Consider the following 136,171-nt stretch of genomic DNA (forward strand, 5'->3'; position numbering starts at 1 on the left):
CTTTAGTGCCTCAGATTTTTAGATGCCCAGCTTGACTCATTCAGGACTCATAACTCCAGCTGAAGTTAATGAGAGCTTTTTATTTAGCATATCTCCAAATATCCGGCCCAAGGTGTTTCAAGCAGGGTATGCACAGTTAGTAAACACTTTTGCAAATATAGCATACATTTGGTAGAGAGCCTAGATCTCTGTAAAAGTAAATGAAGAAAAAAAGCCAATGCCAAGTGACCAGACTATTCTTCACAGGCCACCAAAAAGGGCTGCATCAGTCTTGTGCAAAGGCATTGTTTGCTAAATAAGTAGAATTCTCTTTAGTCATGGTGGTCAATTAAATATTGGAAAACTGATATGTATATGTATATATATACATATACACACATATAATGTTGGATTGGCCACAACAGAGACATTTTGGAGAGGTACATATTTTATGGCAATAAATAAGTCATTGGTATAATTTCTCAATTAGGTATGGAAATTAATACTCATGTTTTGTAAGGAAGTCAAAAGCAGCTACCTTTATCGTACAAACTCAGTTTAAAACCATTTCAGTTGAGGAACTATAGTTAAAGTAACTAAAAATCTGAGGCACTGAAGATTATTGTACACTTCTGAAATTGTTGGCCTTACTGATTGACCTAACTATAGTTACTCAACTGAAATGGTATTAAAACAAATTTGTATGATATCAAAGCAGCTGCTCTTGACTCCTTCACAAGACATGAGTATTAATCTCCATATCCAGCTGTGAAATTATATCAGTGACTTATTTATTGCCATAAAATGTGTACATCTCCAAAATGCCTCCGTTGTGGCCACTCCAGGATTTTATATTTATGCTGAGTTGAATATATTCTAGCACGTGAATACTACCCTCTTCCTTACTTCTAGTTCATCTCCAGGATAAGTAATACATTGGCATAACTTTGCCATTTGTCAGCCAGCAGTCTGGTAACACATTTGTTCATCAATCTAATTTTAACCTTTTCTCACAAAGCACTTGGTATTTCATGTAAATCAACCAGACATTCTGTCATTCACAAGGGCTCTGCCTTCATAGTGTTCTAAAACCATGTGCTTTATCAAAAATATCCACTTTAAGTCACGGAAGGAAACTTAAAGCTAATATGTTACTTCTGGACTGTTAATACCAGAATGCTTTGAATCTGTTTATTACCACAACAAAGATAAATTACATGTCTGGCAGGGATTTTTGATAACTGGCATGGTAATGCATTTCAGCACTTTCTGAAATTAAAGGTCTGCCCTGAAAGGTAAGTAGCATAATGCATGGCTAAAATATTCACTCCACAAATTCTAGATTGTTTTCAGTTGTCATTTTAATTTACAGCTGGTAGAAGAAGAAATACATCCATTGTGATTAATAAATGGTTTTATAAAGAACAGCATTTTGGTGTAGTTTAGTTCAGGCAAGTTGTTTTGATAAGATACAAATGCTGTTTGCATTTTCAAATGATGTCTATGAATGTTTCCTCTAGTTTTTCTTGATGCTGAGTAGCAGCTTCTGTAATTAAAAGTTACAGGTCTGCTATCATTTCCTTCACTTTTTTAGGGCTTACTTGAATACAAACATTTTGTTAGTTTTTAAGCTACTAGTTTAAGCTACAGAACAGCTATAACTAAGCGCTGTTTTAATTTTTTTTGTTTTGAAATAATGAAAGCGATTAGTTCTTTAATGTAGGCTATATAGGCTCTGGTAGGTTCCATGCATTCTTGTGAGGCTCACTGAGAATCCATTGCCACATAACACCTGCAGTCTGTAAACATTTATGGTTCCAAAGCACAGTACAAAACTTGGTTAAGAATAAATATCGTGCTTTGACTGATCAAGACCAATTTATTTGTATCCACTATTTTAAAATTTTATATTAATATTAATAAAATTAATTAATTAATTAAAATTAATAAATGTTAATATATTTTTATATTAAGATAACTAAACATTTCACTTAATAGGCAATCTGAAGCTGCACTCATTCTGTGTTATGTTTAATTTTTAATGAACATTTGTGGTATCGTAGCTGTCATGGCATATTTACTGAAAAGATCACCTCTCTCCAGTGTTACACACAGAATAGCCTTACTAAAGGCCCATGAAGATGACAGGACAGAAATGAAGCTACTCTACCTCCTCTAGTATAGTGCAACCTCCCTCCTGTGCTCCTGTGGTATGTGTTTACAAAACAAAAGGTGTGTGCACTGTAAAGCAGGCTAAATACTTTTGCACTGCTTTAATGGTGTCAATGTTTGCACACCTCGGCAGCATATTGTACATTAATTCTAGCCACTATAGGAGATTTGGCGGCATAATGCACCTTAAATGACTTTGGGTGCAGCAAACTAACACTCCTCTGAAGAGTTTTAGTTTGCTGCCCCTACAGCCACGGAGCGAAGAACCAGGCTCTGTGCATCTCCATGGCTCTGCCGGAAGCCCTGCAGGCAGCCTGGCAGCAGCACGGGAAGGTAGGCTCCACCCAAGAAAAGTAGCGAGCCTGATCTTCACCTCCCCCAGAGCCTGCCTGCCTTCCTGAGCTGTGGGGGGGCCCGGTGCTTCCCTCCATGGCTGCAGTGACCCCTGGGACTGCCTGGGGGGGGTGGCACTGCTGCCACAGAGGTAAGCATCAGCACCCGCCTCCTCCCCACAGCTCAGGGACTGCTCCACCTGCCAACAGCCTACCCTCCCCTTCCTGCCGAAGAGCCAGGTAAGTCAGCGGGGTGTGTGCATGACACAGGGGTTCAATCAGCCCTAAATTGAAGCGGTGTTTTTTAAAACCCACTGTTTCATTTCAGAGCCCCCCTTTCATTTACATATGCCCCTAATCTGCAATGGAATGAGACAATAAGACGATGGCAAAAAGATGCATAAACCTCCCCCCGCTTCATTCTTTCCTCATCCCTCACAGCCCTCCCCCTTCTCAGTGCCACTGAAGGAAGTTTTTAATTAAGTTGCCTTCTTCAGGAAACAAGGGTTGCAGCCCAAATCTTACCCTTAACCAATCAAAGGATTCAGACTGCCTTTGTTCAGTTCTTTAGGTTGCCAACTTTGGGATGGGAACTGTCCTTAATTATGTGTTTGTACAATTCCTAGCACAATGGGAGGCTATTAGCTTTGCTGTAATACAAGCAGTAATTTAAAAAATTAGTTTCACCATATGCAGCAACTTTCACATCCCCAAATTAGGTATGAGCAGAATTTGTCCACAATAATTATAAAAAGACATGGATGTTGACTTGGAACAGCATGTCCTTGGGCTTTCTTGACTTGGGAACCTAAACCTTAATTTAGGTTCCTATCTTTAGACACACATTTGGAAAGCTTTGACCACCTGTTTTATTTTGAAAGATACATCACAAGGTTTTGTTCCATGAGATATTCAAAGTTATCTCTTTTGTATTTTAATTTTTGACATGTTTAAGAAATGATTTGGGTAGTAGTAGAGAGTTGTGCAATTTACCCTTCAGGTTCTCGTGATGTTTTTGCATGGAAGCCAGTTAGGTTGCTGATTTTGCTCTCAGATACTTATAGGCAGATTAATACAGTCAAAGGGACCTAACTGATGGCATCTATGTGGTTTTGTTGATCACACAGTGAACAATAAATTTTACATCATCTTTCATTTGTGACTTGCTCGATGCTGTATTTTACTAATGCTGTTTTCATAGCTGGGAGCGACTTCTAGTATTACCACCAAACACTTGCTCTGGACACAAGAATTTTTTGCTATTTCACTCAAAGGAAAAAAGAAATGGCTTCATAGTCCAAAAGACGTGCACCTGTATTTCAATAATGCTGTTTTCCCCATGGTGTTCCATGTCTCTCCTGGGTTACTCCTGACAGATAAAGGGATGAATGGAATGAAAGTCACTGGAGTTACACAGGAATAAATCTAGCCCCACATCTTACAATGGAAAAGGAAATTAAGTTTTGATTAATTGCTTGTAAAACAAAAATCAGCTGCTTAATAAAGTTAATGGCAAAAGACTGTAACGGAAGTAAAACAGACACATTGGGTGCGTCCAGACTAGAGCACATGCCCCACCTGAAACCCCTTTGAGGCAGGGCAAGAGGCACGTGTGGGAATGAAAAAATGTTCCCCACGCTGCAAACTTGGGAGAATTAGTCCCCTTGAGAAAATTAGACCCCTGGATATCCGGGGTCTAAAAAAAAAACCAAAGAAGCGGGACAGGGCATGGTCTCAGACTGTGCCCTGAGGCAACTGGAGGCTAGGTCCTCCAGGGAGATGCTCTGGCTGCCAGAGTATCTCCATGGTTGGCCTCTCGCCCTGGTGCTGAAACACGCAGCTGGCCAGGCCGCATGTTCAGCACCAGGGCTCCAGTGATGGTGAGTAAGGGGTCAGGGAGGCTGGAGGAGAGGGGGAGGGGACCAAAGGGAGGACCCCTGCTGGCCCTGCCCATTCCCCCAGCCCGGCCCCTCCCCCCACCAGACCCCCAGATCCCCAATCCCTGCCCAGCCCCTCCCCCTGCTAGTCCCCCATACCCTCCCAATCCCTTCCCAGTCAGGCTCTGCCACCCTCAAGGCCCCTGTGCCACCTGGCCAGGCTGGGCCCAGGGCAGCAGGACCACACACCACACACCGGCCCTGGGCCCAGCCTGGTTGGGCAGCACAGGGGCCCTGAAGGGCCAGCAGGACCCTATAGTAATGCCGGATCCTGCCACCAAGGGCCCGGCCCTGCCAGTTGGCAGAGGAACCCCCGGGGCCAGCAGGTCCTGCCACCAAGGGCCCAGTCTAGCAGCAGAGAGGCCTCAGGACCTGGCTGAGCCTGGCATGCAGTCCTCATGTACTGCACCGGGTCCTCCCAGGAGGGCCTGGCCTGGCTGGGTGGCAGACAGTCCCCAGGGCTGGCAGAACCTGCCTGGGCCTGGCCTGCAGTCCCTGCAATCTGTGCCAGGTCTTGCTGCCATAGCTCAGAGTGCCCCACTCCTGCTGCTGCTGCTAAGGGTAAGTTATGGGCCCTGGGGGAGGGGCTGGGGCCCTCCAGGGTGCCTAGGACCCTGGGCAGAGGGGCTGTGGCCCTCTAGGGTGGTTGGGACCCTGGGGGGGAGGCTGGGGCCCTGTGGGGGATAGGGGCTGTGGCACTCCAGAGGGGAGCTGGGGCCTTATGGTGGGTTATTCTATGTGCTGGGGGGTGGCTGCACCCTGTGGGGGCCAGGGGACCCACCCCTCCTGAAAAGCCCCCCCATAACCACAGTCCTCCCAGCAATCGCCCCACACCTACCCACACACCAACCCACATCCCTCCACACACACTCACCCACCTTCCCCCACACCCCTTCCTGCCCCCTTCCTGCAAACACCACATCCCCCCATCACAGACACATCATGTGCGAAGAGAACCAAAAGTACACATCAACACATATAGGTATTTAGAATTTATTTTATCATGATGATAGAGACACTGGTAGGCTTCCACACTGCTGTAACATTGTAAATATACCGATAAAGCATTGCCCAACTGATTGCACTCTCTCTCCGTGTGTGTGTGTGTAAAGTGGTCTTTTGGGGTATCTTTTAAAATGGATTTGGGATGCTGCTGCAACAGTCCAGATGGCACACGGGGTAGTGTCCCCAGGTACCAAGTGGCCAAGCCCAAGAAGCTCTGGAGAGCGAGTAGCCCTGAACTGCTTGCCAGGGAAGATTTTGTATGGATGGGACCAGGACAGGGCAGCTTTTTATACTGCTGGGGACAGCACAGGTGCTGGGCTCAGGCTCTAGCTTTCCCTGGCTGCAGATCCAGGAGGAGCCAGGCCAGGGTTATTTTGCCTCAAGCAGGACAATTTGCTCCACAACAAAGTGCATGTCTGATCATGTGTGCTGAGGCAAAAAGCCCCAGATCAAATTTGCACCACTTCTATTTGAGCTGCTGCAAGCACACATGCTTACATGTATGGATGCATCCATTGCGTCCACTTGCCCCATTTCTCTTTCTGTCCCTCAAAATATTCCTAAATGCAGCTTCAGCTGCTGCTGCCAAGGTCTCTATTCTCTATAGTAATTTCTCCCTAGAGCTATTAACAAATGTGAGTTCTTATTATATCCATTCCTTTCTTAGTTTCTTCCATTCTGAGAATCTGTAACCTTTGCATCCAAGTTGGAACCTGACTTGTTTTACTATGTGTAAAATGTCAGACATTCAGTGCTTCTTTCAAAGTGCAGAGTTTTATCATTTGAAGAAAAAGTATGGTTCATAAATTCTAAGCTGTACAAATCCCTTAAAGTAAACTGGTGCAAAAAGGACTGAGGTGTTACAACATACTATACCTGAGTTGCATGTGTGTAGAAGCAACTAAAATTAACAAAAGAGGATGGTGCCCTACTTTCTTAAAACTACTTTTTTTTTTTTTTTTTTTTAAGTCAAGCAAAGGGGCATTATCAAAAGGCATTTGTTGTAATTGGTAGCAAACTTGGCTGGGGGAATTAGTTTGAAGAAGGGCCTCAGAGCTGCACTTAAGAAGTAATTACTAATTAAAAATAATTAAAATTATTCATCAAACACTTCCCAATCACTGGCTGTGGCCCATCAGTTCAACAAAAAAGTTTCTATCCCTGGCAAACAAGGTTCTTTGGGTAGATGTGATATCTTTTATTAGGCCAACTAAATAGTTGGAAAATAGTTTTTTGCAAGCTTTCAGGCACAAACACCCTTCTTCAAGCATATAGAGAGTCTGCTGGTGAATTGTGAGCTCTCCTGGGTAGAACAGAAGCCAAAATGCAAAATGCAGGTCTATCGTGTGGCCCAAGAGGCATGCTGCCCCCATCCACTTAGAAGTTGAACAGCCCTGAATTACCTTATCACATTGCAAAGAATCTGAAATGATATACTTAAAAAACAAAGGAGGATGTGCTCTGAGTTAAAAGAAGGGAAAAAACTCAGAAAAAATGTTATTGAGGCCTACTTTAGTGTCTGGGACATAATACTGAAGTAAGCCAGTGAGTTAATTCTCCCATAACACCTACTATGTATTAGGCCATGATATTTTTACAATCAAACTAGGACTATTGTGAAAGATAACACCAGTAACAATAACCGCCACACAGTACTACTACTCTCTGAGCCTGAGTTGCCTTTGCTGTATTTTTTATCCCAAAAAAAAAAAAGATTCCTGTACTTTACTGTTTATTCTCTTTTCAGTATTAACGGGATATACACCAAACACATTCTGGAAAGGGTTACTGAAGGGTCTAATTACTTCCTCAGCTGTGGCCAAGAAGCTAATTAAAAACAGCTACTATAAAAGACTGTAGACGAGAGAAAATGACTATAAGGCTGTAGGGGAGAACAATGACTAAGCAGTGAGATTACCAAGGAGAGATGGTAGGAAGCAGCTCAGGGAAGCTGGAAAGCACAATAGGGAATGGTCTCTTGTTACTATATTCATGCTTTCTAGTATCTGTAAGGGAGAACAGGCTTGGCTTTCTGTCTATTCTATCACCTGCAGAAGGGAAAATGATGGTCCTGAAGATCAAAGGAAAGGACTAAAGAAGCCCAAGGCTGGATGTATGGCCAATGGACCTGGGGCCTTATTTTCTGTTCACATGAGAAAGGTGAGCCCCTAAAAGAGAGTGATGGAAAGAGTTATGGGTAATAAAAAACTATTCAGATTTGTGAATATGCTATTCGTTCCCCCCCACCCTCTTATCTATCACACAAAATGCAAAATCTAGATCTACCTGGATTCTGTCGGTGTTAATAATCAGGTCCTCAAGTTGTTACATCCAAAAAGTGATTAAGCGTAACAGCTTTTTTTACACCAAAAGTTCTTCCTACCAGTGTGTTCGGGCCCAACATCTCTACATGGGGATAGATCCATTACCTGGTTCTTGCCAGATCCGGGTAGCTTTCATTCCTAATAACCCAAGCTCAACAACCAAAGTGGAGATCTAGATATAATTGTTCCAAGTCTACCAACTTCATTTGTCCCCCAGTGCTTCCTCAGGTTACAGTGCCAAACCAATCTGGATGTGACTTGGGCAGTGAACTAGACAGAGGAATAGTGTCTGGGAACAGCAGAATGAACCAGGACTATGCTGTACGTCAATACAATGCTCTAGGACAAAAAAACAATCTTCCTGAGTAAACTGGAGTAACCAGCCGTATAGGTCTCTCACATAGTTGTACTCATCTGGAAGGCAGGAGAAATGAAGTAATATAGCAACATTGTCTACGTACAATGTATGAAATCCATCTGGATTTTATGCACTGTCTGTATTCTTATGACTCCCTCCTGCTGTGTACTGCCTCATGCCCTTTATGCTGAGGAGACAAAAGAGTGGTGCCAACATGTCTGCCTATGAATAAAACTAGTCATTAAGGACTATCAGCATCTGAATAGAGCTTACCTGAGGGAAATAAAAGAGTAACTGTAACCTAAGAGAGACCAATTTTCTTTAACTTCTCTGTAAAGGGCTGGGGTTTAAAGAGTGAAAAATGCCCATGGTGGAGGACCAGTAATCAAGGTTTCGGGCCTAGCTTTTACAACACAGAGCAAGAGGATCTGCTCTGACTGAAACATAGGAAGCTCCGAGTAAGGAAGGGTTAGGAGACAGGCATGCTGTTGAATGGGGCAAGCAAAGTCAAGAACTGGCCAGCAGTGGACTCCATTTCCCAGCAGCCCTTGCCTGCGTGGCTGGGGCCAGTTTCCATGGAGATCCCAGTTTCCATGGAGACCCCAGCAACATCCTCACTGTGATAGGAGGGGGCCAGGGTTTCCATGGAGACCAGCCCCAGCTGTACTAGCAAGCAGCAGTGGTGCCAGCCTCTTTCTGGTGGGGGGCTGTGCTGTGGGTGGAAGGGGGACAGACTCAGCTGCCACTGCCAGTGCAAAGGTGGGCAGTGGTGATAGCAGCAGAACCATTGGGAGGGGTGGCTATGAGGGGGCTACAGGGAATTTTGGGGTGGCTATAGACCCCCCAAGTCCTCCCCTAGCACCATTCCTGCTGGCTAGGCACACAGCAGGATGGCTGCTCTGGAGCCTGCCTGGGATCTTACAGCAGTGACAGCACGGTCCAGAGCTGTGATCTGCAGCCTGCATGCCCCTGCTGCTGGGGTCTCCATGGAAACCGGTCCCAGCCACACAGGCAGGGGCTGCTGAGAAATAGAGTTCAGCCACCAGCCAGATCTGCCATTTTGCCCACCTCTGCTGTTGAAGCATAAGGGGTCTGTTTGACTGCAGAACTAGCCACGGTCCAATGAAGCTGACCTGGAACAGAGACGAGATGGACGGACTGCCCAGAACTCCAGGTAAAGATTCTGGACTCCTCAGAGGATTCAGAGGAGGAACTCGATGTAGGGCAATACGTATATATTTACTTTTTATCTACATCTTTTATCTTAAACGTGTTTAGAAATCTATGCTAAGCCTGTCTGTTTCTGTTTGCTTTCAACAATTGCATGCCCCCAAAGAGAGCTCTTCAAACCCAGGCCACCCTTGAGGCTGGGGTTCTGGGCAAAATCTGTAGTTAAGCTACCGCAGTGAGCACAGGTCCTGAGTGCCTCGGGCCTCACTTGTGAAGTGACAACAAAACAAAAACAGCAATGCTACATTTTACTCTGCCTGAGAGAAACTTAACTGCACACAGGCTACAGGGAGCTCTGTCAGAGCCGTGTGTAATGTTTCTGCTGTCTGACTATCCTTTTTTGTGAATGCTAGATAGGCACATAATTGGGTAGGGGTGGGAGGAACAAGTATATGTTTTACTTATTATGAGTAGCAAGTAACAATCCACCCACACAGTATCTTGGTTACTAGTCCTTGACAGTAAATGCCTGGTAGATTCATGGACTGTAAGGGGCTGGAAGGGACTTCACAAGATCATCAGGTCCAGCCCCCCTGCACTAGGCAGGAAAGATAACTGGGTTCAGGTGACCATCCAGTCTCCTCTTGAAGATTTTCAGGATACGCGATTGCACCACCTCTGGAGGGAGTTTATTCTGCTGTCTAGACACCCCGGCTTTGAAGGAGTTTTTCCTAGTGTTAAGCCTGAAACAGTCTTCTAGCAGTTTGTGGCCATTATTCCGAGTTTTCCCCAAGGGTCCCCTGGTGAACAGTTGTTTCCCGAGTCCTTGATGTATTCCCCTGATGTAGCAGTAGGCTGCTCCCAAGTCCCCTTCCAGCCTTTTCTGTTTTAGGCTGAAGAGACCCAAGTCCCTCAGCCTTTCCTCGTACAGCTTGCCTTGCAAGTTTCTGATAATACAGGTGGCTCTTCTCTAGACTGTCTTGAGCTTTTCTATGTCCTTGTTGAAGTGCGGCACCCAGAACTGGATGCAGTACTCCAGCTGCAATCTCACCAATGCTGAGTAAATCAGAAGAATCACTTACTTGGTTTTGCTTGAGATGCATTGGTTGATGCTTGCCAGAATATTATTTGCCCTGCTGGCTACAGCATCACACTGATGGTTTATGTTCATACTATGGTCTATTACTGCCCCTAGGTCCCTTTCAGTTGTGGTGCTAGTCAGTATGGCACCACTTAACCTGTAAGTATGTTGGGGATTGTTCATCCCCAGATGGAGCACTTTACACTTCTCTGTGTTGAACTTCATCTGGTTCTGATCTGCCCAACTTGCCAGCCTGTTGAGGTCCACCTGCATCTGCAGCCTATTTTCAAGTGTGACCATGCTCCCCCATAACTTGGTGTTGTCTGCAAACTTGGCCAGTGAGCTCTTCACCCCCACATCCAAATAACTGATCATATACTGGACCAAGCATGGGCCCCTGAGGGACACCACTGGCCACTTCTCACCAGGATGACTGCAACAGGAGTGCCTCTTCAGGAGTTCTTCTATCGGTGACCCCGCCCTCCTGTTATGGGCCAACTGCCTGCCTTGCCTTGATATTAATTGATTAATTGATGTAATTAAGTGGGAGGCTGCCCATTTTTGGCCCCACTGCTAGGGGGCGCTATCTGCAGCTCCTTTTCCTCCCCTACACTGCAGCCCAAGCCTCGCACATGATACTGACACGGTTTGGTCTGGGGCCTTGTTGTAATTTGGCCCTCCTCCTTGTCATCCCTGGGCTTTCCACAGCCCTATCTCGCTCTGTCTTGCTCAGTGCCTTCCTGGCGCTTGGGCACCCTGCAGTCCTGTCTGGCACTGCACCTTCACTGGTGCTCACTGCCCCCTCTCTCTGGGGCTTCTCAGTGCCCCCTCTCTGGGGCTGGGGTTTCCCACGCTGCTGCGGGTCCCCTATGAGGCCTCCTCCAACCCCTAAGAGCCTCACCCAAACCTCCGGTAAAAGCAAACACAAATGCAAAACCCCTAGGCTATAACAAAAATCCAAGCCGCCTGGCTAAAACATCATTCAGTCCCTACCAGGGAATACTCATCCTATAACAGCATCAGGAGCTGCTCGTGCAGTCAAGCCTCTTTTCTTTTCTCACTCAGGGAGAGCTTCTTCCCCTTTAGCTGCCAGCAGGGAACTGCTCTCCTGGCCTCAGGCCTGGGTTTATGTGGGAGCCAAGGCCCTGCCCCTTCTGAACAGGTGCAGGTGCGGCCAATTCCCTCCTTAGCCAGTTGTCCCAGCAACCGGCTCCTGGACTCCTGCCTCTGCTCTGAGAGTAGCAGGCACTTTAGTGTCCTGCTACAGTGATACAAATCCGTTCGTTAGAACTCTCTGGGTCCAACCCCACAGCCAGCCTACTACACACCTAACTGTCGAGCAGTTAAGTCCACAATCCTCCAACTTTCCCGTGAGAACATCATGGGATACCAGATCAAAGGCCTTTTGGAAGTCTAGGTATACAATATCGACCTCCTCTTTCTTATCCAGGTGGTGAGTTACCTAGTCGTAGGCTACTCCCCATTATCCTTCTCTCTGGCACACCACATTCTTGTTCTGTCCTTAGTCGTTAGGCAAGTTCTCGAACCCAAGCACATCCTTGAACAAGTCTTTACCCAGCCCTTAGCCAGAAATGCTTCCATGAATGGGCACCATGCAGCTACCTTTAGATGCAATGCAGTCTCTGCATTTTTGCTTCTTACTAGTCTGCCTCCATCTGTCTCCTTATGATACCATCTGCATACTGTCATCTCTAACCTTGCAGCTTCCTTGCTCATTTTCCAGCTTTTAACACAGCTATAAAGATAGCAGCTGTGTTAGTGCTAACTACAGTTACCTCATCACCAGGGATCCAGGTTTTCCGTTTCCCATGGAAAATGTGGATTTCTCCTTTAAAGGAGAAAATCATAGATTTTCATAGATTTTCTCCTTTAAAGAAAAAAATGTGGGAAACTGCAGATATCACCTTGCAGGCTAAGAGATTTCCAGTCTGCAAGGGGCTGCTTGGGGAGGTGGGAGGAGAACAATCAGAAGCAGGGGTCCATGTGCATGTTTATGCGGACACATGCACAGGTCGACAATCCAGCCGGGCAGCATGGTGGAAAGCAGTGATACATGGGAAGACAGGGGGTAAAATAGCCAATGTGGGGGGACAGGGGGGACAACACATGGGTAGTCATGGAGGGGCATGTGACTCCCCAGATTTCTGTGCTCACAGAAGGGCATGGGGTGCAGCTTATCTGGACTGGTTCTGGACAGGAGTTGCCTCTGGCCCAGCGGGCAGGACCCAGCATGCGAAGGTGGAGCAGAGTGGGGATGCTCGGTGCTACTGCCAGCAGGAGCACCACTCTGCCATAGCTGCCAAGGTCAGGTGCCCCCTGCCCACCCAGCAGCAGTGAGGGGAACACAACCCCATGCTGCCACTGTGCCTCATCTTGGTGGCCATGGCAGCACAGCTGGTGTGAGGCTCCCGGGGTCAGCAGCAGCATGGATTTGTGCCCCCCCCTGCTGCCAGGTTGGCAAGGAGTACCTCACCTTGGCAGCCATGGTGGCGCAGTGTTCACTCCCCCATTGGGTCCTGCCCACTGGGCTGCAGAGGCAGGTCCTATTCAGTGCCAGTCTGGCCAGGCTGCAATCCCATGCCCTGCTGTGAGTGCAAATGTCTGGGGGGACATGTGTCCCTCCATGCCTCCCTGACACATCACCTATGGTGATGCCTATGCCCACACCCCCTGCCCCCCACCCCATACACACTGTTCCCCACACACTGGGGGGCTGGAGACTGGGGGTTGGGAGCAGCAAGTTGGGAGTGAAGGGCACTAGCAGGGCTGGGGGGGTGGAGGACTGCGGGTCAGGAGTGAGGGGTACCAGCAGGGCTGGGAAGTGGGAAACTGTGTCAAGAGTGAGGGGCAATGGCATGCACAGGGGCAGACCACCGACATATCAGGGTTGCTCAGCACCACAAAGCAGTGGGGGGCAGAACTGCAGCTGGACCCACATTCTGGTGAGTGAAGGGGGCAGGGAGAGCTCTGATTTTGCATAATAAAAAACCAAAATCAAACACCATAATATAAAGGTATTTAGTATTTATTTTATTATAATGCATGAGGGACTGATAGGCTTCCATATTGCTTTAAAATTATAAATATATCAATAAGGCTTTGTGTTCAACTGATACCTATATATACAGTGGTGTTTCATTTTAATCACAGAGAAATACGAACTTTGGGTTTTTAATCAGAAAATACTGAATTTTTTATCACAGAATTTTGGATTTTTTAACAGCGAGAAATCATGATCCCTGTTCACTTCTGAATCTTCAGTTGTCACAGTGTCAGATCTAGATTCTGAGGTTTTTAAGGTCTTCTAGGAACTGCTAAAATTAAATAATCATGAATAATCTGGTTCAAATGTTCACTTGTGCCATTAACAGTCTGCAGTAAGTCTATACCAGAATACTTCAACAATACATTTCCTACATGGAAAAAGAGTACCAGAAGATTAAAATAATGTCATTATTCCCAGATAAATATAATGACCTTGTAAGAAATCTGTGTTAAATGTTGATAAAAAGTATGAGTTCACCTACCACTCATTTGTCCATCTGAATTTGCAAATGTAGTTATAACAAACCTTCTACTCAGACATATTACAGACCATGCACAAAGGTGTAAAAGTAAAGAGTGATTAATAATTACAGAATGCTTCCTGAAGCATTGATCTTTATATACTTTTCCTTTTGGGCTTTCTAGGAAGTATTAGTCAGTAGTACTTTTAGGCTTAGGTCCTCTAACTAAAACATTTGTTTGACTTTGCATCATAATAGTCCTTTTCAATGTCATACCCCCTTCTGGAAAATCAGTCCATCAGAGTATTGCTAACTGTACAGTTCAAATGATAAGGAGATGGTAAACAGTCTTCAACTAGAAAAATTACTTAGTAATAGTAAAGAAGCATTCCAGGTCTCTGAATGTATCAGGCCATTTTTTAAATCTCTAATTTAAGAAAATCCAAAGTATTTTCAATCTGATTTAAAGAAAAACAGAAGCGGATTCTGATTCTTATTGAGCGTCTCACCAGCTACAGCCACCCATCATGATTAAGTGCATAATAAGCTGGTAGCATTTTAAAACTAATTAGTAAGTGGAGGCAGTGCTAAAAAACTTTGAATTACTCTTTTTCAAGTACTTGATTTCAGGATTAATACAGTAGAGTTTTGTAAACTATCCAATCAACTTTGGTGCTTTTAAAGTTCTAGACAATTTTGGATAGTTGCTGATATACAACTAGAGAGCCTGTTACCTTAGAAAGTAAACAAGTTGGAATCTACAGTCCCATCCATTATGATTTTTTTATTGCAAAAAGATTTGATTTTGTGTGGAGTCTGCCCAAAATACATCTTGGAAAAATAAGAAATACAAAAGCCTCAGTGGTGACAGATGACAGAACAAGGAGCAAGTCTCAAGTTGTAGCAAAGGAAGTTTAAGTTAGATATTAAGAAAAACTTTTTCACGCGGAGGGTAGTAAAGCACCCAAACAGGTTACCAAGAGAGGTTGTGGAATCTCCATGCCTGGAGGTTTTTAAGACCTAGCGAGACAAAGCCTTGGCTGGGCATGGTCCTGCTTTGAAGAGGGAGTTGTACTAGATGACCTCCTGGGGTCCCTTCCACGCCTCATTTTCTATGATTCTGTGATTCTCTGATTAACATGTAACTTTTAAACGTACCCCTGCTATTCCTGATGAAGTCCATAGGAACAGAAGTCTTCAAGGGATAAAGGGACTTGATAAGTGTTCAGGGGCTAAGGCACTTAGTGGTTGCTCTATATTCTTCAGCTCACAATGAAATCAGGCCCACTGAGTGGGTAGTTTTCCCATTGTTTTCCATATCCTCTCATTAAGAATAGATGAACAATTTTATCTCATACATTATACACATGCTTACTAATCTCTGAGAAAAAACAAAGCCTGGAAAATGTTAGCCTGCCAAGTGAGGTATCAAAGCAAAGAACAGTATTTGAAAACAGGATTGAATATGTCAAATGGAAAAATAAGTAAAAGAAAACTACTAAACAAAGCATCTGCTAGTGTCCTTGTGCCCAAGGTCCCTTTCAGACTTTTTACTTGCTCCATTTCCTAGGGCCTGAAAAACACGCTTTACAGACTTTGAACCTTACTCTAAGAATGAAGAGGGAAAGGTCAGTTGGGCTGATGACAGAAAAATTCAGTTCATCTGCTATTTAGCTTTCTAGTATATGTAAGCAGTGCAGTTCCGTGCAAAGCTTAGCCTTAGTTCACTGAGTTCTATACGAAAATGTTGTCAGTGTGGATTTTGGGTTTTGTGGAGCATTATTGAAGAACAAAAACAGAGGAAAAGCAATGGCCACAAATATCCTCTCTTCAACTGCAAAAATACACCGTCACCTGGGACAGACCCATGCTCTGCTCAGAGGGCTGCTGGAAGATGCATCTTTAAAATTATTGCAAGTAGACAGCAGTGGAAATTTTATCCCTGACCTCAACACCAGTGATGAGTTTAAATGTATGGTAAGAGAACAGATAACTGTAGCTTAAGGGCTGTAACAACATGAGGAATTATGGATGCTTATTATTTTAAAAGGAATTGTGGATTTGTTTACCTTCTTCCAAAGGGAAGAGCACTAAAAAAACATTGGTCATCACCTGCCCAATGCTTTGGGTGAGTGTCCTTTCAGGTATTCAATCAGAGATGTTTTATGTAGCAATCTAGTCCATGTTTGCTTGTTGCTGCTTACAAATCCTTCCTTACTTTTTGTGACCCATCTGACATACTTGAATATTACAATACGGGTTTTCCTTGCTTTATGCTGTACATGCATTCCTGGAAAACAGCACATAATTCGAATTCGTGTAAAGGGAACCCACTTTACAATGTAACAAATAGGGATACATTCCAAAACCTCAACTGTACTGTCCCCCAGACCCATTTCTACCACTTTTACAAGGCAGTTTTGGTACTCACCAACAGCAGACAGTACACACAAGCATAAGAGTGAATTTACCTCGCATATAACAAATCTTTGGTATAAAAAGGGTCATTGCATAGGAGTGAATTGGATTTGATCCTTGACCTACATATAATAATCGTGTAGGTTTCATCTACCTTGATGCAGCATATGGTGGGATTACTTTGGCCTTCCTTCTTGTAGCTGAACAGAAATTCTCTTTCTGTTTCCAATTTAAGGATATGTGTTATCATTTACCTTCTTTTTCAGCCCTCAGTTTAATTCTTCATGCAGCAATACATAGATCAATAACAGGTCTCTCATAGTTTATGACTAAAAATCCAGCATCCATTTCAGAGACTACTACCTAGCTCTAATAAACCAGTGTTTTAAAACAAAGAGAAAAAGATGTTAAACTCATTCAGCATGATGAGATTCAGATTGAATTCTGGTGTCAACACAGGCTGGCATACCCCCATTACTACTTTGAGTTGTCCTTTTTACAAGCTAGTTTAAATGCTTCCAGTATAAGCCAATGATTACATATTTTCCTGCAGTCCATAGTTAGGAAGAATGTGATTCAGGTACTTAACATAAAAATTCAGAAAAATTCAATGTTCCTTACTGGCAGAGTCAGTAAATGCAACCGGTTGAAAAAAAATCAGATGTGAACAAATATTTGTGAACATACTATATTATGGAAAACAGATTCCTTTTATGTACAGGAGCACATTTTGTGTGTTTTTCAGAACTCATTTATATTTTAAAATGTTACAGCTGCAATACCAATATATATAGTGGTGATTCATTTTAATCACAGAAAAAAATGTGGATTTGGGGGCATGTTTTAAATCAGAAAATATTGAATTATTTTTTCAGAGAAAACCAGGATCCCTGAATATTGTTAGTATGGGAGAGCCATACAACTACTTCACCGTTGATATTTGCCAGGTCCTTACCCTGGGTGCATAGGTGTGCTGCACATGTGGGGAGGTGGTCAGCAGTCTCTGGTGCATCACCACACTCACATACTGGGCTGTCCTTTAAGCCAATCTTGTAGTGTGGCATTAAAGCATCCAGCTCCAGAGTAAATCCTGTTTAGTTTAATCCCTAAATTGCAGGGGAGTTCAGTCCTGGGTGGATATGGTGTTGGGTTGCTTATGAAGTGCTTGAGATGAGAATCAGTCTTATCCCACTTTTTGTGGTGGTGTTCAAGCGCCCATAGGGTGCTGCTCCCACCTCCACACTGTTGCAGCAGTACCTGTGCCTCCCATCTAAATGAGTTTCTTGACTTTAGTCACTTATTTACTGGTTGCTCCAAGACATCATGAAGTAGGTACTCCTGTTTTTGTTGGGTACACTGAGGAAAGCCAAGACTTGCCTTCTGCCTTCCTAGCTGGGGCGGCAGTGTCCTTGATAGTATTGGCAGCATGTTGATAGGAGTGTATGTTACACACCCTGTTACTATTCTTCTTGCTGAGTTCAGGGCAACATCAACTTGGCTGGTGCAGCTACTACACCCACATACTTGACAGGAGTATTCAGCAGGTGTATATATTAGTGCAAGTCTTGATGTCCTTAGAGTGGTGAAATTGGTTCCCCAGGTTGTTCCTGCCAGTCATCTTATAGCACCAATGCAAGGGTTGACCTTAGATGTTTTCACTAATGATGTGTAGAGGGGGAAATGAAGTATACAAGAGAAGAACAAAATAAATCAAATGATTTAAAACAAGAAACCATAACATTACAAAAAATTCTGACCAGCTGTGTCTTTCTGAGTTCTTTGCAACAGAAAAACTGCTCTATTATTTTTCCGTACTCAAAAAATGAGTGAAACCTAAGCTGGTATTTTCTAACAGGTGATTTGAGCTTAAAAAATATCAGAACCACTGCTTTATCTAAAAGAGATTGGCGTTTTCTTCATAGATAATTAAGCGTAAGTAGATCTGGGCACTTATGTAAATTGGCAAACATGTAGATGACCTTTAAGTTGCTTCTTAAGTCACTGGTGTGGCCTGGATGACATCTAGGGACAGAATCTGAAACCTTTGTCTATGTTCTGTATAAGAAAACGTAAATTACTGTGTGGGATTTTCTATTAAATTTTCTGAGTGTTTGGTTCAGCCCTGACTAATTGACTTTTGCAAGTCCAGTAGGGCTATGAGGGTTGAGCAATGACTTGCAAAGACTCCTGCCTGGTTGCTGGGGCTGTTGTGGTACTAAACTGAGGGCATGTTTCTTCTCTGCAGTTGTCAGTGCCTCACTGATGGCATTTAGACAGTGGAAGCAGCACCCTTTCTTAGAGCTTGGGCAATAGAGATGTAGAGGGACCAGGCACTAAAAGAGGGTCTCCAGGTAGTGGTAATTTCACCTTTCCTTAGGGGAAAGGGGAACGGTGGGGGAGAGTGATTCTGTATGATGTCTCACTTTTTTGCTCTGTTAGAAGATCTGGAATTGAGCTGCAGGACCCAAATGAGCAGTGCTGGTTATGGATGATAAGCTACTGGCTCTCATTAGGCAACTGCATTGATTCACTACTACCCCTAGGCAGCTTCTGCAAAGATGTTTTTTATGCAAGTTTTAGTGTGGTGGAGTGCCCAGAAGGGTGGAGATGCAAATACCACATCCTCACTCCAAAGCCAAATGTCTACTTGTAAGCAGCGATCTTCATGCCACACAGAGATGTTTTTTGCTTCTCCGTATGCCAGTAAAAATGAAACATATCCCTTCTGGTGCTCATGCTGTTCTGCAGAATTGTATTACCTATTATCCAAATTCAACAGCAAGAGGTGTGAATGTCAAGGTGTCTCAAAGACCTGCACTAAAGGTTCCTAGGCCAAGAAAGCTGGTGAAACAGAAATTAGTACCTGTCTGTGTCTATGCCTAAGCCAGAGATGGCTCCATTGAAACCTAAAGATTCCAGGAAAGGAGCTTCTTCCAAGCAAACAATACTTCTTATCTTCCTCAAGCCTGTCACCATAACAACTAATGAAGCACAGTACAAGAATCATAAAAATGTATAACAATATATCCCTCAGAACCATAAAGATTATGAACTCAGAAGAATGTGAGCAAAAAGCCAAGTCCTAAAAGGTTCATTACTGATGACTTGAAAAGCACTGACTAAATCAAAATACAGCAGCTCATCCCAAAAACACAGCAAATAAAATAAACCAAAAATCCCCCACCCCAAACCTCTTATGAAAGTAACAGGAACTAAAGCTGCTGGAAGAAAATAATTATATACCCATCGTTTTGCCCTTTAAGGTGAAAGTAAGTTTTATTGCACAAAGTGAGCAAACTAATCTTGAAGGAAACCTAGCAAAAGCTAGTGTATCAGGAATACTTTTGTGTGCTCGATTTGGAGATGTTAGATCTCTGAAAATTTTAAAAACTCTGGCAGTTTGAATAGAGCTTCTTTACATTGTTCTTTCTGATACGTGCTGAATGATTTCAACAAGGAAAAAATATTTGTTTAGTCATCAGATCATGAGAAATACATAACAGATCTAGGAACCCATCAGCAACTGCTCCATTGCTGCCTCTGTGTATTCAAAGGTCATGATTGTAACTCATTGGTTATATGCTTTGCAAGAGCGGAGATGGGTAATGGTGCATTTGTGTTCTTTAGCATTCATTCTCACCTTACTATAGCATGGCAATGAGGGTCCCTTTGAATTCCTGCCTTCAGTGAAGCTCATCCCACTCACACACAACTCCAAACTAGTCAACCTAACATTGTTCTGCAGGAAAGAGACCTCAATACATTATTAAATGATTGGCTTATAAACACCTGTTTCACAAAACGATAAGAAACAGCCAACATATATTTATCAAGCACAAATCCTGTCATGGCAGTCTCAGAAACAAATTTAGGGAAAATAGTCTAGATTGAATTACTGTACGATGGTTGCACAACTCATTGAAAAATTGTACTTATCAATGGTTCACTGTCAAACTGGTTGAGCGCATAAACTTGGATCCAACAGGAGCCTCTCTCAGTATTTTTCAGTGTTCTTATTAATGACTTGCATGCTGAAACAGAACATACTTACTAAATGTGCAGCTAACCCCAAGTTGACTGGGGTTGCCAGCATGTTGGTAAAGCTATTAGCATTCAGAATGATAAAATGGAGAAAAGGTCCAAAGGGAATTTTGATGAAATTGCAAATTACTGCACTTAGGAAAAATGAAGTGCACAAATACAAAATAAGGATGCGACTACTAAACAATAATATTGCAGAAAAGAACCTGACAGTTACAGAGACTTACAAGCTGAGTCATTGATGTGATGCTGTTTTAAAAATGTTATTCTGGATTGTATTAATAGGAGTGTCATGAGAGTAGCAAGTAATTATTCCTCTAGACTCAGCAGTCACAAGGCTTCAGTTGAAGGACTGCCTCCAGTTTAAGGGGTTATACATTAAGAAAAACACAGACAAATTGGAGAGAGTTTGAAAAAGAGCAATGGGACTAAGAGTTTCAGAAAACATGATCAGTAAGGAAATATTGACAGAATTGTGTGGTTTATTCCTTCTAGGAAGAATAAAGGTCATAGGTCTTCTAAAATGTACACCACTGTTATAAAAAGGATGGAAAATAATTGATAACTCTGTCATTTGGGAGAGGAAAGGAAGAAAGTGGCTTAATTCTCATCAAAAAAGATTTCAAGTAAATTATTAGAGAAACTATCAGGACAGTTAAGCACTGGGATAGGCTGTCAGGAGGCTGTAGCAGAATAGGGGTAGGGATAATATTAGAAGAATTTAGACAAACATCTGTCAGGCAATTTAGACAAGCATCTAAGCGGGGCCCAGCTTTTTGGCAAGCATGCTACAAATTAGTTCTGCAACCTCACCAAGTGCCACTCTGATCCCTTTCCCTTCCTTGATCTGTCGCTCACCTTCTGCTCCTCCTTTGCACTCTGATCAAGCTGCTGCTATGCTTTCTGCTTTCTGCTTCCTGCCCTGCACTCCATTGGATGCCTTGCTTTCTGCTCCCTGCCCTATCTGCCATTGTGCTGCCTGTCCTCTCCCCAGTTTGCCATGTGCCGTATGCAGAGGCTATGTCACAGGTTGGCCACTCTAATAGATTTAATTCTGACTTGTATCAGTCTGTGCCTTTTCAGGTCCCTTTCAGCTTGAGATGTAAACAGGCTTTGTGAAGCCAATTTCCATGGGAGCTGGAGAACGGATTTTTTTCTCTTTCCCATCCCTTAGATCTGAGATACAGAACAGTGTTCTTTAAGCAATTGTGTGTAATTGGTAGAGATTTAGACATTTTCCACCCGATTGACAAAGCCTCCACTATTGGCTTCTACCATTTCTCTGGCCCATCTTTCCACACTGCCTCCAAACTTCTTCAAAGAGACCAACTTCACATCCAGCAGGAGGTTGTAAAGCACTTTGGAGGTAGTCCCTTGACTCCCTTTTCTTCCCACTAAAGAGTCATTGAAACTATGCTGTAGTGTAGGACTTATTATTAAGAGAGAGTTGGATTTTTGCCTTACATTAAAAAGTATATCCTAGAAAATAATTGTAAATTAGAAATATGAACAATGTTGGAAAATCCCACAGTTATTGGTTGAATTTAAGTGTAATGAATAACTGATAGCAGTGATTCAACATCCACATTTCTTCCATGTCTAACAAAACAGCAGTCTACTGCACGCTGGTTCTGAATAGGTTTTTAATGTAAATTTAGGTAATGATTAACTCTAAGTGACTAAAATGCCTTCGGGAAAAATGTCGAGACACTTCAAAAATAGTTACCTAAGTTCAAAAGTGTATCCAGGTTATTCCCCTAACTCTTCTGTTCAAAAGTAGTTTTATTCTAAGCTTGAGAACTATTTAATTTTAGAAGTAGTATCATGCCTGAAATGTAAAATCAGTATTATCATTACATAGTGTAGGAGACAAAGGGTTAACCAGCTACTGCGTAGCACCCATACACCGAAGGGTATGCTCATACATCAAAGAGCACTGGCCATGTCTCGTCTTTGGGCTTATTCCTAGCCGCGATCAATTCAGCACGGAACGAGGGAGTGTCAGCATGTAAATTTATTGCTCTGCAGAGGGGCCACTCAGTGTCACAAGGACAGAGTTCCCCCAAGTTTACAGCTTGGTATTTATACATTAAGCGTTACATTGTTGCACACGCATTTGGGTTTCTCTGCTTGCCGTTACAAAGTTACAAAATACACAGAACAAGCTTGGGCTGCTTGAGACCGGTTCTGTGGTTTGCACATTTCGCTTACTGTCAGCAAGAGGTACACATTTTGCTTACTGTCAGCAAGAGGCGATCTTTAAGCTTAGGGGAAAAGGGTCATCTGCTTTTTAAGGGTCATCTGCTTTTTATGATCGTATTGCCGTTTTTCTCTTACAATAGCAATGGTCATCCAAAAAGGCCATATTCAAACCTGAAGTCTATACATGTATTGCATGTGTGGATGTATTTTATATATAAAAATACATGACATAAAGTCAATTTAGCCACCCTTGAAATGAAGCCATTTCTTAACTGTTCATCATTGTATGTTGTCTGGAAATAGCTGAAGGACTGGAAATGGACAAGAATATAGTATTCATTATAGCATAAATGTGGGGCAGGGCAGGGCTGATAATCAGATAGTTCTACTACCTTGGCCAAACAGCTTTCCTGTCTTGAACAAGTACCATGTTATTTTTCACTGGCAATTACCTCAGTGACCCAACACCAAATGTGTGTTTATAATGTTTGAGTTAATTTCCCCTGCCAGCTTTGGTGCCCATTGCATTCACTGCACTCAGAAGCTTGTAAAGGCCATGTCACTACAGGGAGTTGTAGGGTACTTGTTTCCTTACTCTTCAGGTAAGTGTGCCAGTCGAACTGTTAAAAGAATCCATTCACAGCTTAGAGATAATGAATAGACAACAGCAGACAGGGGAAGGAACAGGCCCTTGTTGCTTGGAAGTAAGTGAATTTGTCTATGTATCTGTTGCTTGGTAACTTGTTTGCAGTCTGTTTGGGGACTGGGTCAGAGCCTTTCCAGATGAGTGCACTGCCTTTCACTACTGCTGACAGACAGGGAACTGCTTAGCCTTAAATAACTGGGCATGGCTGACTTAGCAAAAGGTTACTTTTTTAAGAGTCACTTGACATCAAAAAGAGGATGGCAGATACAAAACTTTGGGAATACAAAAGTTTGGGAACTTTTTATATTTTTTTTCTTTAAGGTTTGGAATTAGAAAGATAAGAGGATGATTCAAAGTGGTTAGAAGAGGAGAAAAGACAAAGAAAATAATGTAATGCTGTGTGCCAACCTTGTAGCCCCAGAAAATAGCACAAGAAGCAAGGGGGAGTCCCACTTCTACATAGAAAATCACAGGAGTTAGGGTTGCAACCCTATGGGCCAAAGGGAGGGAACCCGTAAAAGGTAAAGAAATATCAACACTATAGTAACACACACTCAGCACCTTAATTTTTCTCCTGCACCTCTGGAGGTGTCCCCAAAAAAGCCTTTCATCCCTGGAGCACTCAAACAGCAGCCTGCATCTGTGCCCAAGTCTGAGTCCAGCTCCTTCAGGCCACAGTCCTGGCTGATGGAGCCAGTGAGATCTCTAGCTCTACTGTGCGCTCCTCGGTGTAGAGCTGCCCAGGTTCCACGTGCACGCCGTTCTTCTTTTCTCTCCACTCCCCCCACCCGAGCACCTGGGGGTTTCTGGGAGTTATAGTCCATATTAACAGTCAGCACAGTTTTGCAGACTGTTTCCTGGCTCCACCTGCTGTTACCCATATTGCATTCACATACATTAAAGCAGAAACTGCAGGGTGCTTATTATCCTCAAACTAAATATTTGATAGAAGGTATTTATTTTTGCAGTATCATTCCATAGAGCTCATGGAACATGGCAAGAGAAAGAGGAGAGGAACATTTTTTTAGCTGTCTAGAAAATGTGACCTATAAAGAAAATTTGGAAGAATTGGGATTACTTAATCTAAGACAAAATTAAGAGGTCTGTCATCATACTGGATCAAGATATAAGAATATTACTTTATACCAAGATAAACTACTGTCAGGACCAAGGCTGAGATGAAAAAGGATCCTGAAAGATAGGGCAAATCCCTGGTTTTCCATAATGAGACAAAAGACATTGCTAGATTCCTCTTGGAATGGCCAAAGACAACTCAGCTCTGCGTGGTTGGGGAAAGATGCCCAAAGACCCTGGGATCTCGGATGATTTTCAGTGGATGTTTTCAAGTCACCCAAGAAAAGGAGGGTGCTGGCATAAGAAAATGAAAATAAACAGACAACTCAAGGATTGGACTGTGGAAGATACTGGGATGTTTGACTCCCAATAGATGGAGTCTACACTGAGGTATACAGTATTTTAAAATTAAGATTGGCACAGTGGGCACATGAGATGCTTTACTGCACAGTTGCCTAGTTTACAGCACAGTATAAGTGCACACACCTACATGTGGGTATGCTTATTGTGCAGCAAAAGCCTTTAATCACAATTAAATTTGCTACCTGCAAATGCAGGCAGCAAATTTAAGCCTAATTAGTAAATGCACAGTAATGCATGTGTAGATGCAACCTTGCAGCAAATTTGCTGCCAGGTCTGCCTGACCACTAGGGGGCTGGCCAGAAGCTAGCCCCAGGGCTACAGTCTAGGAGCCTCTCCTGCTCCAAGGCTCAGCTGCCTCTATGGCAGCCCATGTCTGCAGGCTATAAAAGCCTGTGACATTTTGTGCCCTGGGGTGCACACATTGTGAGCCTGAGGGCACTGCAGGCCTTGTGTGTCCCTTTGTGCAGGCCACAGCCCTGCTGTGCCTGCCTCCCACCACCCCAGCAGTGCTGTCAGGGCACTTCCATCAGGCCACATGAACTCCCTAGGGCTGCCTGCAGGCTTTTGCTGGCAGCAGAGCCAGCACCACCTCCCTGCTGCACACCACTATCAGCCTGCCCTGCATCTGTAGGTGCTGCAGGGCATACCCTCTGATGTGTGGCTGCCATTCCCTTGCTCTGCCCTGGCACTGGGCACTTCTGGCAGCTGCCCAGGGCTGGCAACAGAGGAACATCCATGCAGGGGCCTGGAGAGCTGGCATGGGACCCAGCAGCATGGATTAATTTTCCTCATCCAGGTCTGCTTGCACACACCTGTGCCCTCCACCTTGAGTCCCAACTGGAGCCAGAAGGAGGTTGGCAATCTCATGGAGCTCTGGCATGATGCAGAGGTGCTATGCCAGTTTGAGCAGGGTGGGTGTTCAAGCACTCACATTTATGAGTTCCTGTTGGGCAGGATGCAGGAGCTAGGGCACAACCAATCAGCATGGGAGTGCTGCATAAAGGTCTAGTCCTTGCAGGAACAGTGGGTGGCCATGACCAACCACAATCATCAGTCCAGCTGTGCCCTCAAAACCATGCCCTTTCTGTAGCAACTTAATAATATTTTCAAGTCCCAGGACCCAGACTACAACAATGTGGGCTATAACAGCACTTGTCACTGGAGGAGGGATCCTTGGGTGTTCACCATCCTGTACTGCCCAGCTCCCTGGCTGCTCCCTCCACCAACAACTTGGGGAGCCCTGGCTAGCACCTGCCTCAGCAGCTGTGCAGCTCCAGGGCCAACTATCAGGAGCAAGTGGCCATATCAATACCGGCCAGCAGCACTGCTAGCTCCTCTCTGGGGGGCACCTCAGCCAAGCGCCTGCACACAGTGCCATATGGGCCAAGGACTCTGAGTGCAGCCAGATGTCTTTACCTGCTGGGAGGACCATGCCAAGCCTCCAGCCACAGCATCCTCAGATATGTGGTAAGCCCCACACTGCGGGGAGGGCCTTTCCCACCCCTGCCCCCAGTCCCCACTACCTGTCTGGACCTCCCGCACTCCCCTGGCCCCAGGTTCCCTCCCATAGCATGCAGAAAGATGGGACACAGTACAAAACTTTATTGAGTAGCCCATGCACCCACAGCTAGGTGGCCATGGGTCTCTTACACCCTGAAGAAGGCATCGATGCCAGTGTTGATGTCGTACTATGTAGCAGGGGCCAGGGACAGGTAGTGCTGCTACAGGTAGCCCTCCAGGGAGTGGCAGAGGTTGTGGGGCAGCCCAGACCTGCCCCCTGCCCCATTGTAGCTCAGGGTCCGATACCAGGTATGCAGGTGTGCCCTGGGCACCATGACAATCAGCAGCAGCAGGTCATAGGGGGTCAGTTACCCCTTGGCCTATGCAGACAGCTCATCAAGTACCACGTAGGGCAATCTCAGCAGGGGCATGCTTGGGGCATGGTGGCAATGTGGCAGGGGGCTGGTCCTGGGGTACCTCCTTGGAGATGCCCCTATCAGGGAGGGCAGGGGCACAGGCAGCTCCTCATTCCAGTTGTCCAGAAGCCCCATGTGGCCTGAGCCTGTGTACCATGGGCTGGGCAGCAATGCAGCAGAGCTCTTGGCCTGCAGGAGGAGAGAGGGGGTAGCAGGGTCTGGAGCCATGGCAGCAGGTGCTGCCAGAAGCCTGGCCTATCCCACCCTGGGGATGGGATGGGATGGGATGGGGAGAGGCAGGCTGCCTGGAGCCAGAACCCAGTGGCTCGCTGGCCCCAGGGGACTGCGCAGGGATAGGGCACTTAGCTGGTGGCTTCCTGGGCTTGGAACTTCCAGCCCGACTTACCATGGTCCCTGGGCACCTATGCATGACTGACCCCTGATCTGAGGCCAGGCAGTGCACAGCCCCTGGTATAGATCATCTTGTCCTGCAGGAAAAAAATAAGATCCTGGGCTAGGCTTAGCAAGCCACAGATGACAATAACAGAACGCTGGACACCGTCCTGGGCCTGGTGATCTTATTCATGTCTGCTGCTGCCTGGCCCCTAAGCACAAAGGACAAACCCAGACCTAAAGGCCTCTGGGTCTCAACAGGCCCCTATCCCTAACCCTGCAGGCCTCCTGGAAGCTGCCCACCATCCCACAGCAGACCCCCACCTGAGCCTGGGAAGAGGTCCTTCACTTCCTTCCTCTTGTAGGAATCCCTGGCCTGGCCCCCACCCCAGGCCCACCAACAACTGCCTGGACCCAGGCCCACTGTTCAGCCTGGCTCTACATGGCCATAGAGCCAGAACTGCCTGGTTTGGCAGCAGGTCTGGATGTCAGCTCTGCTGGGCCTGGACTCTACCAGCTGGAGGGGGAGCTGACTGCCCCGGAGGAGTACTTGGCAATGTTGCCCCTGGGCAAGCCCCCCCACCCACTGCAGTCACCATGGCATGTGGACCCACAGGAGAATGGCCAACGTCCAGGGTGCTGCCTGTTCCTGGGCTCTGCCCCCTAGGTTCCCCCACCCCACTCTGGGACTCAACAAAACCTTTGTAAATAGTTCTCATGGGGAAGAGGGTTTTATATGGTTGGAGGGTGGGGTGGGTGGTGGAGGGGCTCTGTGTGTTGAGGAGGGTGGGGGCCTCTGTGTGTTAGGGAGAGAGGAAAGAGATGGGTTCTGTGTGTTGGGATGGGGGGTGGAGGGCTCTGTGTGTTGGGGAGGGATGAGGGACCGGGGTCTGTTGGATGTGAGGGGAATAAAGACTTGTTCTTCTGACATGTGTCTGCAGTGTGCATGGTGCAGGCAGTTGGGCAGGGGGAGTGGGGGACATCTGTGGGCAGTGGGGCAGGTGGGCTAGAGCTGGGAGTGCAGGAGGAGGTAGTCAGCTGGAGGGCTGCACACCTGGTGCCCTGGCCCCATTGACAGGTGCGTAGCCCTGTGGCAGCCTGGGAGGGGGGCGCTGCTGGGACCAGCAGGGCCATCATGGCCAGCAGGAGTGTGGGACACTGGTCATCATTGCCAGGGACAGGGGCTGGAGCAGTGAGGTGCTGATCATTGTTGCCAGGGGCTGGAGCAGCCATGGCACAGGGAGGCAGAGTGGGCAAGGAAGGAGCTGTCATGTGCTGCCCCTGTGCTGGGCACACTGCTTGCGGGCAGGGAAGGAACTGCCCAAAGAGCAGAGAGTGGGGCTGGCTTCTAAAGATGGCTGCCAGGTAAGGGCAGCTACATCCTGGAGCTCCCGCCAGTGGTGGCAGGGGTACATTGCAGGGACCTGGCAACAAGATGAACATGAGCCTGCAATGCGATGTTGCGGCTAGTAAAGCGACCAAAATGCTGGCGTGCATCCATAGATGCTTCTCGAGCAAATCCCGGGACGTCATTCTCCCCTTGTATTCGGCCTTGGTGAGGCCGCAGCTGGAGTACTGCGTCCAGTTTTGAGCTCCACAATTCAAAAAGGATTTGGAGAAGCTTGAGAGAGTCCAGAGGAGAGCCACGTGCATGATCAGAGGTCAGGAAAACAGATCTTACGATGACAGGATGAGAGCCATGGGACTCTTTAGCCTGGAAAAGCGCAGGCTCAGGGGTGATCTGATGGCCACCTATAAGTTTATCAGGGGTGACCACCAGGATCTGGGGGAACGTTTGTTCACCAGAGCGCCCCAAGGGATGACGAGGTCGAATGGTCACAAAACTCCTGCAAGACCGTTTCAGGCTGGACATAAGGAAGAATTTCTTTACTGTCCAAGCCCCCAAGGTCTGGAACAGTCTGCCAGCAGAGGTGGTTCAAGCACGTACATTGAAGACCTTCAAGAGTAAATTGGATGCCTATCTTGCTGGGATCCTATGACCCCAGCTGACTTCCTGCCCTTTGGGTAGGGGACTGGACTTGATGATCTCCCAAGGTCCCTTCAAGCCGTAATGTCTATGAAAATCTATGAAATCTATGAACAATTTTTCTCCTTAATCCTTGCATGTATAGACACCTACCCAAAAACTCCTATTGTGCAGTAGTTTACTGCACGGTAAATCTAGGCTGGAGTAAATGCATATGTAGACACACCCAATGATATGAGTTTTAAACTAGGAAATTGGGAAGGACTTGTGTAATTACTGCCTTGTTTTAAGAACAGGAAGCGGAACTTCAGGTAAGTGAAGAGAGAATGGTTATATTCAGTACCATGTAGAGATACCTAAGTTAGCAGAATACTTAAGTAACAGAGCTAAATTAGTCTGAGTGAATAGTAAAAAGAAGCTTGCGAACTAATGGTGATGGGGTTGTATGTAGGTGGTGATAAAGGTAGTGATATGTAAGGCAACTGAGAAACTGAGTGAGATCGGAGAACTGAAATTCTGGTATGCAACTCAAGCAGACCAGGTAAAGAAGTTGAGAAAATAAGATAAGTAGTTGGCGAAGTCAACTAAAATGAATAGTTCCAAGCTCTGGTTTTGAGGTCAGATATAATAAAACTATGTCATTTACCTCACCAGCAAGGAATAAACTCTTCCAAAGGAAGGCTTTAAACTCATGGAATAATCCCATGTCAAAAAAGGTATTAGAAACAGAATACACAAGAACTAGAAAAAGAGGTTGATCTGCAAAGAAAATTGCATTTTGAATGACAAAAATGTAGATGTTAAATTAGAAGTGCCAAGGATAAAGGAAGAGTAATACCTTGTTAGAGAAATTAAACTCTATAGAAAAAGGTTCCTTAGTCATAAAAATAAAAAAATGTGGCCACTTTGCCCCAAGGATGAGCCAGAGATTAAAGATAAACTAGATATTGCAGTAGACGTTACTTTAGAAAACTGAATAAAGTCATGCAGGAGACACTCAGCTCCTGCCACAGCTACTGGCTCGCATCACTCATCCTTTGTGTGCCACTTCTACCTGCTGGCACATGTGGAAGGAGAGCTGCTGGTGGCAGAGTGCCTGCCCTGTCCATAAATTCCAGGCTGCCCAGTATAACAGACATGACTGCAGGCCCCACCTGGCTACCTAAGCAAGTTCCTTAAGCACCTGGGCAGCAGCTACAGTGAGGACATCCAAGTGACCCTTCAGGGCAGAGGTGGGTGCAAAGGCAATGGCTGGGGTGCTTTTAGACGTGCTGAGAGCTCCACATACTTTGGCCCTGGCCACTCTGGTGACCCCAGGGCAGGGAAGCAAGAGGTGCCTGGGCAGCCATCTACTGCCAGGTTGGCAAGGAAGGTAATTCCTTGACATCCAGGATGGTGGGTGAGGCACTGTGCAGTGGGATGAGCTATGATGGAGGAGAGGGTGAGACCAGAGAGAGGAAGAGAGAGAGTGAGGACACAAATCAAGAGGGACTCCAAGTCTGGCCAGGCATGGCTGAGACTGGGACAAGACCAAGGGATTGACTTTGAGCTCAGAAGAGAGGGGCTGGCTAAGCTGGGAAAGTTTCCGCACAGCCTGGTTTGCCAGCTATGAGCCAGTGCCATGCTACTCTGTGCCTAAATCCTGCAGAGCTGGATAGTGGACTCAGCGCTAATAGGTGCAGCTACAGCAAAAGTGGACAGTGGTCAAGGGGAACCCAGCCAAACAAGGGCTGGGTAACTGAGAGCCCGTTCCTCTGACAAGACTGTCCCTAGTCAGCTTATTTCATTAAGTCATGGCAGGTGAGACCACTGGCAGGGATGAGACAGGGGAGGAACAGGGTGATGGACTGGAAGAGTTATGAGAGGTCTAATACTTACACTTACACTTCAGGCAGCATACAGTATACAAGAGTAAGACTTTATTTTGAGCTATTATGCAATTACTTCTATATACAGTACTCAAAAAAACCCCATAAATCAAAGCAAAAACTAGTTTTTGAAATATACTAAAAACCAAATTGTTACTATAAAAGATTTTTATTTTATGATTTGTTTTTTCTCTATGCTTAGTTAAAATGATTTCTTCTGCAAAATGTTATGAGTGCATCCCCAACTCAGCTACTTTGACACCATTCTTGAGGAGGTCAGGGGTTAGGGGCAGGATTTCTGGTCCTAAGATGGTGGCTAGGGGATAGGACAACTTTCAAGGATTTGGGGTTTAGCAGTTTGACCAGAGGTGTACTCTCACGGTTCTTGACAGCTCACCAATACTTGTTAAGTATCCCTCCAGCCTGCCCCTGGTGTAGGAGATGGTTCAGTGCCTGAAAGCAACCTGGGACCCTCCTGGCTAAAATTCATAGAATCATAGAATTGAAGGACTGGAAGGGACCTGCAAGATCATCAAGTCTGGTCCTCTGCCATGGGCAGGAAGTTAATGGGCTCAAACAAGCTCAACAAGGTGTTTATCCAGCCTCATCTTGAACTCCTCCAAAGATGGCGACTGTACCACCTCTGCTGGGAGTGTGCTCCAGATTCTGGTACCTCTTACGAAAAAAAAGTTTTTCCTTACATCTAGCCTAAATTTTTCCTCTATTAGCTTGTGCCCGTTGGTCCTCGTCCTCCCTTGAGGAGCCTTCCTGAAGAGTTGCTCCCCTAGATCTTGATGCTCACCCCTAATGTACTTGTAGGCAGCTATCAAGTCACCTCTGTCTCCTCTTACTCAGATTGAACAGGCCTAGTTCCTGGAGTCTGTCCTCATAGGGCTATCCTCCAGGCCCCTAATCATATGGGTGGCTCTTCTCTGTACCCTCTTAAGCTTATCCATATTCTTCCTGAAGTGCAGTGGCCAGAACTGGAGTGGAGTACTGTTATTCCAGCTGTGGCCTCACCAACGCCGTAAGTAGGAAGGGAGAAGCACCTCCTTGGATCTACTGGCAGCACATCAGCTGATGCACACGAGTTCTGTTTGCCCTGCTGGCAACTTCATCGCACTGTTGATTCATGTTCATCTTCTGGTTGATTGTGACCCCCCAGGTCCCATTCAGATGGTGTGGCAGCCCAATCAGGCTTTGCATGATTTGCTGTATAGTCTTTAAAAATCAACACTTCCATTCTGACAAATTGGTTGGCGGAAAAAAATCATACAGCAAGAGGAAACACACTTTTCCTGTTTTAGGCAGGTTGGAAAACTTCACTCAACTGTATGTGTTAGTTGGGTTAAAAATGTATTGAGAGGACAGAAGAGACCAGAAGCAGGGAAGGAAAAATGCCAGTGAACCCAAGATGGAAATCAGAGTACTAGCAAATGGCAAAGTTCTCCTGTGTTCCAGTCCTGTGCTGTAATATCGTCCATGGATAATGAGGGCTGGACATGATTTGCTGTTGGAGTTTCTGGCAGCTTAAACAGAGTAAGAACTAAACTCCACTGAACTAACCTGCCAGTTCTCCCACAAAACTGAAAGCCAAGCATAGCCCAGATACTTGTATAGGAGCAATAGCACCTGCTGTGGCTGGCAGTCCTTATTCCCTTGCTTTCCTGAGTACTGAGTTCTGCTTCTTCCCTAACTGCTTCCTCCAGGGGTGGATTCAGAGAGAGTGCAGTGGTGCACTTCACCCCCCTTTCAGACTAGACCATGTCACAGGAACCTCAGGACTTTTTAAAAAATCCTCAAAGCATATAAGAATCCCCTTCCCCTCCATGGTCAAAGGCACATCCCCTCTCTTCCCCCTGCCCATGTCTCCTGTCACCTGCTGCTCCTTTCCCCGCTGTCTTGGGCTTGGGGAAAATTTTAAAGCCACTCCTGCCTGGTCCAGACAGGCTCCATGGGGACTGGGTTCAGCTAGGAATAGCAACAGCAGCAGCAGTGATGCGGGGGGTGTTCCCCCTCCCTGTACCTGCTTCTGGGGGGGGAACTGGCAAGGTGGAGGGGGACGCATCCCTAGCCCAGCACTGCTGAAATGGTGCAGCTATTACTTGTGATTCTTCTAATTATCAGAATGTATTTGGTGTCACACACTTTTCTAGTATTAAGCTGAATTTCTATATAGTGACCTTTCTAGAGCTGGGGCTGAGGGGGGAGCTTTTATAATGTAACCAAGAATCTAAAATTAAACCTTAGCCCAAATTCCCCAAGTTGTGTGGTTCTTTGGCAAGTCCAGGCAATGTTTTCAGTGCTGTGGGTTGGCTAACCGTGTAGAATGGAAACGATGTGGTTTTCTGTCCTTTCCGACTATGTCTGGGAAGCTTGGAGATGTGATTATTTTGTACTGAGTGTGAGTTCTTCCAAATCTGCAAAATCAAACAAACTTTTCAGAGTGCTCAGTCACGCAAAGCAAATTTAGAGCAAAGGTTCCTACACATCCCTGCCTGAAGCCAACAAGATATGATTTGGGGTAAGGTATATATGAATTGAAACGCTCTAAGATTTCTGTTTGTTAGCTGTTCTTTTCAACATGTGTAAACATTTTGACTCATTCTTTCTTCCTCTATTTTCTGTTTGTTTAGAGCTAGATTATGATTTACCATCTGCCCTTAGTTAGAAGTACATATCTGTACTATCCCAGGAACAGACTGAAGAATGAATCATAACTTACTGACTCACAATTCTGTAAGAATTTCCCTGCCCTAACTACTCAAGGGTGTAATAGTAAATTACTTCCCTGTGGATAGTTAGTCATCCACTATGAGCTGAGAAGGTAGCATGTATTTCCCATCCTTATCTCCCTCCTTCCCCCTCAGTGGTTCCCAAGGAAGTATTAAGCAGTTCCCTGCATTCAGGGTCACTATCAAAGCAGGAAAGCTGACTTGTCTTTGCATCTGAGTAACAGCTGACTGTCTAGTCTACATGAGGAAGCTGAGTAGCATTCTCAGGATATCCTAAGTATGTCGTTGGTGAGAATTAGTGAGGAGCACCTACTGCTTTCAAAATTCATATCCTCACTTATAGTTAAGTAACCTCCCCATGAACACAAGCCCTGATCACTGGCAGTTGTTCTTTGTATCAGGGCCAGTTTCTGTTGCAGTGATATCATTAATATCCTGCTACTATACCACTTGGCAAAAGGCAGCAGACACTTCAGCTGACATTAAAGCACATAAGTCCAGACCACTTTTGTTTATTTTGCAAAAATAATGATGGCATGCATCTCCACAATCATTTTTTATATGCTCAGAAGTGGAAAAAAATTAAATCCCTAGAACTCATATGTTTCTGTATTACCTAAAATTGCCACTCAGTAGCTCTGCTTCTTCCAGTGACTCTTGAAAGATTAGTACCAGTTCTATCCTTGCCACCAATGATGTTGTAGCAAAAGCAAGGGCAGGACAATTTCCCTTATCAATCTTACCTGACCATTCCTTCATTGTGGATGGAACAGCTCTATTTTGTGAGGGCTAGTGGAAGCTCTGAGGGTTGTGGCCTTGTCCCAGGAATTTTGCTTGGCTCTTCAATTTTTCAAGCATATAGATATTCTTAGAACCAAGTGTTTCAGGTTGGGAATGTTTGTTTTTTATTGTCTATCCAGAAAAAAAATGAGTCTCGATATCTGCTGACATAGAGAAAGTCACAGACTTTATTTAGTCTTTGTACCCATAGATGCCATATGTGATTTGGAAAGGAAATATATCAAATGATGATAAGAGTTCTGGATATTGAATACTCTACAGTGATTCCCTTTCCAGGCTAGTTAGAGACTCCACTCAGCTAATCACCATACACTGCCAGCAGGCTCTTAGAAATGAATGGCAGCCAGTTAAGGAATCATTAAAAGGATTTTTGAGCATTCTGGATTTCTTGTGAAGGCGAAACAAGGACAAGAAGGACTTGACATAAGACCCAGTATAAAGTTGTTTCCCTTTAGAGTTACCAAGGGGGCATAGATCTTTACCACTCTGAGAGTCTTTTTGAACTCTCTTTGCATGTGCATCTATAGCTATGCTGATGGCTTGTGGAGAACCTTTCCAAGCTGTAGGTAACACACTGGTTTCCAGTTATGCATAAGAATGTATCCTTGCCTTTAGGCTTCTTTGGCATTTTGACCTTTTTCTGGGTAGATTAGCCTCCCATGGAACCAGCATCTTCTCTTCCTGAGTTTGCCCAATTTGGAAAGGACTGCCAGTTGTTTCATCTTGGATTGGGCTCCTAATGTGCAACTACCATAGCTGTAGAGAGAGGCATTTTTTTCAATTGAGGGTATACTTGGTATATTCAATTGAAGTTGCATGTAGTATTAGGCATTCTTTTGTATGCAAACATTTCTATCTGAAAACCTTTATACCATTTTCAGTTCTGGCCCCGCCTTGCTGTTTGGATGCAGTCCCAAAAATGAAACAAGATCTTGCTTGTCAAGAAAGCTAAACATGAGCTCTAGAGAAGCTTTGGAGGTTTTTTTGGTTTTTTTGGGGGGCAGGGGGGCAGGCTTTTAATGCAGTGTGCCTTCAGGCCACAGTTCGACTTCGTCTCTCTTGTGCCCAAGATGCAGCTTTTCAGGTTTCATACCTCTGAGCTGAAGCTATTCCATTCACTGGCAGGCAAGCTAAAGGGAGTTGAATACAGATTATCCTTGTGTGTTATCTTTGTTGTTCTTTAAATAGCAAAAATAGGAGATAAAATGCACAGACCTGTTAAAATCCATGTGAGTCTTATTCACAGTATAAAAGCTTTTCAGAAGTTCTACATTTGTGATCACAGAATATTTACATTTCAGTGCTGCTAGTGTTTTACAATGATCATCAGTAGGTTTATCTTAAACCAGTTTCAGGCATTTTGAAACCAGTTTATGTACACTGAGCTTCTGGTCTGTTACAGGTCTAAATCAGTTTCTGATTACTTAAACCGGTTTCTGTGTAACTTCTGTCCCTAGCCCTTCAGCACAACCAAAGCAAGGGTGTGACCATACTAGAACACCCTATCTGGATCTGCCCCGATGATCAGTATGAGTACAACAGAGAGCAAAATTTGGTCCAGCATAAATATGCAATGCCCAATGAGAATCAGTGTTGTCATATTCTGAATATACCATGAAGTACTTCCATGTGTCTGTGGCACAGCCAAACAGCAACCAGCAGCTCCTCATTTGAGAGATGAAGCTCCAATTTAAAAAGAAGGATGGCTCCAAAGGTAAATAATGACAAGAAGACCTGGTCCTAGAAATGGTGATAGATGGACACAAATCTAGCCTAAGAACAAGGGAACTATCTTTACCTTGCAGATAGAAATAAAAGAATGTGGCTATTATTATTATTATTATTATTATTAATCAGTGGAAGAAATGCAGTGCCTGGGTCTGACACAAGGGTAAAAAAGAAGTGAAATATTCTCAGGAAGTTGAGAGTTAAACCTTTAAAAAGATACCATTGAAGGATCCAACCCTAGAATATTCAGGAAGGAAAAAGTAAAGCAGTTGCTTACAAATTTGTATTTATTTATGTAAAGAGAGACAAAGCAAACTATTAAATTTGTATATAGGCTGGCGTTTTTTAGAAATAGGGCAGTTGTTGGTAAAATCATCCCTTCAGGAGCATATGTGTTCACATAACCTATTGAGTGAATACATATTCAGCAGTACCGGTGGAAATTAGAATCAATTTGTAGATGATTTGCAAAAAATAAAGAGAGCCCAAATTGTCAGAAAAATGTAATAAAAATAAATTATTCAGCTAGTGTTATTGGTAAGAGGGATAACTTTTGGTAATTCCTACTCCTAGTGTCATGAACTGGGTTGTACCTATAGGTATCATGATTGTTTATTAAACTCCTTCACGTGTCAGCGGTTGAAGGACGTGCAGTTAAAGGCACAAGGTCAGTGACAAGTCTCAGAATTTCTGTTAATACTCCTGGTATTTTTCTCTCTCTAATGTCAAACCTGTACACAGACTAGCCATAGTCAAGGAATGCATTTGTTTATTTTCACAGATGTGGTTGAGTTCCCTCTTCTTGAGCACTTGCCAGGCAGTGCTTTGTTCTACATGCTCTCCTAGGTCTGGAAGGGCTCCAGGTACTTTCTCATTCTTTGACCTTGGTGATCACAACCTGGGCATAGAATCTCTGCCTTGTAGTCCTTCTGAGTATTGCAATTTTGCCATCCTGCTGTCCAAGCCCCAAGACAAGCATTTCATCTCCGCCCCAAACCTTAAATACAGCCTTCCAGACTTCCGTCCTTGTTGGTATGATAGTTCACAATTTAACTCTTCTGGGACAGATGATAGTTGAAGAAAATAAAATACAGACATTACAGAGGGATTGTTAAACCTGCTGTTACCTGCACAAGAGATATACAGATCCATGCCAAAATAGATATGTGAATTTGCAATTCTCTGACTCAGTTTCCACATCACTCATGAGCATTTCGTAGCAGTCAGACAGTGTCCAATCAGCTTTCAGCTTTCCTCCCCCATCCACAACCCCATTTCTTCCATTTAGGCTTCTTTTCCAGATCATCATATTTTTCACTCTTCTGAAAAGCTCCATTTGCATTTCTGACTCCTCCCACTCTGGCCCACTGGCCGTGTCTACATGAGTGGTGGACTGCACAGTTGTTACTGCGCTGTCGTTTAGTACTTGCATAACCAAGTACTACATGACTGTGCAGTAACCATCATTACTGCGCATAACGTCCCTGCATGTTTTTTTCCTAACCCCTTGGTTCTCAGTTTATCCTTTTTATTTTTCTCCATTCTTCCATTCTCTCCTGAGTGGCCTGATCTGAGCACTACGAGTGCTCATATAGTGAGCATTGCTAGTGGTTCGTTGCTAGTGGTTCAGCTACGACACTCACTAATTCCTTCATTACCTGTGGGTGAAGTCCCTACAGTCCCGGTGATTTGAACATGTTTGGTCCCTCCAAATATCCTTTTACTGTAATGGCACTGACCATTGGTCAGCTGATGTTCCCCTTTTTGATGTCCGTGATGCGTATTGAGGGTTCATCTAGATTCCTATTTAAGAAGACAGAGGCAAAAAACTCATTGAAGAGCTCTGCCTTGTCCCTGCTATCCGTCACTAAGCCCCCCTGCCCTGTCCTGTAGGGGACCTATACTACCCTGCACCCTCTTTTTGCTTCCAATGTACCTAAAGAAGGACTTTTTATTGTCCTTAATCCCTGCCGCTAGCCTGAGTTCTAGAGCTGCCTTAGTTTTCCTGACTAACTTTCTGCAGGTGAAGGTGAAGGAAGTGTACTTCTCCTTACTAGCTACCCTCTGCTTCCACTTCCTGTATGCTACTTTTTTTTCCCCTTAAGGTATCCTGGATGACCTTGGTTAGCCAAAGAGGCTTCCTGGACCCTTTGCCCCCTTTTCTCTGCCATGGGGTTGTCTCACTCTGAGCCCAGAGAATGGTATCTTAAGGAATAACCACCCGTCCTGGACCCCCAAAGCATCTAGGCTCTTGGTTCCTAGTACCCTGATAACCAATCCCCTGAGCCTATTAAATTCAGCCTTTTTAAAGATTGGCACCTGCATCCTGCCAGGTATAGTGCCCACCCTCCTCTGGATAGTGAATTTTATCATTTAGTGATCGCTGTCCCCTAAGTTGCCTTGAATCTGCAGGTCCCCCACCAGGTCATCCCTTGTGGCCAACACCAAGTTGAGCAAGACGATGTCCCAATGGGACTCCTTACCTCCTGTGTTGGATGGAGGTCCTGAATGCAGGTTAAGAACCTGTGTGAGCAGTTAGATCTAGATGACTGTTCCTCGCAGCATATGTCTGGGTAGTTAAGGTCCCCCATGACTACCATGTCTCTAGACTGCACAGCCTCAGAGAGCTGCCTGGAAAATTCCCCATCTAGCTCATCCTCCTGGTGCGGAGGCCTGTAGTAGACCCCCGCCACCAGGTCCCTTTTCCCCTGACCCTCTTGAATCCTAACCCACAGAGTCTCTGCTTGTCCATCCTCTGATCCCATTTTGATTAGGGAAGCTGTGTACTGTTCTTTGACATAGAGAGTTCTTTGACCACCTCCTTTTTTCCCTTCTCTATCTGTCCTGTACAACCTATAGCCCTCTATTCCTACTACCCAGTCATGAGTAAAGTCCCACTAGGTGGGACATATTTAGTTAACAACCTGGGAGGGATTGCAAGGGTTTTGAAGGACAGGATCAGAACTGACAGTATTCAAAATAATTGAACAAAAGCCCAGGATGGAATTCAGTAAGGATACGTGCAAAGTACTACATTTATGTGGGAGTAATCAATGGTGCAACTACAAAATGGGGAACATCTAGTTACGTAGCAGTTCTTCAGAAAAGGAGTAAACAGTAAAGTGGTGATTCGTGGTGGGTTTGTAATGATATATTGTTGCAAAACATGCCAGTACACATGACGTAATCTGCACCCTACTTAGCACTGGTAAACTGTTGACTGGACAGCTGTGTCTAATTTTGGGTGCTGAACTTCAACAAAGTTGTGGACTAATGGAAGAGAGATCAGAGGAGAATAAAAATGATCAGCTTGTAGAAAATATGAAAGAATTTTGCTTGCTCTATAGATAGAAGGCTGAAGGAAGACATGATAACAGGCTTCAAATATGCAAAAGGTTGCTGCAAAGAGGAAGGTTATAAAGTGCTTTCTATGTCCTCTGGGAATTGGATAAGAAGTAATGTGGTAAAACTGAAATAAGGAAGATTTAAGTTAGACATTAGGAAAAGCTTCCTAGTGGTGAGGGTAGTTAAACATAAAATAGATTAATTAGGGACGTTGTGAAAGCTAAATCACTGGAGGTTTTCAAGACCAGCAGCAGCTTAGGCAAATATGTGCCATAAAAGGGTGATTTCTGGATGTCAGGCATATGGCTTTCAGGCCAAATCTGGTTTGCAGATTCACAGAACAGCAGCATCTGGTTCCTAGAATTCCTGGAGGAGTTGGGAATTCAGGGTTGGGGTCTATCGCTGGACTCCAGGGTATGGAACCACACTGGGGACATATTTTAACAGTGGCAGGACAAGCAACAGTTGTGTTAAGCCCTGTCCAAGCACTCCCTGAGCCGACACAGCAGCTGAGGCCCCTGCAACAACTAAAGCTGCCATCACTGGCCCAGCAACCAGAGGCAGGTCCTGCAAAGAGCCCCACAGTTCAGATGCAGCCCAGAGTGGGGAGGAGAGGCAAATGTGTCTGACCCCCTGGATTTAGGTAGAATTGATTCTGCTTTGTTGCAGGGGGATAGACTAGGTGATCACTCAATGTCCTTTTTTACTGTTGTTTTCTATGTTTTTATGAAAATGCCAGAGGATTTAATATGTTTCCCTGTGACTTACTGTCCTCATATATGTGCTTTTTGACGCTATTGCTAAATCTAGGGCCCCATCAAACGGCTAAGATCTGTGTATGTACAGAGGACTGTCCAAACACTGCATTTCCCCTTCCTCACACAGTGGTCAACCACACACATAATGCACCTCTTATAAATAAATAACACCTCAAAGTACTTGCTCCCCACCAGCTACTAGCAAAGTCACTGTTAAAATTATCAGCTAGCCACACCAGCTGGCCAGCTGGATTTACTTGATTTTTGTTCCACCTTATACTAAGCAGTTCTACCGCCTTTTTAGTATAACAACAAGAGGAAATGTGACCTGGCTGTACATTCTGTTTGAAGTTATCCACTGTCTGTGTGTTTATGCCCTTTACTATGATGTCATTACTGTATTCTTGCTTTGTACGTGTTGTGAGACAGACAGAATAATTGGTGTCTGCATGTAAGTCTTTGAAAGGGAAGTGCAAGGATCGTCTTGAATAAGACTTTCCCTGGTGGAATAGTGAAGTGGCTAAAACCTAAATAAAATAATTTCTGTTTGGAAAACAGGGAAGAATGGAAGAACAGGGAAAAATAAAAAGGATAAACCGAGAACCAAGGGGTTAGGAAAAAAACATGCAGGGACGTTATGCGCAGTAATGATGGTTACTGCACAGTCATGTAGTACTTGGTTATGCAAGTACTAAATGACAACGCAGTAACAACTGTGCAGTCCACCACTCATGTAGACACGGCCAGTGGGCCAGAGTGGGAGGAGTCAGAAATGCAAATGGAGCTTTTCAGAAGAGTGAAAAATATGATGATCTGGAAAAGAAGCCTAAATGGAAGAAATGGGGTTGTGGATGGGGGAGGAAAGCTGAAAGCTGATTGGACACTGTCTGACTGCTACGAAATGCTCATGAGTGATGTGGAAACTGAGTCAGAGAATTGCAAATTCACATATCTATTTTGGCATGGATCTGTATATCTCTTGTGCAGGTAACAGCAGGTTTAACAATCCCTCTGTAATGTCTGTATTTTATTTTCTTCAACTATCATCTGTCCCAGAAGAGTTAAATTGTGAACTATCATACCAACAAGGACGGAAGTCTGGAAGGCTGTATTTAAGGTTTGGGGCGGAGATGAAATGCTTGTCTTGAGGCTTGGACATCAGGATGACAAAACTGGACCAGGAAGAGGGCCAAGATTAGAAAAGGGCCAATATCGTCCCAATGTTTAAGAAGGGGAGGAAGGAGGATCCGGGGAACTATAGATCAGTCAGCCTTACCTGTATCCCAAGGACAGTCCTAGAAAAAATTATCCAGGAACACATCTGTGGGAACCCGCCTGCTAATGTGATGCAAAGGGGCAACCAACATGGATTTATAACAGGCAGGTCCTGCCTGACTAACCTAGTTTCTTTTTACAACAAGGTCACCAAAGGTTTAGATGCAGGAGTCGAGGTGGATGTTATCTTTCTGGACTTCAAGAAGGCCTTTGACATGGTATCCCATACCATCCTTATTAATAAACTGAGGAGATTTGCCATGGATGATTATACAGTAGAATGGGTAGCAAACTAGCTCAGGGGTCACTCAGAGGGTGGTGGTGGGTGGTTCAGTGTCAACCTGGAAAGATGTGTGCAGTGGAGTCCCTCAGGGCTCAGTTCTGGAGTCAATGCTGTTTAACATCTTCATCAGTGATCTGAATGAAGGGGTGGGAAGCACCCTGTCCAAATTCATGGATGACACTAAAATATGGGATGAAGATAACACCCTGGAGAGGAGGAACCAGATCCAGGCTGACCTAGACAGGTTGGGGAAGTGGGCAGAGAACAACAGGATGCAGTTCAATAAGGACAAGTCCAAGGTGCTGCATCTAGGGAGGAAAAACTGCCATCATGCCTATAGGCTGAGGGGTGACCTTCTCAGCACCACTGAGGCAGAAAGAGATCTTGGAGACACTGTTGACTCCAGGATGAACATGAGTCGTTAATGTGATTAAGTAGTCGGCAGAGCCAATTGCACCTTGTCGTGCATCTGTAGATGCTTCACAAACAGGTCCAGGGAGGTGATTCCCCCTCTCTACACGGCACTAGCAAGGCCGCAGCTGGCATACTGTGTCTAGTTTTGGATGCCACAGTTCAAGCAGGACGTGGACAACCTGGAGAGGGTCCAAAGAAGAGCTACTCATCTGATTGGAGGCCTTTAGGGATGGCCCTATGAGGAGAGATTAAGGGACCTTAAGCTTTTCAGCCTCTCCAAGAGGAGGTTGAGAGGGGACCTTGTGGTGGCATACAAATTCATAAGAGGGGAGCAACACAAAGTAAGTGATGATCAACAGATCCAGGGCGCCCCCTGGAAAAACAAGGGACAATGGCCATAAGCTACTGGAGAGTAGGTTTAGACTGGACGTTAGAAAAAAGTTCTTCTTGGTCAGGGTTGCCAGGATCTGGAATGGACTTCCAACAGAAGTGGTGCTCGCCCCATCCTTGGGGGTCTTCAAGAGGAGACTGGACAGATACCTGGCTGGGATCACATGATCCCAGTTTTGGTGACCCTTTTCTTGCCTGCCGGGGCAGGGAGTCGGACTAGATGGCCCCTTCCAACCCTAGAATCTATGAATCTATGTAATAAGTGTACTCTCTAGTCTCGTGGTTTTCAATCTGTGGTCCACAGAACACGGGGGTTCTGCATGAGGTCATCGGGGTTCTACAAAGAGCTCGGGGGTAATGGCAGAGCAGGCTGGGAGACAGTGCACTGCCATTGCAGGGAGAGGGGTTCCCTGGTAGAAAAAGTTAAATGAAAGCGTTCCATGACTTTAGGAAATTTGCAAAATACTGCCCTATTCCATCTCCTAGGCCATTACTGAAAATACTGAGTAGTACTTGACTTAGGGCAGACTGTTGCAAATTTGTTTGACATCTTTCTTAACTTAAGAGTACTAATAATGACTCTGAGTGTGTTTTTCCAGCTAGCTGTATACTAACTAATTTACAGTAGTTTCTTTGAGGCCAGGGCTGGATTTGGTCAATGGGACTCCTCATCATGGTTTCCAAGGCTGCTGCATCAGCACCAGAAGCAAAAGAGTTAATGCCACTGCCACTGAACCCATAGCTAGACATCGGCAGTGTTTTAAGGAAAATTTGTCATGTTCCAAGCCAAATCAGCTAAATCAATTCCAAATCCGTGAGTCATTCAAGAACCATATATGGCCCTACTACCAGCAAACATCCTTCACCCACACCTGGGATTTCAGATCATTTGGCGGACATCCTATGTGCAGGCCCAGGCCCAGAGGCTTGGGATTCAGATAACCCAGGGTTCAGCCATAAGGCCTCAGGGGCAAGCTAGGGAGGAGTCTCCCAGTTCCATAAAGTTGGCATAAAGACAAGATCTTCACGCTGGAAATGAAAGTGGGAGGATAATTATACATTACCTCCGTCCAGGTACTACCCCATGCCAGAACAGCGGTTATCCCCTGTCCCTGGGAAAACCACCCTGGTGATCAACAGTGTTAACTCCTTTGCTGCTAGTGCTGACAAAGAGACTCCTATCCTGCTGGTAGCCACAGTGAGAAGCCCCATGGGCTCAATGACCCACTGCTTCAGGCCAGATCTGACCAATGGGCCATATATTTGATATCCCTTTCCTGACCAGATTTCCCTGGTTTACTGAAGAAGATACCATGTGGTATCAAAAGACTTACTAAAGTCATGATTTATCATATCCACTGCTTCTCCCTGCCCAGAATGCCCTTTTTAACCACTTTTCTATGAGTTAAAGATAATCTCTTCAGTCAGTTGCTTAAGTACCCTGCAGTGAATTACATCAGGCCGAGTTCATTTGAAAACATCTATCTTTCCTAAGCAATTTCTAACGTGTTCCTTTCCTATTCTAGCCTGAATTCTTATTCCCTTGTCATTGCCAGTAATGCTAATTGTGTTAGCTCGCTGAACAGTTTCCCCTTTCAGTTAAGACTGAAGTAAAACACTTCAGATTTCTTGGCATAGTCAGTTGTCCTCCCCATTAAATATTGGACTGACTCTTCCCTTGGAATTCATCTTGTTTTCAATGTTACATGCTATATCCTTTACTAGTTGTATCTCATTTTGAGCTTTGGCCTTTCTGATTTAGCCTCTACATGTTTCTGTACCTGTAAAAGCTTCCTAGTAAAATGACACAGTTCTTACCTCTTGTACGACTCTCTCTTGGGGTAATTGGATAGCCCCTGATTTAGCCAAGTCAGTCTCTTAAGATATGAACTGATGTTAACATTTGAAGTGTTTCAGAAATGCTTCAGAAATGGAGCATTTCACCTGTGGACAAAGATACAGCCCTGTGTTGCACCCCCCAGCTGAAGTGCCTCAGAATAATACCACAGCTGCATGCAGTGTTGTGCTCTCCAGCCAGAGGGCATGACCAGGTGCTGCAGCACCACCCCCCCGGGGGATGGGAGGGGCAGAGGGGACTGTCAGTGCTGTCAGTCCTGCAACCTAGCCAGTCACTTTCTCACTCTGTACTTGTGCATGCAGTTATTCTGTCTCAAGTGTAGGACTTGCATTTGTCCTTGTTGAATTCCATCTGGTTGACTGCAGACCATTTTTCCAGTCTAGCTGGGTTTATTCAGTCTATCCTATTCTGAATCCTAACCCTTTTCTCCAGATTGTCTCCAGTTCCTCCCAACTTGCTGTTGTCTACAAATTTGCTAAGTGTACACTCAGTCCCATCATCCAGATCATTAATGAAGATGTTAAACAATACTGGATCCAGGATAGACCTTTGGGGAATCCCACTTGATCCTAGCCATTAAGCCATTAATGACCACTTGCTAAGGATGATGTATGAGCCCCGCCCCCCAGCCCCAGCTCTGGCCCTTTAAGGAAAAAAAACCCCCAAGAACCCCTGAACACACTGGTTCCTGCCTGGTGGGGGGTGATCCCTGCTGCTCCATGCCACATGAGGGTGCTCTTCCACAAGCCTCCTGAAGCCCCGAGGCTGCTGCAGGAGCTCATGAGTCCTAGAGGGGGTTGGGTTTTTTTTCTTCAAGGGCTGGGAGCTGGGGCAGGTGGGGAAGCCATGGGGGCTGGGGAGGTCAGGGAGTTGTGGCAGAGCCCCTTCATGAGGCATGGGGCAGTGGGGGCAGCAGGGATCGCCCCCCACCTGGCAGCATCCAGTGAGTAGGGGCTTTTTTTTAAACAACCAAGAGCTGGGCAGGTGGGGCAACCATGAGGGGGGTGAGGCTGGGAGAGTGGTTGGGAGTCAGGGGGCACTCAGGGGGGCTGAGGCAGCAGGCAGGGGATGGGGCCTGGCAGGGGTCTCCCCATGGTCCCCTCTCCCCTCCTCCAGCCCCCCCTCCCCCGTCCTCTACTTACCTGCTCCGAATCTTGCTCCTGCTCCCTGCTGCAGCAGGCAGGGACTGCTCAAATCACTGAAGCTCTCCAAAGCTTTTCCAAAGATTTGGAGAGCTTCGAATCAATTCGGACCTTTTTATTGGTCCCCTGATTTGATTCAGATTTGGAGATTCAGCCACCGAATCGGGCCAAATCTCCAAATCAAATCAGCACCTGAAGCTTTGCACAACTCTAATGTAATGCTGGCAGCAACAGATGTGCACAGCAGGCAGGAGGATGCAGGAGGCTCATGCTGCTCACGTGGCACCAGTCAGGGGGATCGCATGTGTGGTGGTAGCACTGGAGGCTCACACAGCAACAGGTGGCCAGAGGCCTTCATGCAGTGAGGGAGGGTCCTAGGGAGTCCATGAGGCCCCTGCAGCATGTAGCCTGCACAGTGTGCAGCCTGGGCCCTGTGACCTGTGTGGCATACTGTTCCTGGAAGCTCTGAAGTTGGATAGCCCTGGTCTAGTGTGTACATCTTAGCTTGTTAATGAGAATAGTGTGGAAAACAGCATCAACAGTATTGCGTCCACAGTTCTCCCCTCCTCCTTCCCCCAACCCATCCACAGAGCCTGTCACCTTATGTGTCTTTTGTCCACACCACCACCCTTTGCATTGGCAGTTTGCTCATGCCCTTAATATTGATCCTTAAAGAAACTGACAGATATTCTGAGGTCCTTTTCCCACTTAGACTTGCTTCCTCCAGGAACTGATCTGCCATGTCTTTCTCAAAGCAAACCAAGAAATTTGGGGCGGGGGGGGCGTTTCTGAAGTCTGTTGTCATTATTCTGCTCTTCTACTTTGCATACTTCATGAGCTCTATCATAGCAGGATCATTTGTTATAGGAACTTGGTTTCAGAATAATGTATTTTTTTTTATGTTATAGTGTTAAAAACAAGGTATTCTGTATTTTATATGCCTAAATTGGGTGTATGTTATTATTCAGTTATAAAAAGTTAAGGTGATTTGATTTGATTTGGTTTGATTTGATTTGATTTATTTTCTTTCCACAGCTGATGTTACGAGATTCACTCTGTGCCCTGAGACCTGAAAAAAATGGGATTTATACATTTCTACAGCCACAGTCACCTCACTGAGTATGACCAGCTTGGCTATAGAACTCTATCACAAAAAGAACAAGGCTTGAGATTATTTTAGAGTAATTAACTGTACATTTGATACACATGCCACAGAGATTTTTCTAGGATCGAGAGACACTGCTGCTATTGACAAAAAGCTGCACCTGAATGAATTTCCCCACCTTCTTATTATTGTATACCTGTCTTCCTTATAAGGAAAACAAGGAAGTGTGATAAAGAACAGTGTTAAGCTCCATAACCATGCTGAAGTTGCTTTTATGCTCAGCCTGCCTTCTTCACCTATCCAGGTAGCTTTTGTTCTCATTCTAATTAATTTTCTGTCTGGTTAGTTTTGAAATTTCTCTGTAAACCAGTGTAAGTAACATCTTAAAATGTACACTTCAGGGCACTGATTTTTACAACGTTCTGTATTTACATGGATGATAATTAATATGTTAAGATTTTTGTTTACACAGCCAGAACTGAAAACGAATGGGGATTGAATTGCTTTGGCTGTTCTTTCTATTTCTGCAAAGAACTAACAATGTACAAGGTAAGGCTCACAAGTAGTGAATTCTATTTCTTTAAAAGTGCACTTAGCATTGTTTTATGCTTAGCAACTTAATATACACTGACTCCAGGCACTTAGTGTTTTCTATTCAGTGAGTCTTTTCGACTTAATGAATTCTGAATTTTTTTTTAGTAGGGGGCAGTATGTCTAGTCTGTGAATGTACTTAAGATTTACATGTTTATAAGATAGCGCTATGTGTATCAAAGCTGCACATTTTTGAGCCGATGTAGTTATGAAAATTAAAGTTTGATCTGTTGTGACATTTCAAATTCCATTCCTGGCTCTGCTTATGTTTCTGTGCTATTTAACATCCTTTTAACTTATCAACTACCCTAAAAAGCAGAACAAAATGAACGCAAGCATGTATACAGGACTAATTCTCTAAAATTTCTGGGTATGCTGAGAACTTATTAAATCTATAGCTCATGAATTAAATTTAGCAGGTAATAAAACATAAGTTTCCAATAGAGAAGTAATCTTGTGGTATCCAAAAGTTATTTTTTCTAAAAATTGCTGCTAATACTTGTATGACTGGTAAAGTTAAACATTAACCCCATGGACATAAAACTGATAAAGGTAAATATTTTAAATGATGGCATTTTAGCAATATTCTTAATTAATGTACAGTAGTTTTCTATATTTTACTTTCAGCAGTTTGCAAAGATAGCACGTTGAGATAAACTGAATCCGTAAGCCTATTATTACTGTCTCTTATCTTCCTGAATTTAAATCTAGGAAGTTGTACTCTGGAGAGTGTGATGACTTGTGAAGATTGTTTGCTTTGTGGACCCCACTTTGCTTGGTGTTCTCAAGAGGTAAAGTAAATCATCTAAAACTTTCAAAGCGTCACAAGTCAAAATGTTTTCATTGGCTATGATGAATCAATTATTGACTAAATTGGGACAGACTCTGATCCTGCAAGGCACAAAGTAAATAAAAAGCTATAAGTAAAGAAAAAGAGCAGCATCCAGCAAGAGCATTATGTATGGCTTTTTAAAATAAAATGTAAAGAGTTATGTGGCTCAGAACTTCTGATGTTCTGACTACTTCTTGTGGCACCTAACTTTAAAATCTAGAGGTTTTGGCTGATATAAATGTCATGTATGAGCAGAGAGAGCTTTGTGAATCCCCATCAACTAATATTTAGCCAGTCAACTGATGATGGGGCCCATGAAAAGCCAGTTATAAAATTATTAACTAGCTAGGTATGTAGTGCAAAACTATTTCAAGTTACGTAACTGTCTTGGACAACTGGACTGATTGTCTGGATTGATAACCCAAGGACCCAACCCTACAAGGTGGTGAGCCTCCAGATAGCCATTATTTTCAGTTGTAAATAGGGCAGTAAATACATACTAGGATTAGCTCTTACAGACATGATAAATAAATTATAAACGTGGAGCATATAGATCAGACATCAGAGAAAAACCCCATAATTTATTATGGTACTTTATTATTCATGCCTCTCTAGCTAAGCCTAGCATTTAATAAAATATTAACTCTTTCCTTCAGGGGTTTTGTGGGTTAAATAAAACAAATATTGTCTAAGATAAAACTAACAGAATTCTCTACCTGAGACCAGTGGCCCATTGAGCTAGCACAGCTAAAGCATACTAGCATTTGACTCCCCAACCCAAATGACCCAGTTCCCATCTGGGGTCACCTGGGGGCTCAAACTCATCTCCCTCTGGCCTCTGCTAGATACCTTAACTACCTTTTAAGTGTGCTGGCAAGACTGACTTGCCCCTCTACAAAGGGTCTAACTAGGATCAAAAGGTGCTATTTCTGTTTTATAATCCATTTTTCACCACTAGCAATTTAGGAAAAGGCAAGGAAAAATCCTGCAAAAGCCAAAAACAAGGTGTTTCTTATGCTTTTTATGTGCTTATATAATCCACAAAGCAGGATTTTCTGAATGTAAAAGTTTGTGCGCTGTTAAATCATAATTTAAATATTGTTATTGGAGTCTGCAAAAAGCACAGATGAAAAACAATTTCATTCTTGAGTTTGGAAATAAAATGTATACCCCTGTGTACTAATTGACTATTCAATGGAATTAATCATGAATTTTATATCACATGTAAGATGTGGAGCACACAAAGAATGTGCCTATTAAAAGACTGAGCTTTTCAGCATCAGCTTAGATTGCCAAAGGAGCTATAATAGTCTATTGGATAAATACACACATTCTAACTAGCTCTGAAATGTGTGTTTATCTGATAATGCCTGTTTTAGTTTAGTTATGGCAGAAGATATGGTTTCTCTCCAAGTGCTTCATAGTAGGTGATTTTAACATAGACAGGGTTTGATCCATCTGTCAATAAGTTTTGCCTAAGTAAAAACTCAGAATCTGACCAAACTACAAAAAAGCATTCTTCCCTTCATATGTATCCAAATCTTTCCACTGAAGTAAATGAAAGCCCTAAACACATTTATCTGTGGATGAATTTAGCATTCTATAAGAAATGAAGAGCAGTGACACCTTCCCTTTCAACTCTGACTTTCTGACATTTTATTTTTTCTTGATTTAAAATACCTGCCACAACTTTAACAGAATGTTTTTCAGTGATGATGTTCAGGGGACATTTGTGGTCTAATAGCTAAAGCCTAAATTTTTCATTGAAGCACAAGAGAAGCATGTGGACCAGTGGCATGTGTATATGGTTGTACAGTACCAAATACTGACCCCAACTCTGACACAGACTCCCTTTGGTCTTCGGACAAACCACTTTGGGCTAAAAGACAGACTTAGTTCTACACCATCTACCCAGGCTCCTTATTTAGTATATAGGGAGAGTTGGGCACCTAAGACTGAGATTCACAGAAGCCAACACAATGGGTGAGAATCCCCCTGACCTAGCCAATAGGCAACGCTAAAGAGAAGATGGGAGTATAAGCCCTGCTCTTCAAATGTAGTTAGTATTCATAGTGATTAACTTTCTCCTGGAGTTAAGCATCTGATTCAGCTCAGTCCTTCTTTGCAAACATAATTTTTTTTTAAAAGAAAGAAAAAAAAATAAGGGGGAAGGAAGAGATATTTAAATATTAAATACACCTTGAAACATACATGGGTCCAAAGATGGCTGACAAGGCCAATCCGGCTGCTCTTGGGGTGCAAAGTCAGTGCCTATGCTTTCTCTAGCCTTGTCAATATTGTACAAAATTCAATAGTTTCAACACAATAGACTGAGAATACCAGGTTACCCTGTAGCCCAGGGATAAAGGTATGCATTTTGAAGGCAGAAGACCTTGATTCACCCCTGCTCCAAATCAAGTATCGTAGGATTTGACTCTGTACCCACCATATCTCAGGTGAATATTCTGACCATTGGACTAGTGGTTAGGCAAGCTCTAAAAATTTTGCTGGGTCCCTCATGTGAAATCAAAGGGAGAAAAAGACTTATTTGAGAATCCCATCATTGTTTGGGCATCAGACAAACTCAATGGCATCAGGACTTGTAGGCATGGCCAGTGACAGGAATTCAGACACCTAGGGAATTGTATTAATAGAAAACTATGGAATTTAAGAGTGCCTACACATGTGCTCCAACATGTTCTAGTTAGATTAATCAAGTCTGCTGGAGCATTCGAATTAGAATGCTCCAGCATGCCTCACTGTCACATGTATTCAGCATCCCACATTTCAAAATGATAGCAGGGGCGCTTTAACTAAAACTCATGGAATGAGCTTTAAGTTAAAATGCCCCTGGGGCTATTTTGAAATGCAGGACACTGAAAACATGTGACACTGCAGCATTTTAATTAGAGCAGCTTTCCAGGAACCACTCTCATTAAAACCCCTCCTCCACCCCAACCCTGGAGTACATATATAGAGACCCTAAATGTTTCTAGAGTTAAGTGTTAGCTCAGGAGGAGTTGTAAAAATCTAAATTTTAGCCTATACTTGTTAAATGGTAATTAGGTGTGTAACCTTTAATCTCTGCCAAAATTTTAATGCAGAGATGATAATAGCTATCTCACAGCAGTGTTGCAAAAATAATGTGTATAATGCCTTAGAAATTAGGAGTAATCTGTGATAACAAAACACGTTAATGTTGACAAGAATTCTGCCTGAGTAGCAGCACAAGTCTGAACTTTAGGGACCTGATCTGAGACCTGTTGAAGTCAATAGAAAGTATCCAATTAATTTCTATGGGTTTTGGATCAAGTCCTAAATATGTGAAAAGACCAGTCAGAACATTCCATCAAATTCAAGTAAATAGGGCATAAATTCAGTAGTGATGCAAAATCCTCATGTTAGTTAAACATCAGGAGTAATGCTTGATGATTTACCATTTTATGTCCAAAATTAGTGTTGAGAGAGAAGTGTACCAGAAACAGCTATGATTCTGTATGCACTTATGTGTTACCATTCCCCTGTTCTTTGAAAGACAAATGCTTGCTCTTTGTAAATGGTACAATTCTCATGCACCAATAATACCACTGTTCTTCCCATGATACCAAACAGATGCCACATAAAGTTTATTTTGGGGCCAAATATAAACTGCTGTTTCAACTATGCACATTTTTGCCAGTTTATCCCCAAATGAAATGCTATAGTTTCCCCAGCATATGGCCAATTGTGTGTAAATTATTTTCAATTGTTCAGTAAATAAATATAGTTCTTGCATTCTTTCTGCTATTTGTTTTAGAATTATACTGACTCCTCTGGGATTGCTGGAAGGTGTGATAGTCCAGAAAATCTTCTGTCAAAAGGATGTCAGTTGAATTTCATTGAATTTCCCATTTCTAAAGTAGAAATTCATAGAAACAAGCCTCTTAGTGTAGGAATCCAGAAAAATAACTCTGACATCACACAGATTTCTCCTCAAAAGTTAACCCTTAGATTGCGACCAGGTAAGTTACTCAGTGCATATATATGACCCTTTCTTGTTGATTCTAGCTTCTGATTAGCTGCAATCAAATAAAATCTTGTAGCAGTGGGAGAATGCAACAGGTACTAATTCTTGGGTTAATCTAGAATTTGCACTATTTAAATACATCAGAAGTATTTAACCACTATGAGAGGGAAGGTATTTTCTATCTCCTGGTTTTCTTTATCCTGTTAAGGTGGCAGAAATGGAATAGAAACCATCAACCGTTCCCCAGTGGAGACCTAGCAAAGCTAGTTTCTAGGTCAGCCCTTAAGCAGCTCTAATGCATACCATGTATTGAATGTGGAAATGGAGGGGGACTGGCCACACCATAGCTGGGAGTCAGTCCCAGGGTCAGGGTATTGCTGAGCAGAAAATTGGATCTCCCTGCACCTTGCTCATTGCTCCCCTAAACAGATCTCTGTTGCAGTAGAGAATCTGCCTTCTATTTATTATCTGAGAAGTTTGAAGTGTTCTACAAGACAGTCATGTCTATGAGGGTACTGCAGATATGCATCAAGAATCAGAATTTGTCTTTCAGAAAAAGCGATGTGGAGAGGTTTATGTAACACAGAGCACCCATCAGATATGTTAGTGGTGGAAACAGAAACAGAACCCACATGTCTCAGTCACTTGCTCAGATCCCTAAACCACATGCTCTCTCCTAATGTGAAGTTCTGGCTTCAACTTAGTAGTAATTTGATAGTTAGAAGTTAGAAGTTCTGAAACTGCAGTTATAGTGTGATGGTTATAATATTCTAGAGCCGGAATTCAGAGAGTCCTAGAAACTAATGTTATTCCTTTATTCAAGAGTTATACAATAAGAAACTACGCAACAAGAAGGTACATTCTTAAATCCTTTTAACTATAGTTTGGCATTTTTATTGACAGATAATTTTACACAGTGCTTTTGTTAATTTTACTGATGCCTTTCAAAAGTGAAATCATTTTCACCATGTACAGTAGCACTAAGAATAACCAGACACCATTGGCCCATAATTTATCTGAAGTTAGACGTGTTAATTTGTTCCACATTTCCCCTTGACTTTCCTAGGACATGAAGAAACAATACAAATCAAAGTTCGCCAGACTGAAGATTATCCAGTTGATCTCTATTACCTCATGGACCTTTCAGCTTCCATGGACGATGATTTGAACACTATAAAGGAATTAGGTTCAACCCTTTCCAAAGAAATGTCAAAACTGACAAGTAACTTCAGACTGGGCTTTGGGTCTTTTGTTGAAAAACCAGTTTCACCATTCATCAAAGCCATTACTGAAGAAATAAAAAATCCTTGCAGGTAAGCAGAAGAAGCACCTACATCCAGTGTGTTATGTATGACAGTGTAGGAACACATGTAATATGATGTTTGTGATCAAAAATCCTGCTCGCTAGATTGTCTTATCAATTTGCAATTGAGCAAATAATGTAAGCAAGATTTGCACTTCAGTAGATTTGAACTTTGGTCATTTTCCTATACATACTAAGTTGCTGGGAGAAGGGATTGTTCTTTTCCTCTCTGTTTAGATTTTCCTATTAGTTGCATGTGTTTGATGGATTAACAAATAAGTATACAAATTCAGATATACTTTCAAGCAAATTAGAGACCTATTAAAAAAAACACAGATTATTCATGTGACAATTGCTTAGTTTCTTCCACACTCAAAATGTTCAAAATTAACAAATTCAATATATTTATAACATTCACATTACTTAACTCTTTCTTAACACCAATCACTATTCTCCCAAACCCAGACTGCATTAATCGTGCCCTCATCACAGGACACAGGTGTAAAGTGGGTGCATTCTATCTCTGCATTATCCATAATATGTAGATATCTATCGTATATTTTTTAGGAGTGTTCCACGTGATTGTTTACCCACCTTTGGATACAAACATGTTTTGCCATTAACAAGTAATACTCAAAGATTCAATGAAATTGTGAAAGAACAGAAAATCTCTGCTAATATAGATGCTCCAGAGGGAGGTTTTGATGCAGTTATGCAGGCAGCTGTTTGCAAGGTAATAACACCTTTAAGTGTATTATATATTATTCCATAGTTTAACATTCATGCTTATCATGGTGTTAAAAAAATGAGTGGCTTTTATTTTCTAAAATTATTTTTATAAAATTGCAGACTTGATTTCACCAAAGTCAATGGAAGGACACTCACTGATTTCAGTGAGAGACTGATTAAACTCTAAAGGCACATTCAAATTATCTTTTTTACTGGAATACGTCAGTTTATCCATACACACTGAAATATGGTGGTTTTGTATTTTCCATTGATTGAAAACATTGACCAGGTAATAACTGGGTGTGTATGAAGAAGCACTACATCACTATGTTTTCTCAGGTGTTATTCTTTAATATTATCTATTCATCCATTTCACATTTAGGCCTGTGCAAGTACAGAAGTATTCAATTTTGATTTGGATTCAGCCAATCCAGAGGACAGTGATATGATTTGGTGATTCGAATCACTGTCCCCATTCGATTCAGCTGAATCAAAATCAGAGATTCAGCACTGATTCAGAGATTTGGATCAGCCAGGGAAAGGCAGGAACAGCCAGGCAGCTGCAGGTTCTTCCACAGCTCCTCCACCTGTGCCTGCCTCTCCCCAGGCAGGGGGAGCCATGGGAGAAGCCCCCATCACTGCCCTGCCCAGCCCCAGCTCTGCCCAGCCCCAGCCTAGTCCCAGCACTTAAAAAAAAAAAAAAAAAAAAAAAAAAAAGCTGCATACTCACCGGCTGCAGCAGCAGTAATTGAGCCCTCTGGGAACTCATGGCAGAGCCCCCCCACCCATATAGCATGGGACAGTGGAGGGCAGCTGCATGGCAGCTGTCACATCACATGGGTGCAGTATGGCTCGGCAGGGCACTGCATGCTGTCTAGGAGCTGAGTTCACTGGGGCACTGCCAAGCTGTGCTGCACCCATGCTCTAGGGCAGCTGCCATGTGAGTGCCAAGCGGGGGGGATGATCCCCACTGCCCCGCACTGTGCGAAGGGACTCTTCCATGAGCCCTCAGAGGCCCTGATTGTCACTACCAGAGCCAGTGAGTATGGGGCTCTTTTTTTTTTTGTGTAAGTGCCGGGAGGCTGGGCCAGGCAGGGGATGTAGCTGGGCAGGGTAGCTTTGGGGGCTTCTCCTGCAGCTTCTCTGACTGTGCCTGCCTCTTCCCCAGTGTGGGGCGCCATGAGGGCTATGACCTGCTGCTGCATGCCCAGCCAGCACAGGGGGGGTGCAATGTAGACGCGGCTCGCTCCAGGTTGCAGCAGGGCATAGCCCCCACTCCCAGCACTGATGTGCCAGTGTCATTGCTGGGAGTGGGAGTTCTGCTCTGCTGCCGCTTGCCAGCCAGCACAGGAGGGTTCAGGATGCAAGTATGGCAGCACTGGGAGTAGGGCTATGCCCTGTTGCCACTTGTCCCCTTCTGCCTGGAGTAAGCCATGCCCACATCCCACCCCACCACCACCACCTTGGCTGGGCAAGCAGCAGCAGGGCAGAGTCCCCACTCCAACTGCTGCCGCACCCACATTCCACACCCCCCCTCTCTCTCTCCGAATAATATGGCCCTCTGCCTGCTGGGCAGCTTGTCCCAGTCCCAGCCCCAATCCTTCCCTCCCCCTTGCCCCTGCTTTTAAAAATCTCTTTGAAAGATGTGTCCCCAAGTCCTTTACCTTCTTTATCCAACACCATATCTTGTCAGTATGATCAAAGCCTATACTGAATCATTGCATTCTAATTACAGGAGCAAATTGGGTGGAGGAATGACTCTTTACATCTACTAGTTTTTGTGAGTGATGCTGATTCCCATTTTGGAATGGACAGTAAACTGGCTGGAATTGTTATTCCAAATGATGGAAATTGTCACTTGGACCACAACAATGAATACTCCATGTCAACAGTTTTGGTAATTCACTCCATTTTTCAAACAATTCTCAGAGTGGAATTTTAAAGCAGAGGAGAGATGGTTTGCCACTCTAATGCCAGTGTATACTTGATTAGTGATATATATTAGGAGCCAGGAAATCCAGTCAGTACAGCTTTTCATAAAATCAGAACAAAACTTAATAAGTACATTATGACAGAGAGCTGCCACAAGTGGGAACAGGATCTACAGGTATTCTTCCCTGAGGGGAAGAATAAAATATGCATTAATCACATTTTCTTAAAGGGAGGGAATTAAGGAGCATTTTAGGAATTTGTAAGAAACCACAGAGGTCAGGAAAACTTTTGAAACAAAAATTGCAGCATATAAAAATAATACTAACTATTCATTATAATTCTGTAGTAGGTTCCAGGGGCCCCAGTCAGGACCTGAAGTGCCAGGTGTTATACAAACACAAAGGCAGACACTGCTCTTGTCTCAAGATTTTAGAATCTTGGAATGTAAGAAACATATGTAGTTCAAGAGAATTCTAAAGGCTTGTATTCTAGAAGCTTTCTGACTTCAGACTGAAGGGGTTTTAAAATATCATACAAGTGAAGTCATTCAGTTCTTTGTAAGAATGTGAGCACAAGCAGAAAGTCTCACACGTACACATTTACTGTGTTTGCATGTAGTTTATAATAACATTTCTATTACAGTGAGCACATGGTATTAATTATAATAGAAATAATACATTGCATGTGATTTTCTTTGCAGATAATATGATAGGGTATTATTTTAATCCTTGTCTCTTACCTGCTTCACCTTTTTATTCCAAAAGCCTTTATTTGACCCTCTTTGTATTTTGTTTTCAGGAGTACCCAACAATTGGACAACTTATAGACAAGCTTGTCCAAAACAATGTCTTATTAGTTTTTGCTGTAACCAAGGACCAAGTTCCCTTATATGAGGTGAGGTACCTAAAATACTTAATTCTGAACTATTTTTCTGTAATATTCTTCCTAAGTTGATACAGTAATGCTTAAGAAGTCTAGCATTAAAGAACCTACCCTACAAGGTACATATTTAATAAAAATAGTGAGAAAATATCAGATACCTGCTACTAGATTTAGAACCTCTAAAACTCAGTTTCTTTGAAACCACCTTAGCATGTTCTGATTTTATGATTCTTATGTCACTTTTAAATTGGGTTTTAAGCTGAATCACACTGTGAGTAACTACTTTTCTAAGTCACAGTAGATAAGGGTGATTAACCCTTAAACTTATCTAAACTGTTCAGTGTAACCATTAGCATTGGGCTTTTATCTCTTATGATGCTGGGTATGAATACTTGAACCTGCATTTACTTTTTGCAAGACAAGAACAGCCCCTGAAACCAAAAGTCTTCCTGAAATGTTTTGTTTATCCCTCAGGTAATGTGTTTTCACTTGATCTGATAGGTTTTTCACTTCAAGCTCTTCAATCAGAAGTTTCTTTCCAATGAGTCAAATGGGAAACTATCTGAAAAGATAAAAACACAAAAAAATAAACACAATGGTGGACTATTCTCTTTTCCCTCCATCCCCAAGTAGGATTCCCTGTAAGGAGAGAGAAGACACTTACCATGATAGTGTTTGAAGTTAAGAATGCATGTCTCTATTCAATGACTATTTAAAAGGGTCATTGCATGGGAAATAGGAAAAAAGGAAGAGGAGCAATAACTGGACACTTTACTGGTCACTTCATTTTTTATTAATGCATTGAAAGGCTGCGCCTTGGAAATAAAATGTTTGCGTATAGTCAGCCAGACTCACTGCCAGAACTGAGATGAGGTAGAAGATAAAGATGGTTTATATTATTTGCTGTTCGTTTAGGAGTTAGCCAGAGGCAGTTCCATCCAAAAAGGAACACTAGATCAGAATTCAATGATTTGAATAAGGAGTTTGGTTTTTGTTTTATAATATACTAGCCAATTGCCTGTCAAGAATTAATGGGGGGGAGGAATAGGCAGGGACAGAGCCCTGTGCCCCACCCCCTGTCCAGGCCCGCTCCCCCCTTCCCTCCTGCTGCTTAGGGTCTGACTCCACTCCCACCTTCCCTGCTGCAGCAGCAGAGAGAGGGGAGGAGCAGCCACAGCCAGATGCAGGGGGTGTGGGAGAGAACCAGGGCCAAGGGTGAGGAGAAGCCAGCTCACCACAGCAGTGTGGGGATGGGGAGCAGCGGGCCCAGGCTGACACAGTGGCGATGACAGGATGGGAGCAGTGGGCTCAGGGCCAATGCGGGAGATGGGGGGTTGGGGAGGAGTGGGCCCAGGCCCAAGGAAGGAGAAGACCTGCTCCTTCCCTCCCCGTGCTGCTGCCACATCAGGCTGGGCCCACTACTCCCTCCCTCCACTGCCAGGCGGGCCAGGTCCTCCCCCTCCCCCCACGTGAGGCCCAGGCCCACTCTTCCTCTCCCTCCACAACCACCACCGCCACATCAGCCCAGCCTGCTTCTCCCCCCCACCATATCGGCCCACGTTGACCCTGCAGGCAGCAACAATGGAAGGGGGGAGGCCCACCAGTGGCCTCGCCCCCCTTGGCACCCTAACCCTGCTCCCACTCCGTGCCACCATCACCACCTCCAAGGAGAAAGGGCGGGGGTCGAGGCCAGCTCTGGTGGCCACGCTCCCCCCCTCCACTCCATCATTGCTATAGGGTGCTGCTGGCCTTGCCCCCCCCCGATTCTGTCTGCTCCTTTGCCGCTGCCTCCAGGGAGCAAGGTGGGGGGGCAGCGAGACCAGCTGTGCTGTGCCCCCCCCACTCCGTCCCCTGTCCCATCATGGCAGTGCTTCACTGTGCCCCCACCTCCTGTCCCAATGCTGTATTCACAGTCTGACTGGCTGTCTCAGTCAGCCAAACAGAGTGCGAATACAGCATTATGGACAGACAGACAGACAGGAAGACAGATTAAGGCTTTTATAATATTAGATGGTTTTTCTTTAAAGTCTTAAGCATGGGAGAATTAGATGTTCGGGTTTTTATTTTAAATTTGATTGACATAACTGGAGAATGTGAGACTTGAGTACAGAGTCTAACTGTTTCTCTTCATGTCCAACATGTTTTTGAAACACAAAAGAATTAGGCTTGAATTTTAATTTTTAAGTATTACCACTACTACTGCTACTATTTTGTGTTTCCTCTGACTGTCCCATCTCACTGTGGAATAATGAGGCTGTAACCACAGGATAGCAGCTGTAGATACCCAGTTACATGACAAAATTCAGTATTGTAAAGATCAAAGGCTTAAGTGGAATATTTTTTATTTTTCTGACAAAGTAACAAGAACAAAAATGCTAGAGATAGATTAGCATTAACTGCATTTTTTGTTGCTTATAAATCATAGTATAGTGTTCCTAACAAACAAAGGATCCACTTGATAACTTTAATGCTACTATAATGCTGGCATGAATATAGAAATGTAAAACCTGCATTAAGAACTGTGTTGGCCAGCTGTGAGGGCACAGATAGAGGTGACAGTTTTTGTCTGACTGGCCCCTGAAAGTAGTCTACAGCCTTGACCGAACAGAAGTGTGTGGCTGCAAAGCACTTTTAAAGGGCCTAATCCTGCGAAAAACAGAACCCTCCTTGCATGAAGACATTTCAAAACATAGCATCTTCAGTAACTTTTGTCTGCACTTCCTCCTTACTTGTCACTGTTTTCAGAATGGGAGGGGGAAAGGGAGTGGAGGGAGTTTGGTCTGGGGTTTTTTCAGCCGGCACTGGAGGGTGGGGCAGATATATTCAAAACCCCCTGAGGTGGGGGGCGGGGCTCCAATCCACCCACGCCACTCTTCGGTACTGGCTGGGGAACCCTTAGAACAAGCTCCTTCTGCTCCTTTCCTCCCTCCCATTTGGAAAACAGCCCAGGCTGGCATGGGCCTGTCAGAGACGAAGGGCCAGTGCTAGGGGAAACCGGCTACAGGCTCACAGGCAACAGCTAAATTCCCCTCCCTCCTGCAACCAACAGTGAACTTCTGTTTGGTCCTGGGGATTGTTGCGACTCAGAACACTTCCTGCAAAGCATTCTCAGTTACAGCAGGGAGCTTCACATCTGTCTGTGTCCTGAGAGTGAGCACTGGAGCATTCCTGAGGAGAACTTCACATAGTTAGCAAGAGAAGGGTCTCTTTGGAAAAAGTAATATGGTGTAAAATTAAAGAGATGCTAGATATTTACCTAACTGAGGTCAAGGACCTGATTCAGCATCCATCAAAATCTGTAGCAAGATTTCATTGATCTTGGATCATTGACTGAGTCCCTACAAAAGAAGCTTGGAAACCCATTACAATTTTAATACTCACTCTATAAATGCCATAAATACTTCGCAAATATATTTAGTTAACTTCTGTGAGTTGCTTATATGTTGGAAGCTTCATTCACAATTTCCCTGTGTTACCTAACTGAAGCCCTGGGTCTATATAAAATCCTTTTATTTTAATAATTGTATCATTTGACTTTTGTATCTGAGGCTGATTCCTCAGCCGCAACTGATCAGTACTCCATGCTTAATAACCCCTACCTTGCCCCTGACTGTGAGTAAAACCGGAGTCCAGTTTGGCAGGCAAAAACGTTCAGAAAAGCCTCAAGCTGCTTGCAATAAGACCCCATCCCTCTTATCAACATGCCAGTGATTCTGGCCTGTCACTTTTTAAAATTTATTTGCTAATGTAACAGCTGCTGCTGGATTTCCATTAGGGCTGACTATCCCTGCAAAGGCAGAGTGGGAAAGTTTGCAGCCACAGTGTTTTGCAAAGGCATATGCATGGTTTTGATTGACTCCTGAGGCAGATGAGGGGAAGGAACTGAGCCACAGGACACAGCCAGGTTTAGAGAGGGGAGAGGGACTGAAGGCAGGGGACCACACTGAGCCTGCTGTTGCTGTTCTGTGAATCATGAATGCCGCATACCCCCAAAGGCTGGGGGGGCACGGCAAGCTCCCGCAAGTGGCAGCAGCACTGTAGTGGCGGCAAGCGGCGAGCTTCTACAGGTGACCACCTGCAGATGCCGCCAGCAGTGCTGGAAGCGAGGGAGGGTGGGAGGCAAGCAGTGACTGCCCATAGGTGCCGCCAGCAGCATTGGCAGCACTTTTTGCAGGGGGTTCACCACCAATCTCAGGGGGTGCATGTGTACCCATGTGCACTCCCTATGCATCGCCAATGCTGTGAATACAAGCTGTGATCCATGATGGGGAGAAGACCTTTTTAGTATTCTTTCCCCCTCTGAGGCAGAGGGACTTGTAGAGAGGAAAAGGGTTGTAAGAGAGACTTGCCTGGGAAGGCAGCGTGTCAGTCTGGGAAGACTCTGGGGAGAGTTAGCTGAGAAAACAGCCGGGGGCTGTGTGCGTGATAAACCAAGGGTTGTTTCAGTTATCAGCACCAGGGGCTGTGTCTGGGAATTAGAGAAAGATGCTTTTAGGGAAGAGAGACAGCATGTGTTTCTCTCACAGATACAACAGACAGCTGGACCAGAGGAAATCTTCTCTTCCCCATGCAGGCTCTAGCACAGCATTTCCCAACTGGTGTGCTGTCAGGCATGTCCAGGTGTGCCGCAGCATTTTGGACATGGAGCAGAGTGGAAGGGGAGAAGTGGCATGCCGCCCCAGCCAGACATCAACTGCGGGGGTGCCACGCAGCCAGCCAGATGGCATTTTGGGCCAGAGCCAAGGCCCAACCTGGCTGGAGCCATGCCACCCACCTGCTACTGCTGCACACACGCGCCACCCCCTGTCGGTGTCCAGCTGGCTGAGTGCCTCCCCCCCTCCCGCTCCACATCAGGTGTACTGCGGTGTATTGTTATTTAGATGAGTGTACCGTGGAGCAAAAAGGTTGGGAAACACTGCTCTAGCAGAGAGCACTTCACTGGAGCTACATCAGCCAATCTTACTATGTTGCTAATGTAAAGGAGATCTGATGTTTTTATTAACCCTGTGTGCTCCTCTTGAAATTCACTTGAGTCTCAAGGTTTAAGCTGGAGAGTTATACTGAAGGTGTTTTTGATTCAATTAGTACAAAGTGGTTTTAGTTCATTCATTTCTGGCTTTGACAATTAGATTATTGATGTCCTGTTTTGCTATTAACCTCATCCATAGGTTGACTGTTTTGTAAATAATAGACAGTGTAACTAGGTAGACTGTATAATAATAAGTTGCTCTTTTAACTTCAGAGATTTGGACAATATATTGTCCAAATCTATATACTATGTATAATATAATAATATATAATAATCCATATATAATCCAATAATATATCATTGTATAATAATAACACACTCTCTCTCTCTCTCTCTCTTTCTCTCTCTCTATATATATAGTCCAAATCCATATATAATATAATAAACCATATATAATGGAATAATATATAATAATCAATAATCCAAATTATATATATATATTGTCCAAATAATATATACAATATTATATTTTAGCCTGGTTTAAGATCCTATCCAAAATTAGAGTCTGTGAACTTTGTAGTAGAAGTGATTTGCTTTGTCTTCAGTGGAGTTACTTTTTGTATATCAGCGTGAATGAAAGCAGAATTTGTGATGTGAGTAGAGAAGAGGTGCTTTTGCTAAATTTAGAAAATCACTTAAATCACTGGATTTTGAATAGACCTCAAACTTTGGGAGGTTATAGTTATATTTGGCACTGACAAAATTAGAATTCTAAAAGGCTCTTAATTATTAAAAATTGATGTTCTTTGGTCAATGAACTATAAGAATGACTATAGAAGAAGAATCATCTTTGTTTGCTCAGGACAGCATTCCATTTTGGCAGCATTCCATTTCCATTCTTTTTATGGGGTTTTATTTAATTTTCCTGAAAAATCAGGGATTTTATTTAGGATAAACTGTTCTGCACTGTAAGAATAAAATTTTAAAAGGCCCCAAAGATTTTAAGCAATATTTATGTTGTATTGAAATTAAAACACCAGAAAACTGTTCTATCCTTAAAAATTATCTTTCAAAATCATACTGGCATCAGAACAAACTTGGAAAATGTTTCCCACATGCAATTAAAACAAAACAGGTTTATAAATATTCCGATAACTATTTAGCTAATGAGACACCTTTGCAATTGTTAAATATTCTAATATATGTACTTCATACAAGCCAGGATTTTTCTCAAAATGCCATATTATAACATTTGCTAGTAGTGTGTGGGTGTGGGGGGGGGGTGTGTACAGCAAGCTTTTGTGACCTAAATCTCACTTCATCAGATGCTCTGAAAGTACAAGCGCAAAGGTATGTATAAGAAAGAGAGAAAAATTAGAATAAAAAAAAAACAAGGGAGAGTGTGGAAGGGGGAAGAGAGGGCAGGGGAAGCAGTGCAGGAAGAAGCAAACAAACAAGCAATAAGCCTGTAGGAACCAAGGAGTCACAAAAGCTAATCCAGGTAGTGGGATAAGAATCCACAGTCCCTGTTTAAACCATGCATAACCCAGTCCAGTCTGTGAATAATTTCATGTTCTGCAGTTCCCCGTTCAGCTCAGTTTTTAATAGTTTGCCATCTAAGAATAGCCGCCCTGAAGTCAGCAATGGAGTGCCCAGCGAGTTTAAAGTGTTCTGTCACAGGCTTGTGCACCTTTCTGCAATTGATACCAGAGCCATGTTTGTTAATTCTTTCATTTTGGGATTATCTGTCTGCTAATGTTGTCCACAGAGGGGCACCATAAGCAGGTGATGGCATATGTGACATTAGTGGAGTTGCAACAATGGTCCTAGAATGTTGTAATCTTGGATATTTGGTACAATGATGCTGTGGCTTAAATTGATATTGGGGCACAGAAGGCATCTGGGTCTGTTGCAAGGCCTGGTGCCTCACTGAGACTGGGAGTTAGGCTGTGGGGGGCTGACTACAAGCCAAGACAAGTTTGTCCCCCACGGCTACTTTGAGATGGCCATCTTTTTCCTGGAGTGGTTCAAGGTAATTAATGATATGTCGAAGATGTTCAGGCCAGGGGCAATAGGTAACAACCAGAGGGTTTGATATTGTGGCCTGAGGGGTCTGAGTCTGGCTTAGTTGATTTGAATGGCTATAGTGTTGGGGTTGTATTATCATTGCAGAAATCTCTGCAATTTAGACAAACACTTGTCTGGGTTAGTTTAGACAGGGATGGTCCTGCCTAGATGGCATGCTGATCATTGAAACTGGTCATAGCTTCCAGTATGTGCTCAGGATCAGGAACTTGAAACCCTATTTATTGAACAAAAAAATATAACTGACTAGGACTTACTATCGTTACCTTTTCTAAGGAAAGTGAATATTGTGATAGACTATATATACAGGAACTCCTTAAATAGATCTTGCCATTTTCAAAATAAATATAGTATTGAAGTAATCAAATGTGCAGTTATATTTCTCCCTATTCATAATGTTAGCACAGCAGATGTCAGTCATTTCATTTCACTTACCTTCTTGAAGTCCATATTTTTAGCTTAGACCCACATATACCTTTGTGTTGTGTTATCAAATGCATATATATAATGTCAAGTGTATGTTTTGCACCCAATATTTATATATGATTATAACACTGCATTCTTCTAGGAAATATGACCAAAACCAAATTTTATTTTATTTTCTTCTCCAAATTTTTTAAGTATACAGTTATCAAAAATGTGTATATTAGGGCTATGCAAATTTTTTATTTGATTCAGCGGCAATTCAGCCTGATTCGGTGAACAAATCTCCACATCTGAATTGAATCAGAGGACCCTTTAATGTCTCCAAATTGAATCAGAACTCTCCAAATCCATTCGGAAAGATTTGGCAATTCAGATATAGACACAGCTTTAAATGTTTTTTCTACATACCTCTAAGTAGAAGGCAGTTTGTGAATGCTGTGATGCTGGGGCACATGAAGCATCCCACAGAAGCACAGGGGGCTCCCCAGCACACTCAGCTGCAAACCCAAAAGCGGACCAGAAGCACTTCCGGTCCACTTACAGGTCCACCAGAGAGCACGCTGGGGGGTCCCCTGTGCCCTCCGGCTTGGTGACTGGTGCCTCCTGAGTCTGGGGAGTCACCCAGGGTCCCCCCTTAGCTGATTGCTGAGCTGGGAGGCTCTTGTGGGACACTCCATCCACGTTCATGAGCCACACTGGTTCCTCAAGGTATGTAGAAAAAACATTTAAAGCTTGTCTATATCTGAATTGCCAAATCTTTCCTAATTGATTCGGAGGGTTCTGATTCAATTTGGAGCGATTAAAGGGTCCTCTGATTTGATTCAGATTCGGAGATTAGAGAATTGCTAATTCTCTGAATCAGCATCGAATCTTCAGATTTGGATTTGGCCGAATCAAATCAGGGACAGTGATCCGAATCAACGAATAGCATCACTGTCCCTGATTTGGGCCAAATCTGAATCAAATAGGGCCCATTTCACACACCCTAGTGTATATATATAGTTGTCAAAAATATAAACAGGAATGCATTGTATCTCCACAATTTTAAAGTAGCATTAACTAGTATTCTATGGTTACACATTTGCAAGATGCTCAAAACCAAAAAACTGCAGGGAGAAAGTTGTTTACACTGAGATCCGTTCATTTAAAGAAGTTTATGATGACACAAACAAAAAATTACATCCATGTGAATTTACTCACCTACAGCTGACCAAATAGTATTACTAGTCTCAGCTGAAAGCCACTTCTAAAGCAGTGAGGAATTTATTTCTTCTGAAAAAAATGGAAGTACTAAATTTAATGTGCATTAGGAAAAGGGCATTAATGAATGTGTAGATGCACCCTGTGTGTATCACATTTGGAGATAAAACACTGCACTAGGTTTAATGACATTGTTAATTTTGTCTAAAGCTATGGGTTTCTCAAAATTAGTAGTTAGCCAAACACTTTTAAGTGGAATGTCATGCTGTATGAACAGAATTCTTCTTCTCTTGAAATAATTGTTCCTTTATTCCTACCCGAAAATAACACAGCTTGAAAACTTTGCTGTTCGGAAGTTTCATTTTGTTGTAGCCAATTGAAACGAGAAACATTCAAGTTTTAATATCTATACAAAGCTGCAAGTGAATCGTCTAAATTTGGCATCACACTCTGCTACCACTGATTGCATCACAATTCTTGCTCCAATTTACAATGATATAAAAAAGTATGACTTAACTGAGTTTACACCAGCGTAAAAGAAATGAGTTCGCCTATTTGTATCTTCAGGTAAAATAAATCAACTTTTTCATAAATTTATGCTAAAAGTTGGAAGGCTGGCATAATCTGGCTGTTTGTGCCACTCTGGCACTGCAAGAATAGCTGTCTGTATAAACTTGTTGATCATGTGATACAAAGGAATTACACTATGCTGGTAAAAATATGTGTGCTAAAGCATAGGATCATAGGATTGTAATAAAGTAGGGCTGGAAAGGACCTCACAAGTTCATCTAGTCCGCCCCCCTGATCAAGGCAACATCATCCCTGACTAAACCATCCCAGCCAAATATTTGTCTAACCTGCGTCTGAGAACTTCTGAAGATGGAGATTCCACAGTTTCTCTAGGTAGCCTCTTACAATGCTTGACCACCCTCATAATCAGAAGAGTCTTCCTAATCTCCAGTCCCCCCTGCTGCAGATGGAGGGTGTTGCTTGTACTCTTGTCCCCTACAACCACAGAGAAAACTCCTTCTTCATCCTCTCTCTTCTTCATCCATTATCAAATCCCCCCTCAGTCTTCTCTTCTGCAGACTAAGTAGCCTTAGTTCCTCTTGAAAACTTCACTTACAAAACAATCCACAGTTGGCACTTGTCAGAACTACATTGTCATACGGGGGAGGTTTTTTTTGCAAAGAACAAATATAAAATAGGGCCCTAAAATAGTATTTTCTTCTTGTGTATTTTTCATGCCACAGAAAAAAGATCAGTGCATTTTAGATTCTAGATTCATTGCCTCTCACTTATAATCAGCCCATGTAATATCTGTGTTTACAAAATGCAGAGTTCCTCTTCTCTAACAAACAATCTTCTGTAGACAGCGCTATAATTCACAAGAGTCAGGCATGTAAAATTGCCTGCTGTAATATAAAACATGTTTAATCCTGCTGGTTTACAATAGCACTTTAGCAATGTAATGAATGATAGGTATTCCATACATGATATTTAAAATAATCACAATGCTGTTCTAAGTACAAAGTATAAAAGGGATATAAGAGAATTAAATTGCCTATGTTTAGTGATAACTTTTTGTAAATTTTAAATTTTAAAATACTCCACATTCTATCAGCAGTTTTCTTCTGCAGAGTTTATCATGTTATTGTGTTGTGCTTTTAAGTGCCACATACCAATGGTGCAGGGCACTCCATTGCCTGGGAAGGGTGTTGGGCACAGCAGCATAGGTAAGGGGAAGGGAAGTCTTACCTTCCTGGGCTGCTGTTACTGCTACTCAGTGTCAGCTCCCATGGCTGAGCTTCCTTCAGAGGATGGTGACCTTTTCACTCTCTCCACCCGCCATACATATTGGGAGCGGGGCTATGCTTGCTCTAGCAAAGGCTGTTAGTGGAGAGAGGACCATTTGGCTTACCCTACTTGCCCCCCATCTCCCAGATACACTGTTTGGTGTGGGACTATGCTGCCCTGCTCCTATGGCCAGGCAGGGGCAATGCAGAGCTTCCCTTGCTGCAGCAAAGACTCCCAGCAGGGGAGAATCTTGCACCTCATTGCAGTTGGCACCTACAACTACTGTCCCCTTGTCCTGCCCCAGTTATGCTGCTGTCATGTACATTATGTTTCAGGGCTCTGTTGATTTCAGTACACATGAACGCTGTGTGCCCCTGGAGGCTGGGGGGGCATGGTGAGCTCCCACAGGCAGCGGCAGCGCTGTTGGCAGTGGCAAGCAGGGAACTCCCACAGGCAGCCACGGTGCTGTCAGCAGTGGGGGGGGTGGCAAGCGCCAACCAGCGGTCAGTGACCACGCACAGAAACTGCCTGCAGTGTCGGCAGTGGCCAGCGGTGATCTCTCACTGCCCACAGATACTGCCAGCAGTGGTGGCGGCGAAGTGGGGGGTGAGCAGTGACCACCCAAAAGCTCCACTAGCAATGTCGGCAGTGCCTTTTTGTAGGGTGTGCATAGGCACCCATGTGCTCCCCTTACACATTGCCAATGTCAGTACATATTGGTTCAGGCCCTAAACACACTAGGGATGCCTACAGACATTAGGGCCCCGCTCTAACTCATGGCACTTTACATAATGCTGAGGTCTGGCCCAGCTCCCCCAATCCCCAAGTTGGGCTCCATTCTCCCCCTTTCCCCTCAACTCTGGCCATTCAAAGCAACTGGGAACTAGGGTTCATTTTTCATGTGATCAGCTATTTTAAAAGCACTCTGTAGCTGTACAAGTGTGTTATGTCACGACTGTGGAGCAGTTTCAGGGGCCCAATTGTACAAAACATGTCACTTTTGTATGCACCCTAGTAGAAACAAATGAGATGCAAATGAAACTACTGTTCCTAATAATTAGCTGCTGAGTATCACATTACAATGATAGCACTGACATAAGATCTGACGTTAGATGACTGCAATTCTATTAACATAAAGCCAACATAAAAACTATAAAGTGTATACCAAGTATACACTTATATAGTTATAAAATGTATAACTATAGTAATTGGTATACACCTATGCAGTGTATCTAATGCAAACATGAGACAGTAGCACATTTTTCAGAAACAATATTCTACCTCATATAGCCCATTCAGTCTTTAGGTCCCCTTAATCTCTGAGCTCTTGTACACCATAAACTGTGCATTAGTTAACACTTATCTCCAAACAAAAAAAATTGTAATGGTTATAGCAAATGCCTAATTAAAATCACAATGCTAATAAGGGTGGTAGAGTTTCGTCCTAATTATTTTTATTAAAGACCAGACTAATTAGACTTCAATAAAAATGGGAAATTATTTGGTTGGGATGGGATTTTCAGATGTACCTAGGAAGAAAATCCCAAAAGGTAATTCAGAACTTCTTATACTCTGTCCCCACATGATTTAGACAAATGAATGGGTGGATCTAGGATTTTGTAAAGGTAGCTACAGGAGCAGCAACCACTGCTTCAGGAGCGGCTGAACCTCTGCTTCCAATTTCTCCCCCCACCATAGGAACAGGCAGACCACACCACAGGAGCAGCATCCAAGGACTTTTTTTAAGTCCCCTAATCAGGTAAGAATCTCTCCTCCCCCTCACTTGTCACCCCTCCTCTTCCCTTTTGTGCTCAGCAGCACATCTCCCCTCCCCTCTCATTTCCCCCTCCCCTGTCTGCCATTGCCACTGCCTCTAGTTTCTTCATGCCCTGCTCCAGGTGAGCTTTGCAGGGAAGTAGGCGCAGCTGGAGCCAGTGGCAGTGCTGGGAGGGGGAGAGGGAAATGGGAAAGGAAGCTGAGCCAGGAGGGAAAGGGAAAGGAGGGCATGCTGAGACAGGTGGCATTCTTACCTGCTTCAAAGATTTTAAAAAGAGTCCTCAGATGCTACTCCCACAGTGTGGTCTAAAAGTGATGTGGAGGGTGCAACTGTGGCACTGCACTCCCTCTGAATTAGTCCTGGAAGCATGTCCTACTGACTTTCACTAGAACTAGTACTTCTCTGTTAATCTTCAGGCTAGGGCCAGACATTCAAAAAGCCTGAGCCTGAACTGATTCAACCTTTGCAGGTTAGTCTAACTGGGAAAATTCATGTGCCTACAGTCAGGGGTGACGTGTAGGAGGTTCACACAGGTGCACATGCATGCCCTGAGAATGGCAGTGCATCCCCCAAAAAAGGTACCACTGACACTGTTGGCAGCACCTGTGGGCAGTCACCACTTGTCACACCAACTGACACTGCTGGCAGCATCTGCAGGCAGTCCACGATCCCCATTGGCTGCTACCAACACTGCCATCAGTGTCTGCAGGTGGTCACCAACCCCTGGTCAGTGCTTGCCACCGCCCCCCCTGCTGCCGACAGCACGAGTGGTGTTTGCGGGAGCTCCCCCACTTACCATCACCATGCTCCCACTGCCACAGCCATACTCCCGCTGCCGCTGTGCCACCCCAGCCACCAGGGGCATGCATCATTCATGCCTACAGTAACTCAGGCTGGAAGCCAGGGGGTGCTAGAGCCACCCTCCCTGCCCTTCCCCAGAGCTAAACTGAGGGGTCATGATCAAGCCTCAGCAAGGCTCTGATTAGGGAGGGGGTGAGGGGAAAGCCTGGGACTGCACCCTGCCTGCAGTCCCAGGCTTTTCCCTGCTCACTGCTCAAGGGCCAGGGGTGTTGCCAGCTTGCAGCCCTGGGTTAGCACTCTGAGGCAAGGTGGGGTATGCAACGCATGCGTCTGTTGATGATATGGATCTTTTCACTCTCCCTCCCTGCTTCTGTGTACTGTCTGCAGCAAACTGAGGCAAACAAGCTGGGGGAGAGCTGATAAAAGAGTTTATCCCTCTTATCTCAGTGTTTATTGCCCCATTAACAAGGAAAAATGGCCACAAGTTGTTGGAGAGTAGGTTTAGATTAGACATCCATAAGAACTACTTCACAGTTAGGGCGGCTAGGATCTGGAACCAACTTCCAAGGGAAGTGGTGCTGGCTCCTACCGTGAGGGTCTTTAAGAAGAGGCTTGATCCTACCAGATCCAGAACCTACCTGGCTGGAGTCATTTGAGCCCAGTTTTTCTGCTGACCAGGAGCGGGGTCAGACTTGAAGATCTACAAGGTCCCTTCCGACCCGACTTCTAGAATTCTATGATTAAGAAAACATCAGAGAGACATTACCATATATCTGTTGATTCAGCACAGACCCAGCATGTAATCTGTTGGCTAATACACAGACACCTCAGCAAAGGCAGAAGGGACAGGGGAATTTGTACCTAGTAGAGTGGTGAGGGGGAGGGAGGGAAGCAAACAACTCTTTCATAGTTTCATAGTAGTTTGGGGTCAGAAGGGACCCGAACAGATCATCTAGTCTGACCCCCCACCACTGGTAGGAGCACATGCTGGGATCACATGACCCCAGACAGGTGTTCATCCAACCTCTTTTTGAATTTACCCAAGGTAGGAGTGAGGACCACTTCCCTAGGAAGTTGGTTCCAGATCCTAGCCACCCTAACAGTGAAATAGTGCCTCCTAATCTCTAATCTGAACCTATTCTCCAGCAGCTTCTGGCCATTGTTCCTCATCACCCCAGGTGTTGCTGGGGGGAATAGGGCCCTTCCCATTTGCTGCTGATCTCCCCTAATGAGTTTGTAGGCAGCCACCAAATCCTCCCTCAGCCTCTGCTTGCTGAGGCTGAACAGGTTCAGGTCCCTCAGCCTCTCCTCATAGGGCCTGTCCTGCTGCCCTCTCACCAAGCAGGTGGCCCTCCTCCGAACCCTCTCAAGGCAGGCCACATCCTTCTTAACGTGCGCTGCCCAGAACTGGATGCAGTACTCCAATTGTGGCCTGACCAATGTCGTGTAGAGGGAAAGTATCACCTCCCTGGACCGCTTGAAATGAATCTTTGGATGCACAACAAGGTGCAGTTGGCGGTCTGGCATTGGCAGCTCATGTTCAGCTTGGAGTCAATAATGGCTAAACTGAGAGGGCATGGCCTTCTTAAACGTTTCCAAGGAAAGACATTAAGCTACCTGTTGATTAGCTCCAAAAAGCTTGTCTGCCCTTGTCTCTCCCACAGCAGGGACTGTAGCCAGCATGTGGTCTGCTAGCTAATCTGAAGGTGTCTGTTAAAGCAGAGGGGCGGGGGGAAATAATCCTTGTTTAGCACAGAGAAGCCAGGTAGATGCAGAAGGGAAGGGCCAGCACTGATGTGGAACAGAGAGCCCCACCCAGCCCAGAGGGCATGCTGGGATGCTGTGGGTGTCTGATTTATCATAAACTAGGAAGGGGTCTAGAACAGACATTGCATAAACCGGTTTAAGCCAAATCATTTAACTCTGATACTACATTCAACCAGCTTTATCTCAAATTGGTTTCAGCCATTTTCAAACTGGCTTATGTGCACTGAACATCTGTTCTGTTACCAGTTTAAACCAGTTTCTGATCGCTTAAACTGGTTTATATGTAATGTCTGTCCCTAACCTTAATGAGACTCATTCCTAAATTACAGACATGTTTTTGAAAATATTACAAATGATTTTTTAAATTGGCTGTTATGAGTTTAGTTTGTTTTCTTTTCCAGCAAGTTGGCCCAGATAATTTATTACCCTTTTATGTTTTCAAATTATGTTTGACAGCTGTTTTATGTTTTGTACTTGCTATTTACAGAACTACGCAAACCTTATTCCTGGAGCTACTGTTGGACAACTTAAGGAAGATTCCGGCAATATTCTCCAGTTGATCATTGGTGCATATAAGGTAAGATATTTATAACCTACTTATGTTTTTCATATCTTTGGTTTTCAAAGATTAAATTGAAATTAGATGGAAACAAATATCTTCTGGTTTTTTTCTACATTGTGTACAAGAACAGAAGTCATTGTTTGCAGATGCCAAGCAATACCAAAAAGCTGTTCTTCAGCTGGGAAAGATGAAAAAAAGCACAAAAGATTAAATATTATTTGGTTATTCTACATACCACTGTTTTGCAGCAATATCTAAAACAATGCACTACTTATTAATGTTCTTCTCTGCTTTAGATACTTGGCCCTACCCTTGTAAGACTATACTAAAGTTTTTATTGGACAGAATACATACAGAAAAAGAAGATTTGAATGTGTTTGCTTAGCTAATGCAAGAAAATGCTCCAGGGACAACTGGGGCAAAAACGGGTGTGCCTTTCAGCAATTTGTTTATAAAATTATCTTAACTCTTTTAAGACAAGGTTATGTCTTTGGGTACTTTTATGGGAGTATATTTATATGATTTTCTTTCATTGTTTCATCTCTTTATTACAGTTGTGAATCCTACCAATTGCTACATTTAAAAAAATGTCATTCTTTCCGATTTTTTCTTATTTGTCCGTTTCTTATTATTATATACATCGGAAAGAGAAGTCACTAATATATTTAAAAGTTATTTTGGATCAGAGGATGAAAGTGAATTAAAATGAATTATATTTTAAGTATAATTAATTGTAATAGACCTTACATTATGAGTTTTATATGAATTATATATACCAGCAGATTTTCTGTAATGTAGAAGAATTAATCTTGACAGGCTGCTTACTTAAATATATCTGAGGTGAACTCCTCTTTCCACTGAAATCAATAGCAAAGTTATCTATGCAGCCAGGATTTCATCTCTGGAGTCCAACACAGCATTAATTATAAATGTGTTTTGTTAGGGTTAAGTGAGGATGGAATTTTAAGGCATAGACAATGGTACACACCTTTAAGCAAAGGCAAATCATGTTGTCATCAAATGAACAATAGAAAAGGCAAAATATATAATGCCACATCCTGATGTGCTGTGACAATCGATTGCTCTGCAGTGCTATGCTGTCAGGCAGTTTCATCATGATTTGCCACCCTCCTAGTTTCAGTAACTAGGAAAAAGTTAATAGTTTTTCCTTCCTTCTTTCCCTTGATCCTTAGGAAGAAATAGGGAAAAAATAAATCCCTGCTTTTAGCTTCAATCTCTTGGATGTAGGTTCAATTTTCACTTGAGAAATGAGCAAAGCTGGGAAATGGCTTTAGGATGCTGTCCTGCTATGAGGTCTGTCTATTGGGCACTCCAGAAAGAGTGGGCGATAAGGGGAATACAATGCTCCAGTGACCAGGATGCCATTTATTCTCTCTGTTAGTCAGGTGGAGAGTGAACAGGATGTCCGTAAGAGTCACATGTACATCTTTGAGCACCACATACACTTCAAGGGGCCCACGCTCTGAATCCTTTACATAAGTTGGCACACACTCAGTATTTACTTGACCTTGGTATGTCAACATTAAAGGTTAATAAACCTACTAGTTCATGTTTGAAATTCTTTCAGGCAGGAAAAACAAGTCAATCTGAACACTGAAGAAAATCCCTCAACCACCTCATGTTTTGAGCTCCTTAAGTTATGAATTATTTAAATAAAAATAAAGTAATGTATTGTTGAGTTTAAAAGCTGTCCCATTTCCTTATATTCAGTAAGCTAGAAAGATGAAATAGCAGGATAGACTTATGGTTACAATTGCTGAAGTGTGGTGGTAGGACAGTTAGGGTGTTACAATAGTGATCTGTGCACATTTTACAGTGCTGTAATTTAAAGCACTTTTTATAACACTGTAAAGTTACAGCACTCTTAAACATGACAGAAGTGCAGTATTTGAGGTAGTGGGGTAGCCTCTGAGCCTCCCTATTCTTTTCAGGCTAGGAGGCAGACAGCTCCATAGCCCCTTGGGGCTTCTTCATTTCTCTGGAAATTTGACCAGCATACAGAAGTTATTTAAAGTGCTGTAGGTTGCAAATGTGCTGTAAAATACAGTTTCAAGTGTAATACTTCATTTAACAAGGGTTTGTTTAAAGTGCTGTGCTCATTTTTAAAGTGCTGTAAAGGCAAGCACTTCTGTTAAGTCACAGCAATAAAGCTCTTTAAAGCAACTTGTGTACCCTTAGGTATTATCTAAAGACAGAACTTAAAGCCCCATTTCAGACTTGTACTGAAGACTGCCCTATAATGGGCTCCCAGCCTTCTGATGGCCTTAAGGCCCTCTAGTCACTCCATTTATTCAGACTCTTGCTCCTGTCATGTCTTTTCCCTTATCTGACAATTTATCCAAATCAGAGCAACCTTCCTAGGCTCCTTCTCTCCAGAAGGTGTTTTACCAGACTCCAATCATCCTCACACAAATTGTCTCTTAGCAGCTTGCTCTCACATCTGGGAGCTTTTAAAGCTTCCAGTGGGAGACTCCCTCATCAGCAGAATGCCCCACAGCTGATTTCCTTAACAGGCCTGACTGTCTCTTCTTAAGGAGACAAAGCACCTTATTAAATGCCTATTGTCAGCCCATCTGTAGTAACTGGTCCCTCAGGCTGAGGAGTTTTACAATAGATGTGACTCACTTTGTGAGTACTGGCTGCAGAAACAGGTGTGCCTTAAAATCATGGAGAAGTACGGCTTGAAAAGGTATCAGAGGGTTATCTAGTCCAGTCTCCAGCTGAAGTTAAGATCATCTATGTATAAACTGTTCCAGACAAGTATTTGTCTAACTCTTAAAAACTTCCAAAGATGGAGTTTCTACAACCTTCCTAGTCATGTGTTTGAATGCTTACCCTCACAGTGAGAACAATCTTCCTAATATTCATCCTAAATTTTCCTTGTTACAACTGAAGACCATTACTCTTGGTCATCAGCCACTTTATAAGCACGCTTAGGTATTTCAAGACTGTTACTGAATCCCTGCTTACTCTTCTCTTCCCCAGACTAAATAACCTGATTTCTTTCAACATTTTCCATGATCCTATGGGTTAGCTCTGGTAGACTTTGCTTATGACTTCTGTGCTTAAAATCATGACTGAAACTCAGAAAATCTAAGATCTAGTTCTACCATTGCCACAGACTTTCTCTGTTCCCTTCAGTGCTGGGTGTCAGTTTCTCAGTCTGTAAATGGTGCTGATAGTGGTAGTACTACTTGTAGTAATAATAATTATATTTATCCACTTCAAAGTATTGCGTTAAATTAATCTGTTAATCTTTTTCAAGTGCTTTGAGTTCCTTTTATGAAAGAGATGCTATACAGAACTTAAGGTTTATTCATGTCATTTAAAGATACATTGTTATCTAAAATCTTCAGGGGAAGTAAGCAAATTAGAAAGCTCTCTGTACTGTCAAAATATTTGTTAGAAGATGGTCTCATGCTCTCCCAAGTATGATTCATAGACTCCAGTAAGCATGTTGCTGCCTGCTTTAACGTAGGTTAAATTCTGTACCAGCTGTGTAACAAAGGATCACTGTAAATTTCATTAGAACTGAAATCAAGCCCACTGATACCAACTAATTTCAGTGTTCTTAAAAACACAGACGATTCCACTTTTTTCGGCCTTCAAATCCTTTTTGGATGACAGGGAAATCAAGACTGAAGGAATAATATTTCAAATAGGAGGGCAGATATGAAAGAGACTGGCAAGTCCTCAGATTTGCAACCCTGCTTTGCATCCTTTGATTTAGGAGAACTTTGAAGTAAAACCTCACTGAAATGAGAACCAACTTGTTCTCAGTTCTATCCATGCAACTCATTAGATAAGAGTCTTCACTTGAAATCCTGTGGTTCATTCAGATGTAGCAGAGCAACTTAAGCCAGAGTCTGGATCCTCTTTTAGCTGAAGGTGATATGTATTTCAATCAGAAAACACTTACCATATAGAAAATGGAGATGTGATGATAAAAACTCATTGGAAACACTTACCCAGACGGCTAATGAGTTTATGCACAACAACAATTCATCTGTGCTTACAATTATATTTTAATGTTAAATAGTTGAGATTTCAGTGCATGGATTCTTAGATTCTTTGTCTGAATCCAGCTGGCAAAACTGAGAATTGAAAAACCAAACTACTTGGTGATATATCCTATAACTTCAGTATTGTGAATTTTCTGGAGTACCATGCATCTTTGCAATATTTGGTGCTTTTGTTGGCATCTCAGGTGCTGTGCTCGGGTTACTGCCTGACATTCTCAGGTTTTTTGTTTGTTGTTGTAGGCCTTCACGCCTACAGAGAAAACTTTGAAAATGTAACTCCTGAACATTCCAGCAAGAAGACAAATATAAAACAATGCCAACATTTATTATATTTTAAAATTTTATATTTTAAAGCCAATCTTGTACTGATCTAGGATTGGACTCATGATGCTTAAGTACCAGAAGTTGTCAGTATTTTTACTTACTCCCAGAGACAAGTCCTTTCCCCCTCCTCTAAAAGGACATGGAACCCTTCCAGTAATAGAGGGCTCCCCCGAACAGAGGGGGCAGGATTTGGGGTACTACATGAAGATTGCACATCTCTGAAGCTAAAGAACCATTTTCTGAGAAGGGCTTCTTTAAGCTTTCTTAAAACTGGAATGTGGAATTTCTGTTTCAGAAGGAGGTGCAGGTGACAGTGTAGTATCCACAAAGCAGTTGCACAAACAACAAGGAGAGGACTACACCACATCCAATTTGAGTCCTAGTATGCAGCTTTGCTGCTCAGACTGTGTGCTAGAGGGTGGATTTGAGCCTAAATGATGTTGTAGCTAGCACGTGTATTGCTGCCCCTTAATTAATAAAGTTTTTTCATCAAGGTTTCAAGTGAAAAAATGCAATTAAAATAAGTAGGAATAACTGATGTAGAAACAATCCTCTTAGGAGTCTGGTATATATACAAATGGGGCTGGTATGTTAGCCATTAAAGTGTATATATTAGCTTCAGTGGCGCGCGCAGTCACACACACACACGCCCACCCCCTCAGTATCAGCTGGTGTCTTCTGGATCTAGTCCTGCAGACCCTTTACTGAGATGAGTCATTCCACTAACTCTTTTAGGATGACTCACCTGAGTAATGTTTGAAGAATCACACCCAGGTTCACTGAGATGTGGTAAACATTTTCCAAAGTGACTAAGGTATGTAGGAGTGCAGATCACATTGAAAGTTAGTGAGACTTGTGCTCCTGAATCTCCCAGGCACTTTTGAAAAAGTCCCATTACATGGATCAAAGTCCATTTGAGTCAGTTGGAACTTTCCTATAATCTTCAGCAGATTTTGGATGAAATCCTACGTGCATTGTTGAAAGCTCTATATAGAAATATTTTAAAGAAGAATTTAATATAACAACCTAAGCACAAGGGAACACAAGGAGTAACTTGAACAGCTTATTTCACTTAAGAAATAAGAACTCGATTCCTGGCATTATTGAATGCATTTTCAAAAATAAGCAGGAGTTCACAAACCAAAAGAGTTTCCATCTGGAGCAAAAAAGAAAACAGGAAGTAGGAGAGACTTAATTTATACAACTGACTGAGCCAGAGTCAGAAGATTAGAGTCTGGCTCTTGCATTGGAAAAATGGGGCCAAATCCTGGAGTGCTTTCACAGTTCTTATTCAAGCAAAATGGAAAACAGTGACTGTCAGACCTAAAGACTCTAAGATTTGGCCCTCTGAATATAGGTAAACAGGGAAACAATGTGCTAAACAGGGAAAGCTACAACTTGATCCCAGAATGAAATCTACAGCATGGAGCAGAATAATCAGAAAGACAACTTACAGCAGGGCTGTCCCACTTCTAAGTGGCTGGAGGCCAGGCACCTGTGGGCCACAACAGTGGGGGCCGTGTGCCCTGTAGAGCCTCCCTCTTTCCTCCCCCACTGCACCATGCACTTGTGCAAGCTTTTCCCCCCATACACACTGTAGTACCATGTGCTCATGCCATACTCCCCGCCCCACACTGTGCCTGGCCCCCTCACTGCTGCACCACATGCTCATGCCCACACAGACCCTTGCTTTCTGCTGTACTGCCCATCCCACTGCTGCCCAAGGCATCCTCTCAGGCCCTCCCCCCACTCCCCACATTGCTTCCCTGCATGTCCCCAGGCTCATCCTGAACTCCCCCAGCTGTACTGCGCTGCACCGCCTCATCCCCTGGGACAGGGGTAGGCAGCAAAAGCTGGAGGATGGAGGGGGAGCCTGAAGCAATGGGGAGAGTGGTGGCTATGTAGGAGCCCAGGGTCCAGAACTCAATCCCTCACAGGCCAGATGTAGCCCCCAAGCCACTGGTTGTACAGCCCTGACTTGGTGCACCAAATCCATGCCTAGGCAAACACAGGAAAGATCAGATATTGATCTGATGCTGCAGCTGATTCTTGCCTAAAGTCCAAAGCTGTTTGCAGTTCTTTGCTCAATTTCTAATTTTTCTTGCAAAAGAAAAGTACCCAAATGATGAATTGTTTACTGCAAAGCTAAAGGGAAGCATTTCAATATATGCTACAGACACAAAACGTCAGCAGTGTTTAGCCATCTTACCATCACATTCTTTTCTTTAAGGAGCTACGATCTGAAGTGGAGCTGGAGGCATTTGGTGACACAGAAGGACTCAATCTCTCTTTTGCAGCTCTCTGTAACAATGGTACCACTTTTTCAAACCAGAGGAAATGTTCTCATATAAAAGTAGGAGACACAGTAAGTAGATAACAGAGTATCAAATGATATTCATTCAAGTAATGTTGAGAGAGATTTTAGAACCCCAAAGTAGAAAAATTACTTCCTTTATTTAATAATTTCCCTCTAAACCAAAAAGTATTAGATCATACCTAATCAATTCTTGTCCTTTTTGCCCAGAGTATTTCCAGTATTTCATATGCTACAGCTTCAAACAGTTAATATATTTTCTTTTTCAGGTCTCCTTCAATATGACTGTGAGTCTACCTACCTGTGAGAAAAATAGGAGACATATTGTAATAAAGCCGGTGGGTTTGAGTGATGCCTTGGAAATTGATATTCAGCCAGAATGCAGCTGTAACTGTCAGAAGGAGGCTGAGATGAACAGTTCCAAATGCAGTGAAGGGAAGGGTTCTTATGAGTGTGGGATGTGCATCTGCAACCCTGGCTACATGGGTCCTCACTGTGAATGTGATGAAAACTCCCTGAGCACAAGCTTGTGCAAAGGCTCTCCAGAGCAAGCCTCCTGTAGCGGGAGAGGTGACTGCTACTGCGGGCAGTGTATGTGTCACCTCTCAACGTATGGAAATATTTATGGGCCATACTGTGAATGTGATGATTTCTCTTGTGTGAGATTTAGAGGACTGCAATGTGGAGGTAGGTCCCCTCTTAAACTATTTTTAAAATCCATGTTGTAACCATTAATAATGTATAGACTTATGTCTGAATGTGAGCCTTTGGGTTTATACAGTATAAACTAATGAATCCGGCATGCTCGGGACCGAGCATCTGCCAGAAATTTGAAAATTCTGGATTTTTGAAACTGGACCAGCAGCTGCACACAGAGCGGTGGCTTGGGGTGGCGGATGCTGGCAGCAGCTGACGCATGCAAGCTTCTCCCTCTACTGCTCTGGGACCAGCCGCCACTACTCCCTGATGTAGTGTATTTTTAAAAAGTGCCGGATTTTCAAGAATTCAGAATGTTTGATATCCAGATTTATGAGGTTATACTGTATTATTAAAATGCCTTAATTTTAATCATTTCTGTATAAAGTAGAGAAAAGTACGCCTATATCCTCTGAACAACTTCCAATAGTTTAACACTTATGGTACTGACTCTCCTAAAATAATAAAATATATAATTATAACAAAATAAATATTTAACAAATAATGCAAAAGAGCTTTAAAATTAGAAACCTTGCACCCGTTCCTCAGCTTGTGCAAGTTGGCATCATTTCATTGGGACTGTCAATTTCCACCCACTGAAAAGCTGTCCCATTGTTCCTAATATTTCTAAATATTTTGGTTCACCTTCTTAGTGAGTGTTGATCATTTTGGCTCTATTGAAGTATAGGAAGCTCTGTTGACCTTCACTTTCGGGTGAGCCAGTCCCAAATTATAAGAGTTCAATGTTAAACAATTATAAAAGTATGCCCTTCTTAATCTCTATAAGCCTGATTTTGACCACATAAAGATTTTACACCAGTAACTCTAATTATCTCATTTGGAATTGTTCTTAGTTTGCATGAATTTTACTGAAAACAGAATTGTAATCTTTACCATCATAATCTAAGCTGAATTCTGCTTTGCTCATCATTGCAAAACTCCACTGAAAACAAAGGGGATGACATTCAACTTGTAGGAAACTGGAATAGGATGGTAGTGAATCAGACAGTCATTAGTTATTCTGGTGTACATAAAAGGATATTTGTACCTATGAGTATTGATTTTGATCTCCCCACAGAGAAAACTCTAATGGAGTCTCCATTCAAGTGAATGGACTTGCACTGTTTTGCAACTAATCTAAGTGAAATTCAAAGTCTTTGGGTGCCTATAGGGGTACATGTTCACGTTCTAATTAGAGTCTGGTTCACATTCTAATTAGAGTCAGAGTAGACGCTACTTAGACTCTAATTGAATCTGCTCTGCATTCTAATTAGAACACTCCAGCATGGCTTCATTATCATGTGTATAAGCCCAACGGGCATGTCCAAACGAGCCTGCACGTACCTCTTGCCGCATCTCAAAGCAGTTTGAGACATGGCAGTAGACACACTGAGAACCAAAAAATGTTCAGCGCAGGCTCAAAATTTGATACCTGAATATCCAAATATCAAACCCCGCCTCTCCCTTCTCCCAGAAAAAAACAGGGCAGGGCCCTGTCCAGGACTATGCCCTGAGGCAACAGGAGGCTTAGGTCCTCCAAAGAGATGCTCTGGTAGCCTGATAGAGCATTTCTATGCCTGTCCCTTGCCCTGATGCTGCAGCATACTGCCTGCCTGTGCAGGGCAAACAGTGATGTAGGCTGCAGCGACCTGGACTGGGCTCCATTCCAGGTAAGTAAGGGACTGTGGAGGAGGGGTATCTTGGGAGGGGTGAGTCACCCCCCCACTCCCCCTGCAGGGCCCACATTCCCCTCCCCCCCTCCGCAAGGCCCACAGCTCACCCACAGCAGCAGCGGCCATTGAGGTGCTCAGGGCCTTCTGGCACAGCCCTCCCAAGCAACATAGCACAGAGCAGTGTGGCTCAGCCTTGGCCGCCTGGCACCCGGCACTGCCTGTGCCACATTGTGGGGGCCCAGCCCAGCCTGGCCCAGCTCAACACGACATCACCGCTCACCTTCAGGCAGCTATGGACCACTTGGGCTGTCACCCAGGGCCCCATGCTGCTCACGGGGACTGCCTGTCATGCTGAGTTAGGTCTTATGTGCGCAGGCCCCATGTACCATTAGGCTGAGCTGCTTCCATGCATATAGAACCCAGTCTGGCATGACAGGTGGTCCCTGTGAACGGCGTAGGGCCCTGGGTGACAGCCTGAATGCCCTGGAGCTACCCAAAGGCAAATGGCACTGCGCCGAGCCAGGCCGGGCCCGTGCAATATGACACAGGCAGCAAAGGGTGCCAGGCAGCCAGGGTTGAGCCATGCTGCCCCATGCTGCTCAGGGGTGCTGCTCCAGGAGGCCCTGAGTGCCCCAATGGCTGCTACTGCTGCCAGTAAGCTCTGGATCATGTGGGGGGGGGGGAGGAGAATGTGGGCTCTGTAGGGGAAGGCTGTGGCCCTGCAGAGGGTGTTAATCCATGTGTTGTGGGGGGGGACTGTGCCCTGTGGAGGGGCAGGGGATCCACCCCTCCTGAGCAGTCCCCCCACACTCACAGTCCCCCCATAATAACCCCACACCTACCCACACACCCTAAGCCCCCCTACATCTCTCCACACTACCTACACACCCACCCACATCCCCCCACACCACTTCCTACCCCACTCCTACAAACTCCACATCCTCCCATCACACACCCTTTGTACCCAGCTGCCAGCCAGGATGGGACCTGCTGGTAGGAGCTGTGGCTGCAGGTGCAGCTGTCCCCACTTCCTAATTAGTGAAGGGGTCAAGGGGACCTCTAACTGTTTTATGATAAGAAAACCAAAAGCAAACATCAAAACATAGAGATATTTAGAATTTATTTTATTATAGTGATAGAGACACTGGTAAGCTTCCAAATTGCTTTATAGAAGAACATGGACTTTGGGGTATTTTAAAGAGTGAAATTATGAATTTTTTTTTATCAGAGATTTTGCAGTTTTTAAATACAGTACACCAGGATTCCTGCTAGTGAGGCAAGTGTCAGTGCCCAGGCAGAGGAACCTGCTCAGGGCTGGCACTCAGGACCCAACTAGAGGTGACTGACCTCCTGGGTACTTGGGCCAGGAGGACATGCTTTGACAGTTCAAAGCAGGCCACCACACTGAGAACATCTTCTGGGCAATAGCTGCCCACATGGCAAAGAGACAGCACACATGGCACTAGTGCCACACAAAGGCCCACTGTGCAGCTACTGGCGGCTGCCCCAGAGGTGCAGATGCCTCTGCTGTGGCCATGCAGTCCACATATGGGTCTGGCAGGTGCACAGCCTTGGGACCACATGCTGTCGCAGGTGACAGCAGGTCATAGCCAGGCAGCAGTCCTCACTGCCAGATTGCTGCAGTGCAGTGGCAATGAGTAGGGGGTACACAGGGGTGCATGTGCACCCCTTGAGAGTGCTAGACAGGCAGCATTCCCTACTTAGGCAACAGGCTGGGTGGCAGGTGTGAGCACTGGTGCCCCACTGAGAGTGCCAGCCAGAGACTGGAGGTGCCAGGAGAAGCACCACTGGCATTTCCGGGTATGCCCCTGGCCCTTCCAGGCACACCACTGGCACTTCCAGATTGGCAAGATCAGCCGTGGGGAGATCCCTCCCCCCTGGTTGCTGACTGGCCCTGGAGGGGCAAGTGCCCCCCCAACTCGGGAGGCACCAGTTGCCCATGCTGCAGTGGGTAGAGGTTGCAGGGAACTCTCCATTAGCTAGCACAAGATGTAGTGTCCCCAGGTACCAATTGGCCAGGCCCCAGAAGCTCTTGAGAGCAAGAAGCCTTGAGCTGCTTGCCAGGGCAGGTTTTTGTACTGCTGCGGCCAGCACAGGGCAGGTTTTTATAGTGCTGGGTAGAGTAATCACCTGGGCTGGCTCCAGGCTTTGGCTCCCCCTGGCTGCAGATCCGGGAGGAGGTGGGCAGGGTTATTTTGCCCCAAGTGGCACAACTTGCCCCACACCAAGGTGCATGTCTGGGCACATGCACTGAGCCAAAATCCCCCGCTCAGATTTGTGCCACTCCTATTTGAGCTGCTGCAAGCACATTTGCCTGCATGTGTGGATGCACCCCATGGGTGCACATGCTGCAGGCATGTGCAGTTGCAGCAGCTAAAATAGAAGCAGTGCAAATTGAAGCCGGGGCTATTTGCCTCAGTGCATGTGCCTGGGCACTCACTTTGGTGTGGTGCAAGTTGTGCCACTTGGGGCAAAATAACCCTGCCAGGCTCCTCCCAGATCTGCAGCCAGAGGAAACTAGAGCCTGGGGGCAGCACCTGTGCTGGCCCCAGCACTGTAAAAAGCTGCCCTGGCAATAGCTCAGGGCAACTCACTCTCAGGAGTTTCTGGGCTGTCCTAGTGGGCCCTGTATTTGACCAGGAAGGAGGCTCTGGCCAGGAAGGTGCCTGGAGACTGCAGAACCGCTTTCCTCTCACTTGTCCCTGCACGTCTCCAGGTCTACCAGTGGGCAACCCCCATCGGGTCCTTGGATGCCTTTGAGGACCGGTGGGTGTGGCCCAGGGGGCTCTGCTCAGTGTCCCTCTCAGGCACATTTATTTTCATGTTTTGACCCTTTGACCCACACAAGACTCCTATCCTGTTTTTTGCCTTTTTTGTCCCAAGAATTCTGTTGTATCTTTCACCCATTGGCTCCACACAGTAGGGGCTATTAGTTAGCCAGGTGGGCCTTAGAGCCCACAATACTTGAAGGATACAAATAAACAGGAGTTACTGGGGCACGGCCAATTGGTACCTGAGGACACTACCCCTTAGGGCTGCTTCAGCAGTCCAGCTGGCACAACTGAGAGTTCCTTGCACCCTCTACCCGCTGCAGCAGTCTGGCAGTGGGGGCTACCGCCTGGCTGTGACCTGCTGCACACCAGTCCCAGATGGGAACTGCACAGCCAGTAGAGGCATCTGCCTCTCTGGGCCTGCCGCCCATGGGCTGCGGCTGCAGAGTTTGTGCAGCACGATTGCCATGTGTACTCCTGCCTGGCCATCTGGGCAGCAATCGCCCAGAAGATGTTGTCAGTGTGGTGGCCTGCTTTGAACTGTCAAAGAATGTCCTCCTGGCCCCAACTGGCCAGGAGGTCAGCCATGTCCAGCTCGGTCCAAGGTGCCAGCTCTGAGCAGACTCTTCTGCCTGGGTCCTGCCACTTGCCTCCCTAGCAGGAATTCTGGTGTTCCTGATTTGAAAACTGCAAAATCTCTGATAAAAAAATCCCAAAGTCACTCTGTAAAATATCCCAAAATCGATGTTCCTCCACAATTAAAAAAGAAAGACCACTATTTATATAGAGAGAGACAGCAATGAATTGGGCAATATTTTATTGATATATCTACAGTGTTAAAGCAATTTGGAAGACTACCAGTTTCTCTATCATCATAATAAAATTAATTCTAAATACCTATATGTTTTGCATATTCCCTTTTGGTTTTCTTACCATAGAGCAGTTAGAGCTCCAACTGACCCCTTCACTAACGAGGATGTGGGGACAGCTGCCCCTGCAGCCACAGCTCCTGCCAGCAGGCCTCATCCTGTCTGGCAGGTGGGCACACAGGGTGTGTGCTAGGGGGATGTGGGGTTTGCAGAAGGTGGGGTGGGAAGAAGGGTGGGGGGATGTGGGTGGCTATGGAGGAATATGGGGGGCAGTGGGGTGTATGGGTAAGTGTGGGGGGACTGTGAGAGGTGAACTGCTCAGGAGGGGTGGGTCCCCTGCCCCCCGCAGGGTGCAGTCCCCCTTCATACTTCATGGACTGCCCTCTCACAGGGCTACAGCCCCCCCACAAGATCTACAGCCCCCCAACAGGGGCCACATGGCTACCACCCTCCCCTCAGGGCCCACATGCCCCACCCCTGATTGCTCCTCCAGCCCCCCAGATTGCAGCCCACCTGGCCCTGGCCCCTGCTGGGTCCTGCAATCCCCCCAGTGGCTGCCTCACCCATCCCCTGCTTGCACCCACAGACCCACTGATGGCTGCCCCATCCAACCCCAGCCTCCAGCACATTAAAAAAAAAAAAAGTCCTGCACTCACCAGCAGTAGCAGTGGCTGTAGAGGTCACTGGGGCCTGGAAGAGCCCCTCTGCACAGCATGGGGCAGCAGGCGGTAGTGGGGACCAGCCCTGGCTGCCTCGCACCCTCACTGCCATTGCCCCATTGCACAGGTATGACTGGGGTTGGCAGGGCACTGTGGAGCTCCGTGCACTATCAGGTAGCTGGGGCTGCTGCAGCTGTCACCCGGGGCCCAGCACCACTCAGCCTATGTGTTCCCAGCTGCCTGACAGTGCATGGAGCCGTGTGTTGCCCTGCCAATCTCAGCCACACCTGCACAATGGGGCAGTGGCAGTGTGGGTGCTAGGTTGCCAGGGCCAGTCCCCACTATCCATGGCTGCCCTGTGCTGTGCAGGGCGGGGTAGTACCAGAAGGCCCCAGTGACCCTGTAGGCAGCTGCTACTGCCAGTGAGTGTGGGGCTTTTTTTTTTTAATTGCTGGGATGCTGGGACTGGGTGGGGCAGCAATCAGGTAGGTTCGGGGGGGGGTTGGTGGGGCATGGGGCCAGGTGGGCCAGCAACCCAGGGGCTCGAGGAGCGGGCAGGGAATGGAGCTGGCAGGGGGCCCCCATGGTCCCCTAGCCCCTCCTCCAGCCACCTCCACTCCCAATTTACCTGCATGGAGCCCAGGTCCAGCTCCCTGTGGCTGACATGCTGCCTGCCCTGCATGGTATTTTTTGACTAATATTACCCCCATGCTGCAAATTTGCAGTGTGTGGAATGTGGTTTTGTTCCCACACATGCCTCTTGCAGCATCTCAAAGGGCTTTGAAATGCTGTAAGGGGCATGTGTGCGCTCATCTGGACTTACCTCAAGGGTTTTAAAATGGCTGCTAGGGCACTTTATCTAAACCTTATCAAATGAGGTTTAGATAAAGCATCCTGCAGCCATTTTTAAACCCATGGGGGCTTAATACACATGATAGTGAGGTGTTTTAATTAGAGTGGCTCTCCAAGAACCAGTTTAATTAAAACACCTCCCACCCCTCAGTACATGTATTGGCAGCCTTTATTTTTTACTTTACACTTAAAAGAGCTTTTTTTAATGGGAGGTGGGCTAATAGGAGTGAAAATATCTATTAAATAGAATCTTTGTAATCACTCCTTTTTCTGTTTTAAATTATAACATTGATTTTGGAAAATAATAATTTATTTTTCCAGGCAATGGTGACTGTGACTGTGGTGAATGTAGATGCCACAGTGGATGGACTGGTGAATACTGTAACTGCACAACTACCACTGACTCCTGTGTTTCTGAGGATGGTATTCTGTGCAGTGGAAGAGGTGAATGTAGTTGTGGAACATGTGTTTGCACACATCCTGGGGCCTCTGGTAAAACATGTAACAAGTGTCCAATGTGTGGTGACCTTTGCAGTTCCAAACGGTAAGTACTGGTTTTACCATGTTTGTGTTTTTTACTTTGTTCAGAAATCCCAGGAGTGCTCTTCCCACTGTTATTAGGTCCCAATACAAAAACCTGATGTCTTTTCTGCTTCTCCCATGTGGTTTAATCATAATGTAGAAAAATTAAATGTTTCTTAGCTCCTGGAGATTTCACACTGAGTCTTAGAGAAAATACCGAAGGCTCAATTGTCAGGATACAATGTCACAATTTCACTTCTGCTTCTGTTTTTAAAAAAGCTGAGTAATACTCTGAAATGATGTCGAATCCCACTGAGTTCATGGAACAGAATGACAGAATAACATTTGCAACTTGTGTTAATTCACTTCTCTCCATGAACCCTTAGAGCCAACTTCCACTCTGAGATCCTACTCCAGAGTCACAGATGTGCAGTAATTAATATTCCAAATTCTGCTAAATGCACTTTGACTGAAACAGGTGCATCTTCAGTGGAAGTATTCCAGCCAGTTCAGTGGGGACATAAACAGTGGTGTAATATATGCCTCAAACATAAGTTGATCATGAACTGAATGCAATAAAGCAGTGTAATATTCTGTGAGCATGTAAAAAACACCTAGCCTGCATATTAAGGTAGCAGACCATGGAAAGCAACTAAAAAGAATGTAAAGTGAATCATGGTCTCCAAACAAGGGTTATCAAAGATACAGCCCATGGGACAGTTCTGGCCCATGGATCTCAGACCAACCCTGCATGCCACATGCAGCAAGCACTGGCCCCAGCCCTGTGCATTACATGCAGCATTCAGGGCTGGACCTGGTGCCACAGGCACTGCACACAACACAGAAGGCCAGTTCAGGACGTGTGTCAAATGCAGAGCCTGCACTGGACTGGCTGTGTTCGCTGGCTGCGGCTGGTCTGGACTGGCCCCACAGACAACCCCTGAATGCTGGAGTAAGCATGCAAAGCAGGGCTGGCACAGATGCCACATGCAGCATGCTCCCCATGCTTGCCCCGCCTGGAGTGCAAGCCCTGAACCAGGGCTGGCATATGCTACAAGCACAGATCTGAACTGAGTGTGTGCATTGCAAAGCAGCACAGGGAGCTGTGTACGATGCCCTGCTGGACATTGCTGTGTGCAGTGCTCTTGCACACTGGTTACAGAGTTGGTCTGGATTGGACTCACAGACCAGCCCCAGGCACCAGAGCCAGTCCAGCATGGACACCTCATATAGCATGCTGCATACCAGCTCTACACACAAGCCCTGGACCAGAGCCAACATGCACTGCAGGCAGCGAAGCAGGGCTGCTCTGGGGTGTGTGCTGCATGACATGCCCACAATAGACCAGCCTTTTGCTCTGATTCCAGTGCCTGGGGCTGGTCTGTGAGCCTGATCTAGCACACAGATCAGCCCCATGCCCCTAAGCATATACATTCTTGTCTGTACTATCCCAAAGCCTTTCAGGGCTAAATTCAACTGCGATGAAAATAGGTAAAACTACATGCATAGGCCAGATATTGAACTGGTCCACAGAATGCGGAGTTACATTCATTCTGCACATTCCCTGAAAGCAAGTTAAAGAAGATCTAATTACTCTTCCACCTATATTGGTTTCCATTGAGTGAGGCCAGCTTCTCTTCCATTCTGCTTTGAAAGTCCATTGCCCTATTCTCAATTTGCGCCACAATTACTGACAGGAAAATTTGGTCCACATTGTGTAACTTCTCCCACCACCATTTATGTCACTGCTAAATTTGCCCTGTGGAGCTGCATAGCAATTGAATCAAATCCAAGCAGATCAATGTATCTTGTACAGGCCTCAGTGTTGGGAGCTTATATTAATTGAATAAAGATAGCCCTTGAATATAAGTACATTATGCAGTGTATTATACTGCTGCTGTTGAGACATTGACCAATTCAACAGACTAATATATTATTTAGGTATATGATGGACATTGAGTTAGTTTCTTCATTGTATAATACAATAGTCCATATCACTTATTTGTCAGACATTTTCCTCTTTTCCCTTTCTCTGTCACTGTCACAGTAAATGAAACACATGGCTGGAAAAGCCAAGAGAGAGAGGTGAAGACTTGGTAAAACTTAGCTAGAGCAGCTGAAAGAGAGCCAAAAGACCAGGTCAGAGGTGACAGAGATCCATGGGCAGGTGTCTGAGAAAGAGGGTGGTACTTTGAGAAACATGGCAAATATGACAAGAACACCAACAATACTGAATGTACCTACATCTGATAGGGGCTATCCCATTACGCACTCATTCACTCTATTCAGTGATTTACTTGAGAGAGATAAGGTTGTCCCCATCTTGTGAAGATAACCTCAGTAGCCTCAGCATTATTCTCTTAGAGGGATGTAATTCAATGCAAATCTGTAATGGCCAGTTTCTTTTTATTTTACTGTCAGTCTGACAAGAGTGTTCTTCTCAGAGTCTTAGCTCCTAAATGAGTTGATGCTTTAAACCCAGAATTGTTTAAATATAGCCGGTGGTAACAATTTTCATATGCAAACTTTATGTTCTTTTCTCTTTTCAGTACCAGACTCTGGACCTGCTCCAACTCCCATTGAATCAGAGTGGCTTTTCATCAACTTCAGAAGGAGTTGGACCAGACCCTCAGTTTATTTTTAAATAAGATTCTGGTCTTTCTACAATTAAATAAAGCCAATAATATATTTTGAAGTTGCTTTTCCAATAAGTTGCTTTAGCTTATTTAGTGTTTATATTATTAGCTCCTGAGAGTAGTGAATCATATTCTAGAGACATCTATTAAGATACCTGAGCAAGGTTTTTAGTCTCTTGGTAAATATAATACATTATTCAACAGATTTTCAACAAAGGAAGATTTATATTAAGTGCCTTGGCCTCCTCTAAATTAAGGCAATATCAAATATTAGTCCATTTAGTGGGTATTCTTCTGAATGGTATTTAGTGTATACTTAATTCAGAACCTTTATCTTGGAAAATGAACATTATGTATGAGTAACCCCATGTTTTGAGCTGACACACATGAATAATGCTGCCTCAGGTTCTGTCTGGTAGCTAACAAGAGCTTAGAGAAAGAGGCCTTAATTCAGGGTTGTTTTGTGGCAATACCTATCACATTTCTGAGAACTACTGTATCTATAGCACAGGACCTTTTGTTAATTCCTTTTTAAAATGTCGACAGCAGGCATATTCTCTTTTATATTCAAGTGCTTTGTGGCAGACAGAGATTGATGAGTACTTGAATTATTTTTCAAAGGATCTGCATTGAATGTTATTTGGCTTCTGATGAACAGTTACAAGGAGAATGCAGTGAAAAATGTAAATTGGTTGATGCAACTGTCAGTACTGCAGAAGGTTTGTACACTTATTATATTTTACTTATTAGTGGCAATTTTAATTGTGATAATTTTATGTAAAGTACACATGGGATTTGAAAACAGTTGCAACTTTTCCCTCTGATGGGTGGTAATCATTGGGCTTGACCAAATGAATGACAATCCACATTGAGAGTATTAAATCCTCTTCTGTTTTGTAATTAGGGACCAAAAAACATCTTTGTCAATATCAGTCAGAACAATTATATCCCTCCAGCTTAACTAACCCATTAGTATACAACTAGTTTCCTAACCAGTTCACTAAGTTCTGGCCTTCTGTACACAAATACTACCCCAATGACAGCAATATCCTGACTCAAACATCTAAGTGTAAAATCATGCCCATTCCGTGAAGCCCGGTATGGTTTCTATTATCTTACAAATAGATTAACCATTGAGAATTCTAATGATTGCAATGGGAAGTTCAACAGACAAATTGCATTAGTGCACAGTTCAGATGTTTTTCTCCTTGTTGCATTTGATCAAGAAGTTTTTAAACTTCTTGGAATAGGGTTCTTCCCTCCACTGTCAATATAGGGACCCCACTGAAATCAAGAGGAACTCCTAGTATTGACTTGAATAAAATATTACCCTTGTAGACAAAGACTTGTAACTTTAAACAGGACTGTTGTGTCAATAGGATTATCTTTTTCCTTATAGGATCACCATATAAGAGCAGATGGGCACCTTTTCTCATTGCTGTACTTTGGAAAGTATGTAATTACTCTATTTACAATGGCAACAAATCCAGTACTCAGATGTATTGTAATTCTGAGGCCACAACCTGTACTGTACATACATCATAGACATGACTTCAGCTTCTGATCAAGCAAATATAATAATTTGAGCAACAATTCAGAATGCTGTGTCCACATCTTGGTACTGAACAAATCTGCTGGCCACTTGCCCACAACTTCACAGATGGAAGCAATGCAGTGACATTTACAGCCTTTCTGAGATCAGCCTGAGCACAATGGTGGTGGTTGTTACAAATATGAAGTGCAAAAATTCTAAGTATTTCTCTTGTGGGGGAAAAGATTTTAGTCCACAACTTAATAATTAATTTAAATTATTGATTATTTTAACTTCATAAAGTTGAAGGACTTTCATAAAAAGTAATTAGTGTTTGAAGGCTAGGAAAAATTCTTTGCCTGGTACTGCTGCTAATAAAGACAAAAAGTTTCTCATGTTTATGGTAAAGTACAAGAAATATATTTTTGTAGCAAATGTCTCAAAACTGAACAGACAAATGAGTAACAGGCTTGTTTGAATATTTATTTAAAAGCATGTGGGTAGAATGAACATTTTCGAAACGTATACCTTACAACCCCTTTTTTCCACTGTGGTATTAGTACCATTTTTCATAATGTTGTCAGTGGACTGCAGATCTGTGTAACCATGGATGCATAAGAGTACTGTGCTTTGTGACATTATAAATAGTAATGAGATCTGGGAACTGCCCATTGCCTAATCTACTTCCATACATAGTATACACAGGAGAGAGATAATGCCTCATCTCGATTCTGTACCTATGTTTTAATTCAAGTCCTAACTTTCTTCAGCAATTTTAGCTTTAGATTTTGTTCCTATCGATAACAACTGTTGCAGTGAAACCTGCATGATAGCTACATTCTAATATCACAAAAAAAGTTGCTTAAAAGTATATTTGACCATAGGCACCAACTTTTATTTTTCCCTGGGGAGGGGGGAGGAGAGGGCTAAGATGATGGACATGTGGAAAGTTTTACACATTTCAGGTGACAGTCCTCTTCCTGAAAGAAACCAGACCTCCCACGTACTTGACATCTCTATATTTCACCTACTTTACACCTGATCCAAGGTATCTGAAGGTGGTGGGTCTTTTTTTTTTTAATTTTTGGCATACAAATAGCCCTCAATAAAAGTACCTATACTTGGCGTTGATTAGAAATTATGCTTTAAAATAAAAGATGATCTAAAAACAAAAACAAAAAAAACCCAGCCCTGTAATGGAATTGCTCAAACGGTGTATTAGCTGCCCCATGTGAGTGTGTAACTTTGTAACTGTTACCTTTCTTTTGTTGTATTTATTTTTTCCTGGACTTAGATCACAAGATAGGTATGTTTTCACTAGGTATGTTTTCATAGTGCATAGGAACCTAGAGTCTAAATCCTGATTGGGCCATCAAGGTACTATTGCGACAAAAATGTATTAATTGTGTTTGAATCAAACAAGCAATCCTCCTTCCAGAACTCTATATAGCTTATGCTTTGTATGTGAGTTTTTGTTAGGCTCTTGAAGGATCAGATTCAATTCCTATTAAAGTCAATGTCAAGTCCAAAGTGTACAGCTGAAGAAGACTGCATGGTGCATGCATAACATAGCAGTCTATAGACTGAGGCTCAAATTCCAGTGAAGTCCTGCCCTGGTCCCAATACATCTGATAAGCTGTAAAGAAGTTATGGAGGCTTGGTCACTTCATATAGTTCCTAAAATGGATCTTTATTCTCCTCTTAAGAGCCCTGCATCCCATTTGCTTTGTAAAGCAACTTTTTGCCATTTCCTGATTTTGAGTACTTAACTGTACAATCTGCATTAAAAAATGATTTTTTTGCTGGAGTTTGCCTGCATTGTGTGCTTGACAGTGCCCTCTGCAGAGTCAGTTTCACTTCTATGTTGGTCATCAGTTTCACTTCCCAGTTTCATTTTAGTGTTGCATTTAGAACTACTCTGCAGGAAGGTTGCTGCCTCTGTATGCTTGCCCCTACTCCAGTACTGTGTAAAGACGATGCAGCAACTATGGAGGATACTGTTTATGTTACTGTTCTGCATGCATGAAGTGAAATTGCTTAATTTGTTTTAAGAAACCCATGCACCTATACACACACAAAGCATCAGGCCCGCTGCATGCTCCTCACGCGTTGTGAAAGTTATAACAAAGCAATTTTTAAAGTCCCATACAGGGTATTTAGAAAACAATGTACAAAACCTTGGAGCATTTCAGAAAATGGTTTAATTTCACTTTAGTGTAAATAACAAAATATAAGTTGATGGTTCTCCCTTTAAAGTTGACATCTCCCATTGAATTTGTATTTAGCTGTGATGCCCATTCATGCATTGCAACAAAAAGCACAGGAACTAACATTACAGTCCTGTTATTTAAAATGAATTTGCATGCTGCTTTACCCAGTGTCATACAAAAAAGCTTCAGAGGGAAGTAAGCTGGAATCCTTGTTTCTTGTTCTTGTCCTTCATATCTATTTGGTTTTTAGTTAACACTTTACCATTGCATAACTTACTGGTTCATTTGTTTGTTGTCGGGAGGAAAGAGGAAAGGATAAATGTATCTTGTTTTGTGTTATTACAGAAAAGACAGACAAGATGCGATAAATGTCGTGGCCTAAATATTTTTTGAACTTACATTGTATCCAAGAACCCACTAAGAGATCAGAGTTTTGTGTATTCTTAGGGCTTGATTTACTATCTAATTGGTGCATCTACACATGCTATTAGCACAGAGCAATAAACTCCAGTGCATATTGTGCCAAAATTTATAGCTCCCGGGCACTGCATTTGAAAGTGCACCTGGGATCACAGCATGTTGAGCCAGGTTGGAGCAGCCCCAGCTGGTAGAGGTGCCTGGTGGGGCTACAGAGGTACTGACTGGGACATGATGGTGCACTAGTGTGGGGCTAGCTGGCAGGCAGCCTCTGCACTGAAGCTCCCTTTTGCCTCAGCCAGCCCCATCAGTGTCTACGTGCACATTGCTGGACACTAAAGAACTCTGCCATAGGATAATACTTGTATTTACAAGTACTAACCTGCTGCAGAGTTAGTTTCCTGTGGCCTAATAGGGCCACAGTTGTAGATATTGAGACTTTACTGTACAGCTAAATTAGGCAGCCTCATGTAGATGTGCCTAATGACTCCAGTTTTATTCTGATGTAATTCTTAACTCTGCTGTAATCGATAGAATTAGGCTGGTGTTCAAGTAAAACAACACCACCAACAACAAAGTGACACTTGTTTGTCTGCATGTTACTTGGATGGATAACACTGTATCTCATTGCACAAAGGACAGACTTAAATCCAAAAGCTTCTTACAGTAAATTTCCTTACACATTTCTAGAGTAAATTTCATTTACTCTGCTGTGACATTCCTTTTCTAACAATCTAGGGGGCATTGACAGCCCGCTCCAAGTACAACTGTGCTGTGTACTAGTGTCTGAGATACATAAATACCAAATAAATAGGTGGCAGAAGGGGGAAGGCAGCAGACGTAGCACAGGCATCGGAGGGACAAGGGGCAGGGTGTGGCATGCAAGTGCTAGAGTTGTAGGCTCTGGGGCAAGTGGAGGCGGGGAAAAGAAAGTAGGGAGGCATGCACAGGCAAGGGGCAGGGAGAGCAGACAAAGAAGCCAATGTGGGGGTAGGAGCAGAACCAGGGATCTGTCCCCTTGCCCCCTGCTGCTGCTTTGGGGAGACAAATTTAAAACTATCTTCCAATAGTTAGATTCCACACGTGGAAAAGTTTCACAAATTTGTAGTTTTCCATGTATAGAATCTAACTATTAGGTCATCGTAAATTTGAAGTTGCCTTGGATTCAGGTAAATATGATACATATAAAATGTATCCTTTAAAATTCAGTTATCGTCCCCAGTTCATTATTTATGCATATATTTTCTTTAATTTGTTTTGATAGGCGGGTTTGAGAGGTTTAGGGCTTTTCAGTACAATTAATCCATGTGATGAACTCTTTAGCAGTCCCTGGTTCAGCAAATTCATGTGAGTTTCTGAGTATGGAGTGACCTTAAATGCCAATAACATTTCATTTGAAACATTTCCTTGTGTTTCTAAAACTAATCAAGCTTATTTAGTCTCTCTGAAATATATTAAAAGTAAAGCCAATTACAGCTATAGTATATGTCTCTTTAACCTGTGGATTGTAACAGAAGGAACGACAGAACTTCACCTATAGAGGTAATTGTAGGGATTTCTATAAAGCAAAATATTTTCTTTATATAAAGTTATTATATCACGTTAGACTTAAAATCATGGCATTGGTATACAGTCTCATATTCCAATCAACTTGCTTCTTTTTATTGTCTGCCACAGCTGGGTTTTTTTCTCCACTGCCTCTTGAATGAACTCAGCATGAAAGGTTCCCAGCTTGGGAAAAGTTTAAAAAAAAAATAGATTAAGTTTTCTTGCAGAAATACACTAAATGGAGGGACAAGTAAAAATGGGCAGACTGTCATCTTGGATTACTTTTTATCTTCTTTCCACTGAATCACATTACAGTGATCCCACAACTTTAGTTTTTTCTTATTAATTTATATTTACTGTTGTGACAATAAATGCCATGCTAAACTCTAAGGATAGCATTGTGGAAAGAATAAATGGCAGTCCTTTTAATGGTATCAGTCTCTTTTTGATATGTGAATATCTACTCCTGAAATGTAATCTACACATGCTACCAGTAGCTCTAAATCAAAGAGAACATACTGTTTACTTTGTCTTATAATCAGGACTATTATATTCCCTAGACAGCTAGATGTAAGTGTCTTGGAAGTATTTCCAGTTCACTGAAATTCACACTAAACCAGACTGATAGGTGCACTTGATGGTCAGTACAGATTGACAGCACCTGGACCTGCTCTTCTCAAATGTAATTGGAAAATCAGAAATGAAAAGAAAAGCAATTTAGAGTGGTATAAAAAGTTATTTATCTAGTGAAAATTTGCAAGGTACTTTTGCTCTTCCCTAACACTCTTCTGGATGTTAAAAACACCATGGCACAGATTAACCCATTGTTTTTTGTTGTATTACATTTTGATGCACTTGATTTCCATAGAGTTCTCAAAGGATAAATCCATTCCCTGTGCTATACAAGGTGAAAATGAATGTGTTACTACATTTCTAATGACCATGGATGAACAGGGAAAGACAATCATTCATAGCATAAAGCAGAAAGGTAAGTGGTTAATATCAGTTTTCACATATACTGTTGGATTTAGAAATACAGATGAAACAATCAAATTGCATATACTGGAAAATTAGCAAATTAAGCTGTTTCATACACTTTTTTTTTATTTTTCTATTTCAGTAATGTTTTTCTTCCTGGCTGAAAAAGCACCTCCTAAAATATTTATTTCATATGATGGCATTATAAAACATGACCTTTCACAAAAGACAGGCATTATTGTCCAGTGGTACAAGCAGATACTACTGAATTCCAAACACAGCTGTGGCTCTTTTTGCAGCATTAAGCAAGTTAGTCAGACTCTATTTCATTTTCATCAGCAGCTGAAAAAACTGGGATACTTAATTCCCTTCCACACCGGGGAGGGGGGAGCAAGGGCAGAGGGGGGCTTTGGGGATCAGTTATTTTTCTTAATTGCTATTGGAATTGATAACCATTATGAAATAATGATACAAATGTCCTCATTATGTAATACACTAACCCTGAGATAGTTTATATGACTACAAAATATTTTTAAAGATAAATAAATAATATCTGATCCATAATACAGTTATACAGAGTATTCATGATTGAGCAAATATTAGTAGTAGTTTAATAGTAGTTTATTTACAGCATTTGCTAAAACAATACAGTAAAACTGACAATAGAATTATATATAATAACAACATTATATAATACATGGTTATGAGTAAAAACATACAATAAGATCATGTATTCTGCCAGTGTGAAAATATTTTAAAATGTGACTCAACCTACACAGTCATTTTTAATGCTGCAGTATTACTGACTTTTGAATGATTATCCCAAAATTATCCTAAATATTCATTAACCCTCTTTACTGAAGTACATCTATTTATTTAAAATTATTCCTTTATTTATACTATTTTTATGACAATCTTATATTTCAAGAGAACACAGAGGCCTCTTTACAACTGACAAGTGACATTGTTTCTACGCAATCAACCATGGTACATTTTGGGGCATACTCAATCTTTCACTGTTAAAAGTGAGTTACATGGTTAAGAAAATTTATCCAAATGATTACCTTATTTCTCTCAGTAGAAGCTGTGTGCTTGGTGTTTGGAAATTTTTCTCAGCCACTTGTCATCTTGAATAATACCTTGTGAAGAGTTTCCACAAAATCTATTATGAGAATTGAATAATTGCACTATACGTAATCAGCTAATGCTGTAAGAATATTACTGGTTTTAAAAAGTAGCACAATATATATCAAAGAATATTGTAACAAAGGCTGACAATAAGAATAGAAGGTTATATGCATATGCAAACTGTACTCCTCAGATTCAAGAACATTAAGAGTTTCAAGTGCTGCATGATTTTCTCTTTACTCAATTAATTTACTGTTCATTAATGCTGATTTAAAAAGCAAGGCTGATAGAAATTTATTGAAGTGAGGCACAATGCATGTAGAAGTTTTGCAACACTCCCTCACCCCTCATAACAATTCTGCCAATGAATAAAAGTTTTCATCTACTATTCCACTTCTGGGTCTGTCTTGAGTAGAGGAACAATTACCCTGTGCCTTTTGTAATGTACGCAAATGTAAATTAGGATGAGAACTCCAGAAATGCTCTGTGGATTATTTTCACTTATGGATCCGAAGTCAAGTGTGAGTGAATAGCCAGTGCATTAACCCACAGCTCAGAGACTTTTCAAAATGAGTTGCATAATGACATCAATCAAAAAAGTAATGTAAAATAAAATCCAAGTAAATTATATTAAACTGAAATGAATTCTCTGTGTCATCAAACTGTGGTTCAGTAGAAAATTTTATGAAATAGTAACCTTTCTAGACTTTTACAAGTAATGCTTCTTAATATTAAAATGATCCCTTAATTGAGAGCTGTCAAAAAGAATTTGCCCTCTGGGTTTTACATGTCTACTATTATCTTGATCCTAGGGAAAAATATGTCCTAGAATAATGTTAATTTTCTGGTAATTTAGTCTGTGCTCTAAAATGCCCATCTTTAGCCTTGTGTTGCTAGCAGTTACAGAACAAAAAATAGAGGAACCATTTAAATGAATTGTTGCAGTTCTAGCATGTTAAATGACTTGCTTTCCCCATGGAAAAGGAAGTGGAAGGTATCCAAACATGCATGCATCTAGAATACTTATTTCAAATGTATTTATTTATGTTCTTAATAAAGAGTTTCCTAAGAAAATCTGTGCATCCCATGCCTATACATTTGTTATCAGAGGACAAAAGTATATTATGAATCTGTATTACTCAAGTAACAAAAAAGGACAATTATTGTGTTCTTCAAAAGTCTTATTTAGATGTACCTTCAAAAAGTAGATTCCTGGTTTTAAGTTGTATGTTCTTATTCAGTACTTCAACTTCCCTTTCACACTGTTTTCACTCATCGAGTTTGGTCACTTGTTCAGAACTAAGAATGGTTTGGATTTGTTTGGATGAAATTATGCTAGCGTTTTTGCATGAATATGTTCAAGAAAATTGAGTTTCTAGGGCCTGATCCTGCACAACTAAAATTAATGAGAGTTTTACCATTGACTTCAATGTGAGCAAGATCAGGCTATTAAGTTAATTAACCATCCTTACAACGGATTTCAGAAAACAGGTCTTCCATTGAAGTTGAGCAGAGGGCAGAAATTCCATTTAGTGAAAAATGCTAAACTTTCAATATCTGACTATTCTCAGACAGAATAAACAATGACATTTTTTTAATACTTGGTGAAACACAATTTGTAAAAATCTTTTGGAATAATTATGAAGTTTTATTGTGACACAATCAAAAATCATTTTAATGTTGATTTAAAAAAATGTTCTACCACAAATTTAGACATTTCAAATTAAATCAAATTGTTTTCATTCTGAAAATGTCAAAATGACATTTTAACATTGTTGGAACTTTTTCATTTCAATTTTTTCCCTAAATATTCAATTTGGCAAAATCAGCCATTTCACAACATTTTTCAGTTTCAGAAGACCTGCATCCTCTGTAAGTTAGTTCCATCACAGTTTTCCATCCAGCAGCACTGTGTCATTCTAGTGAGACCTCTATTCTATGTTCTGCTTATAGAATGATTGAGAATCATTTTTTTCCTTGTATTTTTCGACCTCGCTTTTTTTAGATGCCATTTTCTGTGTCTTTTCCATATCCCCCAATCTTTTATGTGTTGGTCACCAACTAGTCAGCCATGAATCTGCCTACAATTTTCCCCACTGCAGTGTAAGTGAGACTCCTTATGGTCACACCTAAGAATTCATGGTCCTGCCAAACCATGTTCTTTCACTCCTCCTCTCTGGGAAATCTTTTAGAACACATAAAATAAGAATCTAAATTAATTCCAGAGAATCTCTCACTTTATCTGGAAGCTGTTAGTTGATCTTCTAAAAGATCTATGAGAAGCATTTATAGTGAAGTTTTCTTCAGTATAACTCTTCTGGGAAAATTTCACATAGTATTTGCAAATCTAGCTGTACAAACATATAAGCTGGAAAAAAAAGGAATGAACAATGATCGGGGCATAGAAACCTATTGTGGTTTTTAATTAGCTATCTTTATAAATACTAAAAATCATTGCTTGCTTCTGTTTCCACAGATTGCCCAGAACCTCCAAATATTCCCATGATAATGTTGGGTGTTTCCCTGGCTATCCTTCTAATTGGTATTGTTCTACTTTGTATATGGAAATTGCTAGTGTCATTTCAAGACCGAAAAGAGGTTGCCAAGTTTGAAGAAGAAAGATCAAAGGCCAAATGGCAAACGGTATGTGTGTTAATTTTGTACAAGTCTCTATGAGATTCTGTTTGGCTCCAGGAGTCACCAGTAATAAAGAAAATGGACAAATTTCCCAAATCATACTTTTTCATTATACATTTCATTATATAGTATGTTACTCATTAAAATATAATAGAAATAACCAAAATTGATCATTTTTCAATATTCCTTGTTTTATTTCTTCCACAAGTAAAAAGATGCATGCAGGTAGTTTTTAATCAATAACTGAAAAATTATTCAGTGAATTATTTTTTGACAGACCTGCCCATGAGGACTTGGCTCATATTAAAGGTGTTCCTTTTCCTTCCAGTTCCTTCTGCCTGGAACTTTTACTCTTTTGCATTTGCCTTTTAATAAAGGCTTTCTGGAAACTTCATGTTAAGTAAGCAGAACACAGGAGGGATTTGGGGGGGCTATAATACATAACACAGTGATCCATTGACTCTTCATCTACACCCAGATATAACAAAATAGATTGCAACAGTTCAGCAAGACCAGTAACTGCCTGCCCTTCAGCATCTGAAATCAAAAAAAGGGTAGAAGCTGTATGCCTCTAGTTAATGTAGGCTGGGGCAGGCTGGGAATTTTCCATACTGACTTGGGGTAGCTAAAGCTGAGAGGAGGGAATGGAAGGATCCATCTGGAAGATGAGAGGGAAAGTGAATGAGTTTCTGAAGGGAAAATCAGCAAAGCTCCACAAAATGTACTGGAAACCACTGCTACTGAAAATAAGAGATCTGTTTTTTAGGGGAAAAAATTACAAATGAGATATTTTCAAGCTACAGCCATTCCCCAAAAATATTGAAAACAGATAACTGGTCCTGGGGGTGATCCTTGAGAAGATGTAATGCCATCAGCACTCTCTGAGGTTTGGCTGGACTTCTTTTCAGGATCCCCCATATCTTGACTAAACATCTGTTTAAAAACTTATTTCATTTCCATCTGAAGCTTAAAACTAAACCTCAGAAAATGTATTTGTGGCTTCAGGTTTTGTTATGAATCTTTTCCTGGCTGTGGAGCTGACATCCAGGAAGAATTGACAGGTTGTTCCATTAGAAAGTCCAAGGTCACTTCTGCAAGGGCAGGGTCGAAGTGTTCAGGCCATATTTCAAGCACGTTCTACCTACCTAAATTCTTCCTTTATTCTCAGATATAATAGTCTTCACTTATTGTCTGAAGCTGTGTGTTGGAGTTGCTCATTCCAGTTCTCTAACAGGCACCACCAGAACCCTGGATACTCCCAAATGTGGAGGTTCTGGATGTGCGCTGCCCCCACGTCCAGCCATGTTTACATCATGGTCATAGAGAAAGGCACAAGCTGTGAACTTGGTTCCACAGTTAAGACATATCTCTTAGATAGGTGATGTGTTTTATCCCAGAAATGCCTGCAAACAAAGTAAGAGACCCTGATCTTGTGAAGCTCTGATCACCCTCTGCTTTGACTGGCTGAGTGTGGGCTCTAGTGAAATTCAGCACCTCATAGGATCTGATCCTTATTTTGGGCTAGACTGAGTTATGAGGCTCAGCGTTGAGTAAGGGGTACCACTCCAAAAGCAAATCTTTCAAATTATACTTCAGAGTCAGAATTCAACCCCTACCCTCTCCTTGGTTGGGTAAGGAGTAAATTATTTCAGCCATTTTTTGAGTGAAATATGCTTATTCGACTGCTCTAACTATTGGGGAGAGGAGGGAGATTCAAGGATCCCTTTCTATGTCCTTCTCTATCCTCCATCCCTTACCTATAATGAACAACATTGATAGAGTAGCCCCTAATTTTCCCCCTGTAGCTGGGGAAGGATCTTAACAAGTCTTACTTTTTCCTAGCCCTCAGCATGAATTTGAAAAAAACTGCCATGTAACATTAATGCCAATGTTGCTATGAGGAAAGCATAATACCCGCCTCCTAGTGTGCATATGGTATGTGAAAATACATATAATCAATATCTATTGATATATGCATTACATATATATGTGGAGCAGGGCCTATCATGGGGGGGCCAAGAGGGCCATTTGGCCCGGGCCTCTCATTCACAGAAGGCCTCAAATTTAGACTTTTGACGTTATCTCCAAATGAGGTTATACATACAGACACAGATACACTGACAGGATTGAAAGAAGACAATGTTCATCATACAACTTTAAACTTGTGTCCCATTACCGGGCCACACCACCTGTAGTGCACTATGAATTAATATTTTTTTTATCATACCAGAAGCCTCAAAAAATGGAAGTGGCTTGGGCCTCTCTCAACCTCTGAGAGGGCCTGATGTGGAGAGAGAGAGAGAAAAGTGTGTGTGTGTACCAACATTTCTATATATAGTTTAAACATGTGTGTAGGGAGAGAGAGGAAAATATCCTACTACTATATGGCTGCATGCAGGTAATGTTTGCCATCTTTTGATCGCAGTAAAAATGGTTTGGCCAGACCTGAAAAGGCATGCACTATGTGTAGCCTTGTTTAAACATGATGAAAAGAAACAATGAACAAATTCATATTAATAAACATTACATCTCCTAACTGGCACAAATTTATGTGTTCACAGAATACCCAGCAGGATTCATAAATTAGTAATATCTTCTTAAAATCTTATAAAACAAAGACATTTTAAACATTACACTTTTCACCCCAAATATAGCATATCTTATCTAGGATGAGCACATACTTAAAAGTCAGCTGGGAAGTTTTTTATGCTTTTTGAATAAAATAGAAAACAAGTTTGGAAGTTACGTGGGTTTGTAATTAAGGTGGGAACTGACTACCAGTTTTATCAGTATTGAAGACACTTCAGTCTTCTAATTCTTCCTCAGGTAGAAAATATTATTTATTCCATTTTATGCATAGGCAAGCTGAGATTCTGGAGGGAATCGGGATGAGAAACAAGACACTTGCTTTCCCAGTAGCTGTATCTAGTTGGCAATCAATCATATTAACATTCACAACCTGCAGTAGCTGTAATCCTCAAATCTCTGCAAACCATGGGTGGCAACAGAAGATTCAGCCTAAGGCCCAAGGGTTTTAAGAATGAGGTAAATAGGGAGAAGAATGAAGGGACTTTGCCTACTCCACCCCCCAAGTTATAATAATTCATGACATTGGACTGCACAATAACATTTATACCATCCATGTTATTAAATAAACATGATTTGCTGAAATATCCTAGAATTTTAGCTATAGTCTGGGGAACATTACAGTGTCATCAGTCCAAGGAGAAATGCCATCTGGAAGTATCTTTTAGATGCCTGCCTAATGAACATAGAGAAAATGGTTCAGTCAGAGAACCATGTCATAACTAGTGGGTGTGCTTCACCTTCTTGCAGCTGGAAGATTATTTTGTGTGTAGCAAGAATTTGCACTGCTACATGGAAAGGAGATTTTAGTATCAGATAGTACAAACCTTTGATATCACCAGGAGAAACTTGCGAAGTGTACTTGCCAAAAGGAAGATTGATTTATGTCCTCCTGTGTATAGTGTTTTCTTCTGTAGTAGGTTACACAGTGTTCCCACCTTTGTAAAATGCATTTATTGCTGCTTTTGGAGGCCCAAAGAAATAATGAATCTATCCTTTTTCATAGAAATCATAGAAAATTAGGGTTTTTGCTCACTCTTCTTTTGTGCTTGATTATTCATAGTTATTTGATTATAAATTAGAAGGTTAGCTCAATATGTCACTTTGTATATGTCTAATAGCAATGTAAAACATCTGAGGGTGTGTACACATGTTCAGGGAGGTTAGATCATGTTAAAAATGACCATCTGATCTAACTTAGGGTGCAGACAGGAGTTGTCTGCTCCCAGCTGTAACTCAGAAAGTTTTCTGCAGAGCGTTTTGAGTTTCAGCCTTACCCCAGGCCAACCAGAAGTTCGCTGTTGGTTCTGGAGGGGAGGGGAACCCCTTTTGGTTCCTAGCTATGGGCTAGGAGCCTGCAGCCAGGTTGCCTTAGCAGTGGCCAGGCTCTCTACCAGCGCTCACTGTTTTCAGAATAGGAGGGGGGAAAGGCAGTGGAGGGAGCTCATTCTTGGGACTCCCCAGCTGGTGCTGAAGGGTGGGGTGGGTGAATCGGAGCCCTGCCACCTCAGGGGGAGCTCTAATTCGCCCACCCCACCCTCCGGAGGGGGCTGAAAAAACCCCAGACTGAACTCCCTCCACTCCTTTTCCCCCCTCCCATTCTCAAAACAGTAACAGGCTGGGAGCTCTGCAGACACAAGTTGCAGAAGTCACTACATTTTGAAACATCCTTATCTGATACTTCATGCAATGAGGGGGTCAGATTTTCACCGGATCAGCGACATTTCTCTGCAGCTGTGCACTTGTGTTTGGTCACAGCTAGAAACTGCTTTCTGTGGACAGATTGGGCAAAAACTGTCACTTCTGTCTGCCCCCTTAGTACACCCAGAAGCGGATCTTAAACATAGATCCCTAGTTAGGTCCATCTAAGTGAGAACTGTACAGAAGTTCCAGGAAGGTTAGATTGGACTGAAAATAGCCATCCTGACCTCAGTTGACCCTACCTCCGAGGTAGTCTGACTTAGGCTGGGTTGGCCATTTTAAAACCAATCTAACTTTCCCAAACTTCCCAGCACAGCCCCAGGGCTAAGAAAACCCAACCACTGGTCTCAACTCCATGACTGCACTTTTCCTACCCACCTACCTGACACCAGGCTATTTTTAGCCCCACTCCACACCCCTAGACAGACTATCCCCCGCCAAAGCGTCCAGTCCCCCTTCCCATTAAGTCCACCAAAACTCCCATCCCACAAACTTCTTCTGATGCTGGTTTTGTCGTTGTTCACTGATGCCAACAGCTGAGGAAGTAAGTCCCAGTGTGGGGAGGAGGGGAGGGATGGAAAAATAGCTTCACATGTGGGAGGGGGAAGGGAGAGAGATACAAATAGCCCCTGGTCTTCAGTGGGGGAGAGAGCCTCTCATCTCTCCGAGTCCCCCTGCAGACCATGCATACCTCCTTGATCCCACTAAACCTTCCCAGACCCCACCAAACCCCATGGACCCTGCCTGCCCCACAATCCCACTCGTGGATGTTGTCTGCCCCCTCCCCCACCCCCGTGCCTTCCACAGATGCCACCTGACTCCCTGATCACCATAATTCCCCCTGTGGACCCTGCTACAATTTCCCCCAGCAGTTGCCACCTTTTCCCTAATCCCTTCTGTGGATCCCCTTGCCCTTCCAGTCCTCCTGTGGACCCTGCCCACCCCCTATTGCTCCCACGGACCCCGCTAGCCCCGCAGTCCTTCCTGCTGCTGCTGCCTGCCTCCCAGTCCCTCCTGTAGATACCTCTTGCCCCCCTGATCCCACTGTGGATCCCTACTGCCCTCCTCATTCCCCCATGAACCCTCCAATCCCCCCAGCCTACTTTTCCCCTGATCCAGCTCCCTGAACTAGCCTCCCCATCCCCACTTACTTTAGATGGGGTGGGCATTTTTAACTCAGTCTACCCTTCCCAAATGTCTGTACCCATCTTTTCCTCCCAAATAGGAGAATAGTGACAGATTTACAGTTTATATAATTCTTACAGAAAAAGAAATTACAGTCTTGTTCCTCTAAAATGATCCATTCTTCACATTCTATCAGAAAGTATTGTATGGCACATGGCTAATTACATCCTTGAATAAATGTTGTTTATGATGATGGTCATTTTGTTACGTAAGCAAAAAGACTTGTTTCTTTTTACATTTTTCTGAATCCTAGAATGATTTGTGCTGTTCCTTATCAGCCTGTCGTAATTTTGTCTTTTGGTGATCTTTAAATGTATTTGTACAGGACCAAGCTATTGAGGTTCTTTCTGAAGTAAAGCATTAAAACACCTTCTTTCCTTAGGGAAAGAGACACTAGTGAACATGCATGTGGTTTGTATCTGCATATTAAATCATGGCTGGTGACTCAAAGCCTCCTGAATCTTTGCTAGGGAGGGCAGCATATATGTATATAGATAATTTGAAGAGGTAATGTTAAAGCTGAGGGGTTGCATCTACATAGCTGAGTCAGTGGTCAACCAGCAGATATGATAAAAATTGCATTTAACTTATTAGCATGTTTCTGTTTTATAGGGAACAAATCCACTGTACAGAGGCTCAACAACAACATTTAAAAATGTAACCTACAAGCAGCAAGAAAAGCAAAAAGCGGATGTTGCTGCAGATTTCTCCTCGCACTTCAGACACTGAAAGATTAGTTTTACTGACAGTAAATACGCAAGCACTATTTCATTTTTATTTCATTGTTCCTGATTATGTGGACATTTCTTAGCAATGCATTCATAGTTGCATAGTAATTCAGCTGAGGAAAGTGTATTCTGCCATCATTGGGGATACTTCTGTAATTGCTATAGTGATGAAAATTAAAAAGACAAATATAAAGACACATTTTTAACATTAGGGTCAAAAATAAATCTTTAATAAATGCACTAAGGTCTGTAATTTGCTCCACAAAAAACAGGATAAAAACAATCACTCTTAGTAAGCTGATTTTTCTGTGAGTCTAACTTCTTTTTATGATGAATTATGTCCACTGTATCAATACTACATATATATGGTACATACAATCTGTCCACTCTGTTGGCTTCCATAAAATGAAAGACTGGAATTTATAAATGATAGGATTATAATGCCCATTTTAGCTATGGGTCAGGAGTTCTTGATACCAGACTATGGGATTGAATTTTTTTCACCAGAAACAACTGGATTGATAGGCTAGTTTACATAAATCCAAATTTAAAAAAAGTTTCCTCATCCTCTTTGACTTTTCTTCTTTCTTTGCCTCTTCCTTTTCCCTCACATTAGGTACTGCTACCATTTATAACCTACTTAGGCACTCAAAATAAGCCTATATAGTGTATAAGCCTACCTGTAAACCCTCAGCACACAAGAGAATCAACACAGATGCGGCACAGATGCGGTGTCACGCCCACAGGTATAAGTACTGTGATAGTCCTACCTCAGAAGATAAGATATTTCAGCCCCATAGTGGCCTAGTATTTTACCTTACTGTTTGAGTTGTTCCAGTGCAAGATCATGGATTTACCTCGTTTTAGCAGTTTTAGGATAAGTGCCTAATAATTATTAATCCCACTTGATATTCACTTCAGTGACATTAATGAGGATTTTAAAAATTCAACTTAAACTACAGTTATTAACTACTTGCCATAAATCCTTAGTCAGAAATGCTGATGGTATACACAGTGCTAAAAAAAGGCTGATCTGATGGCTTATAAAATGAGTCAAGATTTTTTGTTTAACTAAAATTGCTGTATTTACCTTGATATTGATTTCCACTGAAAATGGTTACCTTCTGGAATCCACAGCATGCTTTCAGAATGCTGATCTATTTTACAACAGATATGTATTCAATCTGAAAACATATATTCAAAAAACCCTTCTAATATACTGAACAACTGTGCAGGTTCCCTAAGGTATATCAAGCTTTTGGTTGCAGACTGATCATTTTCAAGTAAGTATTTATTCCTAAAGATGGAGCAAATTCAGTCTTCTTCACCTGTTGCTGCACTAGGATGGAGTAAGAGTACTATCTCAGGTAGCTGTGACCCAAACCTCTTTTAGGAGCTGAGCCGAAGTTCATGGAAGTCAGTTAGTATGGATGAGGCTCTGAGTAAAATATTTACTTATAAACTTATACATATGTAATATCAAAAAGGAGCGCTGTTGAGGTTATTTCAATTTGAATTTCATAACTCTTTGTCAGCAGCTTTGATCAAGTTGATCTGATCAAATTATTCTACTCTAGTACCCAGACTTTAGACAAAATAGTGTTTTAGAAGAGTGTGACTGAAGATTGCAGTACATATACTTTACTCCAGTTGTTAAAATCCCCATTCCTTCCCCCTCAAGTAATTACTAGGAAACTATTGGTAATGACTTATGGACCTCTTTCTATGCGATTAAACAGGCTGGTAAATGTGCAATACTGGACTAGGCTCTGCAATAGATAATTGTGTAAGAATTATCACATAGTTAAAATAAAATGCCTGTGGAATGAAGATGAGATAATATAACTATTTAAAAAACCTAAAATGACTGCCGAGTAAACAAGTAAATTCAGTTACTGAAACTAGAAAGTTAATTAACTATGTGTACTCTTCCATACTTTTACACACCTTGTAGTAGTATGGGTCTACAGACCTTCCAGTCATTTAACTCCTCTCATGGTCAGGGGAATTCACACAGAATACCAAATCCTACTTTCTTAACCATGTAAATAGTTCCAATAGGCACATCTACACATTTGCTTTAATGTACATTAACCTATTTTAACGTGCATTAAAGCGTCTCTAAAAAACATGCTATTTGGTTAATGTGCATTAAGACAGGCTAATGCACATTTTTCTAGTACCTCACAGGCACATCTGCATGTGAATGTGCCATAATTACAGCACATTAAGTTTAGTACTTGTGAACACATTTACACATTCTCTGGGTACGGGTGCAGTTCTGAGAGCCGCTGTAATTAAAGCGTCAACTTATCTCCCAAATCAACGTTCCAGCACTTAAAAATGGTGGGGGCACGTGAACTAATGCTAATACACAAGTAATATCTATTTGACCTTTACAGTAATCCTGGCCCCATTAAAGCCAATGGCAGAATTCCTACTGAGTTTAGGGAGCTAGAATATCACTCTCTGGGAATGTCTACATATGCATTAGTGTGCTTTAGTTAATGCTCATTAAATCTAATGCTTCTGTGGTAGGGTGCATCTACATGAGACGCTAGAAGCACAGTAGACTAATTCTACTGACCATTAGAGAATCATGGTGAGAGCTGTGTTAACACACTCATTCAATGAACTTTAATTCATAGAAGTAGAAGTAGGGTCAAAAGGGGCCTTGTAGATCTTCAATCCCGACCCCCCGCCTGGGCGGGAGAAAAAGACTGGACTCAGATGAGTCCAGCCAGGTAGTCATCAAGCCTGTTCTTAAAGATCCCCAGGGTAGAATCCAGCACCACTTCCCTTTGGAAGTTGGTTCCAGCTCCTAGCCGCCCTAACTGTGAAGTAGTTCTTGCGGATGTCTAATCTAAATCTGTTCTCTAATAACTTGTGTCCATTGTTCCTTGTCAAGCATCCACACCACCATTTTTAAGCACCAGGACACTGATACATGAGATGCAGGAGGCTGCTGGAGCACAGCAATTGTCATGCTCCAGCAGACTTGGTTAACTGGGTCTGCTCCGATATGCTGGAATTCCAGTGCATCAGAGCAGCCTCTACAGTTATATATAGCCACTCTGTAATAACAGGTACTAACTTAATGTGCCATAATTGGCACTACTGCACAGTAGCTCTGGCACACATCTTTTACATGACAATAATGTTCAGTAGACTAATTCTACTGAACATTAGTGCATTAGCACAGCTTTCACCATGATGCTCTAGTGGTCAGTAGAATTAGTCTACTGTGCTCCTAGGGTCTCATGTAGATGCACCCTACCATGGAGGTATTAGATTTAATGAGCATACTAAAGCACACTAATGCACATGTAGACATTCCCAGAGAGTAATATCCTAGCTCCCTAAACTCAGTAAGAATTGTGCCATTGGCTTTAATAGGGCCAGAATTAATGTAAAGGTCAGACAGATATTACTTTTGTATTTTTAAAAATTAAGAACTCTTTTAATGTTTTAAAAAAGAAGTCAGCAACCTTTTTCAAGTGAAGGGCTGAAACAATCTGGCTGTGGTCTGATGCAGTTCAGGGGCCTTTGTATACGCCATGGTTTTTGCCCTTTCTTGCACTGTTTTCCAGACACTTTAAAAGTCTTTCTGGTGTATTGAAGTAAAACTCGTTGGACATAGTTTAGTTTGGCTTGCCACAAATTAAAGCATCATGCCCATGGATTCATTACATGCAAACACAAAGGCACTCAAAGACATGTAATGAGCTTCTTTGTCCACCAGATGGCATTGTGACTTTTGTAGTTCACCCTTTTGAATTGCTTCTGCTTTCAAATTCCTTCTGCTTTTTTTTTTCTTATGCCATATGCCGGCTCCATGCTCCCATAGCTGCATGGCAGGGCACAGGGTGGGAGGTAGCAGCCTAGGGGGGCAACATTGGACCATCCCGCTCTCCTGCAGCACCAGCCAGGGACCGGGCTTAATTTGTTCAAAAACCAAGTGCATGCAAACACTGATGCGACACTCCACAGCTTAATTCATTCAAAAACTTAATGTATGCAAACTCTGATGCAACATTCCAAAATACATAAGTTTAAATTTTATAAACCTATTTAATTTAAAAAGGATTAAACCCTGTGGTGTGTACAGGCACCCCAAGTGGCTACATTGGCTACCACTGGCACATGAGGAGGGGCATGTTTTCCCTGTGCTCTTGTTGGAGTCACACAGCTGGGAAATGCACCCATGTTACTGCTTGTTCTCCAAGTCCCTCCTTTTCCCAACCCCACCCAGTTTACCAGCTGCAGTATGAACATAGCTTTTAACTGGAGAAACTGTGCTGGGGCTGGGCTGGGTATGGAGGGAGGAAGGGGGGAGCAGTACCGGTGTGGAAGCATCTTCCAGGTTCCAGCTCCCTGCCCCTGTGCAGCTCCCTTATGGCTGGGAGCTGTGCTCACACTACTGCTGCTTCTCCCCAGCTGCGATGATTCAAACATAACTTCCACCCAGAACAGAGCTGTGCCAGAGCCAGGGAGGTGGAAATTGCTTCCATGCTGCTTCTGCACCTCTCTATCCCCAGCCCCTCTTCTATCAGCCCAGGTCCCTGTGCAGTTCCACTCCAAGTAAAAGATGTGCTCACATCACAACCTTGAGGGAGAGTTGGGTGGAAAGAAGCAACAGCAGTGCAGACACATCTTCCAGCTCCCTGACTGCTCAGCCCCAATATGAGCACAGACATAAGCAGAGCCCTGAAGCTCAGTAAGCTGGATCTGGCCCATGGGCTGTATGTTGTCGGCCCATGTTTTAACAGATTAAAAATCACTATTGCCATTGGTATTGATTAACCTTTAGCAAAGAGGCCCTAAATTTGAATGGCCCTAGAGGACTTTACTACCATAATCATTCATCAGTAATTCTCCAAGCCAGAGCTGAGGCAATAAATTTTGTGCCTATACTGTACTGTTTTGTGTACCTTCTACCATACAAAAATCAGTCAAATTCCAAACTGCATAAAAGATTCATCATAAAGAGAAAATAACTAATCTCAAGGGAAAAACATTTTCAAATTATTAAGTGCCAGCAAAGAAATGAGCTCAGTTGTAATAAGGCATTGTTCAAATGCAATAATACACAGTCCCATGCCTGACAAGCTTACAGTTCATAAGAAACCCATCAGGTGGAGATCATGTTAGAAGCTATTTTTAAATTAAATTTGAGTTGCAGGATAGTTAGGCAGCACATAATCTAGCGGCATTCACACACAGCCTGGAATTAAGCTTATCTTTTTAGTTAGATTATAATATTTGTTATTGTGGAGATATTTTAGCAACTTTTTACATGTTTTTTTTTCCTTTCAAATTGTATATTTGTGTGTAGTGAGTGGGATGAAAAAGTCTTTCTGCTGTTTTCATGGTAATTGTTTTGACCCAAGGCTGGACCTTAAGAAAGGCCAAGACTGTTATAGAAATACTTCTGTTCACTGAAGAGTTAACTAAATAAAAGAATGTTCATCAGCAATTTTTTTTCTATTTGTGAATCTTTTATACCTTGAACATATGGTTAAAAGTTGTGATTAAAGTCCATTTGCCTGGCATGATGATTTTTCATTTTGAGTGAAAAAATATGTATTAAACCATATTGTGTGTCCAAACTGCATTCCATTTGTGTAACTTTTTGTTTCAGGAAACAACATGATGTAGGATATAAGCAATGATTCCAGGACACAAGACTTCAAATATCTGCAATAATCTTTACATATTATATGTAGTCATAGAGCGATCCTGGTTATTTTGCAGTTGGCATAAAAGTAACATTTCCCTAATGGGATGATCATAGTGGGCATGGACAATTGTTACATTTCTAGCAGAAAAAATGCCTTTTCCCTCAAGAAACTGAGAGCAGACAGGCATTTGTGCAGTTTCTACCTCAGGAAATGTGCTGCATCTGAGAAAAAGATGATCTTCTTTCAATGAGGAAGATCTTGCCTGTGCAAAAATTTTTCCTACCTTTCCTAGACCAGGGTGATCCTGGTCTGGGGAAGATGGGTGAAAGGGACCAGTGGCTGCTCAACTCCTCCTGGGAAATGGTAGGACTGGAACAATGGGAAAATGCTCTCCTTATGTTGCCCAGGCTGGGCTCACCCTGGTGAGAGGAGGTGGCTGCAGGGTGGAGACTGCCAGAAATTTGCAGCCCTAGAAATGAATGTCTGTCCGTAGTTATTGAAATTACATATGTACTTCCATTTGTTAGCAGTATATAGGTAATTCCACCAGAATTCTCCTCTCACTAGGACTATTTAACCTTGAACAAAGAGTACAAATTTATACCTTTATTTCTTTGTATTTCTAATATTTACAATATATTTTTCCTCCAAGGATTTTCCATTTATCTAGTGTTTTATGTCATTTGATCATCTTTATCAGCTCCCTCCTCATACTTTCACGTTTTGTTGAAATTTGCTTTTTTTATTTACCATCTTTGTTATTACTGTTACTATATGCCCTAGAGTTTTTGATACTACTTTCTGTAAATTATATAAGTAATCTAACATGACTATCTATTTTCCTTTGTGTCCTATTTACTTTTCAGGAAAAAATTAGGCAAGTTCCCGCATTTTGAAGCCATACATTTTTCTAAAATATCATGAGATTGTATAGATTTTATATAGAGCCATTGCACTTCTGCTTACAGATCAGGCTCTATCAATTTAGTTATTATAATAATCATTTTACTGTTGTTTGAAGCTAAAGGCCAAAGTGCATATTTTCTATTCAGTCTGTAAGTTGCTTCTCCTTTTTCTTTAATGAAAATCCATATATACTGTTGCCTTGTTTGCTAATATCCTGCTGTGAGAGAGACAGCATTCCTCTCTATTCTTGATTGAACTATATTGCCAGTCAATCATATTACTCGAGCACACAATAAAAGAATGTCTTCTTGTATTTCACAGTGGAATGTGAAACCTGAAATTGATTTGATTGTATACTGTGGCTGTGGCATGTAATTTATAGCAGATTCTACACCCATCTCTATAAATTTGTATTTTTTGATGTCCAGAAACAGAACATACCTTGCAATTTTCTTCTAAATTTTCATCATGATCCATGCTGAATGCTGGAAGTAAAAAGGGATAAGGGACGTCAGTCTGGAAAGGCTCTGTATAAATACTTTCCCTTTACCATTCATTCTCTACCACTGTGGGGTACAGGATAGTGGGCCAAATGAACTTGAGGTCTGACCAAGCGTGGCATTTTTTTAATCTTCTCACGTGTCAACAAAGACTGAAATACATGTATCATTATTGTCCTTTTTTGGTGTCACAATAAGAAGGTATGAATTTGTCAAAGGCTCGGGGAATTTAAGAACTTATCTTGAAGTGTACCCAGATGAAGACTTTTATCAATAAAATTTCAATGGAGCAAATTAGGACCAAGAACTGATTTCAAGGAAGACATACCCTTTTTATTACATTATGTATACAATAAATTAATGCTAATAAAGCTTCATAACTTAAATATTTTATGAAGTGTCAAGATTCAGCTATGAAAGATCTTATAGCATGATTTTTTTTCAGCTATTTATGTGCAAAATAACTTTTCTTAACAATGGTTTGGAGATTTGGAGGAAATAAGTAGGAATCAAATGCACCCAAAGTCTAAGTGTAGAAAGAAATGGTTTATATTACAGGCAGTCCTCAACTTATAATGTTTCAAGTTACAACATTTCATACTTACAACATTTATAAATTGACACCCTGTTTCAACTTTCTGACGTCAGTTTTGACTTTACAATGCTTGATACAATGCCAGGCCACACCAGCGAACAATTTCTCTGTGTTGCCCATCTCCCTGGAGAATATCTGCCCAAACTTCCTTGGACATTTTCTTTAAAAAAGAAGACAAACCTCAACCAAGACTCCTGAGAAGACTCCACCCAAGAACCCTTCAAGAAGTCCAGCAAAATTACCTCGAAGAAGTCCTTCCAAATCAATATGATTGCTATTTACAATATAAATACACTGAAGTAACTATATTACTTACCTATAATTGACTGAGTACAAAATTCTGCATTATTTTCAGTGAAAATATGGTATTGGGCCTTGGTTCAGCAACCAATCCCCCATTTATAGCATTGTTTCCTATGGGAAAATTGGTTCCAAGTTACGTTTCAACTTAAGACGCAGTTTTCAGGAACCAATTGTGTCGTAAGTCCGAGGACTGTCTGTACTGTAATTTAATGTTAGAGAGAGTTGGGCTTTGAATTCTTTTTGGAGAGATTCAGCCAACCTCTACTGCTAAAACTTATAGCCCACTTTAAATGAAAATTGTGACTCTTAGGGTGCATCTAACACAAGATGCATCATTGCGCATTAGCCTAATTTAATGTGTATCATGGGTTCACATCTACATGTGTGCACCTGTAATGTGCATTAAAAATGTTGAAATTAGACTAATTACACCTAAATTTGACACCTGCAAATGCAGGTGTCAAATTTAGGCACAATTAATTAAAGCACATTAACACATGTGTAGATATGACCTGGCACTAACTTGACTGCCAGGTCTGCCCAGCCAGTAGGGGCACATTGCAGGGCTGCAGGGACTTGGCATTAACTTTAGTGCCAAGTCCCTGCACATGTAGACACCTGTCAAAATTGCTTAATGCGTATTAGCTTAATGCACATTAAATTTAGTCATGCTTAAATGCACATGTAGACATGCCCTTATTGATTGTTTTCTCTCCCAGTTACTTGTTTTGGGTCCCACTAAAACATACAGTGACTTCACAATCAAGCCTATCTGATTATAAACTCATGGCTCCTATTCAATAAAACTTGTAGTATTTCTCTTTTGGGTCAAAGAAAGAGAAATTGGGCAAGATCATTTAAGAATGAAAGATGGAGAGCCCAGTAAAGAACAACTGGAATGAAAAAAAGGAAGCATTTTAAAAAAAAGAGCAATATACCAACCTTACTCTACTATGCTTATTCTCTCTCTCATCTTTCTGTGGAGTTTAGCTATATAGCTTTCTTTTATAAATTCTATACAGACTCCTCTGTAAGCCATTTTCTTTCATTTGTTTGCTTAAATTTTCTCCCACATCTTTGCCTAACCTCCGCATGTCATCTGCAGCCATGTATTACATATAGTACCAGTATAAAAAAATAGCGTTTAAGGACAGCAAATCTAATATGATCATTCTATGACTTGTGTTTCCCAAAAGGTCAAAAAAGCTGATTTGCAAGCCCTTAAAATCTATTAATTTATGCAGTGCCTGTGCAATGGTATTGAGTACCCACTATGTGCTGTGGAAAAGGGTTTTGAATTAGTACCACATAGGCCAGCAGTGAAGGCTAACTAGAGGGAGCCAGTGAGGGAGTCTCAGCATTTATGCTTTTACATAATCGGGGACCCTAGAACCTAGACTTCCAAGGGTTCCTGCTACAACCTTCAGCTGTGCAAAATAGTAACTACTATTGTATCACAGCTTACAACTCCACTCACTGATATAGGAATGTGGGTTAGATTTCACTTCTTAACCTCACCAGACCTTGAAACCCAGCTTGATTACTCAAGCTTTTTATGCCCAAGGTGCTTGACACTATTTCTACCCAGAGGCCATATCTATATGAGACACTGACTGCACCATCGTTACTACACAGTCATTTAATACTTGTTGTGGGGGATGGGGTGGACTACCTTGGGTTGGTCTCCCGTCTCCCCTCGATGGCCCCTGGAGAAGAGGGGGGGATCTACCGTCCGTACCGCGCCTCCGCCGATCTCGCCTACCATGACTTGATGGAATTTTGGGGGGGTTCACCCGTCTGGGGAAGCGGGCAGTCCGGATGCGGTGCCTCGGCTCTAGAGTCCAGGGGTCCTGAGGGCTCCTCACCCGGTTCTCCGGGGTTAGCCGCCCTCTGGGGGGGCTTCCTACAGGGTGCTAGCCCCTGTGGTAGGTAACAGGGCCAAAAGGAACAAAGCAATATAATGCCAACACAAACGTCTGCGCCCGCTTCTCTGGGGAGGAGGTTATCTCACTCCGCAATGGCCTTCGGCCCCGGTCGGGCGAGGACCTTTGGCCCCTTAGTCTGTCCACCAGTCCCGCAGTGGGGTTTCTTCCTCCCCCTGCAGGACCCTATAAGAGTCCTTACGGTACCCGGCTTGGGCCAGGTGCCGCTGCCTTCTGCGGTACTGGGGTCAGCGTTCCCCTACCGCCTGCCGCTCGCGCCACGTAGGCGCGTTGGGGCTTACCTCCACCCCAGCGGGTCCTGCCAAGTGGCCAGACGGCTTGCAGCCGCCTGAGGAGGGTCTTTCCGTCGGGCTCCTCTTACCAGGACCCTCCGGCTCCGCTGCCGCCAGCTCCGCTGCCGCCGGCGTTGGCTCCCGTCGGAGCCTCTCCCTCCCCCTGTTTGGGGTTGGGGGGCTCCTTTTATCCCTCCGGGCCGGTCCCGACCCGGATCTGTCCGGGTTCCGGACAGGGGAAGGCTCCCGAGCCCACTTCCGGGTCCGCACCCGGAAGCTAGGCTGGACTCCACCGCCTTCCGCCTGGCCCTGGCCCCCCGGGTCTTTGACCCCTTCACACTTGTATAAACAAGCACTACAGTAAAATCTCCAGTAACTGGCACCTTACAAGCCAGCATGCTAGCTTGTAAGGAAAACTAAAACTGGAAGTGCCCACCATGACACTTCCGGTTTCTCTGAGCCTCCACAGCCCGGGCCAAAGCTCAGCCTGCGCTACTGAGCCCCCATGACTTGGGGGCATAACAGGCTGCGCAGGGCCTGCCTCCCTGTCCCATGGGGCCCCGGGGCCCGTAGGGCCTGCGGGAGAGTCGGCGATGCCGCAGGAGGGGTGGTGACACCACAGATGTGGCAGAAGAAGCAGCAGCCCAAACAGTCAAGGATACCTTTTCAGGCCACTCAATTAACAGGCATATTTTGTTATCTGGCATCCCCTATTCCCAGTGGATGCCTGATAACAGAGCTTTTACTGTAAATGACTGCACAGTAACCTGAGTTACCACGCAGTACTGTCACCAAATGGCTTTTAGATGATGCTGACTGCACAGTAGTTCATTATTACTGCGCAGTAGTATCACATCACACATCCTGCCATGCAATGCTACTGCACAGTAGTAATGAATTACTATGCAGTCAGCATCTCATGTAGACGTGGCCAGAGACACTTGGGCAAATTAATCCAAATCATCTAAATCTGTAAATTTTAAAGTGGATTAGTTTAACCACATTAAATCTCCTATATAGGTTGTCTCATTTAGAATTAAGATGCCTTAGTTTGATTTACCCTAATAACAAATTAAGAGTGAATGAGGATGTTCAAACAGCTGCTTAATGCAGTTTAAATTGAACTTCATAAATTGTTCAGCTCTACTTTCCTGAGTGTCCCTACATAGGCAAATCCTTTGCGGGGTGGGAAGGAGCCTGGGAACAGCAAATATACAAAGACACATGTAGAAGGAGAAATCTAGCCTCCTCCACACCAAAGGCCAGAGATGAAAAATTCACATCTGTCTTTACTGGTCTAATGGCTTTGATGAGTATAAATAATCATAACTGCTATCAAAGACTTTAACTAATGTTAGTGAACGAGAGCATCTGGCCTATTGTTCTCATTTGTGTGTGTGTGTGTGTGTGTGTGTGTGTGTGTGTAGGCAAAGTTCTTTGGGTAAATGTGATATCTTCTGTTAGACCAACTAAATAGTTGGGAAAAAGTTTCATAGTTTCATAGTTAGCAGGGTTGGAAGGGACCTGAGCAGATCATCTAGTCCGACCCCCTGCCACGGCAGGAAAAAGTACTGGGGTCAAATGACCCCAGCAAGGTGTTCATCCAGCCTCCTCTTAAAGACTCCCGGGGTAGGAGCCGGCACCACTTCTCTTAGAAGTTGGTTCCAGATCCTAGCTGCCCTGACCGTGAAGTAGCGCCTCCTGATATCTAGCCTAAACCTGCCCTCTGCCAGCTTGTGACCGTTATTCCTAGTCACTTTTGGTAGTGCTCGGGGGAAACAGGGACTCCCCCAATGCCTGCGGGTCCCCTCAGACTAGTTTGTAAACAGCCATTAGATCCCCCCTTAGCCTTCTCTTGTGGAGGCTGAACAGGTTCAGGTCCTGTAGCCTTTCCTCGTAGGGCCTGCCCTGCTGTCCCCGATCAGGTGAGTGGCCCTCCTCTGGAACCTCTCCATGTTGTCCACATCCCTTCTGAAGTGCGGCGCCCAGAACTGCATGCAGTACTCCAACTGTGGCCTGACCAGTGCCGCATAGAGGGGGAGGATCACCTCCCTGGACCTGCTTGAGATGCATCTGTGGATGCATGCCAAGGTGTGGTTGGCCTTCCTGACCGCCTCCCCACACTGCCAGCCCATGTTCATCTTGGCATCAGTGATGACTCCAAGATCCTTTTCTGCCTCTGCACTGACGAGAAGGGAGTTCCCCAGCCTGTAGGTATGGTGCTGGTTCTTCCTCCCCAGGTGTATCACCTTGTACTTGTCAGTGTTGAATCCCATCCTATTCTCATCTGCCCACCTCTGTAACCTGTCTAGGTCTGACTGTAGCCTATTCCTTCCTTCTAACGTGCCCACATCCCGATATCTTAGTGTCATCAGCAAATTTGAACAAGGTGCTTTTTACCCGCTTGTCCAAGTCACTGATGAAGATGTTGAACAGTGCAGGCCCGAGGACCAAGCCCTGGGGGACCCCACTGCCCACATCTCTCCAGGTCGAAAATGACCCATCCACCACCACTCTCTGGATGCGGCCCTCCATTGCGACCCATTTGACTGTGTAGGTGTCAACACCACAGTCCCCCAGTATTTTAATGAGAATGGGGTGAGAGTCAGTGTCGAAGCCCTTCCGAAAGTCCAGGAAGACTATGTCCACTGCTACCCCTGCATCTAAGGATTTGGTGACCTGGTCGTAGAAGGCCACCAGCTTGGTTTGCCAGGACCTGCCTCTAATGAACCCGTGTTGGTTGCCCCTAAGTATAATCTCCCCTGCTGGCCCCTTGTGGACATGTGCCAGAATAATTCTCTCAAAAAGCTTACCCAGGATTAAGGTAAGACTAACTGGCCTATAGTTTCCCAGGTACTCCTTCCTCCCCTTTTTGAAGATGGGAACCACATCAGCCCTCTTCTGGTCCTCTGGCACCACACCAGAGCACCACGAGTGCTCGTAAAGCTGTGCCGGGGTCCCGCAGTGACCTCAGCTAATTCCCTAAGTACTCTGGGGTGGAGATCGTCCAGACCAGCTGATTTGAATACATCCAGTCCCTCCAGAAGTTCCCTAACTAGTTCCTCACTAACCCTTGGCCTAGGTGCGCCTCCCCTGGGGTCTAAGGGGGGCCCAGAGAGGGGGTAGCTGTTCTGGTCGCTGCTCAGGAAAATGGGGGCAAAGAAGTTGTTAAATAGGTTAGCTTTGTCATCTGGTGTGACAACCAAATTTCCTAGCATGTCTTGCAGGGGCCCCACATTACCCAGAACCTTCTTTTTGCCCCCTATGTATTTAAAAAAGGACTTCCTGTTGTCCTTGATCTGGGAAGCTAGTCCCAGTTCCATTTCTGCCTTGGCCTTCCTGACTGCCCCCCTGCATCCCCGAGCAACCGCAGTATAGTCCCCTCCCTTCCATTGGGTGTGCGCTTCCCTTTTAGCTAGGAGGGGAGTTCTTTGCAAGCTTTCAGGCATAAACACCCTTCTTCAGGCATTGCACATACATACATTTGATGCTCTTGGTCTGATGTGAGTCGCTCAAAAGTCCATGGAGTCAAATAATGCCACTCTCAGGAATACATCCAATTCCCTCATAACAAAATCCATTTGAGAAATGGTGTTCTCCACATAGCTGCAATGATCAGTGATAGCAAATAGCCATGTTATTTAATCAAATTAAATTTCTATTGTGCCACCACAAATTTTCAGTTCAGGCAAAAATACTCAGATACAGAAGAAGCAAGCATTTCCCCTGTTGTTTAATGCTTTAACAATGTAAACATCCATGGTTAAAAATGTTAGGATACAATACATGGAATCAAAAGGGGTTGTGTGGTGCTTATGCTTATCTGAAGTGCAGTGATAGTATTTTGGTCAACTACAAAGAATCCATATTATGAATATGTAAACCAGTGGTGGGCAATTATTTCAGGAGGAAGGCCGCTTACCCAGTTTTAGCAGGTTGTTGAGGGCCATATGAGTAGTCCTGCCCCTTGACAGGTGCCCCGCCCCCTAGTTACCATCTTGGGACCAATGTCCCGATGTCTTGTCCCCAATGTCCCAGGGCCAGGACCAGTGGGCCTGAAGCGGGGCACAGACTGGCAGGGGTCTGTGGAGCTGGACTGGGTTGCACCAGCAGAGAGAGTGGGGAGCTGGCCTGGCTCCATAGAGCCCCTGTCAGCTGGGACCCCACTCTCCTGCCACTCCGCTCTGGGTCCCGCTGGCAGTGACCCCCGGGCACCCATGTGGGCCCCGTGCTCCTGCTGGCTACCCACCCACTCACACCCAGTGCCCCCCAGCCCTACAGTACAGGTAGGGGGCAGCGCACAGCTCCGACCCCACACTCGGTGGCAGGGAAGAAGCTGGTGCTGAGTGCAGGGAAAAGTGGCCCCTTGCCCGCCCCATAGCTGGTATTCCCTGCTACAGCCACTCACAGCTGGGTTACAAGGTGGTGCTGAGCGCAGTGTGGGGAAAGCAGCCCGTCGCCTGCCCCATGCCCTGTGCCCTGCGCTGCAGCCACTTACAGCCTGCCTGGGGCTTCTCCACGCAGGGAAGGAGCCCAGGGAAAAGCTGAGCATGGGGGGAAAAGCGACCCCTCCCCTGCCTCATGGCGGGTGCCCCGTGCTGCAGCAGCTCACAGCCTGCACAGGGCAGCTGCAGCACGAGGTGCCCACCATAGGGTGGGGAAGGGGCTGCTTCCTCCCCCCCGCACTCCTTCCCTGCCCGGGGTCCCCCCAGCCTTTCCCTACCCCCCAGCTTACCTGCAGTTCCGGCACAGGGCAGCCACATGCTCCCAGGCCAGAAGCCCTAGCTAGGGCCTCCAGTGGGGGCGGGGGCCAGGTGGGACCCACTGTTATTGGAGCCCGCCAGGCTTTCCTAGGTTCTACTGCCCTTGGTTCCTGTCATTTTTTATAGGAACCAAGGGCAAAGAAATATTCATTTTCTACATTTTTTAGGGGCCCAAAGGCCACATCTGGCCCACAGGCTGTATTTTGCCCATCCCTAATATAGACTGATTCTGCTCCTGTTGAAGTGAAAGTTTTTTCACTGTTGTCATCTGTGAAACAAGATTGGTCCATATTTATATAAATTCCTGTGGCTACAGCCATATAGGGGTCTATTTTTTTTCCTCAAAAGAAATATATTAATTTTGCATCAAAATATGTAGGACAACACAAACTTTAATTTATTTTACATTTACTAAATATAATATAAGAGACTTAGGACATAATTATCACACCAGGAAGATCTTTGGGCTAAAAAGCAGTTTTTTTCCTGATCTATATAAGCATTCAGAATTTTGCAACTTTTGCAAATTGCTTTCTTAATTAACACATCATCTCAGTATGCAGAGTTGTGTCTGCAAGTAGATTGTAGATCAAAACCTAAGATCAAAGGTCAGATAATATTTATTTCATACATCTGGGGATTTAGTTAATCATCTCATATTCATTTAAAATACTTAATTCTCCATCCTCACAAAGACCATCTACATAGTGTTATATATGTGAAACATAATCATTTATTAAATGAAGATAATATTATTCAAATTAAATTGGTCACTTCTGTAAAAAAAAAACCAAAAAAACAAAAAAGTGCTCATAGCAATATATTTTGCAAATATGTGATACTAGCGAATTGTCCATCAAGAATGATGAGGGGGGAGGTGGGCAGGGATGGACCACCACCATCCACCACCCTATGCCATCACCACCTCCCAGGAGCAAGGGGTGAGAAGCTTGCATGCAGCAGCTGCTACCCACCACCTCACACTGCCGCTGCTCTGTGTCTGGCCATGTACCACCCACACCACTCTGCATCCAGCCCCGCACTCCCTTCCATTTCAAGTCCAGCCCCGTACCATGCCCCCTGGGGAGGCGGCAGCAGCACAGGGGGTGGGGGGTGACTCTCTATCCCCGACCACCCCGCCTGTCATTCTTTACAGGCATTCTTGATGCAGCACTGGCTGGAGCCACGTCCTGCCAGGAGCCATGCCCCCCAAGAGTTTTATGGATGGACAGACAGACAAACATACAGACAAACAGACTAAGCCCTTTATATACAGAGATTGTATTTTTGTAAGAGTCATACATCTGAGTAAAGAGATCTATGCGTCTTAAATTAATTCTTAGGATTTCATAAATTCATAGATTACGGGCTGGAAGGGACCTTGCAGATCACTGGGTCCAGCCCCCCACCACTCTAGGCAGGAAGACAACTGGGATCAAGTGACCCCAGCGAGGTGGCTGTCCAGTATCCTCTTGAAAACCTCCAGGGTAGGTGACTGCACCACCTCTGGAGGGAGTTTATTCTACAGTCTGGAACTAAGCCTCCTGGGGAATGGGGGAAATACCACCACAGCAACTTTTTTGCAACTTTTGCAAAATCAGCAGGCTAAGGCACTTAAGGGAATCTAACCCTACCCCACCCCTGGAATGATGTCCTCCTGGGAGTGTAGGGAAGACTAGGGCCTCTAATGGGACAGTTACATGCCTGTACACTTACATGCCGGGTGCTTGGGCAACTAACAGGAGGAACTGGTTCTCCTGATAAACAAGAATAACTACAATCTCATAGGGATAATGGAGACCTGATGGGACTCCATGTATGACTGGGCCACAGGTATAGATGGCTAGACCACGTACAGGAGATATCATGCAGATAAAAGGGGCGGGGAAGTAGCTCTCTATGTCAAGGAAAGCTACACATCCCTGCAACCTGACATTGGCACCCAGGGCGGACAACTGGAGACCCTCTGGGTTAAAATCTGTGGTGAACATGGCACAGGAGACACAATGGTAGGAGTCTACTACAAATCCCCTAATCAGGAACAAGAGCTTGACCAGGAATTCACCAAGGAACTGGATGAGGCTGCACGCTCCTGGTGCATGGTTGTCATGGGAGACTTCAACTACCTAGACATCTCATGGGAAGAGCACGCAGCCAAATCTGAACAGTCACCAAGCTTCCTCACATGTGTGGATGAGCTCTATCTGACTCGAGAAGTCTATGGACCAACAAGAAGCAAAGTGCTGCTCGATCTGGTACTGGCAAAGGGTGATGATCTAATCAGCGACCTAATGATTGAAGGGAAGCTGGGTGACAGTGACCACAAGCTGATCACTGCAAAGCTGGCAAGTCAGTCAGCAATGTAGAAGTCTTCGACTTCAGGAAAGCTGACTTTGACAAGCTCAGGAGGCTTGCTGGCAAGGCCCTAAGGGACCATGACTTGAAGGGGAATGAAGTTCAGAATGAGTAATTGCTCGTTAAGGGAGCAATCTTGAAAGCAGAAGCAATGTCAATCCCATCTTAGATGAAAGGTAGCAAGAGGGCACAGCAACTCCCTTGGCTATGCAGGGAACTTGTGGACCTCCTACATCTAAAAAGAAAGACCTATAAAGGATGGAAGACTGGAATCACCTCAAAGGAGAAGTATTTTGCACTGGTCCGGACCTATAGGGAGCAAATCAGGAAAGCCAAGGCTGCAACCTAATTCCAACTGGCTACACATATAAAGGACAATAAAAAGTCCTTTTTTAGATATGTGGGGAGCCGGAAGAAAAGCAAGGATAACATTGGACCCCTGCTAAACCAAATGGGACAACTGACAACCAACACCCAGGAAAAAGCTAACCTGCTTAATGGGTATTTTGCAATGGTCTTTCACCAGCCCCAGGGGACCACCCTGCTTAACACAGTATGGGACAGCCAGGGTGAGGGAGAATTGTTACCCTACATCACTGTAGACTGGGGGCAGACAATTATTTTGGGCAGAGGGCCGCTTACCCAGTTTTGGCAAGCTGTCGAGGGCCACATGGGTAGCCCCACCCCTTGACAGGTGCCCCTTCCCCTGGTTACCATCTTTGGACCAATGTCCCAGGGCCAGCATTGATGGGGCCCAGAGCAGGGTGCAGGCTGCCAGGGGTCTGTGGAGCCAGGCCGGGCTGCAGCAGCAGGGAGAGGGGGGAGCTGGCCCGGCTCCATAGAGCCCCTGCCGGCCAGGACCCTGTACCCCTGCTGCCCTGCTCTAGGCCCTGCTTGCTGGCACTGGCCCCAGGGCACTGGTGTGGACCCTGTGCTCCTGCTGGCTCCCTACCCACATTCCCAGTGCCCCCAGCCCTGTGGTACAGGCAGGGGGCAGCATGTAGCCCAGACCCCCTGCTCACCAGCAGGGAAGGAGCTGATGCTGAGCACAAGGAAAAGCAGCCCCTCCCCTGCCCCATGGATGGCGCTTCCTGCTTCAGCCGCTCACAGCCTGCGTGGGGCTACCTGTGCCTGCTAGGCTGTGAGCAGCTTCAGCATAGGGCGCAGCCATGGGGAAGGTGAGGAGCCACTTTTCCCCATGCTCAGCACCAGCTTGTAACTTGCCCCCACAGCCAGCCTGAGCCCCGCGCCAGCTCAGGGTCACCTGTCAGGGCTGCACCATGGCGGGAGCAGCTGCTCAGCGCAGAGGAAAACAGCCGCCCCCCACCCCCCCAGTTCCACAGTGACCTCTGTCAGCTCTTTCAGCCCTGTCAGATGGAGTCCATCTGGTCCCACTGACTTATAAATGTTTAGCTTTTCTAGTTGGTATTGCACCCACTCAGCATCCACAGTGGGGATGCTGACAGTCCCAGCATGCCCCCTATGAGCCTTATCTCGCTTGACTTTCCCCATGGTCCAGTGAAATACCAAAGCAAAGTGGGCATTCTGGAGTTCAGTTTTTTCCTCAGTGTCAGTTACCAGCTGTCCTGAGGTGTTAAGCAGGGGTCCCACACTTGTATTTGTTTTCCTTCTACTGCCTACATACCTAAAGAAGGACTTCTTATTGTCCCTGACTCCTATGGCTAACCTAAACTCAGTCGCCGCCTTGGTTTTCCTGATCATTTACCTACAAATGCTGGCCACTAAAGTATTGTCCTCCTTGAGGACTGACTCTAGCTTCCACTGTGCATATACCTCTTTTTTTCTTTCTTAAGAGGATAGCAATGTCCCTATTAAACCAGGAGGTGCCTTTCCTCTTTTCAGCAAGAGTGTTCTTTTGTATTGGAGGATCATGTCCTTGAGCAATGACCACTCTTTGTGCCACCTCTTTTGCCTTCCTTTCCTGGTCCCTCATTGCCTCCCCTACTGATGGTCTGCTCCTTCTTACAGGGGCTTCTAAGATATTGCCAGTTACTGGGCCACACTCCACTGCTCCCTTTGAGCAGCCCCTTTGGGCCATCAGGCTTTATTACTTGTATTCTGGTAGGAATGCATCCCTTCGGTTCCCTCGAGGTACCCTACTCTACGTGGCCTAGCCTTATGTCAAATACCGGGCTGACTCCACCCCAAACCTCTCACTAGGCCCCCTGACCCTGTCCTTCAGACTGCACCCACTGCCCTCCTCCTTCAAGCCTCCCTCAGAGACCCTGCTCTGCACCCCACACACAGTCGTTCAAGTGTCCCTTTTGCACCCTACTCTGCGCAGGCCCTCACAAAAACTCTTCCCAACAACACTGCCCCCTCCGGGCCTCCAGGACTCTTTTTCCCTGCTGAGCTCAGGTGCCTACTAACAGGCGTGCCCAGCCCCACTACTCCCACAGCTCTCACAACTACCCACCATATGGTGGGGGCTGGGGTTAAGGCGCCTCTACCCACCTTTCACTGGGGGAAGTAACCGGTCTGGTATTTCTTGGGGGCTGTCCCACCACAGACAGCCCTGCCAGACCCCGCTTACCTGGTAGGATGCAGTTTTAGATCATGCCCAGGACCAGTAGCCTCCAAACCACCCTCATAGCTCCTGCCCTTACCTCCAAGATGTTCCTGAGCTGTATCTTGACTGGCTGATGTTTTTCTCTTGGTGGCTAGCAGCAAACTGCTGCCTCACCCTATAAAAACTAGGTCCTAAAATGGCCACCCTAATCAAGTCCTGCTCAGCACATATACTTAGTAAAGGGATGCCATTGGAATTGGCCTTGCTCACTCCTTCTTTCCTGATGGTGCCCCTCCATATGTTAAAATCCCAGCCAACTCTCACATTGAAGTTTCCAGGATGATAGTAAGGATTTCATCAAGGTCAGCACAGAACTGTTCTTTCTTTTCTTCTTTGGAATCAGTGTTGGGGCATACGCACTAATGATAGTAGCAAACAAATTGTTGATCAGGTGGACAGTCATGAAGCACTCACTAATGCCAACAGGGAATTTGGTCATTTGGCTGACAATCTGGTTCTTAATGGCAAAACCAATGCTGTGTATTTACTTGTTGTTTGCAGGTTTCCCTTTCCAGAAGAATGTATAGCCACCCCTGTCCTCCCTCACACAGCCTTCATTTGCACATCTGGTTTCACTGAGAGCAGTAATATTGATGTTATATTGCAAGAGTTCTAGGGCAATAGTAGCTGTTCTACGTTCAGGTCAGTCACTGTTGAGGTCATCTGGTAGGGTTTGTACATTCCAGGATGCAAAGGGCATTTTTGTGTTTCAACCACAATATGAGTGATCTCTCTGGAAGCAGCTATCCAGTCAGGTAAAATGGGACAGCCTATGTTTGGGGCACCTTTTCTAGCCCCCTCCCTGTCTGGGGTGAGCAGAGGGGATTGTAAAAAGGACTGCTCAGTTGTGATTGCAGCTGCTGAATGACCCTCCTGTCCCATTCCAAGGGTGAAGTGACTGTCACGCAACTGCTGTCTGCATGTGAATCCATGACTAGGGACTCCTGGTGATCACTTGTCTGTCCTCATTGCCACGTGTCCGTCACTGTAGGACTTTTCAGATTATGGGTATGTATTGGTTGGACCAGTGGGAGAAGCCTGCATGTGACTTCAGAAAAGCAGACTTTGACTCACTCAGGGAACTGATGGGCAGGATCCCCTGGGAAGCCAGTCTAAGTGGGAAAGGAGTCCAGGAGACTTGGCTGCATTTTAAAGAAACTGTACTAAGGGCACAGAAACAAACCATCCCGATGAAGTATGACAGCAGGCCATCTTGTGGCTGGTCAAATCATTGGCCCGACCACCTGTCCAGGGCAGTTCACCCACCTACCTTACCTGCCACACATTTGATGTAACTTAATAGTTGTTAATAAGGCACGAGACTGCCCATTTACTGCCTGATGCCAAGGACATAATACACGGTTCCATACATCCCTATACTGTGTCCCATGCCTTGCAGATAGCATCATTCCACGCCTTCCTGACATCTGGACCCCACCTGGATCCCTCCTTCTCAGGCAGTCTAATCTCTGCCCTCATACTGGGCTGCCAAACTCCCTGAACCCTTTTCCCTCTCAGGTGTGGCTCCCCTTTGGGACCTTTGGCCACACAGGCCCTGGTTTCACCTCCAGGCCAGTTGGAATCCCAGGACCCTGACTTTGGGTGTCCCTCATGGTGGATGCTCTGACCCTTTGACCAATCTGGTCCTGGCCCCAGCATTGACCAGTTGAGAGTTTCTCCAGTCAGGTTGAGCTGCTTGCCCTCTCTCCCTCAAACGGGTCCACCTTCTTGGGCCCCCCAAACTCAGCTCACTCAATCAAAGCCAGCCTATGCACAGTCCTTCAGCTCCCCTCATATGGACCTTACTCTATGCAGCCCACACACCGTCCTTTAGACCCAACCATGCAAACCCTACTTTATGCAGCCTTCCTACTGCTTTCACACACACCCTTACTGGGCCAACTACTCTGCTCCCTCACTAGGGCTCTTGGCCTTACACCCCTTGGGCCTGGACCCTCACCTGTCCCCTCTACAGAATAAACTACCAGGTCATGAGTGCTGAGGCTATACAGCACCCCATCTGCAGCTTTCACTAGGGAGGTACTGGTGTGGCATTTCCTGGGGACCACCATGCCACAGGCAGCCCCACCACACCATCCAACCCTAGTGGGGTGTAGTTTTAATTCATTCCCCAGGACCAGCAACCTCCACCATCCCCATAGCCCCTACCCTTAACCACCACGTGTTCTGGGAGCAGCAGCTCTGGCTGGGCAATGTTCTCCCTGCAGCAACTGCTTGCTCAGCTATGAGGGCCTGGGTTTATAGTGTGGCTGCTCACCCCCATCCTCCAATCCAGAAGCCCTCCTATGGTCATGTGCCTTTCTCACTAAGTCTCACTGCACCAGCCGGCTGCTCCACAGCCTTGTTCAAGCCTCTCAAAATGGCAGGCACCAAAGGTGCCCTGCCACAACAGGAGGATAATCAAGTATGATAGAAAATAACCTTGGCTTAGCAGGGAACTCTTCAGTGAGCTAAAACACACAAAAGAAGCTTACAAGAAGTGGAAACTTGTACAATTAGCTAGGGGGGAGTATAAGAGTATTGCTCAGGGATGTAATCAGAAAGGCCAAAGTGTAACTGGAGTTGCAGCTAGCAAAGGATTTGAAGGGTAACAGGAAGGGTTTCTACTAATATATATCAGCAACAAGAGGAAGATCAGGGAAAGCGTGGGTCCCTTGCTAAATAGGGGAGGCAGCCTAGTGAAAGATGATGTAGAAAAGCCTGAAGTACTCAGTGTCTTTTTCACCTCAGTCTTCACAGGCAAGGTCAGCTTCCAGACTACTAGACTGGGCAGCACAGTTTGGGGAGGAGATGAGCAGTCAACAGTAACAAAATAACAGGTTAGGGACTATTTAGAAAAGCTGGATGTGTACAAATCCATGGGGCTGGAAACAATGCACCCAAGGGTGGTGAGGAAGTGGGCCAATGTCATTGCAGAGCCACTGGCCATCATCTTAAAAAACTCATGTTGATTGGGGGAGTTCCTGGGTGATTAGAAAGGGCAAATATAGTGTCTACCTTTCAGAAAAGGAAGAAGGAGGTTCCAGGGAACTACAGACAGGTCAGCCTGAGCTCAGTCACTGGAAAAATCATGGAGCAGGTTCTCAAGACATCCATTTCTAAGCACCTGGAGGAGAAGAAAGTGATTGGGAACAGTCAGCAAGGATTCACCAAGGGCAAGTCATGCCTGACCAACCCAACTGCCTTCTACGATGAGATGACTGGCTCCTTGGATGCAGGAAGAGCAGTGGACATGATAAAACTGCTTTCTACCCTTCATCTACCACATTAAGGCTATTGCTGAGAGGAGTTAAGCTGCTAGCAGATCAGTGGATAAAAGCCCAGTATGCATAACTGGGTGTGTTTACACATGCTGCTATGGCACCATTGTTACTGTGCCATCTTTTAGTACTTACTTTTGGAAGTACAGCACAGTAACACTCCGTACTGTGCTGTGTGTGCCAGGCACGGTTATGTTTAGGTATTACATCACTGTAGCGACATGTTATAATGGGGGAGCACGTAGCTACAGCAACATAGTTGTAGCATCACAGGTCTTGCCTACAGATGTTACATTGTCGTAGTGTGTTGCTATGGCAACATAATATCATGTATAGATGCACCCACTCTACTTTTGTTTTAGTTTAAGTGGGAATGATAGTGAGGGATGTGTTAGCAAGGGCACTAGTGTGCACATGTATTAAGGTGGATGATACCCTGAAAGCCTGGTATATAGAAAAAGGGGCATAATGAAGGGAGGCAGGTTTATGTGTATAGGGAGAAAAGGACTCCAAGGGAGATGAGATGTTTTCACTGGAGAGTGCAAGGTGGTATAAAGATACCTGAACTACATTTAAATAATCTAGTACCAGAAGTAATCTAGGCATAGCAGCCTGGCAGGCCAAAGGGGCTAACTTCCGCTGCCAATAAGCAAGATAAATCTTATTCAGGTATATCTGCTACAGACCCCCACATCAAGGGGAAGAAATAGATTTGGGGCTCCTGAGGCAACTCTCAGAGACCATAAAAGCTAAAGAGGCGGTGGTCATGGGGGACCTAAACTACCCGGACATCTGCTGGGAGACACAGACAGCAAAGTCCCACCGCTCACGCAGGTTTCTAACCTGTGTACAGGACCTCCACCTGACGCAGGAGGTACATGGTCCCACTAGGGGGAATGCCTTACTGGATCTGGTATTGGCAACGGGGGATGACATAGTAGGGGACCTACAGATCGGTAGCCATCTCGGGGACAGTGATCACCTAAAAGTACAATTCAACATAAGGCATCGAGTGGGTAAGGTAACCAGTAGGGTGAACGTGCTGGACTTTAGGAAAGCTGATTTCAGCAAACTCAGGCGATTAGTGAAGGATGCACTGCAGAGTAGTAGTTTTGAAATGATGGGAGCCCAAGAAGGGTGGCTGTGCCTTAAGGAAGCTATCCTTCTCGCACAAAGCGAGACGATCCCCGTGCGAGGTAAAAGAGGGAAAGGGGCCAGGAGGCTTCCCTGGCTGACCAGAGAAATCCTGGGGAGACTAAGGGCCAAAAGGGGAGCACATAAAAAGTGGAAACAGGGAGAGATCACCAAAGAGGAATATACCTCTTCTGCTCGTGCTTGTAGGGAGGCAGTTAGACAGGCCAAAGCTACCATGGAGCTGAGGATGGCAACCCAAGTAAAAGACAATAAGAAATTGTTTTTTAGATATATAGGGAGTAAAAGGAAGGCCCAGGGAGGAATAGGACCCCTGCTAAATGGGCAGAAACAATTGGTGACGGACAGAGGGGACAAGGCTGAACTCCTCAACGAGTTCTTCGCCTCAGTGCTCCTAAGTGAGAGGCATGACAAGTCTCTCACTGGGAGTGTAGGGAGGCAGCAGCAAGGCACCAGACTTCCATGCGTGGACCCTGAGGTGGTGCAGGGTCACTTGGAGGAACTGGATGCCTTTAAGTCGGCAGGCCCGGATGAGCTCCATCCGAGGGTACTGAAGGCACTGGCCGACATCATTGCAGAGCCACTGGCGGGAATATTTGAACGCTCGTGGCGCACGGGTCAAGTCCCGGAGGACTGGAAAAGGGCCAATGTGGTTCCCATTTTCAAGAAGGGGAGGAAGGAGGACCCGGGTAACTATAGGCCAGTCAGTCTCACCTCCACCCTTGGCAAAATCTTTGAGAAAATCATCAAGGCTCACATTTGTGAGAGCCCGGCAGGACAAATTATGCTGAGGGGAAACCAGCACGGGTTCGTGGCAGGTAGATCGTGCCTGACCAATCTAGTCTCTTTTTATGACCAGGTCACAAAACGCCTCGACGCAGGAGGAGGGGTGGATGTCGTATACTTGGACTTCAGGAAGGCCTTTGACACGGTATCCCACCCCATACTGGTGAACAAGTTAAGGGGCTGTGACTTGGATGACTGCACAGTCCGGTGGGTGGAGAATTGGCTGGAGGGTCGCACCCAGAGAGTTGTGGTGGATGGGTCGGTTTCGACCTGGAAGAGTGTGGGCAGTGGGGTCCCGCAGGGCTCGGTGCTTGGACCGATACTCTTTAATGTCTTCATCAGCGACTTGGACGAGGGGGTGAAATGTACTCTGTCCAAGTTTGCAGATGACACTAAGCTATGGGGCGAAGTGGACATGCCGGAGGGCAGGGAACAGCTGCAAGCAGACCTGGACAGGTTAGACAAGTGGGCAGAAAACAACAGAATGCAGTTCAACAAGGAGAAATGCAAAGTGCTGCATCTAGGGAGGAAAAATGTCCAGCACACCTACAGCCTAGGAAATGACCTGCTGGGTGGCACGGAAGTGGAAAGGAATCTTGGAGTCCTAGTAGACTCCAAGATGAACATGAGTCGGCAGTGTGATGAAACCATCAGAAAAGCCAATGGCACTTTATCGTGCATCAGCAGATGCATGACAAATAAGTCCAAGGAGGTGATACTTCCCCTCTATCGGGCGCTGGTCAGACCGCAGCTGGAGTACTGCGTGCAATTCTGGGCGCCGCACTTCAAGAAAGATGCGGATAACCTGGAGAGGGTCCAGAGAAGGGCCACTCGTATGGTTAAGGGCCTGCAGGCCAAGCCCTATGAGGAGAGATTAGAGAAACTGGACCTTTTCAGCCTCCGCAAGAGAAGGTTGAGAGGCGACCTGGTGGCTACCTATAAGTTCGTCAGGGGGGCACAGAAGGGAATTGGTGAGTATTTATTCACCAAGGCGCCCCCGGGGGTTACAAGAAATAATGGCCACAAGCTGGAGGAGAGCAGATTTAGAATAGATATTAGGAGGAACTTCTTCACAGTTCGAGTGGCCAAGCTCTGGAACGGGCTCCCAAGGGAGGTGGTGCTCTCCCCTACCCTGGGGGTATTCAAGAGAAGGTTGGATGTGTATCTAGCTGGGGTAATGTAGGCCCAGCACTCTTTCCTGCTTATGCAGGGGGTCGGACTCGATGATCTATTGAGGTCCCTTCCGACCCTAGCATCTATGAATCTATGAATCTATGAATCTATATGATACTGCAGCCTCCTGTGCAGATATACCAAGTGAGGACAGAGTGTTAGGACAAACAGAAAAGTGTTGGGGTAGCTGTATGTAGAAAGGTTACTTGTCCGGGGGAGGATAGTAAGAGGTTACTCATATCTATGGTGTATGGTGATGCTAGAATTCGGGAACGTGAATGAGGGGTGGTAGTGAATATGTGTATGCAAAGGATCTTCTGAGGTGTAGGAGCATGTAGAGGGGCAAATGTTTCCAACCATCTCATTTGATTGCAGGTATAACAATATTTGATTTTTTTCTATTACATCTCCCCAGTATATGGGAGTACATGAGGGTCTGTTTTAATGGTTTATATCAGGGATGTCCAACCTTTTTGAATGTGGGGCTGGATCATGAACTTTTTATCACCCAGTGGGCTGGCAAGCCATATTCAAAGACCTCACATCACCCAACCCCCACCCCCAAAATGAAAGTACAGTGTTTACTTTTGTTTCCCATCACAGGACCTCAGGCCTCAGAAAACAGCTTGGAGGGTCGCATGGCAGCCCGTATGTCTGTATGTTGGACAAGCCTGGTTTATACTGTTGCCTGTTGTGATTAATAGGTAGCAATAGTGAAGTCTACAGGTGTCATCTTGGAATCTTTGGTACATCTCCCTTTCTAGGGTCAAAGCTCTGCTTGGAGTGGTCTTCAGGTCTTTAGCAGAAGTGATATTAGTGCTGGGAATGTCATGATAGAATGATTGCACGGTGATGGGGACAGAAGCTGAACAAAACTTGGCTGGTCTAGAGTTTGAGTAGGTGTCTGGAACCAAGTGGGTAAAGAAAGGTGGGATTTATATGGGTTGTTGAGGTTGTAGGGAAGACAAAGGATATAGTAAGAGGGTAGCAGGGAACTGTCAGATGGGCTGGATTGAGCTGGATGCTGGATTTGTGGGGTATCCAAGGGAGTACTGGGTCTACCAGGACCGAGAAACAGAGTTTATGAAGGTGTGCAGGATAATACAGGTGTGCAGCTGTACATCTGGGGTAGATCATAGGATCCTTAAAAAATAAGAGTTGGAAGGGACCTCACAAAATCATCAGGTATGGCCCCTTGCTCAAGGTAGGATCATCCCTAACTAAATCATCCCACCCAAGTGCCTGTGATGGGAGAACACAACCTACACCCCTGTGATGGGAGAAGTCATATTTGTGTCAGTGTCTGAAAAGAAATATGAGTGTAGTTCAGCTTTGTGAATGAGGAGAAAGCTGTGACATTTTAGAGTAGTGTTAAGAGCAGATTATCTGGAGGGGTGCTAACATATTGTTTTTGGGGTAGGGTAGTCTGTGACCAGTATTGAGTCTCATGAGTTTTTGAACTGTTTTCTCCTCCTGAATGTTGCATTTCTGCTTGGGTCCAGCAGAGGGGATAGCAAGGCAGTTGGCTGGGCTCCCTTCATTACATTACATTTAGCTCAGCTAAACGTGTGTTGTCTATATGTATTTAGGGCCACAAGAATAGGAGCAGAAGCTACTGTATAGAAAAAATGGGGATCTACTCTCCTGTTTTGCGATGGTTTGTGAGTGTAATGTCTGAGTGCTTAGCAATTAGAATTGAGGCCAGGATTTTCCAACATACTCCTCTCATATTTGAGGAATATATGTTACAGCCATGTTGGCCTCAGAAAGAGAGATAAACAAAGCTCTTGAGTCAGAGGCAACATGTTTTATTAGACCAACTAAACAGTAGCAAAAACATTACTTTCTTTGCAAGCTTTTGTGTACACACACCCTTCTTCAGGCTCATATTTGGACATTGGTCTAACGGCCAGCTTTCCAAAAATTGCTTGAACCCAAAGCTCTTTTGAAAATCTGGCCTAAGTTTTGCAGATGGAGTCTGTCTGAAAGTTCAAACCTTTCTGAAGAAGTTCTGGGTATTACTAGAGTGTTGCAACTATTCTCTTCCAAGCCAAACCCATCCTGAAACAGCTTAGTCCTTCAGTAGCTTTCATTTTCTTCTTGTTACTGTCACATTGTTCTTCTCTGCAAGCCATTTGTTTATCTTGATATGCAGAAAATATATTTATCTGCATTCATCTGCTGCTACCAATTTCTGATGTTTGTCCCTGTTCTTTCAAAGGCATATCACCATTCTGTGATTCCAGTCCATAACCTCCAACTTCCCCCTATCCTGTATCCTGCTGGAAAGATGATAATGAAAATGTACAGAATGAGAAAAAAAAAAGTTAGCAAATAAGAACAGTGATAAAAGGAAAGAAGGGAAGGATTTCAACAATGTTCCAACACAAACACGCTTGTGCACAGCAGAGCAAGAAAGAGAAGCACCTACAGAGATTAAAAACTATACCTTTAGATTAATTCTGGCCAACCAGTCTCTGTTTTGAGCTCAGAGATTCAGCTGTTCACTGTGCCTGCTCTATTTTTGTCTTCCATGGAGGAAACCCCCAAAGTGTCTGGACCTAAACCTATTTGGCTTGGCTTTAACACACACAAATTGTGTTTAACAAAAGGGCTGAGGTGTGCAACAAGAAAGGAGTAAATTATCCTTCCCCCTCCCCCAAGAGCATAAAGCCAGCTGAGTGAACTAGAACTGCTGACCTTGCTGAAAAACAGACTTCTGGACTGTGTGTGGTTTACTGTACTAGTGGGAAAATTTTACTTATTAAGCAGAACTTTTTGAGTTGCAAACAGGAATTGCTGTACCACATGCCTCTGCCTTGGGGCATCTTACTGGAGTTTTCCTGCTCTGCTCAGCACAGATGCACTCGGGCACAGAGGCACAAGTTTGGCAATCAAAAATTATGTGCTATTTTTTAGGATTAGAAGTCATGCTCATGGGTCTCTCTTGCAGTATCATGGTAAGGAAGTTTGGATCCCAGGGCAAAGCTTGCAGCAGCAGCCCACCCTCACCCCTCGTACAGATCTGGGGTCACATGTGTCCCCCCCTCCGCCCCATGCTTGCCCGGAAGTGTATGGGCGGGCTGCCCTCCCCCTATCCCCGCATGCCCCCAAACAAGCCGCTCACAGCTCTGTCCTACACCCTGCCCCATCTGGGCAGCACCTATTGGAGCCCTTTCACTTCAGCACTCAGGGTGGCCACCCTGCTTGCCCCCTGGCTATGGCACTTCTCTCTTGATATGTCTGCAAATTTGGGAACTCTCCCTTTTGTCATCTGCACCTTTGGTCAGTCAGGCAGGTGGGCACCACACTGCTGCAGACCCCATGTGAGCCCATCTCTGGCTGGCTCTCACTTAGGCTGATGCAGCCATGGAAAACTGTACTATTTTAAGAACGATCCTTTGCTGAGCTCCCTGGTAGAAGCCCGGCACCATTAGACACCTGTTTAGGCAAACTGTTAATCCTGTCCCTGTAAATCAGGGGTGGGCAAAATGCAGTCTGGGGGCTGGATGCAGCCGGCCAGGCCATCCTATCCAGCCCATGAGGCCCCTAAAA

General features: G+C 44.0%; 1 protein-coding gene across 3 annotated transcripts; it reads left to right on the forward strand.

The window, feature by feature from the left end:
• Nucleotides 1–1,069: 1,069 nt before the first annotated feature.
• On the forward strand, nt 1,070–113,685 carry ITGB6 (integrin subunit beta 6). 3 transcript variants are annotated; one of them, XM_090045629.1, is made up of 18 exons: nt 1,070–1,274; nt 7,480–7,585; nt 46,558–46,931; nt 47,100–47,176; nt 47,931–48,010; nt 51,848–52,052; nt 53,124–53,370; nt 53,928–54,093; nt 55,825–55,986; nt 56,820–56,915; nt 72,213–72,302; nt 78,885–79,019; nt 79,238–79,655; nt 86,831–87,053; nt 90,289–90,386; nt 96,242–96,361; nt 96,494–96,660; nt 99,956–100,117. In XM_090045629.1, exons 4-18 carry the CDS (start codon nt 47,116–47,118, stop codon nt 99,983–99,985), a joined length of 2,298 nt encoding a protein of 765 aa, XP_089901755.1. In that variant the 5' UTR covers nt 1,070–1,274; nt 7,480–7,585; nt 46,558–46,931; nt 47,100–47,115; the 3' UTR covers nt 99,986–100,117. The 3 variants fall into 3 exon arrangements, with proteins under 3 accessions (XP_089901755.1, XP_089901754.1, XP_089901756.1); XM_090045628.1 differs by lacking the exon at nt 96,494–96,660 and adding an exon at nt 106,201–113,685 and having other exon boundaries at nt 1,074–1,274; nt 99,956–100,122; XM_090045630.1 differs by lacking the exons at nt 1,070–1,274; nt 7,480–7,585; nt 46,558–46,931; ... (1 more) ...; nt 51,848–52,052; nt 96,494–96,660 and adding an exon at nt 106,201–113,685 and having other exon boundaries at nt 47,934–48,010; nt 99,956–100,122.
• Nucleotides 113,686–136,171: the final 22,486 nt, after the last annotated feature.

This window comes from Crocodylus siamensis, chromosome 4 (assembly GCF_052110815.1).
Source record: "Crocodylus siamensis isolate JL-2025a chromosome 4, ASM5211081v1, whole genome shotgun sequence".
Lineage (NCBI taxonomy): Eukaryota > Metazoa > Chordata > Crocodylia > Crocodylidae > Crocodylus > Crocodylus siamensis.

What these genes read in the sequence shown, in the direction of transcription:
- ITGB6 (XM_090045628.1), top strand. Translation starts at nt 47,116, where the DNA reads ATGGGGATTGAATTGCTTTGGCTGTTCTTTCTATTTCTGCAAAGAACT. An exon ending in AAGAACTAACAATGTACAAG is followed by an intron (nt 47,177 to 47,930) that starts GTAAGGCTCACA and finishes ATTTAAATCTAG; the next exon opens with GAAGTTGTACTCTGGAGAGT. An exon ending in ACTCCATGTCAACAGTTTTG is followed by an intron (nt 55,987 to 56,819) that starts GTAATTCACTCC and finishes TTTTGTTTTCAG; the next exon opens with GAGTACCCAACAATTGGACA.